This window comes from Mesoplodon bidens (assembly GCF_964165515.1).
Source record: "Mesoplodon bidens genome assembly, chromosome: 17".
Classification (NCBI taxonomy): Eukaryota; Metazoa; Chordata; class Mammalia; order Artiodactyla; family Ziphiidae; genus Mesoplodon; species Mesoplodon bidens.
In genome coordinates, this window is record NC_138174.1 from 15,072,738 (window position 1) to 15,195,817 (window position 123,080).

At 43.9% G+C, this 123,080-nt stretch overlaps 1 protein-coding gene and 1 long non-coding RNA gene across 2 annotated transcripts; one reads left to right on the forward strand and one right to left on the reverse strand.

Moving 5' to 3' along the window:
- Nucleotides 1-14,863: 14,863 nt before the first annotated feature.
- On the reverse strand, nucleotides 14,864-107,834 carry FOXO1 (forkhead box O1). Its single transcript, XM_081214979.1, has 3 exons — nucleotides 106,729-107,834; nucleotides 18,927-20,282; nucleotides 14,864-18,452 (listed from the first exon to the last, which is right to left on the reverse strand). The coding sequence occupies exons 1-2, from the start codon at nucleotides 107,377-107,379 to the stop codon at nucleotides 18,945-18,947; spliced, it is 1,989 nt and encodes a 662-aa protein (XP_081071105.1). The 5' UTR covers nucleotides 107,380-107,834; the 3' UTR covers nucleotides 14,864-18,452; nucleotides 18,927-18,944.
- Nucleotides 107,835-108,027: 193 nt separating this feature from the next.
- On the forward strand, nucleotides 108,028-116,234 carry LOC308605172. The gene is made up of 3 exons (XR_014013617.1): nucleotides 108,028-108,419; nucleotides 108,924-109,112; nucleotides 115,494-116,234. It is a non-coding gene; the product is annotated as an uncharacterized lncRNA (long non-coding RNA).
- Nucleotides 116,235-123,080: the final 6,846 nt, after the last annotated feature.

Consider the following 123,080-nt stretch of genomic DNA (forward strand, 5'->3'; position numbering starts at 1 on the left):
CTCAAATTGTTCTAGCTTTGGTCAGGGCGAGCTCGTCTGGATTGCTATAATTTGCTTTACTAGATTATAAGCTTTTTGAAGATAAGAATCGTGTCTTACTGGTCTTTTTGTTCCCATAGTCCCAAACACAACATCATGAATATAGCTGATTCTCAGTAATAATACTTAATATTTATATACATTTCAGTTTTTCAAATGTTTTCAGGTCAATTATCTTGATTCTTACATTGTTAGAAGAATGTATAAATGAATAAGGACCAGACTAATTCATGAATGATTTTTGTGTATATCCCAAAAAGTTACCTAAATTGAACTCACTTAGGAGCTCAACTTTTATCTGTCTTTCCTTGTTTGAGTCTAGAGCTGCTATTAGGCAAAACGCTTGATTATTTTAGCTGTGTCCAGCTGTGTCCACTTCTGACTCAGACCAACTCTGTATAGGGCTCTTATGAGTGGATCTTAGGTTGTTTTTGCTTGCATGTTTGTGTTTCAAATCAAGCTGAATTTCCCCTGCCTCTCTGCTCATCTGGACGATGCTGATCTGCTATGGTACACAGGTAGAGAGTACTGAGATACCTGTCTGAAGTGGACAGCATCCCCAGCCATCACACCCTCTTAATATTGTTCTCGATTGCTGGGCAAAAGCTTCTGGAGTACTATACCCAGCCGTGAACATCTGGCCTCATTTTGTAGGACGGCAACTCAGATCCAGGTGGACAGCCTTACGTGGAGCATGTTCGTTGCTATCTTCTTGCTAAACTGGCTTGAAATATGCTGCATTGTGGTTGACTTGAAGTGGCTTCAGATGAAAAACATGTTTCCTAGTTATCAAAAGTAACAAGTCTAAAGAAGAATAAGGTGGCATTCTCAGTCTTGTTGACCATATCAGAGGAACAGTCATGAAACACTAGTGATTCTTTTATTCAAGAAGAGCCAGGAGGTCTTTTGATCAACCTGCTGACTCTAATCTTCATTCCCCCTGGGCTCACTTCCACCATTTCATGGCTGGGTCTAAAGAAAAGTAATGGGTGGCTAGTGAGTACAGGTAACGTGCCCACATGATGTTCATCTACACCAAGACACTTTTGAAAGGGAAAGAAGACACTATTAATAATGACAACTGGGTGACAATCATAAGTTGAGGCTATCTTGGAGGAACTGGGGTGTATCTTCATTCTATGTAAAACAGAATCCCACCCTTAAAGCAATGGAGACTGGTAAACTTTTACTAAACATATCTGTATCTTCAGGAAAGCCAACAGCAATCCTCAGTGGAGTTTTCAGGGAAAACAGATTGTCTTATAATGGAGTTAAATGTGCAAAGGGATAGAAACTGCTGGGTATGTGGAGGATATTTTTGTGGAAGGGACTCAAATGCAAGGAAACAGAAGGAGGCACAAGCAGCTGAACACACAAGAAATAATCCTGCTCCTCAAATCAAGAAAGAGAATGTAGGGCTTCCCTGGTGGCGCAGTGGTTGAGAGTCCGCCTGCCGATGCAGGGGACACGGGTTCATGCCCCAGTCCGGGAAGATCCCACATGCCGCGGAGCGGCTGGGCCCGTGAGCCATGGCCGCTGAGCCTGCGCGTCCGGAGCCTGTGCTCCGCAATGGGAGAGGCCACAGCGGTGAGAGGCCCGCATACCACATTTAAAAAAAAAAAAAAAAAAAAAAGAAAGAGAATGTAAACCTCTCTGCCTATGAACCAGCTGAATGGTACATCCCAGCAGAAGGGACTGCTATGTAGCATAAACTCATTAGTCTTTCAAATCTTAAACACTTTCTTCTTTCAAGTCAAACCCAATTCTAAGTATTCTGTTTAATAATTTCCTTCAAACATCTAGTCACTTAGATCATTTCCTCTTGAAAGACACGAAGCTATAAAGAAGGAAAAATGGGGGCTCTCACCAGGGAAGGTGTTTTCTCTGGGATGTTTTTCTATATTCATTTGGGAGCAGTTACAGACCTCACCATCTACCCAAGCTGTCTCCAGTTGGTCTCTAGTGGGAAATACCTCTTTGGCAACAAGTCATGACCCAGTATTATTTTTTCCCATTCTACCAAGGAGGAAATGGAGCCTTTGTAAGGGGCAAATGATGTGTTTAAATTTCTGGCTTGAATCGGTAAGCAGCCAGATTTGGGATTACTCATGCTGTAGCCACAGCCCTTCTCTTTCAACTTTAATGGGAATAGTCAACATCATATCATGTGAGTGTTTGTCACGAGTTCATATTTTTTCACACAGGGAAAGGCATTTAATGATATAAATCTTTTCAAACCTATAAAGTTAAAGGAGAAGGAAAGTCTTCCACATATCCATAGTGGAGACAATGGCCTGGAAGATCAGAGATCATTAGATAAATCTGTTATCTTATGGTAGAAGCCATGAGGATCTATGAGTAATAATTTCCAACTCAGAATATCTGATGAGTGAAATGCATTGAGTGCTTAGGTTAGAACCTGCCCCCAAGGTGCTCAGCATGTAGTGATTATTATTGCTGTTGTTGTAACTATCAATAAGCAACAACTTCAGCCTAATGCCTTGTGGAAAATTTAAATCTAGTGATACAAAGCAGATTAATAACTCCAGAAACACTGGCAATCCCAGAACTACTCAAGAGAAAGTCCACAGGACATCCATATCATTACTTCAGGGAAGTCTCTTCACTGAAGGTTTCAGCAAGTGAATTTAGAAGAAATGATGGAATATCACCATTTTATGACCCTAATGAAATAATCACAATAACAACGATCGTCAATGGCTGCTAACATCATACAAAAGAGAATCAAACACCATATACTTCCAGCCCTACGTATTCACAGAATACTATGAAGTATTCTTGACAAAAATTGAGCCTAAATATGATCATGCCTTTAGATCTATTCGTTTTCAGGATACACAGGGGATGAGAAATATTATAAACGACCCCATGAAGACACAATCTGCAAAATCCAAACCGTGGGACACTCTACAAGTGACCCAGTTTCTTCAACAGAGTGCAAAAAAAGTGGGAGGGGGAGATATATATAGCTTAAGAGAGATTCTTAGAAACATATAAAAATAGCAATATATGAATGTTATTTGCATTCTAATGTAAATGTCAAAAACTGTAAGGAAAAATCAGAAAATAATTGAGAAAATTTGAACATCATGCTGACTGGATACTTAATAATATTAAGAACTTTCTTATTCTTTATGTGTAATAATGGTACTGTGGTTATATTTTTGTTATTGTTTTAGTTCTTGATCCCATGTATACAACAAAGTGATTAGAAGAAAACATAAGAGAATACAGGGGACTTCCCTGGTGGCACAGTGGTTGAGAATCCACCTGCCAATGCAGGGGACACGGATTCGAGCCCTGGCCTGGGAAGATCCCACATGCCACGGAGCAACTAAGCCCGTGTGCCACAACTACTGAGCCTGCGCTCTTGAGCCCGTGAGCCACAACTACTGAGCCCACATGCCACAACTACTGAAGCCCATGCGCCTAGAGCCCAAGCTCTGCAACAAGAGAAGCCACCACAATGAGAAGCCCACGCACCGCAATGAAGAGTAGCCCCCGCCCACTGCAACTAGAGAAAGCTCATGCACAGCAACGAAGACCCAACAACGAAGACCCAGTGCAGCCATAAGTAAATAAGTAAATAAATAAATTTATTAAAAAAAAGAAAAAAGAGAATACAGAAGTAGGTAAAGATTTCTTGGTGAACACACAGAAAGCACAAACCATAAAAGAAAAAATGAATATAAATTGAACTTAAAAGTACTATTCATCAAAAGACACTATCAAAAAAATAGGTAGCAGATTGGGAGAAAACACATGCAACACGTATATCTGGATGGATAGATAGATACATAGATAGAACACCTATATCTTTTTTTTAATAAGGTGTCTTTAAACAGTCACACACAAAACAAGGTTATGTATTGATTGGTTGAAACACCTATATCTTGTATCCACAATACATAAAGACCTCCTACAACTCAAAAATAAAAAGACAAACAACCCAATTAAAAAATGGGTAAAATATTTGAATGGACACCTCACAAAAGAAGACATACAAGTGGCCAATAAGCACATGAAAAAGGTTTCACCATCACTAATCATCAGGGATATGAAAATTAAAATCATAATGAGATACCACTACACACACTAGCATAGCTAAAATTAAAAAGATGAAAAATACTAAATTTTGGAAAGGATGTGGAACAATCAGAACTCTTCATATGTTGCTGGTGGGGATGTAAAATGGAGACAGTCACTCTGGAAAACCATTTGGCATTTCTTAAAAAGGAAAATAGAGAATCTGAGAGAGAATACATATATACACTTTGCCACACACCTGAAACTAACACAATATTGTAAATCAACGATACTGAAATAAAAAAAGAAAAAAAAACCCAAAACAACAACAAAAAAAGGAAAATATACCTATGACCCTGCAATTCCATTTCTAGATATTTACTCAACAGAAATCAAAATATATGTCCATAAAAAAAGCCCTGTACAGGAACATTTAGAGCAGCTTTGTTCCTGCTCGTCAAAAACTGGAAACAGTCCAGATGTCCATTAACAGAAGAATGGATCGACCAACTGGCATATCTATACAATGAGACACTCCTCAAAAATAGAAGGGCTCAAGCCACTGATGCAAGCAACAACCTGCATGAATCTCAAAGTAACACACTGAATGCAAGAAGCCAGGAGCAGAAAAGTATAGTATATGAGCCCATATATATGAAATTCTAGAAGAGGCAAAAAATAACCGGTAGCAACAGAAATCAGATCAACGGTTGCTTCTTCATGCAGGGCACTGACTGGGAAGGGGCACGAAGGGATGGGGTGATAAAAACATGCTGTTCCTTGATTTGCAGCTGACCCACTGACTGAGTGGTACACAAGTTCTAAGGATCTGAATGTATGTAAATTATGTGGCCAAAAAATTTTTTTAAACTTAAAAGAATTCTTATCTATATAATTATATCAATTTTTTTAAACAAGTGAAATTATATGATATATGGGGTTTTCTTCAAAATAATCCAGATTCAAGGGTGAGTATGCATGAAACAAGTTTGGCCATGAGTTGATAACTATTCAACCTGGGTGATGAGTATGTGGAGATTCATGATACTTTTTATGCTTCCTACTTTTGTTTATGTTTGGAATTTTCCATAATAAAGAGTGAGTGAGAGGGCTTCCCTGGTGGCGCAGTGGTTGAGAGTCCGCCTGCCGATTCAGGGGACGCGGGTTCGTGCCCCGGTCTGGGAGGATCCCACGGGCCATGGAGCGGCTGGGCCCGTGAGCCGCAGGGCCTGCGCGTCCAGAGCCTGTGCTCCGCAACGGGAGAGGCCACAACAGTGAGAGGCCTGCATACCGCAAAAAAAAAAGAGTGAGTGAGAGAAAGAGAAGGGAAGGGGTGAGGGGATGAGGGAGAGAGATGGAGGGAGGGAATGAAGGAGGAAGGGTCCAACCTCAAAGCGCTGAGGATGAAGCCAAGCAGGACCCTGTGGGGCTCCTGGGCATGAAAGCCTTTCTGTGTCCCCCATTTCTTGTCTGTAGGGAATAGACTCCAGCTTCCATGACCTTCCCTGAGTTCCAGAGGGCAGATTCAAACAATTGCTAATCAGGGAAGGGAGGGGATGCAGGGACAAGGGAGGAGCAGCCAAGAAACAATAGTGCAGCCTTGGGGCAGGGTCCTGGTTCCACCTCAAGGAATACACATAAAACAATATCTTTGAGCTCTTCTACAGAACTAAAACCCCCAAGAAATGGAAGCTGTTAGCATTCTTCATTCCACAGAAGATCACAATTTGATACCCTTGAGAAGCTCATCAGGAGACCACCTGAAGCCAGATGAAAGGACTGCAGGCCCTGCACCCTGATCCTTATCAGCCACCCTGCCCTTGAATCATTGCTATAAAACTCCTCACCAAATCCTCCCAGGTTGGGACACACAGTTTTGAGGGGCATGGGCCCGCTGCGCCCTGCTTTGCCTGGCAAAGCAATAAAGCTATTTTTTTCTATTTCACCCAAAACTCTTTCTCCGAAATTCAGTTCAGCACTGGTGCACAGAGGCCAAGTCTCTGGCATCGAGGACACCTCCAGACATCAACTTGGCTCAATCGTAGATATGCCTGTGATGACCCTGAAAAGGTCAAGCTGAATTGGATATGGTTCTTTTTGCAAGAGAGACTTATGTCCTACTTTGGAGGATATTTTACAAACAAAATAGAAAAAATCCAGGCAACCACAGAGGCGGAGACTTCCAGTGATCTGGAACTGTTCCCTTGTCTGGGGCAGAGCTCAGCCTGAGGACACCACCCAAATGAAGTGTCAAGGTGCTATCATCACGGGGGCGACTGACCCAGGGCCGTGGCTGCTGTTCCTCACCAGGGTTTGGAAGAGAGGCTCTCCACCCTGGAGCACTCTGCCCTGGAGCTGCGCAGGCTTGGCCCAGGGGCAAGGCGGTGTCGGTCCAGCCTGGCTCTCCAGCTTACATTCCTTCAAAAATCTTGCAAGATGAGCTGTTTCTCTCCTGCAGCTATTAAAAAATAAAATTAAATTGCTTTAAAAAAAGCTTCATTTCCAATGGAAAACAGACCCTACACAGACTGGGTTATTTTCCTCAGACCTGGATGCACTTAGCGCTGCCCTTTGGTCAGCAGGGATCAAATTGGCTGTGTTTCCAGGTCTGCCTCTTAGCTGAAGCTACTTCAGTGCCACTCCACAGTGTTACTCAGGGATGGATCCTGGTGCTGGCTAGAGGCCAGACCAGGCCTGGATTTGTTAGCACCTCCAGGACAGAAGGCCAGTCTCCTCAACTAGCTTACTCAGCATGCCCTGCAGGTTAGGCAGGTAAAAGCCTTTGATGGATGTTGGAAATTTTAGAATTTCAGAACCAGTTATCAGGCCAGTATTCTACCTGACCCCAGTAGCTTATTTTTTTTGCGGTACGCGGGCCTCTCACTGTTGTGGCCCCTCCCGTTGCGGAGCACAAGCTCCGGACGCACAGGCTCAGCGGCCATGGCTCACGGGCCCAGTCGCTCCGTGGCATGTGGGATCCTCCCGGACGGGGGCACGAACCCGTGTCCCGTGCATCGGCAGGTGGACTCTCAACCACTGCACCACCAGGGAAGCCCACCAGTGGCCTATTTTTAAAGAATACTTCATGACGTCTTTCTGGTAAACCTCACTACACATCTGAAGAGGGTAGGAAACAGAAAGCCTTATGAAGGCAGATGACAGGTCTGTCCTGTGCACCACACAGGGCATCCCAGCACTGTGCAGAGGGCCAGGTACACAGGTGCTCAGGAGACATTTAACTGCTGAATGAATGAACGAATAGCAGTTAATGTTGCAGTATCTCCAGAGACTGGTGGTGGTTCTCAAATTTCAGTGTTCACAAAAATCACCTGGAATAATTAAAATGCAGATTTCTCAGCCATCATATCCCCCCTTCCTCCCATCCCAGATTCCTGAATCCACAGGTCTGAGGAGGAGCCCAGGAATTTGCATTTTTACAAATCTTCCCAAATTATTCTGTTGCCCACAATTGGTAGTTTACACTTTGAGAAACACCGTGTCTTACTTCAGCAAGTTTCCTCGGGGTCTCTAGACATCTTCCCTAGTCTGTGATCCATACAGAGTGGGTTTCCTCTGCTCATTTTAATTCAAAGGGAGGCTGAGGAACTAACTTCAGCAGATGCTAGGTATGGTACATGCAAAATGCTACTAAGATCACAAAACCTTTGGAAGAAACAAACCTTTCCTAATAATCCACCCACTTTCCTTAATTATAGTTTTTCTTCCATAAGTCTTGGAACTGCCCTGGAAAATAACATTGGCTCATTTCTCAGAGAAGCACTCAATTCCAACACTTTTTTTGTGCTGGGCAATGACCAGCCCTACAGCTTTCAAACACTCCGTATTTGGAACACTCACTCTCTGGAATCTAGAAGGTGGCAGGAGGCCTTCCCCTTCCCCACGTGGGCAGGCTCTCTGCAGTGGAAGCCGGCAGCTCCCTTCCCAGGTGGGGATATTTGACACAGAGTCAGGCTTCATCTCAAGACGATTAGGTCAAAACAGCATCTGTGGGATCCAAAGCTGATACAAACTTCTTTTTGCTGTCAAGAATATTAAGAAAGTCTAATCCCAGAGGGAGTATTATTGTCCATAATAAAGACTGAATTTTCATTCATTCAGCTGATATCAGTTTCTCTGACACTCAGATCCAGTAGGGGGGACGATGGCTGGGTTTTGAGCCAACTCTTGGAGCAAAGTAAGGTAACTCAGACTCCAAAAGTATTACACAACTGAATGCCCAAGCCTGGAAACATTCTGAAGCCTTTTTTTAGTTACCCAGAAATGACAAAGGAAATTATTTACTCCAGGAAGGTTTGCAGATTGGTGTGGCTAAGGGATCCAAGAATGCATTTTTCTTACGTCTTCCTCCCTATTCCTACTCCTGCCAGTAACCAAGTGACAAGAGAATTATTGCTAGCCATCTATTTTTTTAATCATGTGATTTTCTTACAAAAGACAAGGACAATTGTTGTTTCCAAAGAAAGGCACATGATAGTTACATGAGATTCCATACAGCTGTTAAATGCCCCCAGCCAGTCCAATCCAGGCTTTTGAAAATTATTCATGCTTTTAATGGAATATCAATTAAGACAAAGAAAAAAAGGAGTCAAAAGGGAACTGGAACATTAAAGATAATACTAATCTAAAATACAGCCCATAGGGCTCTCACAACTGTTGAGATCTCATAAGATACTTAAGAATAAATGAAATTTTCTATTCAGGGTGTGTTTATCACAACTTCACACGTACTTCTAAACAGAATTGCCTAACTTCAGGAAATGTCTCCTTTTTACCAAGTCATTGCTTTGGTACATGTGGTGAATTGAGGTAGGAAAAACTGTTATCTTGTAAAGGAGAATGATTACATTCCTTTCAGAATAACATTGTATTTCAAAAAATATTTGAATATTTCAAATTAATTTCAATATATTATTTTATAATCAGAATGCAAAACCCACCTATTTTGTCTAATTCCTTTCGGTAGGGGAAAAGTGGAGACAATCCAATGACACAACACCAAGGCAAAAATTACAAATGACAGTGTCTTTCTCCGGCCAGGTTCTGTGAAAACAAGTCAGCAACTATCTCAGGGTGACCAGCTGTGCCTGTTTTTTTAAGTGGAGAGGCTAGGACTGTTCCAGGATTGACACAACCTAGCCATTTCTATAGACGTACAACCCTCCGGAGGGTAAGCAGATAAACTGGCATTTCAGTCTTGTTATTGGCAATTTTGGAGGTGGGAACTAAGCAAAGGGGACTGACCCTGGTTCCTGAGCCCAGAGAAGAGGTATACGGAGAGGGAGGACTCAGCAGCCTGTGGGGATGGCTGGCTGGAAGGAAAGCCAATGATCCCATTTCATCACTGGTCACATCCCCTCTCTTGCCTTTGAGCTTTCCTTGGTTGAAGAAAGTGAACAGCAGCTCCAGACTTGTCCAAATACCTTGGGCTTCTTGGTCTGCTTTTAACTTGTTGGAATGTAGGCCGACGCAGACGGGCTCACCCTAGAGGAATGCCTTTGGCTGTGTCCAGTGGCAAGCACTGACCAGTTGCTTTAGCCTCACTGGGAGCCTGGTGATGACCCAAGTCAGTCAGGCTGGGCTCTGAACTTCTCGGCAGGATGGCTAGAGGGCTGCCTAGGGAGGACTATTGAGGATTATTATGATGGAGCCAGAGCTAAACAAAGACACGTGCCTGCATTTGGAAAAGGAGTCCTGAGAACCATCTAGCCCACCTGTGCAAGGAACGACTCTGCTACGAGGGCCTTGAAGGGTAGGAGGAGGCTTTGAGCTGTACCTTGTTGACAAGGAAAGGAGGAGAAAGGCATTCCAGACAAAATCTTCCAGCATGTGAAACAGCTGGAAGCATAAAAGGGAATGGCTGTTGGGCGTGACTGGTACATAGGGTGGAAGAGATGAGAATGCGGAAGAAGGTAGGGAAAGACCTTGTACGCCTTAGATTAACCTATGCTATTCAGACACCGGGCTAACATTCCTTTAGAAGAAAAACCCTCCAGCCAGAGACTGCTTCTTCCAGGGGGGACTCTTGGTATGTCCACTGTGAAGTGAGGGTTCTAGGAAGTAATTAACTGGAAAACAGTCATTTGCTGATAGGTCGAACATATAATTAACCACCCAAACACTTGACAAGAACAGCTAATAATAATTGTGCTGGGCACAATTAGCCCAAGCCTGTCTCGGCCAAACCAGAATGTCTGGTCACCACTATTTTGTGAGCCCTTTCTAATGTGCCAGGCACTGTGATAGGGTCTTAACTCGGGTCATTTGTTTCCCTCGGTAACTCCAGTTGAGCAGGTGTGATTATTTCCATTTGGCAAACCATCACGAGTCCCCAAAGCAGAACTGGCATCCTTTTGTATTCCTTTCCCAGCTCCAGAATCTTCCCCTTCCACCCTCCTGTTCCAAAACACTTCTGTTGGGGAATTCCCTGTCCATCCAGTGGTTAGGACTCCGTACTTTCACTACCGAGGGCCCGGGTTCGATCCCTGGTCGGGGAACTAAGATCCCGAAAGCCATGCGGCATGGCAAATAATAATAATAAATTTTAAAAATTAAAAACCTCTGTCGATGCTTAGGGCATTCAGCTACTCCCTTGTGTACCTTTCCTAGCCACGGACATCTACCTGCAACTTGGTTCCTCCCCCAGATTAAAGGCTTGGGCACTTGGAGTTGAGACTTCCTCTCCACCCCGGCTCTGCTGTCCCTTCTGTTGGCTCTAATTTGCACGCCCCATGCAATCTTCAGGCTTCCTCTTCCCCGACCTCTTCCCCTCTAGGGCCCCATCCTCACTGCCTGTCAATCACCGACGGGCGTGACCACACCCTGGACCTTGAGACCACCTCCTGTTCTCTCCCTCTCTCACTGCCATTCCACCTGTTCTCCTCCGTCATCCAAACTGCCAGTCCTTTAATGCCTTCGTTACACCCGTCAGTGGTGCACTGGTCAATGTTTAACCTGCTCCGTGGAGGCAGCATGGAGCTGCACATGTAACATATGCCTGCATATATGTATATAAGTTTATTACGAATTTACTGATATAAAGAATATGCAGCACACAATCTATAAATAACAAAATATACAAACAGTCTTTACTGTAAACTCTATCAGGCCAATTGATTTTTGGCAAACTCTTTCATCTGTAGCCAACATATGGCGGTGATGGCAATTTAGCCAGGATTTGACAAAGGGACTTGCGTCCCAATCCACTAACTCTTTTCTTAATAAATTTGTTTTCTCAATAAATTTAACGGACATGGGACTTCCCTGGCGGTCCAGTGGTAAGACTCCGCGCTCTCACTGCCGAGGGCCCAGGTTCGATCTCTGGTCGGGAACTAAGATCCCACGAGCTGTGCAGCACGGCCCCCCGCCAAAAAAATACAAACAACTGATATGATTTATTGTTAAGCCATTTCCCACCCTCGTTCAAACTCTATTTATGAAACTGAAACTTTGCTCAGCTTCAGCACCAGCAGTGGGAGCATCCCCATCATAAGATACAACCAGGGCAAATATTTACTTCAAGGGCAGACAAGAGCCACCTGTAGCTCACGAGGACATGATGAGTTTTGAGTATTTACTGCCTTTGTTTTTAAATGTAACTTAGTAAGTTTATCTAAGTTAATTGCAAATAATGGTGCTACCCGAAATCGGCTCACAAAATTCCTGCACACTTAAGCATCAGCTCCTGTGAAATGGGCGATCGGGCTCCAGCACACCACGAGGCCTCCTCATCCTCAGCCTAGCCCTCTCCTCTCCTCATTCCCTATCTTACAAGTTAGCCTATAAAGGCACATGGCGCTGACGTCCTCCATAGCCTCTGGGTGCACATGAGTAGGGTGAGGTCTACAAATGTCTCTCAATTGTCTTAATATAGGTCCACTTGTTCTTGGGAAACAAGTATCTCACCTAGTTTGTATTGGGCACATAATGGGTTTACAACTTACTAAGTGCTTCTAGAGTTACCAAGGAGAGGTTATGGACTCTCCTGGAGTTTGGGTCTGGTAAAATGTCTACCCACTCCCCTGTGTAAACATGGAGGCCTGCAAATGGGAATACAGAAAAACCATGGAAATGAGCCAAGCAGCTCTTCCACTTACCCTGCGGGGAAATGCTGACTGTCCAGAAGCCCCACTAAGGAAACCAATCTCCAAGGCCTACCATTACCTATGCTGACACCAACTCCTAAGTTGAGGCTTTTCCCCTGACAGGGGAAGTCATGTGCAGACATTACCTCATCCTCCAATCCTCACATCAAACCAGTGAGGCACGTAGAAGGTATCCTCAACTTACCTCATCTGTGGGGAAATCACTGCCCACGCATCAGGGAAGCTCACTGCTCTGCAAAGACTCCGAGTGTCCCTGCCAGCAGCACAGACTAAGCCGTGGGCATCTCTGGTTTGTTCTCGAACCAGTTTGCAACCAAAGTGCAAAGCAGACCGTCCTCTATCCCAATTCACCAGAGAGAGAAATCTGTGTTAAAATGGCCCACTGTGAGCTCTGTTCTAAGCAGCTAAGATCACCTCACTGGAGCAGCAATTTTAGTAACGTTACAATCCCCAGAGTGGGTTTGCAGAAACTCCAGCCAGTGGGTTACCATCTTAGGCAATTTTAAGTTTTATGGGCACTCTGAAAGTTGCTTGTCAGGGATTGGAGCTCGTGGAAGGAAATGTGAAGAATGACTAACAAGCCCCCCAAAAGTTGCCCTCTTTCTTCCTGGAGGATGTAAATCTCTACTTTCCACCAGTGGCTGCCAGTGCAAACAAGACTTTCACTTTTCGAAGACATGAACGTGATAAAAGTACTAATGCCAAGAAGTTTCAACTGTGCCTTTGAGTTCATGGGCAGTAGGGTTGAAAACAGTATCCTGCTACCAGTCAAGCTGAGGAAAGTTGGCCTAAGAAAGTTGGCCTCCATCTTGCTTTTTTCTCCTTAACAGGTGAATGCCTTCTCAAGGATGCAGCTTCTCCCTCTCACAGCCATGTTGGCGAAGCCTGGGATCTGCATAGAAAGCCTCCTCTCCCAGCCACCTGCAAAACTAGAAGTTCTCTCTTGAACCTCTAGATGCCCAATGCCACTCTGCAGCTTCCTCTGGTCAAAGGATCCAAAGGCCTGCCCCTCACCTGCAGCTTGTACCTCGGCTGTCTCCATCTCACATCCGGATTACCCACCACCACCCAGGACTACCTGCCTTCCTCATTCTTTCATGCCAGCACAGACCTCCCTTTCCATTCCACACTAACTTCACTCATTTTCCAGTTACTTAAACTGGAAAACATCCTAGAGACCATGTATCCATGTGATCACCAGGGTAATTTTCTACACGAAATAATAAATGAGAATAAGGAAACCTAACATGAACACGCTCTCATTGTAGAGGTCATGGCCCAGCCTGGCTGCAGGCTCATGACCCACGAGGAACACTAACAGATGATACAAGGTTCAACGTCTACGTGACAGTGACTACTGCCAAGACTGCCACTTAGTGCAATACGTCTCTTGGAACAGCCTTCCACCTACCTAACCACACCAACGGGTGTAAGTTTAACCAGCACCATCATTGTTACAGTAGGTCAGCCCCAACGTGGAGAAACAATAGCCAAGGCAAAGTCCTTCAGTGTGGCAGGTCCACAGGTCAAGAAACAGTCCGTCAGTCTCTGGTCACAGCAGGGGCCTAGATACTTTCCGAGGAAGGAAGTTTCTCCCTCCACGTTAACCATCAAGCTCCAACCATGGGATCTGTCGCCTCCCACTGTGTTGCTTCCTCTCATCAACTGATGTTAAAACGTGGGAACTGGTCTTAATGAATGACACCAGGTGCGTGATTTTAGGTATATGTACAGAGGATTTTGAAAGGAGCCTGCTGGTTTGAGTTCTGGTGGTGCAATCAAGGCGTTTTCCTGCATTTGGACTAGATCACTTTTCAAAGTCATCTATGCACAAGACCCAGGTCTGGGGGTAGATGCTTTTATCTGTTCCACACTCTGGGCTTCTGACTATCGTGTCTTTTAAAGCAAGGGTTCCATTGCTGAAAGGAAGGAAGGAAAAAACGAAAAACAAAAACCCTGGAAGCTGGACTGATCTTCCAGTGTCTAAACAGACAAACATTAGAATGACCTATTTCCCTTTTCCTACTCCAACTCATCTGGACGTTCCCTTGCCTAGCAAAAGAGTCAGAAGCATGGAGAGACGGGACTTAATCCTGGTTTTAATCCTGGATTTAACCATCATTAATCTAATCCCAGCTCATTCCTCGGGCATTTTCTGAAAAAAAAGCGAACAAAGAAACCTCCATCTGCAGACACTGAGTGGAAGGCACAGCGCGCCCTTCATGTGGCCTTGGGAAGCCACTGCTCCCACCACACCACCCACGCCTGCTCGCTGACCTCCTAGCCAGGGCCCTCCCCAGCCTGCCCTTCAGGTGTTTCTACCTTCAGCTCCACCTATTCCAACACGAGATCTCATATGCCTGGTCATTTCTGCGGCAGACGTAGTGTCAGACGCTCCACGGATGAAGTGCTCCAGGGTGGTTTGTTACCAGGGAGTCTACTTGCTCTTCAATTCTTGGGGACTATAGTGTGGTCCCAGAGGGACTGTTTCCACCACCCCCCAAAGAAATACCAGATTTGAATAAACCATGGCACTGTGGGCTGACAAGGTTTTAACTCACGTGAGAGCGAAACATGAAAAAACAGAAAAACAACCCCCCCCATAAACCTAATAAAGAGCTTATTCTGCACAACTAGAAAAGAATGACACCAAACCATTTAAACATAATTTATGTACATTTATGGCTTTATACAGTAACAGCAAAGATTGTTCTTGTGTAAGTACATCAGCATCATCAGGCACTTCTCAGAGAGTATGGGAACGGGAACGTGGAACCTGGTACTAAACTCGAGTAGCGAAATGTGGGCGGGAGTGACTGCGTCCCGACGGGATGGACGTGGCCGCACCTGGCCACGCCGCCAGGCTGTCAGCCCCCCGCCCCCGTCAGGGAGGAGGCCAAGAGTAATGCTAGGCTGTTCTGTTTGCATAAACCACACTGCAACTTTTACTGAATGGTTACTCCCAAACTAAAACCACAAGAGAAACTTCTTGTTTAAAAGTCAGTTATAAATTAAGAACTCTTAGGAGCTGAATGTAAGAATTTCCAGTTGGGGGTTGGGGAATGGTGGGTGGGAGGGGAGGACTGGTAACATATATCCAGCAGCTGAACGAGTCCAAATCGCATATTTTGGGGGAACTGTTTCCATTTTAAGTGTCTTTCTCCTCTTTTGGGGATGTTTCACTGATTTACTGCTCACTGGGGTACAACATTTGCTAATTAATTTAGACTTTGTCAGTTTGTCAAAGCAGAACTTTCCAAGTAACACATCTATGACCTAAATATATTCCATACGTCTATATTACGGAAACAATACTTTATATTTAAAATATCTGAATAGCTCTATAATACAATATGCTTTTAATAACAGTACAAACCAGAGGAAATAAATCAAACAAGGCTGCATAGGTGATATCATTTGCACATTTCACAAAGCAATCATGTACAATAACTGATATACTCATTACTCCAGAAAGTCAGTATTCTTACAGAAAAAGAATTACTAGAGGTCACATAATGTTTGTTTTCAAAATAGACAAGGTGCCTTTCACTGGACTTCACTGTACCCCGGAGAGCTACCCAGGATTCCTGTTAGAATTTCAACACAAAGAAAAATTTGAAGGAAAAAAAAAAGATATTTACACAGACTCAAGAGGAAGCAACATCTTTTTAAAAGTCACTCTACGAAGTAGTAAGATTTTAACAGTGATTTGTAGCTACGGTTGCCTCTTCAATGAAGAAGGCGGTGGGGAGTCTCACCGTGTGATGCCTGGGAGGCGGGGAGTGGTGGCAGGTGGACCCAGAGGGGAACACGAGTACTCTGGCTCCAGCGAGCTCTAGCACGCGTGCAGGAGGCACTGCTCAGAAGAACTAGGCTTTCTATGACCAGACTTACTTTGGAGTGGCCAACAATGAAGATGGCCAGAGAGGCGGCTGTTTAGTGAATCTTCAGAAGCACAGAAGTCACTGTGGGAGCTTACAGTAGAGCCTGTCTCCTGGAGGAGAGCGCCATCAGCACACCTGTGTTCTTGTTAAACACGGAGGAAAAACCAAGCCAACAGAGACGCAACTCACAGGCAAGACACAGCAAGTGTGAAGTGGGCTGGGTTCACAGAAATCAGAGCCTTCTCAAGAAGGCCAGAGGAACGTTTTTGTGCACCTGTTCCTTTTATTGTGTGGATTCTGGGCGTTCCACATGACTTGAACACACCGATGGATTAAATGGCACGCAAAGCCAATTAACTTGGTCTATCAGTACAGGTAATTGGAAAATATCAGTATTACAACATAATGATCAGAATTATAATTGGGGTTGCTAAAGGCAGAAGAAACTCTCCAATTCTTAACTTACGCTAAGGCTTTTTAAAATAAATTAAAATATACCACTTACAGCTGGTTTGCTGGTTTTCAAATTCATTGCCCCAATTTTTTTTTTTTTTTTTTGGTGCGGTACGTGGGGCTCTCACTGCTGTGGCCTCTCCCGCTGCAGAGCACAGGCTCCGGACGCGCAGGCCCAGCGGCCATGGCTCACGGGCCCAGCCGCTCTGCGGCATGTGGGATCCTCCTGGACCAGGACAGGAACCCGCGTCCCCTGCATCGGCAGGCGGACTCTCAACCACTGCGCCACCAGGGAAGCCCCATTGCCCCAATTTTTAAACAAGTTCTATTCCATTTGGTAGCCATCTGCACTCATGAACACAAAACATTATAAAAATCACTCAAGTGCCACTTAAAAATTCCCCGCTCCGACTCAGCCTTCCACAGTATGCCAAGTAGCCCAAGGACAGAGGGAAAGAGGGATGAAGCATGAGTGTGGACCTAATTCTTCAAGGCAGAGCTGCAAAACCAACCTCCACCTAGACCAGGAAGAGCACAGTATTAACGAGGGAAAACTTTTGCTGAAGCTCAGCTCAAAAAGGTTAAGTTGATCAAACCCCCAGCTTGAGAAAGGAGCACTGTTTTAGATGTGGATCTCCCCTTCTGATCTACAAATATTACGAGGCCCCCCGCCAGGAGTATTGGAAACAAAGAGAATACAGGCATCCATCAGAAGAGTCGATGCTGGGTGCTATGCTTAATTCACAGGATAGTAGAAGCGGATGGAATTTTTAAAAAACACATACATAAAAACATATCAAGTTCTCCTAAACGTGAAACACAAAATGTTCATAACTATACAGCACTCTCCTGCCAAGATAGGGCCAGAAATGTTGAGTGTGCAAGTACTAATTACAATGATTGTAAGATTAGTCAGAAACATCACCAAGTAGCATCCCAAAGTGTACAAACCAGTTAAGCACGTATAAAATTAGTACTAATCCAGTTAGATATACAAAATGAAAATTACGGATGCTGCTTCAAATATCTGGGATTCCACAAATTTACAAGCAGACTATGTAACAAAGTAGACTCTAGTTTTAAGAAAACATTACAGTTCAATATCTATTCCAAAAATGATCTCAAGTCCCAACAATAACATCAAAAATCATTCATCTGGAAATTAGAACCATTTAAGTGTTTGTACAAATTTGCAAATAACAAAATAAACAAACAAACAAAACAAACAAAAAAAAATAGAAAAGACTTGTACAAGGCTGGCGTTTAACCTATTTTCTATTCTTTTTTTTTTTCCAAAAGAGTTTTGATAAGTCCATTAATCCAGCAGATGGACAACAGGCTATTGGTTCTCCTGTGAATTATGTGGCAATGTGAACAGGTCCAGAGCTGTTCAAGGAGGTGCAGAATGGAGAGCTTGGTTCTTTGTCATTCATCAGTTCAGCAGAATACAGGTCGTACAAACAGAAGTTTAACTTATCAAGGACATGAGACCATCACAGTATTACAAAAAGAGTAGAAACTTTCCTTGGACCAAATGAATATTTAAAAAAACAAAAATGCACACAAATACAACTCTGTAGCTACGGCTTATATACAAAAACTTGAAAGCACACCAGGATCCAAAAGTCTTTTCTGCAATTTTATGGTGTAGTGAGTTTGGCACTTCATTGTAATGAAATTTCCAATGGCACAGTCCTTATCTACAGCAGCACGTAACCTGCAAACATCGGGCAAACATCCTGTACAGGAAAAGTGTCTTCGCTGCCAAGTCTGACGAAAGGAAAAAAGAAACACTTTTTTTCTTTTTTTTTAAATCAAGAAAACGAAAAGGTAGGGTGAAGGACATCTTTGGACTGCTTCTCTCAGTTCCTGCTGTCAGACAATCTGAAGTACTTTTAAGTGTAGCCTAGGAAAGAAAACACATACACACACACACTCATTGAATGTACAGCCAAATTAAAATCAACTCAACTCAACATATTAGGGTGACAGACAAACTGCAGGGGGGCTGGACTTTCTCAAACAGCTCTGAAATCACTCAGTGGGAGAAAATTCCACTTCAAAAAACCCTTCAGCGTTTGATTTGTATCAAATGCATTCACTTATTGAAGAGTTACTAAAGATGCAGCCATCTAGTCTAACTGTCGAAAGAAACTCTCTAAAGCAGTTAGAGGAAAAGTTTCCTTATGTTTAAGCTCCAGAGGAAAATTTATAAGCTGCAAAAGGGGTGGAGGATGAATGATAAAAGATGCCTCTCGGCAAGGGGCGGCCAGCTGCCATCCAAAACTCCCCGACCATGGAAGATACAAGGCAAGGTACTGGGTTTCCTCTCTTTTAAGTCCTGTTTTCAGAAGGCCTTTTGATATCAGGGTGCTCTTACCTGCTCACTCGCTCGCTCTCAGCCTGACACCCAGCTGTGTGTCGTCGTCTTGACACTGTGTGGGAAGCTTTGGTTGGGCAACACATTGTCAAAGTTAAAATCCAACGTATCTCCATCCATGAGGTCGTTCCGGATGATGGACTCCATGTCACAGTCCAAGCGCTCGATAAACATGCCGTCCAAGTCACTGGGGAGCTTCTCCTGGTGGAGAATGCCCATCCTGCCGTAGCCGTTGCAGCTGCTCACGGAGGAGTAGCCCCCCAGGGCATTCATCTGCATGGGGTGGGGCAGAGGCACTTGTAAAGCTGTCTTCACTGGGGCCAAGCGGCTCAGACCAGAGGTGTGGGGCATGGTGCTCACCGCGTGGGGCAAGGCACGCCCATTAACCGCAGACGTCGACTGAGCGTGTCCAGGGTGGGTGTGGGAGCTGGGGTTCATCATTTTGCTATGAGATGCCTGGCTGCCATAGGCTGGCATGACCGAATTAGGGCCCATCAACACATTCTGGCCAAGGACTCGGCTGCTGGGTTGAGCCACCCCAGGGTCAACTGGTGTCAGAATGTCATTGTGGGGAGGAGAGTCGGAAGTAAGTAACTCCTTCAAGAGTCCCGGTGCACAGTTATACTGACTCATGCCTCCATAACTCGATTTGCTGTCCTGAAGCGTTTGCATAGGCATCTGGGGCAAAGGGCTCATGCTGGACTGGCCGTACGTGTATTTTTGGTAGTTTGGACTGGGTGAATTCAGACTGGTGTTTGGCGGCGCAAACGAGTAGCATGGTGTCTGCTGCATCATGGTGCCCGGCGAAGACTGGGTTGAAACAGTTAATGACGTTGGTGATGAGAGAAGGTTGAGATTATCCAAAAGGTTTTCCATGTTCTCAGGACTGCTGATCTCAGACAGACTGGGCAGAGTGGAGGCCATCTTTGCAGCCGACGGCGGGTACACCAGAGAGTGCACGTCCCCGTCCCCGAGGTCGTCCTGCTCGGTCATGATGGGAGAAAGCCTCCCACTGATAGTACTAGCATTCGAGCTAGTTCGAGGGCGAAATGTACTCCAGTTATCAAAGTCGTCATTGCTGTGAGAGCCAGGGCTTGCAGGCCACTTAGAAAACTGAGAGCCTGGGCTGTCCCCGGCACCCTCCTGGCCAGATTGGAGGGATGCTTTTTTCTTGGCAGCTCGGCCTCGGCTCTTAGCAAATTTACTGTTGTTGTCCATGGAGGCGGCTCTTCTCCTGGGGGATTTCCCACTCTTGCCTCCCTCTGGATTAAGCATCCACCAGGAGCTTTTTCCAGTTCCTTCATTCTGCACTCGAATAAACTTGCTGTGTAGGGACAGATTATGGCGAATTGAATTCTGTAAAGCAAAGCACCATGTTAGAAATACAATACTCCTCCAATTGGAAAACCCACTATTCAATACAGACACGTATCACATGGAAGACGAGTCAAGTTTTGAAAGAGTTTACGGTATAGATTTCAAACTGTACAGTCACTACGTGAGAGCTCAAATCAGTAAAGGGAAAACAGTATCGTATCTTAAAAACAGTATCTGTGTCTTAATTTAACCAGGGAACAAAGTTAAATGAGCATTATTATAAACACCTTCTTTTATATAGCTCTATTTTGCAGGGAAATTACAGGAACTGGTTTTAAAACCACTTGGATTTGCTACGCAAGTAGCACTCCACAACAAAGTGCTATCGAACCCCTTTCCACTCCATCACGCCTAGAACTACTGCAAATTCTCTTCGGATGGCACATTTGCCACTTACACGGACACACGGCGAGACTGACAGCATCTGGAGAGCCTCTGGGACGCGTGGACAAGGAAAAGGGGGCTCCCGAGGAGGAGGGAGCTTCTCTGATAGATTTTTTTGCCCCAGCACAGGACAGGGCACGCAGGAGGCTCCATCATCAGGGCCCTGATCCCAAGTCCAGGGACGGGGACCTGGAGCAGGGCTGTGTGTGCTATGTGGCCCCCAGACTTCCCTGGCTTCCTCTGCCGACTGAATGCAAGGCTCAGCCGACCGAGCCCCCCGAACTGCTGCGGCCCCCCTCCCTGACCACGGAAAGGCTCAGGCTGGATTTGTGGTCGCCCGGGATGCAGCCACGACACCCACACCCTCACGCCATCGCCGTGGGACGCAGATGCTTGAGTGCCAATCACTGTGCCAGAACAAAGCCTTGGCACACAGCAGGGCAGGCCAGGGCTCAACACAGACTATGAGTTCACAATTTTCCTCATTAGAAGGAGGCAGAAAACAAAGGAAAAAAAAATCTCACTTTCTAAAAGGAGATGCAGAAGTCAGAGTGAGGCTGGACAGTCACGGCTGAGAAATCCACATTTCAGAACGCCCTCTGACCCTCTGTACTACACTCCACCCAAGGATTGCAACACAGCGGCTATGTGACGAGCCCTTCTGCCAGGCCCAGGCGAGTGTGGGTCAGCCATGGCCCTGAATGGGACTTCCAGGCTGGACGCTGGGCAGGTATGTAAGTGGATGGCAGTGAGGGTTTTCTTCTGTTGCCAAGATTCTCCTCTTCCTTCTCACCTACAGATCTATCCCCAGCTCAAGACCGGCTATGAGGACTTTGTGGACATACAAGAACCCTCTAAAAGAGGCCGAGCACTGCAATTCCCCAATGAAATACATCCCCATAAGATTCCCCAGACCCTATGGGAAGGTTTTACTTACACGCACGCACGCGCGCTCGCACACACACACACACACACACACACACACACACACACACACACACACACACACACACACACACACACACACACACACACACACACACACACACACTGTGTGCTCCCAATATTCCATCATGACTATTTTGTTCTTTGAACACAACAGCAACACAGATAAGCGACGATGAAATCTCTGGAGGAAAGGAAGCTTGACTCCTGTCCCTGTCACATTTAGTAACTGATAAAGGGGGAAGATCTTCCTAGATAGTGGCTTCCTGGCTGTCTGCACTGCCTGGGGGAGGAGGTAGCACAGCTCTATGATTCACATAATTAGATCAGATCATTTGCAACTGCAATTGGGGGACATTTTTTTAATCTTATTTTTGCCTGGAAGTCATTCCTTTCTCTCTTTTTTTTTTTGGCTGTGTTGGGTCTTCGTTGCTGCGCATGGGCTTTCTCTAGTTGCGGTGAGCGGGGGCTACTCTTCGTTGCGGTGCACGGGCCTCTCAATGTGATGGCTTCTCTTGTTGCGGAGCATGGGCTCTAGGTGCGCGGGCTTCAGTAGTTGTGGCTCGTGGGCTCTAGAGCGCAGGCTCAGTAGTTGTGGCTCACGGGCTCAGTAGTTGTGGCTCGCGGACTCTAGAGCGCAGGCTCAGTAGTTGTGGCATGCAGGCTTCAGTAGTTATGGCACATGGGCTCAGTAGTTGTGGCTCGCGGGCTCTAGAGCACAGGCTCAGCAGTTGTGGCTCACGGGCTTAGTTGCTCCGCGGCATGTGGGCTCTTCCCAGACCAGGGCTCGAACCCGTGTCCCTGGCATTGGCAGGCAGATTCTTAACCACTGCGCCACCAGGGAAGTCCCTGGGGGACATTTCTAACAAGACTGCAGAATCTGTCATGATGAAATCTTGAAAAAGTTCAGGAAGCATTCACTAGCTCGGATGGGACATACGCTGACTTACCACTTAGATTTACCAAAAAAAAAAAAAAAAAGGGGGGGGGGTGGGGGGAGTGGATGTAGAACAATCCCTTACTTATCAAAACATTATGCTACATATTTTCCTAAGAGGACATTTCAGGTCGCTCTTTGAGCAACAGAGCTGTCTCCTAACTTTGCCAACAATTAAAAAATTTTTTTCCGAACAGGAAAAGGTTTGCTGCGCAGGGCTTGTTACATAAATTCCTGTTTTTCACACAGCCGGCAGGACATTAAAGAAGCTATGATTTCCAATGGGGGATATCGGAGTGGAGTGTTGAAGAGGTAAAGCTTGTAAAAATACGTGTCGCTATTAATGATGTTATGTCTGCAAATCTCTGCCGGATGCGGTGGACACAGCCGAGGCGGGGAAAGTGTGGCTCCCCGTGACCTGCGCGGAGAGCCACACGCGGACAGCAGTGCTCTGAGCTGTTCAGTTCTTCGACCAACGAATAAATATCACGTGAGGAGAGAGGTAGGGTGAGAGGACAGGAGACTCGTGCACTGCAAACCACATACCTAAATCCCGAGGTTCTGCATGAGACCATCAGAGAAAAAGACCACTCAGCAACTTTCTCCTCCACTAGCCGTAGTCTCTGCAGTCCGGGCCTGCCGCTGGTGCCGGGCTGCCTCTCCTCTGCACACGCCCCTCGGCTGCCTGTCCCTCGACTCTCCCTTGCCTCCTGCGTGCCTGGCCACCCAGAGCAGGGCAGCGAGTTCTTGGGAAGCCTGACCCAATGGAAGTCCGTGGATCGTGCTGGGGGCAGGGGCAGCCTGCACCCGGTGTGCCCTGGCTTGCTCAACCTGCTCTGCCAGCTGTTTCGAACGCTCGGGTGTTCATTTTGTGCACTCTACAGACCGGATTCCAAGCTTCTTAAAGGGCAAGGGGCTGGAGTGTGTTTTTATCTCCTAATCTCAAAGCCCCTAACAGATGCTCTACACACACGATACATTCAATGAACGTTTGCTGACGGACATCCCAAAAACATCACAGGGAAGGTGTAATGCCTTCCACATCTTTTCTCTATCCATTCGTGTACCAATTCATGCCAAGCAACTTTTATTGGGACTGATTTATGCTGGGTGCAGTGAAGGACGTCAGAAGGAATTAGTCACAGAGTCTGCCCTCCGGGTGTTTTATGATCTACCTGGGAAAGGAACAAGTCCACCTAAATGGCCTCTCAGGACAAAAAAATGATGTACAAAGGACTGTCCAGGAGCCTCGACTTTTTCCTGCCAAAGGTCACCCCACCCCCAACTTCTGTCTCAGCCCAAGTGTCCCTTCCTTCCGGAAGCATTTCCTGAGAAGCCCATCCCAGCCTGCAGCTAACCCAGGACCTGATTTACTCACCACAATCATGACTCTGCTATGTCTGGCTCCCCACTACCCTGTGAGCTGCATGAGCTCGGGGACCTGGGCTGTCCTCTTGTGCGCTGTATCCTCGCAGCTCCATCACCAAGTAGACGCTCAAGTATCTGTTGAATGGATGAATAGGTCCTACATGTACGGGGTTGTCGTGAAGATTAAATGAGACAACAGATGTCCTTACCTCAATCGGTATCGCCCGCTGTTATTATTAAGATAATGGCACCTATAAGATAACATGTCCGTGTTTTAGAGACTCACCCATATGACAAACATTGGTCTCCTTTCTTTATAATCGTACCTTGTACTGTTCCCACTAAGACGAGGCTTTTACATGTTAGTTACTGGGAAAATAGACCAGTTTTGCGGTAGTAGTTAAGATATTTTCTCTCTGCACTAGATAGTGCCTGCTGTGGGCAGGTGTTAATGAAGGAATTTAGATACTACTACGCGCTTGCTGGGCGCGTTCTCAGAATCCTCAAGGTGGCTGCCAGAGCCTTGTGTGCGGGCTCCGTGCTCTGAGTTCAGCTGGTGTGTGACGGGGAAGCAGCGGCAGGTGTTAGAGCAGGGCCACTGCCAAGGCCACAGGCTGGTGTGTCTCCTTGGGGGACGGTTGTGACTGAGCTCTGCGGGCCCACAGCCCTCCTGGCTGCAAGAAGCCACGCTCCAAGGCTGGGCCCCAGAGACCCTGAAGACACAGGGCAGGAACTGCCCCTTCCCTGGACGCACTTAGCCTGGATGTCTAAAGCAATAATCGGACAGCCGTCGACGTGCAAGAAGAAATCTTTACACTTTTCACCTACTTTACATTTTTATCTCATTTTTTAAAATGAGCATGGAGAAGTTGATTTGAGAACTAAGTTCCGTTTCTCCATTCTTTAGCCATTGAATAAAGTTTGTCTGTTCCAGCCTCAAAAAAAATTAAGTAAATAAAAATGAGCAAATGCATTATACAATATATACAATATGTTGGTACAGTGTAAGTGAATAAATGTACCATCAAAAAGGGTGTGATTTTTACAAAAACATTTAGAGAGCACTAGTCTATTACAGTAAACTTCCAGGCTACTAGAAGCCCCAACAAAGAAAACCAAGGGAGCAGAACTAGACCTCTGTCAAGTCTAACAAACTCTTTGGTCCCCCAAGGCCTGGGCTGAAGAAATGGCCTGGGGGTCCAGCCCTCAGTTTGCTCCCCTCCCCCCCGCCCTCCTGAATCCCGCCTTCAGACCTGAGCTCCCACCTGGCTCCATCCAGCCCACCCACGAGTGTACGTGGAGACCACCACCTCTCAGCCACCACTCTACCCATCACTGCTGCACCCTACTTTCTGCTGGGCATTCTAAGACTACTCTGGTCTTTGTGTTTAACCAAGAATAAAACAAAACCAGCAACTTAAGCTGAATACATCCTGCTCAGGATCCCCTGGCCTTCGTATTTTACACGTGGATTTTACCTTACGGTTTACAAACGGCTTTCAATACATCATGTCTCATTCCATCCTTGCAAGAGCCCTATATAAGGCAGGTATTATTGGCCCCATTTTAAAAATAGGAAAACTGAGGCTCGGAAAATGAATCTCATGCAAAATAACTCTGCACACAACACCACTGCCAGCTGGAGAAACCACTTTTTGGCTTCACCATCATGAAGAAGAATCAAAGGAACATACTTAAGACTGAGGTTACATATGTGCATCTTGAGGGAGCGGAAATAATTCTGTTTACAAACACTAGTTTAGAAAACTCGTTTTCTGCCTCAATGGGTAATAAATTTACAAAATATGACTTGCTTTTAATTCTAATTGGTTACTCTTTGTGGAAGGAAAGCAGAGCAGCTGAAGTGTGAATTTCAAATGTGAGCACCGCCCAGGGAAAGCCTGTGCAAAGGGGCTGTGAGGACCCACGAGGGAAATGGAAAGGCCCTCAGAGGTCCCACATCCTAGAACTGCCCGTCGCCCTGTGAGAGGGTGGGTGTGAGCTACAGTCACCAAGCCAAACAAAAAGAGCTCCAAACTAAGGCGCTGGAACACGTGACTAAATGAACTTGTTGTTCTAGAAATTCTAGAAATTCTTTCAAAATGCTAGACACACTAGGTTTTTCCAAAAGCATTTTATCTAATTTCTGTGAACTCTGTCAATGTGTGCTATGGTTTCGTAGGCTCCCAGCATGGACTCACCCCCGCTCCTGCTTCCTCTGTTTTACACATCCCTTCCTGCAGTTCCAAGAATGAAAACAAACTAAGGAGAAAGCAGGAATAATCTCTGTTCAACAGAGTTCCCGTTAGAGGTGCTAATAAAACAACAACTTTGTAAAATAATGCATTTTGCTTGCAAACAGAAGGAAACATGTGACCTTTTTTGCCTGTGCTTCTTTTTTACAGGTGATGTCGAAAGACGTATGTTACCAACCGACAGCATAAAAATTCAACTTTAGAAAGTGCTACAATGGAAGATGTGCTGTGAAGAGCTTGATCTGCGTGCTTACACGTTAGGCCCTGGCATCCAGCTCTTCTTCTGTAAAGCTGATTTCACTTCCCCGAAACCTGGCCTTCTTGCCTGCACATCAGTGACCCCAAAAGGCCACTCTCACCCCCAGTCTGTACTAGGACTCAGGCCTCCCTGGGAACCCCTGTGGACAGAGGACTGCAAGCCTCATAAAACTTCTGAGCTGGAAAACCCTGGGAAGGTCACCTGGCCTAACACCCTCATTTTTTATTAGGGAAAACAGAGTTCAGAAAGATTAAAATGCAGGTGAAAGGCTTATGGGTGTTCATTTACAAAAAGCAGAATCACATGGGGCTTTAGTCCTAGAAGAACAAGTGTCAAGGACGTGCAATGACCCTCCCCCAACCAAACCAATACTCAGCTACAGATTTCTCCAGTGGCTAGACAGACACACATTTGGCTCGAAGCAGCTCTATCTCTGACTCAAATAATTCCAAAGGAAGGAAAAGATGACTACATTAAATCAGCTTCTACTAAAAAAAAGCATATCGGAGACTATGTTCTCATGTACAACAGAACCAGAAAGACACATGTAAGATCTCATGTGAACCTTCGTGTTTTCAGGAGGCAGTGGGGAGGCGGATCCCAAGGTCAGACTGTGGGACCCCTGAGTCAGCTGGTCTCCCCAAGCCCCAGTCTTGACGTCCGTGACACAATACCAACTGTTACTCGGGATCGTTAGGGGCGGCACGGCATCACCTCCATGGAAAGTGCTCAGCGCATCACCTGGCACAAAGTGAGGGAACAGAGGTTGGCTATTTTGTGATGGGAAGTAAAGAGAGGTATAAACAGGAGTTTTTTAGCCATCATGAATGGTTACAACCTGATTAAAAAACCATTCATCACAAACTTCCTGTTCAACAGGCAGCCAGCCTTCCTGAGGCTGTTTCCATGTCCTCACAACTGAGCTGCAAAACCCTTCTTTGACAGAGAAATTGTTCTCGCCCTTTAAGAGGATTTCAAAGGTAAAAGTCTGGATCGTTTGACTAGCGTGTTCCGTCAGCTGTGGGGGCGACCCCTGTCATAACCTGTGTCCACGAGCTTGTTCAAGGTGCGGGACATACACCAGTCAGCCAGTGAAGAGCTGGTATCCAGGAAGGCAATTACTAGAACAACGCTCTTCCTCGTCTCTTCTCGCACGGTGGCCACCCACCGCCGCCTGCTTCACAGACAGCAAACCCTGAAAGAGCCCCCGAGGGGTGGGGGGTATTTAGAGCAGACTGCAGGGCAGAGTGCTGGGTAAAGAGGTGGGTTACAAAGTGAACGGGACCGTGGTATCAGGAAACAAGGCGTGCAGACGGAAGCACCCCTGGCCTAGAAGGACGGCCAAGGAGGAAACCTTGTGATAGAGAAACAGACGATACTCCACGGCTCGCCTGGTCTTTAATAAGCTCTGCTGTTGGCCAAAAGCCTCCATATTTCCGGGTAAATTTTCAGCCAACAACCTCAGACATTTAGGACTTAAGAAAAAATCTTCAGGGATGGAAGAGAAACTTTACTTAATGATATTAAAAGTATCCCAAGCTTTTGCTTCTCAGAAGGTTGTAATTAAAAAAGAAGCACCAGGGCTTCCCTGGTGGCGCAGTGGTTGAGAGTCCGCCTGCCGATGCAGGGGACACGGGTTCGTGCCCCAGTCCGGGAGGATCCCACATGCCGCGGAGCGGCTGGGCCCGTGAGCCATGGCCGCTGAGCCTGCGCGTCCGGAGCCTGTGCTCCACAACGGGAGAGGCCACAACAGTGAGAGGCCCGCGTACGGCAAAAAAAAAAAAAAAAAAAAGAAGCACCATGTTTCCCCATGCTGTGTCCCATAGGAAAACCCCGTACCAGAGAAAGCTACATTTTATGAGAGGAAGGGCGAAGTCCTTAATTTTCAGATGTGAAAACCTATACCATTTCATGCCCTGTGTTTTACACACTATCAGAAACCAGGAACTCCGAAAGACAAAACCCAGAACAACCCAGGTGAGGCTGAAACCTTAGATGCAAGCATCTTCCCTTCTGTTCCAGATCATGAGGCATCTATCTGAATCACTGTCCTTGTACAATCTCCGTGAAAGTTGCTACTGTGGAGCCCTGCTTAGTGAAGTCTGGAAAACAGAAACTACCTCCCACGGCTATACGCTTGGGCCTGATGTTGCCATATACTAGCCACAGAGCTAATTCTCAAGTGAATGTCATCAACCCTGGCTAGGAAGGTCCCCGTAATGGATATACAGAGACTAAATTTCACTTGGCTAAAATTCTTTTAAATGCCTTTTTTTCTCTTTTTTAATAAAAAGGATGTGTCGGCTACTAAGGATTTCGAAGTGGAGCTTGTTTCTCCTGGGATTTAGTTCCAGTGCGGCAAGCAGGCATCCCTGGACACCCTTTAACCCAGTCACTCCTTCCCCAGGGAGGCACAGAGACCGGCGGGCACTGCCAAGCCCACAGCAAGGAGCCACCACTCCCCACCCTGCCCATCAGCTGACCTGAAGGAGCCTATCCTTTGCGAAACTTCTTTTTCATTAACTGCCCAGAATACAGACTCTTTTGTGCTCTTGCCTAATGACTGCCTCAGACACAGAAGGCCTCACCAGCGCAGAATATTAAGAGGAAACTCATTTGTTGAAGTGATTCTGCCATTTTCCTAATGAAAATCTTTGTTTATTTTATAGGCCATACTATTTTTCGAATCTTCAGTGGCTTTAGAAACGCACTGCTTTACAATGCAATTAACTACCTTATGCATTTGGCTACCGGAATGAGGCAAAACAAAATAAAAGCCAAAAACAAAGAACACATTAGGATTTACTCTCTTCTGATGAAGAACTTAAATTAGGCATAAAATGAAACATAGAATATATCAATAGTTTGATCCATTTTAAAGTTTTCTAAAGAGAACTAAAGTGAATTTTAAAGTATTCTGTCAGAGTTAGTGATGAGCCCGTGAAACCTGTTCATGGGGCTTCCCTGGTGGCGCAGTGGTTGAGAGTCCGCCTGCCGATGCAGGGGACACGGGTTCGTGCCCCGGTTCGGAAGGATCCCACATGCCGCAGCGCGGCTGGGCTCGTGAGCCATGGCCGCTGAGACTGCGTGTCTGGAGCCTGTGCTCCGCAATGGGAGAGGCCACAACAGTAAGAGGCCCGCGTACAGCAAAAACAACAACAACAAAACAAAACAAAACAAAACAAAACAAAACCTGTTCATGTTAAGTAAATGTTTATTCAAGGTTTGCAACCAAACTGCTTACAAGAGCCACAAAAAGCTTTATGAATGTAAAGGCAGTAAGGCTGAAACTTGGACAGATTAGAATCTCTAGGATAAGATCCCACCCATAGGACGTACTATCTATAATTGCTTTTTATCCTAAATATGTTCACTGTCTGGAAAATCTAGGGAAAGATGAATCCACTGAATGCATAAGCTATTTACCAAAAACTGCTACTCATGGTCAACAGAATTAAAAAGTACAAAGTCTAGGTTTATGTGGGTTTTTTTTTTTCTGTTTTGGAACCCAAATATGATAAATCCAGATTACAACAACAACTTGCAATAAAATACAACACTCTGAATTACACATTATTTGCAATGTACGGTTTTCTTGGTTACACAGAATCTTGAAACCAGCCTTCTTGCCCATCACTCTGGCTAAGGAACCTAAAGCAACAATGATTTGTTAAGTACACATTGTCTTAGGGCTACCCCCCAAAATTCTTCAGAGTTTGTCCCAAGTCAAATAGTTACAAATATTCACTGACTGACCCAATACTAGCAAAACCATTTGGGCCCATTTACTTCATGACAAAGCAAAGCGCCCCCCACCGTGGGAGACTGGGCCAGCCAGAGCTGTCCCCAAGCGTCCTGCAGATGGCAGGGATCCACCTCAGTGAACAGACCACAGACACAGCAGGTCTGCTGCACAACAGCCCTACTCTCCACACCTTCCTTCCAAACAACAAAGGCTCCGTCAGTACCACCGGGACCCACGCCAGTTCAGGGACTCCAAAAGAACCCCCCCCCCCGGCAATGTTTCAGAAATGCAGCTTTATTAAGTTACCTAAAAGCCTACATATACATGTCTCTTAAGGCCTTTCAGAATGTGTCCACCTTAAAACCACACCTCCTCACCAGCACAGCCCCTGTCCCGCACCTAACTTCTCAAGCAGTATTTGTCCATGGCGCTGTCACGACAACATGGTGCTGTGCTTGTTTGTCACCCATGCTATGAACAGCATTTTCACCTCTGAAAACTGCATCAACTGAACAAGGAAGGAGTCTGAGAACGGCCCCCTCACTCCTGCAGAGTCACTGACGCTCCACCAGAAGTAACACATTTATTAAGTGATGCCCACAGGACCTGCAGCCTAAATCAGGTCTCAGGTCAAGATTAAGGCCAGCTCTGGGAGCATGTGCTTCGCCACGATCACTCCGGGGCTCAGGGGATGCTGGAAGGCTCCAAACTGAGTTGGCCCTGGAGCCAGATTTAGACGACCTGGGGACATCTACTATGACTCCTGTGGGTTCCATTATTTTTGAGCTTAGCCCCAGGGTTAGGCTGGTCCACATTCCAGAGAGAAGAGAGGAAGAAAGCCAAGTAGGACAAAAAGGATCCCCAAATCACCTGAGGATCCCCAACTGAGCGATCAGCAAACCTCCCCATCTGGGAAGTTTTCCCTGTATTAATCTTTTTACTCTAATGCTGCAGTTTGAACCCATAACCTCTTTAGAAATATGAACAACATTGTCAATGCACCGGCTACACACAACACACATTCATTGTTCTGGGTTGAGAAAACAATGAGAGAGTTTTGTTAAGCTCTATTTTAAATACTAGAGGAAAATTAACAAAGAAAGAATGAATAAATAACTATATGAACCATTTCTTAGGATGATTCAAACCAATGGAGAATGACAACTTCTCACCTGAGCCCACAGTCTGTGATGGCACACGTTAAACTCCTCTTTGAAACGTCACTGCTCACTGTTTTCAGTTTTATCGCTTTGAATTTTGTCCAAAATGGAACTGTGAATAGCAACCATTGTGGCTGGAATCTTGCACATGGTACAAACGTTTTGTATCTCTTCCGAGCTACTGCATTCAAGGATACTCTGAACCACTGCCACAATTTCCACCACAACATATTAGAATATACAGTTGGGGTGCCTTTTCTCCACTTCCTTAAAATGATGCATTTGCCCAAATGGTTCAGTATTAAGGGTCTTCCCAGAAGAGTAAGGGCTTATTTAGATGATGCCCTGTGCCTCACCATCATATAACCCAAAGGAGCACGGTGAAAGCTAAGTGAGGGTGCGTTTGGAAACCACACAGCATATTAAAAATGTTAAAGACACTAACAATTTCAATTTCTAGAAATCCTTGATATTCTAAAACAAAAGCAGGGTTTTCTGGAAGAAGTTGTTAACCCTATTACCACAGATACTTAAACAACTATGAGCAGCGAAGTCAGTCTAATTTCAACTCCTCTCACTTTGTTCTAAACAACAGGTAGTCTCTTCGGTATTAATTTATTTTCTTTCTTTTTTATTACTCCGAAAAGTAACAGAGACAAATTCTGACAACCTAAATAAGACTGTAAGGGAGCATTCAGAATTGTTAGTGGGTGAACAAAGTTTCAAACAATCGCTCTTCGCTACAACTCTACCCCCAAAGGTAAGAAGTTTTACATTTTAACCATTTTTAAAGTCCACGATACACTCTATCAAACAACTGACGAAGACAGACACCAATACGTTGTATAACTGTTTTAGTCCTCAAAGTCACTATAAATTAAACTGGAGTAGCATGCAATTTTAGAACAAAATATTTTCTTTTGAAGAGTCCTGAAGGCTGGGTTATTTAGTTTTTTGTTTATTTAAATTATAAAGACACCCGACTGTTCCAAAAGGACCCCAGGGGGCTTCCCTGGTGGCACAGTGGTTGGGAGTCCGCCTGCCAATGCAGGGGATGCAGGTTCGCGCCCTGGTCTGGGAAGATCCCACATGCCGCAGAGCAGCTGGGCCCGTGGGCCATGGCCGCTGAGCCTGCGCATCTGGAGCCTGTGCTCTGCAACAAGACAGGCCGCGATAGTGAGAGGCCCGCGCACCGTGAGGAAGAGTGGCCCCTGCTTGCCACAACTAGAGAAAGCCCTCGCACAGAAACGAAGACCCAACACAGACGTTAATTAATTAATTATTTTTTTTTTTTTTAAAAAAAAGGACCCCAGGGTCAGTCAGGGCTGGAGCAGAACATGTCCCATCAGCACTGCCCCAGCCAGCACCAGAGCACTGTACTGTTCTTGGGGGATGGAGCGGGGCGGAGGTACCAAGGATCTCACAGAATCTTGAGTCAGTCATTTTTACTGGGAATACAAACAGAAGATAAACTTTTACCCTCATTTTTATCATTGAAAAATCCATCCAAAATTAATCAAGAAATCAAGCAAAGCTTAGTTGAAGTGGGTCTAACGTAAACTATTTAAATCCAGACAATCTCAGAAATTAATTTATTTCCATTCACATTTCAATAACATAAATCAGGGTCTTTTAATGAAAAGCAATCAATGTCATTTTCATTCAACAGGTACTCATTGGGCCCCTACTGTATACTAGGTACTGTTGAAACAACTAAGTCACATGAGGCTCTTTTCCTGCCTCCCAGGGTCATATACAGATGGCTGACAACACGAAAGTGAAAGGTGGCACATGCTCACAACAAGAAAGGAAAGACCCTAAGCTAGAACTGAGGAAAGGCAAGATTCAGATCGCCGGATAAAAGGGAAGGGAATTGTCGCTGTGAATGCAGAACACGAATAAAAGGTGATGGGTATATACTACATAACGTGTTCTAAAACCCGAGAGACCTGGATTCAAACCCGAACCTGAGTAATCCTGGGCAAGGGACTTACAATCTAACAGTACTTACCTTACTGAACCACGGTACTAAATGCTCAGTGCGTACAAAGTGACCAACAAATAGTAGTATCAGTACATGCAAAAAAGTTTGTTACAAGCACTAACAAGACGTGTCTGGAGAAGAAAGAAGGGGTAAGAGTGGCTGTATTTGAGTTCAGATGCAGAAAGAGGGGAAAACAAGGTGGGAGGGGACTTCTAAAAATGAGCCAGGAGCTTGTATTTTATCCGACACGCAACACTCAGGAGAGCGAGAAAAGATCAGAATAAAGTTACGACGTGGAACCTCGTCGTTGGAAAGGGCCAACCTGTCTTCCCACGAGACAACAGGGGAAAATGGAGAGACTGTGTCCTGCTCGGAAAGCAGGTATTTTTGATTATCCAAAACTTTAAGGATGTGCGACGTCTGTGTTTTCATGTGCATATAAACGTTTGTTGATAAGCAAAAGCACCTCGGGGGCTTCCCTGGTGGCGCAGTGGTTGAGAGTCCGCCTGCCGATGCAGGGGACGCGGGTTCGCGCCCCGATCTGGGAAGATCCCACATGCCGCGGAGCGGCTGGGCCCGTGAGCCATGGCCGTTGAGCCTGTGCTCCGCAACGGGAGGGGCCACAACAGTGAGAGGCCCGCGTACTGCACCTAGGGGAGGTGCTGTCTTCAGCATGGTTCTTCCCCACCCTGAAAGGTGCCCTTTGTTCAAATCACTCCCCCAACAGGAGGCTGCCTCGGCTTGTGTGGAGAGGCGGATGACAAGTGTCGTCACCTTGAGGGCTTCATGCATCTCTCGCTGAAAATGACGGGGTTTTCTATTAAAGCTGCTGCCGGGCTTTTGTCTCATGATTCAAATGCTACTTGGTTGTTTTGAAACTCGTGGTATAATATCTGATTTTTTCATAGTCAGAGGAGGGCAGGAGACTGGGACTGGGACCATTTGTTTTGAAAACAAATTCTAAAATTCGTGAAGGCTGGTGTGTTTTCATACTTTTATCCACCGTTCACAACATTTGGCATACAAATCCCATTCTTACTTTTAGAAAGGTTTATTTTTGTTTCTTGAGGTCATTGTCTAGGCTCAACCATAACATCTTTCAGGTTGTTTTGAAAGGCTAAAGGGAAATTAAAGGAAATAATGCCCTACAATGTAACCATGGACTGTTCCACATAAACAGGGATAAAGCTACAACAAATCACCCAGTTATTCAGTACCCTAGAAGATGCATATGAGATCCAGGGCCGAGACTGGCCCATGGCTGGGCAGCAGTGGTATGAGGATAAACTGAGATGGCATTTTCTCCCCAGTAACCGCCCCCCCCCACAACACTCCCTCCACCACATACACACTTCCATCATCCTGAAAGGCACCACACACGCACACGCACACACACAGGAAAGAGGTCTAAATCTTGGGAACTTAATTTTTAACGGCTGACTATCCCATCAGAATCTGATTATAAAAGCATGACTGTGGGTACAAACCCTACCCTCAGCAGATCCCATCGACCTTTCCTCTTCCACAGCCCAGGAGCCCTGGCCTCTATCTGCTTCCTTTCCTTTCTGCCCCCAAAATAAGTTAGTGCCATGCAACTTACAACCAGGTTTAAAAGTCACAAAGTTACTAGCAAACAAACAAACAACAGCAGGCAGTCCAAACATTTTGTAAAAGGAAGATCTCACAGTCCAATACTTGGTCTGGTCACTTTTCTGGAGAAGCGCTGAGGAACACTTGCTGAGAGAAATACCACACCACAGGTTATTAACCTCCCATCTATTTCACAGCGCTTTCTCCCAACCATTGCTCCTTTTAGGATCCTTCTGTTCTCCCCACCAGAGCAAACAAAACCAAACAAAGCAGTTCCATTAATTCAGAGTCTGTATCTTCTGGATAGAAAATACTTTATGTGAACTTTTCATGTACACTCGACTCCTGGAAAAGCTTAGCTTAGGTATGGAAGGAAGCGAGGGAGGAGAATAGAGAAGAGAAGGGAACATCAAGTGCAATGCCCAAGATCAGTTCTGAGAAGCTGGACTTGCTTCCTTAGTTTGAGATTTCAATGCAAAATAATAAATCCTTTCTGCCTGGCTGGAACAATTCACCTCAAAAGAAAAGAGTTTTGTTAAGAGGTTCTGCTTCCCCCAAAGCAGAGGGCTGACTGATGAGAGGGATTCAGAATCTGCCACTTGCACCTTCACCACGCCCCCCTACCATAATCAAGCAATCTAATGAGAGCAACAAAAGCAGCAAAAAGCTGAATATTAAATATTAAACAAGAGCTGGGGGGAGGGCTGTTGACACAGGCGGCCTCGCTCGGGGCATGTGCCTGGTCCAGCGCCTGCCAAGAGGAAGCAGTGTGCTGTTCTGGGTCCAAATTCCTTAAGTCCATCCTTGCCAAACAGTGAAGCTGTCACTCAGGCTATAGCTCATGAATCTTTACCTGACAACTCTGACCACCATTCCTAGAACGCTGATCCTGTTGGCTGAGAACCTTCCTGCGTTCCGGTTAAAATCCTACTCCACAAAGCTCCTGCTGAACTGCCGCCAATGACATGATGACAGGATTCCCCATGGCCAGCCTCCCACCCCACCCCCAGGGTAGTCTCTATCTCCAACCACTGCCCACGTGGATTCGCCCTCCAGGTCGCCAAAGGTTAGATTTTCCTCTAACCACTGAGGTCTCCTGGAGCACCTCCAAAGTAAATCCAGGACAAGGCGGTACACTGTGGCCAAGGACAGCATCTCCAACATGCGCTCCAAAGAATAATGGCTCCTCCTAGGGTGAAAGGAGTTCACTGAGGAAGTATGTTCGGGATATCTGGCCACACCGACTCAAACAGGACTCCCAACTGCAGGATTCTTAGAGCCTTTAATATACTAACTTCATGTTAACATACAAAAGCAAAGCAAAGCAAAACACAACACCCTTCACTAACTTAAGATGTTTCGTTCTGTTTTGTGGGTGTGATCCCATGCACCCACCACGTCTCTGACACTTCCTCACAGACCACACTGTGGAACCAACGTTTAGTAGCACACACTTTGGGAAATGCTGGTCTAATGGCAAGACAGTGGTCAAGAGAGTGAAGACCCAGGTCTGGCTCTATCTTTGTATGTATGACTTTGGACAAATTTTATGTCCTGTGTATCTCCGCTTTCTTGCCTATAGAGTGGAAAAAATCACGTTTGTCCTAACTCCACAGAGGAGTTGTAATGGATACAACCTCTTCAAAAAGCATAAATAGAGTACTGTGTGCTTGTGAGATTTCATGATTACGCCCAGGGTAGAAGCACAGGCTACCTGAAAGCTGCAGAGCTATCCACATTTCCTACCAAAGAACACACCTGTCCCAGGTACCCTGGAAAGCCCAGGTGCTCTGCGAACCATGCACCATGCCCTCTCACTCTCTGAAGGACGAAGGAGACGCAGACTCTCCGAGCAGGTCAGGTTACTCAGGATGAAGCAGGTCCTGCACAGGCCTCTCGCCCGAGATCTCACAGTAAGAGCCAACATCAGTATCTTCAAAAGTACACAAGGCAGAGTTACCAGGGGAGAAGAATGGGCCCACTCTCATTTCATTTCCAAATCTCTCTCACCTCCCCTAATGCTTTTGTGAGAGGAAGGAAGGCAAGCAAGGTACAGGAGGAAGAAGAAAAGGGGAGGAGAGAAGGTAGGAGAAGAGTGTGGTAGGTTGATTTGCTCAGACAGCGGAATGAAAAAAATGACTATGATTCTGGAGACAGCTCCTAGGTCAGGAAAATACTCCGGCTCTGGCCGTGACACCACACACTGTAAGAGCTGTGATGTGAGCAGGGAGACAGTTCTCCAGGGTCACGGAAACAGAGCCTGGAGGAGAGGAACCTGCACACAGGCGCTCCTCATTAGCACAATGGGTAGCAGAGCTACTGTAGAACCAGACTGGGGACAAACAGCAGCTAGGACTGGAAAGGTTACTTATATACAACATTTGACAATGAATGTCCATTATCACATCCCCGAAACCTCTGGTGCATGCTATTTGTAGCTAACATAAAAGGTGACCTTTATTACCAGTTACATGGGATCTATATGGTCAATTATTTCTTTTACAAGACAACCTCACTGAATATAATGATGATGTCTCTCGGTGGTGAAGGTAATGGGGATTTTTAATTTCTAGTTGTAGGCTGTCCTTTTTGCTGTTGTTAAAAGAAAGAGCACGTATAACTTTTAAAATCAGAATAAAGCTACTTCCTTGGTGGGGAGAGACCCAGAAAGAAAAAAAAATTATGCCTGTTCCTCTTTCATGTGTTCATTCAAAAAACTGATTTCCTACCAAGTGCCAGGACCTGTATCATATAATACACACACACACACACACACACACACACATAAATATTTACATAATCAAATAAGATGAAGTTCACAAACTATATCCTGATTTTTTATTTTTTCAGGAAATAGCTCTTTCCTTAATCAGAAGTAGAAAAAACAATAGTTTTATGATAGTTTTACACAAAACCAGTAGAATATGGTGGCTGAGGAACATTGAGCCTGTTGTCAGACAAGCCTGGATTCTAACCCAGTCCTGGCACTTAGTGAATGTGACCTTGGCTGAGGCGCTTCAACTCCCCATGCTTTAATCACCTCATCTGCAAAATGGGGACAACAGTTGCCACTTTAAAGAGTTTTTATAAGGATTAAAATGAGATAATCACACAAAGCACTTATAAACACAAAATGTCAAGCAAACGTCTAGCCTCTGACTAAAGGCAAAGCAAACCTCATGTCGCCGCCCTGCACAGATTCAAAGAGAACCGGGTGCTGGTACCTTTTCTTAGGCAAAACACATCCCTGGACACTGGGTCTTAATGTTTATCCAACCATTATTAGCAGTAGCAACAAAAGATGCTGCCACTTGAAGACGAAAGTCATCCCGGGCACGATCAAACAAAATAATTTCAGCCAGAAGCTCAAAGACACACCAGCTCAAGACCGTGTCCAAAGCACTTCTTGGCCCTCATCTACACACAGACATACAAGGGTGATGCAGTTAGGGAGATACGGGCACCAACATTTTAAAACCCAGCAGGAGAGGGTGTCGGCAGAAATTATATATAAAAAAAAAAAACAGAATAAAAGCAAATGCTTGGGCACGTCCTTGGAGAATACAGAAGGGAATTCGGGTTTTTCCAGGGCATAAAAGGTGTCTGGGGTGGACAGGGCACCACTGAAAATCTCAGCTGTGTTCTGTGACTCCTTCCCTCATCGTGGATAAACCCCGAAGAGAAACCGCTGAAAGGCAAAAAAGGTGAACAAAAATAGAGTGCAACAGCCTTCACACTTTGCTGAAACACATGCCTTCACCTTTGAAAGACAATCATGAGAACTTGCAGAGGGCTGTCTTCATACAATAGGACAAATTGTGTTTAAATTGGGAAACCAGCTGTTCCTTGATCAGTCATCCTTTTATCATCAACAGAACTTTAATTAGCCCCCATCTGCTTCCTGTTTTATGCCACAAATCTTAACTTTCACCTGTCTGGAACCAAACTGCAATAACTACACCCATAGTAAATAAAAACAATGAACTTCTCATACAACGTGCAATTAATTCTTGTTAAGTTGATACTGGGCTATTCAAAACAGTGCCTGATTCAAATTAACGATCTTCCCATAAATGACAAAGTTCTATACTAAAAATTCAACAGAAACTCTCTCCCACCCACATCTTCTTGCACTTTTTCCATTAAGAAGGTTTTCAAGCTGTCTGGCTTCAATTTCCTGACTTTACAGTTAAGTGTGGGGCCACATCAGGTCATGTAATGACAATGGCTAAAACTCAAAAACACCATGCTGACTTTAAAACAGTTGCAGAATGATACCTACACTGACAACACTTATATAAATGTAAAGGGTGACTATATAGGATTTATGGACCCGCCTGTATCAGCCCAGCTGAGGAGGCGGGGGCAGGCTTCTCTAAGGAAAGGAGCCCCCAACAGCCCACCTCTGAATCAGTGACTGCCTCTGGGGAGACAGGAAGGCTTCAAGCAAGATGGGTGACATTTGTTAAAACCATGTGGTAGCATGTGCGTACCAACTGTACTAGCCTCTGTGCGCTTCTAGGTGTTGGGACTATTTCATAAAGCTGTGTGAGAAAGACGGCGGGGGGGGGGGCAGGGCAGCAGCCAAGAGGGAAGGAGAATCAGTGCCCTAGACTTTCTGACCCCCACCCAGGCGCATGCCCATCTGAGAGCTGGGGCAGCACTGGACACAGCTTGAAAAAGCTCCCCAAATTGTCATGCCACACCCCCAAGCTCATCCTTCGGGAAGGCTGAGTAGCAGTCCACTCGCCTCAAGGGCAGGGACGCCACTCACTCATCTCGAAACTGCCAGAGCTCACCTACCTAGTCAGGACCCGAGACATGAATATTACTTGAGTGAATCAATAGCTATCCGAAGAGGATGTTTTGTGCTGCGATCTCGTGGCCCAATAACCAAGCACACTCGGTCAATTTCCCTTTCCTGAAGGAGTCTGAAGAGATGGGTGGTTACCATTCCAGACTGATGATCAGCATCTTCTGGGAAGTGTGGTGAAAACTGAAACCTTACAGCCCTTGGCTTGGAGGCTGGGATTCACAGCACATATGGAGTGTGGCCCAGGGTTCCTTTTTTTTTTTTTTTTGCGGTACGCGGGCCTCTCACTGCCATGGCCTCTCCCGTTGCGGAGCACAGGCTCTGGACGCGCAGGCTCAGCGGCCATGGCTCACGGGCCCAGCCGCTCCGCGGCACGTGGGCTCTTCCCGGACCGGGGCACGAACCCGTGTCCCCTGCATCGGCAGGCGGACTCCCAACCACTGCGCCACCAGGGAAGCCCCAGGGTTCCATATTTTAAAAAGTCATAATAATACTGAGGGTCACCAGTTTTGGGAACACCTGGACTAGCTTCACATCCAATATTCCTTTCAGTTCTAATATTCTAAGAGAATAACTCAACTGTCTTATTCCATATAGAGTCTGACTCAACAGGAGGAGAGTGAAGTCCCAGAATATTCTTAACAAGTATCTCATCTGACAGGCAAGTTTGAGAAACACTGCGTTAGTGGTACTTGTATGGGGCACTGACACCAAATAATATAAGGCAACTTAGTAGTATGATGTTATTTAACAAGTAGTTAAGAAAGGATGTTTAAAAATATAATTATAAGGTTATTATGGATAAAAGCCAGTTTGTTCTGAGATCAGACTTTAAACCATCATTGTTTTTCAGAAAGAAAAACAGAAGCATCGTTAGGGAATGAGGACGTGTCAACCTCACCTTTCAATTTCCTGGAATTCTCCTCCCCCGCTTTCCTCTTTAATATATAGTATTTCCTTTGGACACACACACAGCCGACTTCACAATGAAGTCTTTACGAGATCACGGCTCCAGATACCAACAGGCCAGCCAGGGACTCAGTGGGAAGAACACTATTGCAGCTTGACTGCACCCGCTTCCACTGCTCCTGCTTTGGCCAAGAAAGGATAATCATTTCTTATCAAACATTGATATCACCTAAAATTCCTTTACATTTCTGACAAGCCATCTGACTCCAGGGTGGAGGGAGACTTCACATCTGCTCTGGAAATTAACAGTGGAAAGTACTTTCATGGGATCAAAGGTTCTGAACACAGCTGACCATAGGTCAGGTGAGCCTGACCCAGCTTAATGCAGAAGGAAAGGAGAGTGAAACCCCATCCAGCAAAGTGGATCCAAGCAGCCGCCAGTTTTCAAGGGTCAAAAGCATAATCTAAATGACAAAGATGTCCAGAAAAGTGCAAAATTATCCTGGCTAGTATGTCACGTAAGGGCTCACATGGCATCAGACATCTTTGAGGGTGTTTAACTTAGTACATAATTTTAACAAGATCATGTTTGAGACAAGACCAATCCAAAAAGGGGCTACTTCCTTCAGTGTGTACCCAAGGGAAGTGTGAACCCCCTCCTTCCATTCCATGACTGAAGGCCAGTCTTCCATATATGGAGGCATCCACTTCTCCCCTAACTCCAAGGTTACTGTGACATGAAGCTCTTTTAAGAATAAATGTGGGAAAGAACCTCATGCTAAAAACTCTGGATCACAATCCATAAAGCAGTGAAATCAATCTAGAGGGTTGAGGCCAGCATTTTTTTTTTATTAACAAAATAGAAAGCTTTTCTATTTTGTAAAACTCTTGTATCACGTTTGTGCACGTGTACACTGAGTCATACTGGAAAATGGATTTCTTACTATGCATCAGGCTGGGGACAAAAATGAGAAAGCCACAGAAACAGAAAGAAACGCATTACTTCCTAGAGGACATGCTTTCCCTCTCTAGGAAAGGCCTATGACAAAGCCCAATGAAACGGAGCACAGCTCCATCCCCAGGGTTTCCGGAGATACCCCAAAACCTTCAGGGAGCGCCCACTCTGTGCAGGCAACAGGGGGCCTTCTGCTCAGCATCCTGTGAGGCAGATGTGACTCACTATCTGGGACAGGGAAGGATACAGGCTGGGAAAGGGTTGTGGACTATCATGTTGGACAATTTTTTTTTAACCGGGTAACTTCTGGCCAAGTTACTTTCTCGTCAAGAGAAGAAACGTGGTATGCTAAACCTTCACATTTTAGAAGTGTGATTTTAAAGAACTATTACTTAAGTCTCCATCTTTCCTTTGGGTGGGTGCAGAGTCAGCACAATGAAACCATGGCTCGGGCAAGCGAGAAAAATGAATTTAGATTATGTTTACAAGCCAAGGAAAGGAGAAAAGAAGACACGTTGAACAAATCCTCTACTGGAAACATTGCTAAAGTGTTTTTAAACTGAAGATTATACCACCACTTAAGATATTTTTTCTCTACTATTTTGCCCAGCATATTACAAAACTGCATCTAGGACTGAAATAGCAGATTGCCTCAAGAGCAAATGACAATATTTGTACCAGAAATGTTGGCAACCAGCGGCACAGATGGGTTTCTGCACAGCAATCTTCAAAATGGGGCTCCAAGAATAACTCCACCTACTGCACCAATGCTAAATTGCTGAATCCAAAGTCAGAAGGGCTCATTATTGCATATTTTTCCCACCTCCTCCTTCCCAAATGCACGTGTACCTGCCTGACCTCCTCTGCCTGGGAAGCAGGGCTCAGAACAAAGAAGAAAAAGAAAGAGAGAGAGAGAGCAGACTAGAGTGAAAAGGTCCCCAGGCATCAACTGGTGGCCAATGGTCAATTATCCACAAGAGGCAGGAACACAAAAACAATGGAAAAGTCCAGATAAGCCCAACAGTTGTTTACATGAATAGTTTTCATCTTGCCCTTCAAATACAAATTTTAAAGTATTTATCCAAATTTCATCTCCTCTCCCAGGCTGGGTACCTTGGTCATTTTTGTTAAAAGAAAGACTCGAGAACTGAGGGGGAAACTTGTACTGACCGTAGGAATTACTCTCCTGCACCTACAGCACAGCTCAAATCTCCTTCAAGAACCTGAAGAAAACAGCCACCTTTAAACAAAGGAGTTGGCGCCTCCACGGCTACTCTCACCACCGCCTGCCAAGGACAACGTGCTGTTCTCCCTCCGTTCCTCTGCAATTTCTACCAAATGGTCTGGAAAAGCAAATTAAACAGAAGTCCTCACTTAAGGAGACATTAATTATGAAACCCATCCAATTAAAGTGCTGTCTTTGGCATTCACAGTATCCTTTGCCTGTCTTTGAAAATGGCCAAGGGGTTGGCAGTGGAAATGGGTCTTTGCCTCTGTGCTATGTAGGCTGACCTCCAAGCAAACCATAGGGTCCTCCATACAAAAGAGAACAAACATACAAACTTTTTCAGGTTAGGACAGTGCTTTTCAAATTATATAATGCAGAGTACAGAATACTGCATCGTGTTCCATATCCCCACGTCCTAAGGTACAGGTGGTGTAGGAGGCCTGGAATCTCACAAATTAAACTCAATTAACAAAAGGTTAGGAGTTCAGGCAAACCGAGGCCTCCATTTAAATAACTGTGAATTTCATCCTAAAGAAACCAAGAGTGGAGGATTACATCTCCCACCTTTCCTCCCGGAATGACTTGTGTGTTCCCAAGACAGGCTCTGGTGGTAACTCCCTGAACTGTACTTCTCAGCGTGAAGGTCAGATGTATCTGGAGAAAGGACCTCTACTTTCATTATCACATCTTGATTCAGCTGAAGCTGGATAAGCCAAGTGATGCCATGAGTAAAACAAAGTTGTCTGCCTTCCTTTTCATTTTCCACTGAGTCATCTAAAATCCTAGTGAAAAAGAGGGTGTTAAACCCTCCACAATCGCCGCTAGCAGGAGCAAGCAATGTTCACAGAATCCCAAAGTCCAGAAAAAAATACTTTTAAGCTTTGGTATATATCTTCATCCTTATACTTGAATGAGTGTATCAGGTTTGGAGGGGAACTTATTCCAAGCCAAAAAGTCACCTAAAGAAGCCCCCCGCTAAAAAGGAGTCGGGAAGCAATATGCTCATTTCCCCGTTATCCATCGAGGCTCCTTACTGGTAGAAGGCACCAGCCTCATTAGAGCAGTCCTCAACCAAACCTTCTCTAGAGAATTCAGACTAAGCAACGAAGGAGCCTTCCCTGGTCCAATAAAGGGCAGGTCCTTCACAGTCAAGAAGACAGGGATTTAGAAATGCCGCTGATGCCAGCAGCCTGTAGGACCGTCTGTCAGGGTGGATCACCACGAAATGACCGCGAGAGTACCCGACACCAAAAGGACCCTCAGACAGTCCCATCTATTCTCATTAATTCTAAACAAGAAGAGACTGGCATAAAATTTACATTTTCTTCCCAATCAAGACCTTCCTCACCAACAACATGGAATTTAAAAAAGAAAAAAAAAAATCACATAAGCACAGTCAGTATTATTTTTAGAAACAACTTTCATTTCCATTTCAATTTACTTAAAATTCAAAACTTGCTAATAATAGAAAGTATTTCAGTTGTCACTAAAACCGGAAGTTGCTGCAAAATAAAATATGGTATTTCAGAGTCGAACTCAAGGATCCGTGTTGTAAAATATTTGGTCTTTGTTACTCCCTCAGCATTCAGTTTGTAAAAAGGAAACATGTTCTAGTCTGGTTAATTAACCAGTGACATAAGTCAAATAATGAACGCTGCTGCTTCCTAAGTAAATCAGAATAGATTAACAGAATCCTTTGAGTTTATTCCGTTTCAGAACACATTTCAAAGCCATCACGGTGACTCCGCCTGGAAGTTAAGAAAGAAGGCATGTGCTTCTGTATGTCAGCAGCAGAGGTGTTCAGGAGTGCCACTGTTCCCGGGTGCTCAGAACAGCTCGGCTGTTCGGATCTGGCAGCAAGGGCCGCCAGACTCCTGGGGCTGGTCACCAGGGCATGACTGGACAAGAGCAGAAGCAGCAGGTGTCTGAGGGGTGCCTGGAAACAACCAGGTGAAGACGCAAAGACTAGTCACTTGGAGAGTGACAGAGGTCTTACTCTCTGCCATAATTTGCAGTCAGGAAGTTTTAGCAGAAGTCTGCAATTTCGTCCTGTGGCAGCCTTCCTCTCCCTACTGCTCGTGGCCCCTGCCCAACTCCTCCCAGTAACAATGGTGTTATTTTACAAGCCTACAGCAAGTCTGAAAATGTAACAGATTCGAAAGCCATCATTTGTCCCACGATGACTACTCCAGGACAGTGTCAGAGAAGAGGCTCTCTCGGATAAAGAGAAAACCTGTTTTCACAAAACAAGGGATTGGATTAGACTAGTAACATCTAATAACATCTAAGCCAAAGGATGCAAACAAAACACTATGAGAGGAATTTACACCAGAGCATAAATGCCACAAATGGGGAAATCTGCTCCTTGCTGAGACTCCTGGGTCCCTTCTTACATAATAACTCCTGGCTGCTACTGCCGCTAAAAGAGCTTTCTTTCCAAAATGACCATTATCCAAATACCCACCCCTTCCAGAATTAAAGTGACTCAAGTTTGAGAGAAGCATTTGTCTGTCAAGGGTGCAGAATGGAGACAGAGATTGCCTTCAGTCTACATACCTTCATTTAAAAATAATGCTGTTGGGAAAATGGTGCCAGTAGACTTGTTCAACAGAGGGTTGCCACAAACCTTCAACCGGTGAAAACATAGTATCTGTGAAGCTCAGTGTAAAACAAGGCACACACCTGTATCGTAAGTGGGAACCTAGCCAGGACTAAAATATAGATAACTCAAAACCGGAACTAGGGAAACCTAAAGATGAACCCAAAAGAGCACAAACCCAGAAAATTCAGCAGATAAAGCCGAGTTTTCCATCTCCGCAGCGTAGGTTAATCCCAACAGTCTCAAAGTCTAGATCTGTTACGTTGGCTCAGATTTGCTGTGAATGGAATCGCAATGAGGATGAGGAGACATGCTGAAATGCCAACCCTGTTTAAATAACACACCGAGAACTATATTAATGCCTTCTGTGCAGCTTTTTTTTTTTTTTTTTTTAAAGAAAATCAAATTACTTTGAGGAGTGGAGTGGACTTAAATTTAACTAAACATTTTGCCTGGCACATGGCAGTTTTTCATTTAACATTCCACTTCACAAGTTGCCCAGCAAAACGCTCTTTTACTTAACGTCCACTCCCCTCTTCCTTTTATTCCCTTCTGGTTTTCAAGGTGGTAGGTATTGCTAAAAACACCATGCGTAGGTTCTAGAAGACCCCTGGAGGGCTGAAGCATGACTGGTGGGTGCGGGATGAGCGGAGGCCAAGAGGACCAGAGTCCCAGGCAGAGAGGATGACCACGCAGGGAGTTCATCAGGAGTCCATCGTTTCTGCTCTGCAAACCCACTGAGAATCAAAGAGGCCCTTCTGCCAACAAGTCAGGAGGACGGAGGGGGGACAGTGAGAAATCCAAGAGGGCACGCAGACTTTGGAAGAGGGCAAGTTGGCAGCTTGCTGCTGAGGGATGGCGCTGATGTAGACAGTTTCCTAGTAGCTCCCACCTTCCGGACACAGAGCGCTATGACGGGGTCAAGACAGGGTCCAGCAGACAGTGGCTCATATGGAGAAGGCAAGCATCCCAAAAAGAAGAGATCGTCATTGGCACTGAGCTTCAGCCAAACTGGGCAGGACTGCAAACTAGACGGAGGTAGAAGAATTTAGAGCCACTGAGCCAGAGACAGCCAGGAAGTGGAGGGAGTGATGAGGAGGTTGGTACAGCCGGCCAAAGGCCCAGAACAGGAATCCTCACCCTTCCCCAGCAGGCCCACCAGGGAGAGCACCCAGGACGGCTGGGTAGGACAGAGAGCAGAGTGGAGGAGGACAGAGGAAACCCCCAAAGGGGCGTATAAATGAGAAAGCGTAAAACCATTAGAGGACAGTCACTTCATAGTTTTACTACTGTTTCTCTGTGATAAGTGTTATATTTGATCGAAAAACTGGATGAAAAAAAAAAAAAAAAAAAACGAGTAAAGAGTTTCTTCTCCTTCCTTGGAGGGCAGAAAGAAAGGTACTTCCATCCAACTGTCCCTCCAGTCTCAGGGCCAGTCTGAAGAGATTCAGAGTACCTGAGACCCCACGTGGGAAGGGGTCTCTAAGACGTCACAGGCTCTCCTCCTGATATTCAGGCCCTGTGTCATCTCCTCCCCTACAGGCACCCAGCTACACTGCGCCCAGGATTCCTCACCCACAGAAACTGTGAAATAAGGGCCGTGTGTTATTTTAAACCCCTACGTTTTGGAATACTTTGTTAATCAGCAACTGATAACAAAAATATCCTATTTCATTAAAACCTTCAATATAAAAATTGAGGCAACTGAAACGAGCATCTCCTTAAGGACAAAGCCAATATTCAGCGACTTTTCCCATCTTTGGGTTCAAAGACTTCATTCGGGCCAGGATCATGAAAGAATGACATAGCACAGCCAAGAGTTGACACCATATATTCTTTTCCTGAGGATTTATCTTTAATATGGAAATATATGTATGCGGTACAAAATTCAAAAGATTTGAAAGAAGACCTCACCATTTCAGGTGTTTGCGTAAGTGTTACCCTAATAAGTCTACCCTGGAACTCAGGATCTGCCCTCTTTCCTTGCTTGGCTGTTTTCCAAAGCACTTAGCACCATGACACACTTCTTTCGCTTTACTTATCTAATTACTAGTACAATTATTGCAGTCTCTCCTGCTGGGGTTGTAAACTCTGCATGGGCATGAATTTTGTGAGTATTGTCTACCGGTGGGTCTCCAGTCCCCAGGATAGTACCTGGCACATATTAGATATTCAGTACACACTGACCAGGTGCATAATAAAGGGAAACAGTAAGAAAAGTCTCTGCATATCCTTGGCATGGCTACTGTCATAGGAATTCATATACGAAACTGAATTTACAATACTTTTCCTCCTGGATTTGTTAACTTTTGATCTCTTCAAGATCTCCAAAAGAAACACGACTTGTACAGAAACACTGAATGCGGCCCTGCTGCATCTCGGGGTGAAAACAGTTGAAAGTGAAGGCCTTTTCATTCAGTGACTTTTGTGAAATTCTATTGATAAGAGTTTCAATGCATACTTCACCTTAAGTCAGAATCAACACAGATACTTCAAGGTGTGACTGCATCATCTTCCCAATCACTTTATTGTTTAACCAAGTCTTTTATGGAAGAGACTTTAAATTTCCAATTAACAGGAGGCTGTGCACACCGTGGTGTCGTGGGCTGCTGGTTGTTTGTTATTTCCTGGGGGCAGCGCGTAACTTAAAACTACAGCAAAGACTATTTGAAATTTTTGGTTGCTATAGCTCAGTAAATAAGTTAAAACTTTGCAAGCAGATTAAACGAAATAAATCATTAGGCTGAATTCTCACACACTGGCATCTTCACCCATCAACATTCCATAGCTGCATACGCTTCACTCTTCCCAGCTGGGTCTATCATAGTGTGCCATCCCCATCTCATTGCATCTTCATGCTACTTCCATCTCCGCTTCCAACGGCTCTCAGGTTACTAAGCTACGGACATACTAATATAAGAAGCTGTGTACCTGCCCTCCATTAAAAAAAAAAAATTATCAAAACTCAGGACACAGAGCCAGTTGCTTCCTGCCCACTGCACAATTTGTTTTGTGAACTAAGGCTACAATGTCTTCCCGGGAATTATCTTAAATTTTTAAAAGCAGCAGATCAATTTGTATTTCAAAGATCCAGAACAAAGAACATTCTGTTTCTGAATAGCAGTGAAAGCAGGGAAGAAGCAAGACTAAACCAGAAGAGTGCCCTGATTCCTACATTCCTCGGGAACATTTTCTGAATAGCTCCAATTCTACAACTGGAAATGCAGCATCAGGTGACCCCTGCCTTGGATGTAGGCTCCCGAGGGGCTAAAGCTCTGTCTGACTCTGTCTTTCTGCAGTGCTTAGCACAGTCAGGAAACGAGACTTCTAATAACTGAGAAGAATCCAAGTTACTCCCTCCTTTCCAATTTCAATCATCGTAATTCCTATTTTCCGATTCCTTGTAATATTTTACTGCTTAACAGGGATGGCAGGCCCCTACTGTCTTGCCATGAAATATTAAAGAAATATATTGGGGGCATTTCTGGGTCTCACATTATTAAACACAATAAAAAGGTACATGGCTTATGATATTACCAATCTAATAAGCAATCATTTCACCACCTACGTAGCAGTTATGTTTATAAAACTTAACACTGATAAAATACCAACTATGCCTCAAGAATAGAAGGAGGCATTTTGAATGAGATCATTTAACATCTAAGACTCGGAGAGGTACTGAAGCTTGGATCACACCCATAATACAGCCATTAGAAAACAGTTCACTTCCGGGGTCTCAAGCCCCGGTGTACAATCATTCCGAGACGTTACTGTTTTTTCTACCTAGGTGATATGAAAAAGCTTAGCCAGATAATTATACATGCTGCAAAGAAAAGCTATTACCACTGTACAGTGTGCTTTAAAACTATTTCAAGTTCAAATTTGAACTCCGGTAATAAATAATACAAACTAAACTACTGGACATCCCAACCTATAAGCTGGTTCTAACTTATACCACAGGGAAAGAAGAGTGGAAGATTTAGCTCTCTGCTGTTTGCTATTTTTTCAAAGAGCAATTTATTATATAAAGAGTCCCCTAGTTTCCAGTAAAATCTACCCCAATATAACAAACATTCAGGACTTTGGATCCTTCTCTGACATCCTTCTTTGCTCCTTAATTAGATGTTTCAGAGACTTTCACGTGAACCTAACAATTGGCTCTGAGATCACTGCCATTCAGTGAGACATCGTAAGCCTCCCTGTCACATCTCAGAGCACTGCCTGACGAGGTCCCCTTAGACAAAGGCTCGCTTGACAACAACCCACAATTTGTTAATACTTAAGTGATCCAAGATTTCCTAATTCCTCTGCATTTGGAAAGGATTTAGGGAACCCTCTTCCCTAAAAATGGGGTGTCTTCTGTTTGAAGGGCCCCCAAGAGAGCTGCACCATTCTCCAGTGAGCAGTAATGTACATTCAAATACATTCACAAGTTCATCTCCGAGTCCTTGAACAGTTACTGGACAGTGCACAAAAAGCCCACGCGGTCACCGCTATGCTCTTCTGGAGTCTAAGGAGGCCCGTGAGGGCAGCAGGAGGCAAGCAGAAGGCAGGGCACTTAGCGGAGAGGAGGAAGAGCAGAAAGTGGCCCCTGGTCATGAGGAGCTGGCTGCAGGCGGTGGAAGTGGGCTGGTGAGGATCTCCGGAGTGCCAGGATCTAACACCTTCATTTCGGGGCTGAGGAAACCGAGGCTGTGCTCACTAAGCCAGGAAGCGACAGGAATCAGGCCCGGGTTGCTAGTCCCACCGCTGAGAAGGCAAGATGCGTGGACAATGAACGAAGAGGTTCAAACCGCTTGGTGTGGAGCACCTCTCCACGTGTTCACCTCACCCTCTCCCCTCCAAGGAAGAGCACAAGAAGAGGGTGGCAGAAGAGGTGTGCAGCAGGGGGAGGGGCCGTCTGGACCGGACGGTTGGTTACGGGCTTCGATCTTCAGTGGTGCCTACGTGAGAGATCTGTAACTGGGTTGTGGGTTTTATACTCTTAGGAAGCCAAGGTCAACGCCTCTCCCCAAATAAAGGAACACTAGCAACTCTGCACTACAAATGGAGAAAACTGAGATGGAGTGATTAAGAGGTTTAATCAATGTCAGACTTTGCTAGAAATGGCAAAATGCCCCTTTGGTGCTGAACAGCTATACTTGAGACTTCTGTTCTTTAGGGCCTGGCTCTAAAAATATAAGGTTATATTCTTGAAACAGGCTTTGTAGAAAAGGGAAAAAAAACCTCTATTCAATAAGTTTAACCGTTAACTTAGGGCGGTGAGTGCCATAAAATCCAGTGCTTCTATTAAATGTGCACAGGAATCACCAGGGGTCTTATCAAAATGCAGATTCTGATTCCATATGCCTAGGGTCAGGCCTGAGATTCTAACAAGCTCCTGGGTGATGCTGATGCCACCAGGCCGGTTTATGGACCATACTTCAGGCAGCAAGGCCATAAAACAACATGAGGTATGAAAACCACATTTCAAGGCATGTTTATCTCACAACTTGGATTGCTGGCTATAAAACAGTGACATGTGAGTCTTTTTCCTTCTGGTGAGTGACAGGCTCTGCAGAAATGTCAACATAACTTTTTTTTTCTTGGGGGGCGGGTTCCAAGTCCAACAAGTAAACATAAAAGCATTCAGTACACGGCATTGTGATTATTTAATACAACAGAAGTGGCTCCGGGTTTGGAGGGGAAAAAATCATAGCCTGTATGTTTGTCAGACAAGAAAGGGAGAGTAAAGGCCGAAGTTAATAGAACCTGATTTAAGTCCTCTTGGGTGGCCAAACGGACCATGTGTTCTTTTGCATAAAAGCTAATCCTCCCCTTTTGCACTCAGAATGGGTCCTGTATGCTTTCCAGGAGTCCTGAGGCTTCTGTTGTGACAACCCACGGGAAAGCCTGGGCTAAGACCGTGGAGCAGGGTTGCTCTAACCCAGGCATACAATCATTTCTCTAACACCTGACACCATTTCCTTCCATGGTCTCATGTGCCTTAGTGGAAATGCAAGCTTTCTGAAGACTATCTTATAGTCTTTGTGGGCTATTCCACATTTGAGGAATCAAATTTTTAAAACTAGCCTTAGGAAGCAATGTGGCTTTGGAGATCTTGGCTCAAATCCCTGACAGTCACTAGTACTTAAGCCTTCTAAGTCTCTTCCTCAACTATAAAATGAGGACAAGAGCCACCGAGTGAGGTTCCCGCGAGCTCAGGTGCTCTGAGCTCCCAGCAGCTCAGCCGTCGGCCCAACGAGGCTCAACGGCAGAAGTGTCACTGGTACCATCACGGCCACCGTCTCCAGCTGAGCCAAGCAACCCCAATCCACGCTCTACTAAACATACATGTCACTGGCAGGCTCTGTCCTCAGCAAGCCTACGTTCTCAGCAAGCAACACGTATAGTCACATCGATTTTTTAAACATCACGGATAATTCCTGATTTCTACGTACTCACCTAAGCGGTACACAGAGGAGAAAGACTGTAATATTTATTGTCCCCAATGCCATCTCGTCATTAAACCTCCCTGCTTCCCACCACATCCCCTCATCCTCATTCTGTCTGAAGACAGCACAGCACCCCAAAGAGGAGGAAGAGAGCCTGTCCCCTCACCCCATCTCCCCACTATGTGTCCTTCCCGAGCCAACAGCAACTGGTCTCCCCAGCAGCATGTGAGAAAGAATAGACGGCCTTTCCCTGCGAGTTCAGCACTGGTCACACAGGAAGGCTACTTACGAAAGCAAAACCCTGGAAGACCACAGTTTACAAATAAGTGCGTGTGATTAATGTTTTAAAGTCCACAGTCTTTCCATGTACTTTATCTCAATCAATCCCAGCAATAACCCCGTGAAGTATTTAGGACTGCTCTTTTTATTACCATCATTACAGATAAAGGCTTACAAAGTCTGATAAACGAGACAAGTTCATGGCCACCTAGCCTTTGCACCTTCTCTCATTCTCTAACACAGAGAGATCTCCCCAGGAAGATGGTGGTGAGGACATTCCAGAACCACCTACGTAATTCAGTTACACACATCTTTCTGACGGAGACCACTGGAGCCCATCTTATCAGCCTGGGCTGCGCCCCGCTCTAAGTTATCAGGATCTGTAAACCACAGCCCACCATCTGTGGGCCCTTAGTCATAGCCTAAACAAGGTCTCCTGTGTTGGAATGTGAATGGCAACGCTGAGTCAAGGTTGAAGCCGAAACCCTACGTTTTCCCTCGGTGAAGGAAGGGCCCTGCCCTGTGAAGAACCTTCCGTCGAGCTTGGGAAAGTCTCTCCTGCTGAATCAGAGCTGAAAAGAAACGGCCAGCCTCGGCACCTTCACAGGCATCCCGAGAGCCGTCCGAGGGCCTGTTCAGCAGTGTGAAAGCTGCCCTCTCCCTCCATCTGCCCGCACACCCTTTCTCTGGCTGAAAGGGCCTTTTCAAAGGCGTCAGAGGTGCTACAAAACCTCCGCTAAGTAATTTAATAATGAGCGCCTGGTACTTCAGTCCCAAACAGAAAGGAATGTGCCCGGGAGCCAGCAGGCAGAGCCACATTCCTCCTGTCACCCTGCTATGGCGGGCGGGCAGGCGGACAGACGGGGCTGGAGCAGCGCTGGGGACAAGTATTCTGACGGCACCGCTTTCCCAACATCAAAGGGTCAGGTCGCGTCTTCAATTTGTAACTTGGATTTTTCTCTGTTTCAAATCACAGGCTGACAGAGGTTGAAGACTTGACAGGGTATAAAATCATTGTGTTGCGAGTCAAGAATATGACCAGCAAAAGGAAACAACAGGATAAAAGAGGCCCCCGTTTGGAGAAGGGGATGGAAATCCACCACACAAGCGGCAGAGCATGAAGCAGTGAAGCTGGCTCTTCCAACGGCACAGGGCACAGCGGCGGTGACCCCGCCAAGTACTGTGCATGGAGCAGAGTCACAAGCCGGCGAGGGCTGCGGCCTACGGTGATGCTTTTCTAGTTTGTCTGGTTTTTTGTTTTTAAGGAAGGGCATTCACAAATGATTCCGAGTTATTTCTAAATTTCCTCCCCTAAAAATTCTGGTCGAATTCACAACCATTTCCACTGATACAACATTATTTGCAAGAGGGAACAAAAACAAACTAATGAAATCAACCAGTCTTGCCCACTAGCACGAAAAAACAAAAATCCTGTAACGCCAAAACTTTAAAAGAAAGAGTCAATACTTTCTTGAATGGATTCTTTCAGGAATATTTTTACACAAACGTGGCTCACGTGACCACTAACCACCCAAATTTGAGGAGTGGTTTTTATGGGCTAAGCTGTTCTTGTTTTGCCCTTCAAAATGTCACATCTCTAAACCTGAATACACCCCTGACTCTGTGCTATTCAAAGTGTGGTTTGGGGACCAGCAGCATCCTCTAGGCACTGGTTACAAATGCAGGACCTCAGGCTTCACCCCAGACCTGATGAGTCAGAACCTATGTCTGTATAAGATCCCCGGGTGTGTAAGATTCATACACATATTGAAGTTTGCTAACCACCATCTCAGAAGATGGTTTCTTATTTAAAAATCATTTAAACCCATTTTAACAGCTCTGCTAAAAACTCTTCCTTATACTGACCTGTAATATGCCCTCCCATAAGCCCATTTATGGATGCTTCCCTGGTAACTAGAATACTCAGGGAAAGAACTCCAATCTTAAGCCTGTTGTGTGAACTACTTTCAAAATAAACTCAAAGTTCTTTTTAACTGTGTGCAACGTTTGAGGGGAAAAAAAATCTCTAAGTTCACTATAAGCTTTCCATGACACACCATACTGCCACTATTTCTATTGATGATCAAAAATGTACACAATAGGGCTTCCCTGGTGGCGCAGTGGTTAAGAATCCGCCTGCCAATGCAGGGAACAGGGGTTTGAGCCCTGGTCCAGGAAGATCCCACATACCGCAGAGCAACTAAGCCCATGCACCGCAACTCGGAGCCCACGTGCCACAACTACTGAAGCCCGTGTGCCTAGAGTCCGTGCTATGCAACAAGAGAGGCCACCACAGTGAGAAGCTCACGCGTCACAACAAAGAGTAGCCCCCGCTCACCACAACTAGAGAAAAGCCCGTGCACAGCAACAAAGACCCAACGCAACCAAAAAAAAAAAAGTACACAATAAACAAAAATAAAAGCAGGTATCCACATGATATCAACAATATCAACTCAGCAATAAAGATGGCAATTCAAGTGAAGAAGGTACAAAAATGAATCCAAGACAAAATTATTTGCCAAATTCATCTTGCTGGGGAATATTTGCTATACAATTCAGAGTGAGAATGACAACTTTCTTCTAACTGAAAGAAATGGGATTTTCCCCACATGCCAGTCTCTGTCCTCAGCATTTTCAATACAGTACTGAATTTAAGCCATACCGCAGTCTTGTAAGGTGGGTACGTTTTAGCCTACATTTTATTGATGTTTAACTTACACGTAGCCAAACACTGAAATCTGCTGCGTACAGCTCAGTGAATTGTTACATTTGTATACCCCCGTGTAACCACCACAGCAGTCATGGTCATTCCCAGCGCCCCAGCAGGAGGCTCCCGTGCCCCACAAAGTCAGCAGCCCCTTCCCCACAGGTAACCTCTATTCTGACTTCTGGCAGATACACTAGTTTTGCTTGTTTACTGAAATTCATATAAGTGAAACTGTGCAGAATGTAGTTCTAGAAGGATCTATCTAGTGTGGATAGGGAAAGGGAATGCCCTGCCGGGGGAAGAGAATGAGCAAAATAACCAGGAGGGAGGAGAATGCCCTAGAGCATGGAAGGGGGAGCTGCTAGAGGAGTTCATAGGAAAGGAAGTTGGAAAGATGGTGGGTGGCCTTGAATGCCAACAGAGAGTGTGTGAAGGTGCTTGAAGGGATGAATGATATAATTAATGATATAATTAAAGTGACATGTCAAGGAATTTGATGTCTCAGCTCACCCAGAGGAGAGTGGAGGAGGAGGAAACTGGAGGCAACAAGCCCAGTGTAGTGATCCAGGAACGAGATGGTAAGGACCACAGGGAAGGGGAGGGAGGAGACACTCCAAGGGAGCCTGCACTCGCCACTCCACTGTAGGGGCTGCAGCTGATGGGAGTTTTCTCCACGGCTCCAGGACAAGACTACTGAAAGAAGAGTGGTAGGTGCTACTCAAAAATTAAATTCGTCAGGAGGGGAAACCAGTTTTAGGGAGGAAAATAAGTTAAGTTTAAGGCCGTTTGGTCACCAGCTGGTTGACAAATGAGACTAAAGCTCAGCAAAAAGAGATGTGAAGATGTCGCGTGGGAGATGAAGAACAAGACAGCAAGAGCTAAACGGTGTCCAGAAACCCATGTCTTTGAATCAAGGCAGCTGAAGCCAGTGAGAAGAGAGGAGACCACCAAGAAACAGCAGGAGGAACAGGACTGTACCTTGGGGGATACTCACAGGAAAGAAGAAAAAAGAGTATGCGAAACAAGGACAGGAACAGGGCAGGAGTAGGATAAAAACCTAAAGATGGCAGAATACGTTTAGTAGCAATGTCTGCAACAGGCACTCAATTTAAAGATCTTTTTCTCAAGTATAACCATTGTAAATGCTGAAATTAGATTCTCCAAGGAAGTGCAAGGTACTTCAGAAGCTTCATTAACTCTTTCTAGCATCTTCAAGGTATTACTTTGCAAATTACTGTCTGGGTATGCTAAACTTAGTAAATTACTGTTTGGGTGAACTAGATAGTAGCCTAGTGCTCTGAAAGAGTTAATGGGGCTTTCAAACTGTCTAATTTACTCCTCGATACACGTATCACCAATGATGATTTAAAGGCAATCCACTCAACTGGGCGTTCACATTTCTGTCCAAATTGAAGCTAATAGATTTTTATTTAGACTTGCTAGTCATCATGACAACCAACGTTTAGATGATTAACAACCAATCAACAGTAGTCTTTCATGAAGCAATCTACTACAAATAAAAGCTGAAAAGAGACAGAAAAACAGAAAAGCTGAAATCAATGTCTGCAGGGTAATGGTGTTTGTAAGCATGAGCCTGAGGTGGGTCTAGTCGAGGTATAAAATTATCCCACAGGCATGGGTCACAGCTCAATCCCGTCTTCCTTCAATGCATTCATCTTCCCCCTTCACCAGAAGACAGCTGGTAAATTTGTTTGTTAAAGCCCAGTCTTCAGGAGATATTAAGAGAGAATTCCTAAGGTAAGGTATGTTTCTTTTCTCTAAACGATGACAACAGATAATATGAAAGGAGGAATTTAGCTTTTGATTTAAAGCTAATTTTTAGGGGGCTTTCCTGGTGGTCCAGTGGTAAAGAATCCGCCTTCCAATGCAGGGGATGTGGGTTCGATCCTTGGTGGGGGAACTAAGATCCCACATGCTGCGGGGCAACTAAGGCCGCGCCTCAATGAAAGAGCCCACGCACCACAACTAGAGAGAAGCCCGTGCACCACAACAAAGATCCCGTGTGTCGCAACTAAGACCCAACAAGCAAGCAAGCAATAAATAAATAAATAAGATACATAAAAATATTTTTTTAAAAAACAGTACTGGGAGTAAAAGATTTTTTTAAAAAAACTAATTTTTATCTGCCCGTCACTTCCAGTTATGCTGCCAATGATCGTATTTTACATTATTCTCTGATTAAACTTACTTTATTAATCAAAAGCAAGTTGGCAAGTTTATACATAGCATTAAGCAGTGATTTTAAAAAGATACTACATAGAAAAGAAAAGGGGAACATTGCTAAAACATTAAGTTTTCTTTCATTAAAGAAATATGGCTCTTTTCCCTATTTTTCAAGTTTTCTTTTATGATTATATTTTTAAATTATAAATACAAATTTAAAGTCATAGTTCTCATCAAGTCTCCTAGCAAATCTGAACAAATCACTCTTCTGAACTGCCCAACACACTAAACATTGACACTTCACTAAAATATGATTTTGAAATTCCCATTAAAATTCTCAGTGGCTGAATGGCTTTTCTGTCAGACTTTCACTTTTTGGCACACGTTTTCAAAAATGTTAAGAATAACATCTTTGCTTTGCTATATAGAGCAATAACCAGGCATATCTTTGTACAAGTACAGCTTAATCATTAATATCTTCATTTGAAAAATACTTTGAAATAGAAGTATCACCAAAGATCTTCAGTTCAGACCTGTTATGTAACCTAAAATTAGTACCAGTAGAAGATCTAACTACATTTTCAAATATTAGAGATTAAAAAGTAAGGTAATTGGAACCCTACAGAGGTACATATATTATTACTAATAATGAAATTATATATATATATGTATATATATATATACACACACACACACACACACACACAGCTTTCAGAGCACACAGAAAAATTCACATAGACCTTTGCAAAAAGACAGGCATTCCAGTTTTCTTTTTAGTTAATTTTTAGTTCCATCATGGCAGGAACAAATTAAATACAGTTTCTTTCAAAAAAATTTTTTAACTAAGTGCAAATTAAATAACCAACCTATGCCTTAAGTGTAGGCAGGTTATGCTTCCTCTCCTTAACTCTCTGAAGATGAATCTGAGCAAAGGAATGGGGACATGAACAACCAAGGGACAGTGAATCTGCACATACTCTCTGGCATTTAAATCGGTCATGTGCAAAAACCTAAGGCTGCTGTACACAGAGAAATTTTCAAAAGGAATAGATATATGAGATAAATAAAAGCTTTCAAAGGAAATTTAAAAAGCCTTCCTTCTCTTTCTCCCCAGTCTCACTTTTGAGGACAAGAAACAATTTTTAAGTTCAAAGCATAAAACTCATTAATACAGATCCCTTAGGGATTAAATGTGGAGGATGGGGGAAGACGCATAACCAATGCACATGTTATAAATATAAGAGAATAAAATCCATACCAGCAATATAAAAGATTATTTCAAACACCAATGGAGAGATACTTACCTTCAATTGCTAATAGAGCTTTTTTTTTTTTTTTTTGCGGTACGCGGGCCTCTCACTGTTGTGGCCTCTCCCATTACGGAGCACAGGCTCCGGACGCGCAGGTTCAGCAGCCATGGCTCACGGGCCCAGCCGCTCAGCAGCATGTGGGATCTTCCCAGACCGGGGCACGAACCCACGTCCCCTGAATCGGCAGGTGGACTCTCAACCACTGCGCCACCAGGGAAGCCCTAATAGAGCTTTTTTAATGCTCCTGTTTTTCTACACAAAATCATTTGAATTGGGGGGGGGACTGTTGTTTTAATTTCATCCCAACACAGAGCATTCTATCTAGCAGGCATGGTTTACATAGCCCCTAACACACCACACCTTTGGCTACTAATTGGCAATCATTTTAAGGCTTTTCCAGGATTTGTGAGTAGATGAACAATCTATCCTTTTTAGTTGAGAGAAGTAAAGATGGTCCCAAATGCAAAACAAAGCCCAAAACCGCACCACCAAACTCACCTACTTCATAAGCAAAATCTTCTGAACCTCACTCACACCACCATAAAACTGACAAAGAGTTCAAGGTCCCAGTGGAGAGGCAATTCTGTGCAGGATGAGTAAGGGATGAATGTGAACACCCACCCGCAAGTACACACCACACACGCTCACCCACTCACTGCCTCAGTCACTCAGCAGCTACACCACTGTTAGGGCCATTTCCCCAGTTTTACTTGAAGGCATTGGCAATAATCCTTCTAGTCTCTGAACTTCTTACTATGCCTATGCCTTTTATTTGCATTTCAGACTTTCCCAGCATTCTTGAGATAATCTATCACTCCAACACAAGGTAATGAAGAGAAACAAGACATATCCCAAACAAATACGGCTTTTGGTGGTCGAAATTTTTAATGCCACTGACCATTAGGTTAAAAAACATTTGTTACCCGATACAATCCAAACCAGATCAAAACCCTAGCTGGCCAATTAATTTTAAAAAAGGGAAAGTTAAAGTACAGAATTTTTAAAAATTGATATACAGGGCTTAAACATTAAACTTAAGATAAATACATGTACATGTGCTTGAGATAAGGTAAAATCTTTCCTCTGAGACAAGGTCCAGTCTTTCTTATAAACCCACAATGCATTGTCACTGAGGATTTACAACGCTTATTTCTTTAAAGGACAGGAATCTACCCAACCACTGCACGCAGCAATCCAACTACACAATTCTTCATGCTTTTCCCCTCATTTTTTATAGGGTCTGACCACACCTAATTTATCAGCAATTTAAGTCTTTCCAAAGTATTCAACTTAGTTTTCGTAAAGATAATTATTTCACATTCATATTGAATGGATTCATTTAACATTTAATTAATTTTTTATTAATTGGGAAAGCAGTACAACTGCACAAACATGTCTGAAAAAAACACAAATGAGTTCCAAGAAAAACACAACTAAGCTGGTGTACTAGAGGGTAGCATAAGCAGCCAGAGAGGCATTCAACCAGGAAGGGTATTTCCCGAAGGGAATGGAGAGCCTGTGTTCACACGTGTTGGTGAAGCGCCGGTCGACCAGGAGAGCTGCTCCCGCGGATGCTGGTGCTACCACCAAAGTGTACCTTAAACATTTATCTGCCAGATAGGGGTAAAGACAGGGAAGACTACAGGATTTTTTTTTTTAACACTTGATTTCTGTTAAATGTGACTGAATTAACCTGAAATGTTTCACTTCCTTTAAAAAAAAGAAAAAAAACCTGCCACCCAAGAAGTACTAATATTAACACATTAAATGTGTTAAGAGTTGAATGTTACTTGTTCCTACAAGTCCATCTTCTGGATAATCTGAATAGTGATATTGTATATGTATGTGCATGTATGTACATGCTAATTAACGTGCACATATGACTGCGTGTAACCCAATTATCTCATAATTAGCTGGGTGCCAGATGATTTTTTTTAACTCTCCTCGGCTTTGGAATACATGGTATGGTCTTTACGGAGTTCTCTTAGCACAGTTCTTTTCCTTCGTGCTCTCTATATTAGAACTGATTCAGAGGCCTTTAGCCCAGTGTCATACTGGTAGTAGGCAAGGGCACCAAGACGCCAGTGTGGATGAAAAGGCGACAGACACACAGTCTATACTGCAGATACTGAAAGGTAACGCCACTTAATCACCATCAGCCTTTCTCTGCTGGAAACTTCCTTCTTTAGAAACGTCGTAACAGGCAATGTGGCTCTAAACCAGACAGCTCTGTATTTGCTCACATACTTGCAGATATTACCGTCATCCCTAAAAACAGTCCTATATAGAACAAAAAGCCACATACTACTAGGTTAAGATGTTCTTTTTTAGACAGAAACCTAAAGTGTATTCACTTAACATAATAGAGAGCAAAACAGCTACATGTTAACGCCTTCTAAAATCCAGCTGGTTCCTATTTGACACAAACTCTTTCTCCTGGTTCTTAAACTGCTTCAGGAATGCAGTTTTTGCTATGAATAATCACATTTATTAAACACCATAGAGACCTGAAGTCTTTGTTTCCAAAATTTAAAAATTGCTATGTATTTCTTGATTTATTAAAAAACAAATAAAACTGGGTAGTAATGTTCTTTGTCATTTACTCAAAAAAGCATGATTTTAAAAAAATGAGATTTAACATTTTTTAAAAAACTGTGAAATGTACACTCTGAGTTTGTAATAGTAAAGGAACTGGCGTCCCCAGGAAGTTATTACGCTCAGTTATGTCAAAGTCCTTTTAACATGCTTAGGTAGGCAAAATTGGTAACTCAAAATTTCCAACGTGATAATTAATATACATATTGCTTGATAAACTGTAATCCAGTCCTCATTTTTAGTGAGCAAAACCACACTGTAGAAAAAAAGATACTAAAAATCAGTTACCAATACATGACTACAGGAGTAAATAACTAAATAGAAAAATAAAACTTAAAATTCACTGCGTGATCATATCATTTTATTCCCTGATCAAGGAATAAGTGGGTATTTCCAGGATAATTCCAATCTGTTCGCAGATACTCAGTCACAAATCCAAGCAGTCCAGGTTACCATAATTGGCAATTAAAAAATTAATTAACAGCATCATTGTTAGCAATACACATATGAAAAATTCCCTTCTCAATAGCTCCCAACTCTCAATTACAAATGATGGGGACAAGGCCCCCACTTCAGCATTATCTCCAGTAATCCACCTCCAACTACACTACACTTCTCAATTCCCTTAACATGCCGACCCTCTCCCACCAACATCCCTGTGTTCAGGCTGCTTCTCCCACCCCGAATCTCCTCCCTGACTGGCCCAAAAGTAGTGTCAGCCCGCTGAAATTCTACCCACACTTCTGCACTCATCTTAAGCGTGGGCCATGCTTCTCCTGGTGCTTCCAACCCGATGTGAACTTTCTAGCCCCTGAAACCCCAGTACTCCCTTTTACATTTCTCTCCAGTCACTTGCCCTTAATATCTGTGTATCAGCAGCTATCTAAACCCTGACTAGTTGTTAGCCTCTTAAGGCAGAAGCTGGATCATCACCACTGCACAAGGCGAAGGAATAATACCACTGGTGATCAATGGAGATGCAGGCTGGCAAAAACAACCAACTAGTGTGTGGAAGGATGCCACAAATTACACCAACAGTGGCGCCAACACTAACCGCTAAGAGATGCCTCTTAATATCAGCTGACGAGTGTTTAAAGCTAGTAAGTATGAACCTAATAATCTAGAAGATGTACGTGGACCGAGCAATAAAAACATCAACAAATCTGGAACCAACATAAAAGATATTGACACAATGCTGTGGTGGAATTTACTGAAAGGCATGTTCTACTTAACCAAAATATTGTAAAAACCATTTTTTTCCAAATGTCAGATAGCAAGAGGAAGCAAATGTAAAAACTGAAGATCAAAATAACAGCCGTACTTTGGTGACCAAGGTGGTTTTCAAACACCCCAAGTTGACGTTTTACCAAACTGAGGTTATATCATCCTTCAACACTGAGACTACACCACACCCATCCTGTCACCTGAAGCTATCTAGTCTAAAACAGATGATTTCAAGGCCTAGCAACACTTCAGAAGCAGTACAGCAGTTTCTGTCAGCGGAGGAAAAGGTTTTTAAAATGACTGCAGGGCTTCCCTGGTGGCGCAGTGGTTGAGAGTCCGCCTGCCGATGCAGGGGACACGGGTTCCTGCCCCGGTCCGGGAAGATCCCACATGCCGCGGAGCGGCTGGGCCCGTGAGCCATGGCCGCTGAGCCTGCGCGTCCGGAGCCTGTGCTCCGCAACGGGAGAGGCCACGGCAGTGAGAGGCCCGTGTACCGCAAAAAAAAAAAAAAAAAGACTGCACATCATGTTCTCTATTTTTTGGAAGGGCGGGGAGAGAGGCAGGGTGCCAACAGGGACTGAGGAAGGCTGTGGAAGTGGGAGTCTGCCCCTGGGAGACTCTACATGTCAGGTGTCCCCTGTTCCTCCATCATCCCCAAGCCACACTTCCACCTGAGGGTCCTGTATCCCTGCCAATGCAATTTCCTCGCAGCCACTCCTATTCCCCACTTTCTAAAAAAGCACATCTGATCGCATCCCTGGCCCTGCTTAAAACTGGCTTCCTCTTTCAATCAGGTAAAGATCAAGTTCATGTAACACTCTCAGATCTGACCCTGCCTGCCTTTGCAGCCTTACTTCACCCTGCCCTCTCCCTTCAGACTTTGTACCTGGGCTCCCGAAATGTGTTGTGTCATTTCATGCTTCCCAGAGGCTCTCCATAAAGCCCTCAAGTTTCTCCCGAGAGCTCCCTGTCCCCCCTGCAGGAGATGCGGTGCCTTCACTAACCTAGTAGTTGATAGTCGTTAATAAACATCTTACCCTAGTAGTATGTGGCGTTTTGTTCTCTATGGGAGTGTTTTTAGGGATGACGGTCATATCTGCAAGTATGTGAGCACATACAGAGCTGTCTGGTTTAGAGCCGCATTGCACTGCTGCATCCTGCCCATCTCGCCTGCGCCATGTCCAGGCTTCTGTTACAGAAGGAGGCACGTGGTGCTGTAACTCCAGAAACACCGGAGGACACTGACTGTGTTGCTTTGTCCTGCACCCTGAGTGCCTAGCAAAATGCCAGAGACAGAGCAAGGAGTCTGAGAGTAGACGACGCCTCAGCAGTGGTGCAATCCCTGGACTACTGTAACGTCCCAAATGCCCCGAGGTGGACAACTGTCCACCCCAGTTACTCCATGTGAGTGCAGAAAACCCACATTCTTCTTGAAGACACTTTTAGGCTACGCCTTCACTAATGTCCCATTTGAGGCTTCTTTACTTCATCCATTTGTTCCAAATGGGCTCTACTACATGTCAGGCGCTGTACTATGCACTACAAATGAACGAATGGATGAGGGAGAGAGAATGGGAGGGAGGGAGGGAGGGAGGGAGGAAGATAGATTAGGCATTGTCTCCACTCCCAGGGAATTGAGAGCCTACTGGAGGAGTCTATAACCGTCCAATACAGCATTCAGTAACTAGTGCACATTTTTTAGTACAATACACATAGATAATAAGTAACTACACATTCGGTGCCTTTATTCTCATCCAGTATTTAACCTCCTTTGGCTACTTAAAGTCATTCTATTGCCCTTGGGTGTTTCCCAAGTTTTACACCCTTATGACACATGGCAACATAAAGGTGCACTGGTGGTGCCAATAAATGAAACGTGCAGTTTCAGACAGGGAACGAAATCCCAATTCTAGTCGTGTTAGTAACTACAGAGACAGACTAGCCCAACAACTTCATTTTACAGAACAAGCAGCCCAAGACAAATTACATCAACGGCCTGGGGTCTTCCAACAGGTTACAGCTAAACCTGACTTAGAATCAAGATCTCCTGTCTCAGCTCCATTCTCTTCCTCTGTCTTGCCCTTACCTGACAGTAACGTGTCCCCTGTGATGTGTTAAATTCAGATCACGGTCATATGAAAAGCTGAACTGGTGTTTCTTGGGGCACAGGAAAGGACAAAAGCCAAAGGCAACAAAGTAGCACCACATAATCTCATAACCAAACGCTTCCTCCAGCTGCCAGCATTTTTCGAATTTGTGGTAAATAGAATTGTTGGTCCCAATTGTTCCGGTGTGGTTATTTCCATGGCCCCTTGCTAAAGTGCACTTCTCTCCTCCCTGATTTCAGGCTTGGCCGTATGGCTTATTTTGGCCAACAGAGGCTGGAAGTGAACTTGCGCAGTAAGGCTCCCCTTCTTGTGCATCTGACACCATCCTGAGAAGAACGTATCCCTTCCAGCCTGGGCCTCAGAGTGAGAAAGAGTGAGCTGCCCTAGGCAACTTCATACATGTGAGCAAGATGTATAAGCATACATGCTTATACGTGTATGGCACTGAGACGTTGAGGTGATTTGTTATGCAGCAAAGCTGGCTGACACAATGTCTCATCTATCCTTCAAGAAGCCAAGAATGCATACTTCTGGTTATCTGTCAATACTGCATCTCCTCAGAGTATCTGCGTACGTAGAAAGTATTAGCATAAGTAGAAACTGACTTATTCTCTTTTACTTCCATTTTGCTAATTTCTTGAGGCCATCTCTTATTTGAATTATCTTCAGAAAAGAACCTGTCTCCAAATTAAAGTGTCATCTCCAAGTGCTTCACTGATTCTTATGGTAGATATTATATAAGTGAGAGAAAAATGTATCCTTTCAGTATAATCTCATGAAATGCCTCCTTCTCCCTTCAAAGCAGTAAGATTTGTCACCATCACCATTAATTTAGTAAAGATAATTTTCAGCTCATGTGATAGATCCTACAGATAGATGGGAAGGGAATACATGTATCTTTCAGGGCAGGTACTAAAAATTTTTTAAAGGCTGCTTTAAAGCCCTCAGCTGGAATAAATGTTAAAAACACTGATTTTTTTTCTTAATATTTTTAAAGGCCCTCCAAAATCAGGGTAACATTAAACAATGACACTCAAGGTAAACATCCTTTAATTTAGGCACTTGCTTATTCCAGCACATACCCCAACGCTGTTATTGTTTTTTTTTGTTTTTTGTTATTTATTTGTTTGTTTTTGGCTGCATTGGGTCTTTGTTGCTGTGCACAGGCTTTCTCTAGTTGTGGTGAACGGGGACTACTCTTCGTTGCGGTGCGTGGGCTTCTCGTTGCAGTGGCTTCTCTTGTTGCGAAGCACGGGTTCTAGGTGCGCAGGCTTCAATAGTTGTGGCACAAGGGCTCAGTAGTTGTGGCACACAGGCTTAGTTGCTCCGTGGCATGTGGGATCTTCCCCGACCAGGGATGGAACCTATGTCCCCTGCATTGGCAGGCGGATTCTTAACCACTGTGCCACCAGGGAAGTCTCCCCGATGTTGTTAAAACTACTCCAATTTAATTAATTATCATTATCATTTGTAATTTTTAAAGCTCAGTAGACTTGAAATAAAATTATGTTTGGATGACAAAACACATCACGCAACAGAGTCATCTGGAGGGTAGAATACCAAACTGAGAATCTACTGCTTATTTTTCCTTCTGCTTGCCATGACAAAGTTAATTTGCTTCCTTTCTATATTCTTCTTTCTGTCTTATAAAATGAAAAGGATATACTTCCTTTTGAAAGGATGTAATTTCCACTTTATAAATATATATATGTATAAAAAAAATCCCTCAAGGCCAAGGGTTCTTAACCTGGAGCCTATGTATAGAACTCAAGGGATTTAAGAAACTTAGATTGGGAGGGGAGGGGGGAAGACATACGTTTTGGTATTTACTAACCAATCATTGAAATCTAGCATTTCTTTCAATTATGAAAATAGGCAGCGCAACACAGTATTAGCAGTGCCTGTGACTTTGACACCAATGGAAATGGATCTGTCAAAATTCAAAAGATTTTTTTACTTGCGATGAGTAATTACCTCAAAATTACGGTGACTTGCCACTAAATCCTGTTATTTTAATGTATTGATAAAGAAGCACACGTCTTACCAAGTGACAATTTTGATAACTGTATCCGCTATAACTGGTTTGCTTTGCAATCACATGCGCTGCATCCACCTACCTCACTCCCCAGTCCTTGTGAACGAAAGAGCCCATGGCAGGGAGAAAGACACGCACGCTGCGGAGGGGAGAGGAGCTAACAACCTATATATGTGTCTATAGCAGTGAAATTAAAAAATGGTAATTACGATGAGGCATCTGTCTATCTGGCACCATCTAAAACCAGCAAGCAGTAATTGTACAACAAGGGGGTGTTTAGCGTGTGAGGTTTAGGACACTGTACCAGAAAACCTAAAGCATCCAAGTTGTAAAGCACTGTAATAAGCAGGTAATCCTAGGCCCAGCGTCCAAGTTTCTGCCCTAACCTGTTCCTTATGATTACGATTTTTAAAACATCACAGTGTCAGCAGGTTCACTGTGAGTCAGACCTGAAATAATAAATGGCTTATTTTCCATCCTGATGGAGGAAATACATCACGGCTCATTGTGGCTCACTTAACTGAGGCTGTTTTTACAGGAAAATATAAAAAGTCACTCTGCCTGACCATTTTAATTTTTTATTAACAGAGCTCTTTACTACATCCACTTTAAAAAGAAAAGGCATGTTTTCAATATAAGCTATAAAAACAATGCCCCACAAACATCCAGAAAGAAAAATAACATAAACAATCCAAAAAGAAAATTAAGTTTTTGAACAACAAATACCCTGGTGGGCCAAGATAACCAATTAAATGCATTCACTTCATCAAGATAAAGTGCTGCTTATTTAAACTGTCAACCATGTGATAATGCTGTTAAATGACAGCCAAAATCTTTCACCACCATTTGCTACGGTTGCCAGGTTTTATAAAACTACATTTATTTATACACAAAAACAGACATACATTCCAGAACCCAAAGTCTTAGCTATTGCACCCGCTCAGCTAGAAGTTAAGGGAAAGGTAACATCTTCACCAAAGGTGAATGCTTATTCAATGACATCTATAATGCACACAGACTGTAAAACCCATCTTGTCTGTGGATAAAATAACTACAATGAGTGAGCAGTATATTCTCGGAACAATGAGTTTGCTCTGTCCTGCCATTTCAACACATTCTACATGACCTTACGGGGTTCTAGAGATCATTGATGCCACCACTTCAGAATGTAATCTTGCTTGTTACCCAAAATTGTGCTAGAGTAGGTTCAGTGTATGAAAAAAAAAAAATTAACAAGATGACACTGCTGCAGCCAATATTAGGTACATACAGTGTATATCTCAGGATTTGACCAATAAATTGAGAATTACATATAAAGTACTCCGTGTATATACTACATTTGAAGACAAACGAATTCATAGCTCTGCTGACTTATGACATGAAGAGAGAGAGTTAAGCCATCACAGTTCCATTCCATCTCCTTGAAATGGTGCTGAGAGGTAGAAAAACCTGCTAGGAGTTCCCATTGACTTACCTGCCCATTCCCTTGTCACCTGTGGCCCTGAACATGGATGGGGAAATGGGGAAAGGAGACATAAAGGCAAACAGCAGAAGCTGCTTGTGTGCCGTTCTTCTCATTTTCAAACATGAGTTTTAAAAGGCAGAAACTCTACATACTGTCTGTCACAAGCCCTACTGTCGCTCTCCTGCCATCACAACTGTAGTGTTATCTACAGTTTAAAAAAAAAAAAACCCTAAGAACCAGGGGTCTAGCTTTCGCCCTGCATCCTGCAGGGATTACCAAGGACAGGATCCGCAGGTTGGTAGAAGCCTGGTGGAAAAAAGGCACTGCACTTGGGCATTCCAGTTCTCTCTCTTCTATTTATTAGTTGTCACACCATGGAGACTGACAAAATCTGGCTTCACCACCTCCCCCACTGGGTCCCATAAAGCTCAAATGGGATAGAGCATGGCAGGCACACAGCACATCACAGACGCTCAAATATTAAGAGATCATGCCGTTTATGAGGGGAAAAGTGTTACAGGGGTTCCATGAACCTGTAAAATTAAGTATCGGGATGATACCTCAGGTTTTCAACGTTAAAGAAAAAAAGAAAAAAAAACAGAAGGGATTCATTTTTATTTTATTTTATTTTTTATTTTTTGCTGCACCACGCAGCTTGTGGGATCTTAGTCCCCCGAGCAGGGATCGAACCCTGGCCCACGGCAGTGAAGGCGTCCTAACCACTGGACCGCCAGGGATCCCCCAGAAGGGATTCCTGACATATGTTTGTGTGGGTTACTCATACATACACACACACAAATACCAGCACACACACACACACACACACACATACACAAGTGCAAACGTACCTAACAAGATTTCTTTCAAAAAGAAAGCTGACCCTATGATTTATGTGGCCAAGAAATCTTAAACTCCCAGGCACAAAATTTCTTGGTTTTGTGGTTGTTTTTTTTTTAAGTCAATTCCATGACTGGTATATCAATCGATCTAGAATTTTAATGGCAACTTTCTAAAGAGGAAATGACCCACAAACTCTGCTTTCCCTTTCCCCATATTCCTTTCATCAGCAACATAGACGCAAAGAACCAAACGTTTACCAGCCACAATTTTAAGACACCTACTAGACAACCCCAAGTATTTCAACCTTGGATCTTGGCTAAGAAGAGTACCTAGCGTACATAAACTCTTATTTCCCCATCAGGATTACCACTAGGTCAATGAAACACAGCCAAGTGTAAGAGTCCTTTTCCGTGGCGGGTGGTGGGGTGGTATGTGTGTTGGGGGCAGGGTAGGGGCGGGGAACGGCTGTGAGTACAAAGAGAGAGTGAAAAGGTCAGGGGTCTGTCATCTCTCTCTTCCTGAGGCATTTAAGGATGTGACATAGTGACATGTGGTTTGCAAGAGGTCTCCTCCCTTTAGGATCTGCTTCTCTACCCCATCCCCAATCTAAATCAATTTTTATTTTCAGTTCGGTGTTTAAACAAAGAGAAGAAGTTACCACACACAGAGGGACTTTAATCACATCAGAGCCTGGAACTTCAAAGTTGCAATTCCCCCAGCAGCGGCAACTCGGCTCCCATGTGCAATGTGAGTGTTACCGTACACGCTAGTATCTCTGACTGAAGACCCTGATGTGTGTGTGGGCAGCGTGGTGGGCAGCGTGGCGAAGTCACAGACACTGTGAATTTGAATTTCTTGACTCTCCCTTGGTTGAGTTTAAGTGGGTGATTATGGGGTGTTAGCATCTGCATTTAAAACAGGTCCCCAAAGAGGAAGCACATTCAGGTCACTTGAACAAACATGCCACACCAGAACCATCTGACTGCCTGCCTGGCAGCCCCGCCTCTTCAGCTGTGCAGTCTTCCCTCTGGGTCCCGTGACCAGGACTGGTGGGACAGCTCTCATAGGATTTAAAGTTGGACCCTCATGGCTGGTACCATTAAATGGCTCATTTTTCTACGAGCCCGAGAAGAGCCTTAACAGACAAAAGGGACAGTAAATCAAGCCCCTCTTTAAAAAGAAAAAGACAGATGGAGAAAAAAAAAACTAGCATCTGACCCAGTATCTGAACTACTAGCAGTTACCTTTCCTCCACCAAGCAGCAGAGTGGCTTCCAAAGGTATTTTCCAGCAGTTCTAGTTCCTGATTTCAGTAGCCACTCTGTTTCAGGAATAAGAACAAAATTCAATACAGAGACGAATGTTGGGAAAGTCCCAGAGAACTGACTTGGCGCCGGCGGTTATGTGCAAGTTCACCCAGCCATGCCAGGATGCTTCCCAAAGTCTAAGTGTTTGCTATAGGCTTGATCCCCACTGTCCCCATCTCCTTCAGTGGCTGGAAGTTTTGAGGCTAGATACACTTAATTTCCAGGATATGATATGAGCTAAATCTGCTTTAGGAAGGCAAGAGCACTGCCGGGAGTATGACTCTCTGTTTCAAAGCATGATCCTGCAAATGGTGGCACCACACTTGATTCATCTGAAAATGATACCCAGAAGGTAGCCTACGTGAGTCAAGGTCACTGGAATTGTAAAAGACCTGAAAATACAGTCAGTCCACCTCATTTTGCAGACAGAACACTAAGGAACAGAGGGGACAAATCTTCATGTAGAGGGTTTTGTTACTGAGAATGATGCTAGAAGAATTTTGGTGTTGCACAGGCCTGGACCCTGCAGAGGAAAAAGTACAAATACAGCAATACGCCTCATACCTGGTGGTCAGCCTTCCAAAATCCTCAACCATTCAGAAAGCAGAGTACTAATCCACAGAGCACAGAGACCCTCTGAGACCCTCCAGCGCCTGCTGGATCTAAACTTCGTATAAAATAAGGTCAGTTACTTAACATATTATGCAGGTTGTATCATGCAGGTTCTCCTGAGATCCTCATTCCTTCCTAGCTAGAAGACCATTTTTAAGTAGCTGAGAGACCAGTCAATGCACAGTTGAGAAGAGATGCTTCAATAGCCCCAGAAGACATTATGACACAGGTGGGAAGTGGAAAAGTAGATATTCCCAATGATCACCCCAAGTCACGAAGGTAGAGAGCATACAGTGAAATCAGAGGTACAGGAAAAGTGCATTCGTGCAACAAACAGTTGCTGGGCATCTACATGTCCTGGGTTCAAAGGAAGGAACAAACAAAACACACAGAAACACACAGAAAATGCTTGTCCAAGCAGAGGCAAAGGATGGTGCCAAGGCCCTGAGGCAGGAGGATGCTTGGCCTGCAGGGAGGTCAATGTGACCAGAGGGACATGAAGAAGGAAATGAGTTCTGGGAAATGACTGGGGGTCAGGCAGGGGGAGGAACCACTGGAGAACCTTGGCTTTTACACGGAGGGAGCCAGGCAGCTGGGGGAAGGCTGTGATCAGAGGATCACTCTGGGGCTGCTGGGAAAGGGCTGAAGGGAAGCAAAGGCAGAGCAGGAAACCAGTGAGGAGACCCAGCAAGCAACCAGATGAGAAATTACACAACTTGGATCAAGGGGATAGCAGCAGAGGAGGTGAGACGTGGAAGGAAATCTGGATATATTTTGAAAGTAGAGATGACCAAAAAAAAAAAAAAATTTTTTTTTTTTTTTTTTTTTTTTGCTATACCACACGGCTTGTGAGATCTTAGTTCCCCAACCAGGGATCGAACAGCCCTGCAGTGGAAGCGCAGAGCTCTAACCACTGGACCGCCAGGGAATTCCGGGAGATGACCAAATTTGCTGACAAACTGCATGTGGGGTGGGTTGGGATGGGAAGGGAAAAAGGTCTTCTGAATCCAAAGGTGCTTCAAAGTTACTTGAAATATTTACTTAAATAGAACACAAATATCTTCAGCAGACCATGCTGAGACAAGAAAACTGCACATGTGACATATAATGAAGTCAGAGAGCTCTACAGAGGGGCTAATGTTTGAAGAGACGTCTGAAGGAAGGAAATGGAAGAACCAAACAGGTACTTCTAGAAAGTTCTGCAGAGGAGATGAGTCTTGAGGATGAGACAATGTAGGCTTAATGAGGCGGTTGGGAAAAAGAATTTCAAACGAAGGCTCAGCAGACGGCAAAACGCACGTGGGCAAGGACAGGAAGTCAGTCTATCAGTAAAATCACGGGTTAGAGCAGCAGAAAGGGCACTTGGTAACGGGAGTCACTGAGTGGGAATTCAGTTCCAGCCAATGGAGACACGGAGCCACAGTACACAAGCCTCAGCAGGCCAGCACCCCTGCTGTCCTAACTTATATTTGGGTGAAGGAACAAGAGAAACACTATCAAATGAGTTGCTCAGCTGGCGGGGAGGGGGGCAGGGACCATGATCTTTCAAATAGGAGAAAAAGAGTCAAGTAACAACGCTAAAGAACAACTAAGAAGAAAGCAAAAACAGAAGCAGTATTTAATTTTTACTTCAGAGTTTCCTATGCAATTAAAACATGGGTATTCTGTGCCATGCATGGACACAATAAATGAGAAGCATTCCATGTGAAATTCTCTGGGGAGAATGAAAAGCTCCAGAGGGTAAGTTAAGATTACAATGAACAAGAAATGAAGTCTAGTCCTCACACACGCTTGAGGCCACTGAACAAAAAACAACCACTTCAGCCTCATTCTTTCATTGGCAAAACAGAAACCAACAGGTGACATGCCTGTCAAAATTACATTATCTGGGGCTTCCCTGGTGGCGCAGTGGTTGAGAATCTGCCTGCCGATGCAGGGGACACAGGTTCGATCCCTGGTCCAGGAAGATCCCACATGCCGCGGAGCAACTAAGCCTGTGCGCCACAATTACTGAGCCTGCGCTCTAGAGCCAGCGAGCCACAACTACTGAGTCAGCGAGCCACAACTACTGAGCCCGCATGACACAACTACTGAAGCCCACATGCCTAGAGCCCGTGCTCTGCAACAAGAGAAGCCACCACAATGAGAAGCCCACTCACCGCAATGAAGACCCAACGCAGTCAAAAATAAATAAATAAAATAAATAAATTTATATATATAAAAAATTACATTATCTGCATTTCTAGATATTCCTTCCAGAGTAGTTCAAGATTTAAGAACCTTCAATGTACATGTACAAATACCAATTCATAATAAAATAAACACTCTTCACACTTCCAATCTCCCAAGAGCTGTGTTCCATGTTACAGGATTAGATTTTGATGGGTGATTTTGCTAAACTGGTCGATGAAGCAGAGTGACTATCATTTTATTGAAGAGCTTAGTGACAAAACTGAGAAAACGGCAGGAGTTAAAACTAAGAGCCGTGGAGACAGACAGACCTGGATTTGATTCCAGGTTGTCCTTTTCATTAACTATGTCACCTACCTAAAATAGCTAAGCCTCACTTTCCACTTGGAAGAAGGAGAACAGCAACATTATCTACCTTACATGGACGGAATTAAGAATTAGAATCGCGCACAAGAGACGTAGTACTCAGTAAAAGGCAGCTATCTTATTAGCTTGTCTCTAACTTAAGCTTGATTTTTATTTCTACTGCCATTCCAGAAGTAGAAAGCTGTACAAAAATGGAGTTCTTCTTACTCCTTAAAGTCCTGAAAAAGAGACTGGTGCTTATCTACATATGTTTGAGCTCCTCAAAAGATAGTAAATATTACTCTTCAGCATTATATAATTATTTGCATATAGTATTATATATGATTTGTATAATTTCTCCTAATTAATGAGCTTGACATTTCTCTTATGTAATGGCCTATATTCCATTACTTATCCTTCATTTTAAAACAAAAATCTCAAACATCACAACTATGGAAAGAGCTAGACTTACAAATGGGGGGTGTTTGTTTAAAACAAAACAAAACCTTTAACTGAACTGGCTGAGTCTCAACATGACACCCTGAGATATCACTCCTTGGGGTGCCTGGTCACCTATGGAGTTTCTTTTCTGGCAGAAGGCAAACGTGCCTTTCCCAAGTCAAAGATATCTAAACAAAAAATATCCAAACCTTCTGCCAATTCCACATAATTCCACTGTTCCCTGCACCCATCTCTTCAACTATGAAACAGGGTTACGTAGCAGGTAGTTACTTCAGGACTGTTGTGATGATTAAAGAAGATAATACACGCAAAGTGTATGCCTGGCACACAGAGTGATGAAAAGCAAAAAGTCAGCTCTTTGTTGTTATTATTAATATTAATGAAAAATTCCAATCCTGTAAAAATTATTTTCCAGTTTATGCCTATTTTTGCCCATTCCCCAAGAATTCCTAGGGGTAAAAGTTAACATGGAGGAGGAAGGGTGCTACGTGTCCAGACAGGAGACTCCTCAGGGCACCATCTGCTTGGAGGGTTAGAGTCACAGATCTAAGCCTATGCCAATCATTTCTTATGGCTTCAGTATGCTGATGGTTGACACATTTACACAGTCTAATTCTCAGCTGAGAGTACCACTAAATCAAAACAAAACAACCTAATTTGCACTGATTCACCATTCCTCTAATCCTCCAATGGGAGAGTTAAAAAACAATGAACTACAGGTAAAGGGGAAAAGGAACACTGGAAACAGGAAACTGGCTTCTGAAAAATAACACAACCATTATATTGAAATACATTTTTCCAACTATCAAAAATCTGACCATAAAACATTAATCCACTGGAAGGCCACTCTACAAACACAGGCTTTTTAAAGCGGCACTGGGAATCATGTGGGACATTAGTTCTTACTGGTGCTGACTTATTAATAAAGTTCTTTTTACTCTGTATGCATACCTGTGTATCACATGATGACCCAGAAGGCAGACCAGCAAACCTGCCAATGACAAGCAGCAAAATGAGATAAGCAAGAAAATCAACAACAGAATTAAATTACAGTGACAGGTTAGAATGCTGAGTTAAAGATCAAGATAAAATTGAAAGTTCAACAGAGCTGTAAAAAAAAAGATGTGAGATATGATATCACTTATATGTGGAATCTAAAAAAAAATGGTACAAATGCACTTACTTACAAAACACCAAAAAAAATAAATAAAAATAACAGGGAATTTCCTGGAGGTCCAGTAGCTGGGACTCTGCACTTTCACTGCCGAGGGTGCAGGTTCAATCCCTGGTAGGGGAACTAAGACCCCACAAGACACGCGGTGCAGCCAAAAAAAATTTTTTTAATAAAAAATAAATAAATAAAGATTGAGTTACAGATGTAAAAAACAAACGTATGGTTACCAGGGGGGAAAGGGATAAACTGGGAGGTTGGGATTGACATATACACACTACCATATATAAAACAGATAACTAATAAGGACCTACTGCATAGCACAGGGAACTCTACTCAATACTCTATAATGACCTATTCGGGAAAAGAATCGAAAAGAGAGTGGATATATGTATATGTATAACTGATTCACTTTGCTGTAGAGCAGAAACTTAACACAACATTGTAAATCAACTGTATTCCAATAAAAAATTTAAAAAAAAGGATGTGAGAAATTGGAGGAAATGTGATTGGAGGTAGTCAGAGTTATGTTTGCTGACTGCAGGCTTCAGCCGAACTATCAGAGTGATGCAGATCCTGAATAAGCTGTTAAGACACCAAGGCTGCAGAACCAAAGTGTAGTTTCCAGATCACAGGAAATTAAAGTCCCATGTGCTCGGAAGAGGCCACGTAACAGCTAGAGGACAGGTGAGCTCTTTATTATCACACTTTAAGGAGGACACTGATAAATGAGAGCACATCCCAAAAAGAGAATGGAAGCCAGTTCTGCAAACTTGGGTCAATGAAGTTCCTAGCCCTGGAGAAAAACAGGGACTAGGTGACCCTCTGCAGGAGATGCTGAGAGGGGATGTGACCTAGTTTCAACTCTAAAATTTCAAGCACCTGGGAACTGTTGCCATATCACAGCCTGATAGCACCATCAACAAAAAAACAGATCAGTAATGTGACCAAAGCTGTCAGCAACGAATATTGCTGCAAAAGCAGACCACTCGTGAAGCTCCTAAGACCATACAGAAATAATGAACTACAGGAGCTTCCCCCAAACTTACCAGAACCCCCAGCAATGCTCTACTTCCTAACATCTAAAGCTTGTACCAAAAAGGAACAACAGCCAAATCTCATTTACCGGGTATCGCCCACCCTACCCTACCACTTATAAAATTCCAGCACTGATTCATGCTGTATTATGAGGGTGGTACTCTGACTAAAGGAGGGGGTGGGGAATCACAGGTACCAAGCAACCATCTCATGGTAAATTAAACGGGGGTTAGCCGGGCAAATGGCAGGAGGACACTGTGTATGAGTTTAATACTTTTTAAAGCTTATCAACTCCACTCTAAATTATTTTCTGGAAAATTCTGAAGTGTATGGAATTACCCACTCTCCAAATCTTTTTGTAAACATGAAAAGGAACATATGATTACAACTTTCAGTGAGGTTGTTTCAATAATGGAAATAACTATCTCATTGAGTATGAATAATAGTTTTTCATGTATATAGCAAAGAATATTTCTGGCAATCCATTAGGTAGAAAATTTAATAATACCGGTTTCAGCAGTAAAGATTTGCGTGTATATTCTAGAGTCCTTTGCCAACCAATTATAAAACATGGTTTTAAATGCTATTTGAAAAGTAACAAAAAGTCTAGTAATAGATAAAGTTTTCATTGGATAAATTTAAGTCGGCAGAATTCATGAAAGCACTATTTACTGTGATAAGGTCAACTGTTAGTAAAGATAAAACTGATTAAAGCTTTAACACAGTAGAATTACCACAGTGAACTAAAAGAAACACAAAATGTAGTAAATTAATCTGGATCCAAGCAAACAAAGGTCGGGGTGGGGAGATAAAAGCATTGCCGTGACTACGATAGCATGTTGATAAACTGTTTATTATGACCTAGAACTAATCTGACATAGCACAAATGCACTTATGATTAAGTATAAAATGTGTCACCCGAAAACTCTCACTCAAGGGGTCTCCTTCCTACTTAAACAAAATAAAATAAATATGGTGTCAGCAATTTATACTGCTTATACTCCCCAATGCTAATGGATTACTTTTCCAACAAATCCAGCAAATTCTGACCATTACTCAATAAGTATCCACAGTTTCCCACCATTAACACTTAGGGGGCTTCCCTGGTGGCACAGTGGTTAAGAATCCACCTGCCAATGCAGGAGACACGGGTTCGAGCCCTGGCCTGGGAAGACCCCACATGCCGCGGAGCAACTAAGCCCGTGCAACACAACTACTGAGCCTGCGCCCTAGAGCCCACGAGCCACAACTACTGAGCCCGTGTGCCACAATTACTGAAGCCCACATGCCTAGAGCCCGTGCTCCGCAACAAGAGAAGCCACCGCAATGAGAAGGCCATGAACCGCAATGAAGAGTAGCCCCCGCTCGCCACCGCAACTAGAGAAAGCCCGTGTGCAGCAACTAAGACCCAATGCAGCCAAAAATTAATTAATTAATTATTAGAATTTAAAAACTTAGGACGGAAGAGCACAGATCCAAATGTAGACTAATAGAAAATTCTATAAAACAGAGTTTATAATACTTAAATTTCCATTAACTCAGACTCAGTTAAAAAGTCTAATTTTCCACACAGAAGGAGAGCGTAGTTATATGATCTTGTGATAATTCTACACAAGGCAACTGCCTCTTTAAAATATTTTAGGTGCAAATTAAAGGAAAATATGGCTCACGATAAGTACACTGTATGGATACCAACCTTCCCACTACCATTTGAAGACACATCTTTGCATGCACACTGTCAAAAGCAATCCAGGACAGAAGAGATTATCATCTCTACTTTAGAGATGTTGAAACTGAAACACGAGTGTTTAAATGATAAACCTGACCAGGGATCAGGGACCTGGGTAAAAAGTCTTTTCCATCTTTACTACTCTTTTAAAACCTAAGACTATTTTAGAAAATACCTGGTTCTATGATATGTTCTAAGGAGACAGAATAATAGAAAAACACTAGCCAGCAGATATTCTGATTAATAGGATGTATTTTAAACTAATCCCACCCTTAAAACATTGTAAAAACTCTGAATACAGTATTCCCAAGTCTTCCGACAAAGGAACCAAGTAAGATCACTCATTTTAGTAGTTATGATAGTTTAACATAAGTGACAAAACATTTTACCAAATGGAAAACCTAACACTGTTTCTAAAGCTGTCCTATCAGTGAAAGATCTCCTGCCCCACACCCGGCAATGTTCTTTGCGTCACAAGGGTTATAAAAATAATTCCTGGGCTTCCCTGGTGGCGCAGTGGTTGAGAGTTCGCCTGCCGATGCAGGGGACACGGGTTCGTGCCCCGGTCCGGGAAGATCCCACATGCCACGGAGCGGCTGGGCCCGTGAGCCATGGCCACTGAGCCTGCGCGTCCGGAGCCTGTGCTCCGCAACGGGAGAGGCCACAACAGTGAGAGGCCTGCGTACCGCAAAAAAGTAAAAATAAAAAAAATTCCTTGTCAGTTAAGATTCCCAAATTTTCCTGGCTCTACTATATAGCAAGTCCAGAGGTAACTCCTTGCACTTAGTGGACTGTTATGCACCCACAGAAATGTAACTACACTCCGCAGGCTACCGAACACAATTGTCAACTCTACCCATACCTCTCTGCCCCTTCAAAGCCCGTCCTTAAGGTGATGCTCCCCGTGTGGTCTCAGCTGGGGAAAGATGCCTAGTTTCACTTGCAGGGCCTGTGAGCTTCCCTAAAACTTGGTACACCAGACTCAGCCTAAGATGACACCAGCCTTGACTCCTTCAAGAGGACAAACTTCCCTCCATCTAAGGCTAAAGGGCTACCAGCTACCAACGTGCGCCCAAGGGTGACTTCACTGGCACAGGCTCTTCATGCAAAGAACTTCGATCTGGCCACAGGATCCAAAACTCCTAAGATGTCACAACCTCTTTCTAAACCAGAGGTGTCACGGTGTCCAGTAAATATTCAGAAATGTATATATACAATTCAGGGACATAAAAATGCCTTCCCAATTTTTCTTTACTCCTCCTCCCTCCTCTTTCATTATTTCTTTAATTTTCCAGATCAGAAGCCTTACTACGACCCTGCAATGAGCTCTGCTCTTGTCCAGGGCCATCTACAGCCAAGCAATTTTATCAGTACTTCCTCCACCCCCCTGGCCTCTCGAAACCAAGCAACAAGGCCACTGCCCCTGACGCTCTCCGCCTTCCCTGTCCATCTCACACCTATCTTCCCAAAGCCCAGAGGATCATATTCACCCACCTGCTCAAAACCCTCTGACACTCTATAAAACAGCTGTATTCTTCCAAATTGCCAAATTGCATGGAAGATGAAAACTGAGAAACTGTTCAAATCAAAGGAGACTAAAGAAGGTAATGCTTAAATGCATGTGTGATCCTGCATTGGATCCTGTACCACGAGAGAAAGAAAGCTGCTATTAATGACATTACTGGGAAACTGACAAAACTGGAACATGGGGGGGAAAAAAAGGGATAAAAAAGGCTGTATTAATGGTAAATTTCCTGAATGTGATAGCTGTACGACAGATACACAAGAGGTTACACCTGTTGTTTGAAAATATACACTGAAACATTACGGAATAAAGCAACACCACTTATGTAAGCTACTCTTTTTTTTTTTAATTAACTGTTTTTATTGGAGTATAGTTGATTTACAATGTTGTGTTAGTTTCTGCTATACAGCAAAGTGAGTCAGTTATACATATACATATAGCCACTCTTTATATAAGCTACTCTTGAACAAACTGGGGGGAAAATGAATGTATGTCTATACAAATTTACACACACACATGCATATACACATAAGAATGCAAGCAAATGTGGCAGATGTTAAAGACTGGTAAATCTGGGTAAAGGGTGTGCAGAAGTTCTTTATTCTTTAAGCTTATCTTTTGAGGGGACATGAGGAAACTTCACAGTGATGGCTAGGTTCATGATCTTGAGTGTGGTGACATTCCACAAGCGCATACGTGTGTCAAAACTCATCGAGGGCTTCCCTGGTGGCGCAGTGGTTGAGAGTCCGCCTGCCGATGCAGGGGACACGGGTTCGTGCCCCGGTCCGGGAAGATCCCACATGCCGCGGAGCGGCTGGGCCCGTGAGCCATGGCCACTGAGCCTGCGCGTCCGGAGCCTGTGCTCCGCAACGGGAGAGGTCACGACAGTGAGAGGCCCGCGTACCGCAAAAACAAAAACAAAAACATCATCGAATGGCACACTAAATACATGCAGTCAGTGAATGTTAGTTATGCCTCAATAAAGCAGTTTTTAAAAAATACACATGCACGGCCCTTCGAGGGTTTCGGCCTTCGTGGGCTCTCTCACAGAAGCATCTCGACACACCCTGTGCCCGTGGCCCTCTCGTCCCTTTTCTGCACTTTTCATCCTTCCTTGCCACGGTCCTGGAAAACTCACTGTGCTGAGTTTGCCTTTCTTCCTCTTTTTTGTTCATTCTACTACGACTTCCTGGAAAGGGGACAGTGGAATTTGGACTCACAAGACCTAGCCTCAACCCTCAGCTGTATCCAGTCACATGCTCGGTTGGCAGCCCTGATCCTCACTTGTGAAGTGGGGATTCTGACCACCTACAGTCTAGGTGCAGATGCGACCAGGCCAGGTGGCTGAGGTTCAAGCTGAGTGAGGTGGGAAGTGTGAGAGCGCTCTGTAAGCTGAAGTAATACAGAACAGTGTTAAGTGTCGTTCCCTCCACACATCTAAAGCCTGCAGGTTCAACCTGCTTCCCCAAGTTTTCTCCCGGGCGCCTTCCCTGAAACAGACTCACCTCTCCCCTGAATTCACACAGTACTAGAGACCACCTACGGTCCACCAGGCTCATCACAGCGTACCCTGCGAATGAGGTAAACCTATCTCAACTCCCCAAGGGTAACAGCCTCACCTTGACGTGTCCCCCTTGCACATCATAAGAGCTCAATATCTGAATTCAATAACATACTGAACTACAACGATTAGATCCTAATCACTGAAGGGGCCCAACCAATAAATGGCACTGAGTAGTTACAACAGTAAGTTCTGAACTGCCTATGACTTCATTCACAACCTGTAGATGTATGAAGTGGCCGGACGTGGGGCGCACCCACCCGTGGCCCTCTTTTTACATACTGAGTTGTGAGCCTGGGCTAAAACCTCAGAGGAGACCACAGATCTAGTTTCCCTGCGGCCATCTGGTTCCACAGGGCCCTTCTGGGGTACTGAGTTCTGTAAGAGGAAGTTACAGATGATGGGACTCAGGATGATTAAACAAGCGCTAGTGGAGTGAGTACGCATCATTCTGAAACCAGGGGACCTAGAAGGCAGATGGGAACTGGCCGTCAGGAAGCCTCCAGAAAGAACAAGTAGCCGGGCTCAGGCCTCTCTCAAGCTCCGCACTCAAGCTCATCAACATGTGGAGTGACAAGAACTTTTAATTAGTCACATTTAGGATTTTTAACTTACTAATGCCCATGACTTTAAAAACGTTGATAATATCATCTACCTTTCTATCGCCAAAAAATAAGGGAGGGAGGTTTAAAATGTAATTCGCCAAACCAGGAACCCCGGACCTGACAAAATGCTAGGCATTTTGTTCTAGGAATTCAAGTACTATTAATTTCAACAGCAAGAGGAACCAAAACCCCGCGAATCTGATTATATAGAAAATCTGCATGTAGTCTATACACATGCCAGCCAGGGGAATCCTTCAAAACAGCCTGGGCCAGTTTTACCTTTGTTCCTACTGAAGAACAGAAATTATGTGTCAACACTAGAAAAACCAAGAAAGGCTTGTCATTTAATGGTCGGTCTGGTAAACAAGAAAAGGACCTAAAACGATCTATTTTTCCCCTCGAAGTACTGTGAAGGCTACCCACTTGGGCAACACCACTCTGTCATTTTCTTTGTTTAAATCTTCTACGTTTATTAAATGGGAGGGAAGTTGCCTTGAGATATAACACCAAGATTCCCTCCTGGCACCACTCTGCTGAGACGTGGTCCAGAAGGAGATCAGAAGAACGGAAGAGGAAGTACCTCCAACACAGATGTGACTTCCGACTCCCAAAGAGGCCTGCTGAAGTGCGGGGAATTATCTGCCTGACATAAATATGTTGTAAGGGTGGATAAGCGAGAAAGAATGAACCCATGATGACGAATACAGAAAAATGAAGAGGATACAAAAATAACTACTGCCGAAGTCCTTGCTCCAGAGTTCGCAATCCCGCGGGGCTGAGAGGCCGGGCTGGGGGTCTTGCTGGAGGTGGGCGCGGCAGCACTGCGGTGGAGAAGGGCTTTCATGCTCCAGCTTCGCAGCAGAACCAAAGGAGACCTAACAACTGGAGGATAAGTTTAGAGCCCCCATTCCCTAAAATATGAACGTGACCTCACACTATATACCAAAATTCACTCAAAAGGATCAAAGACCTAAATGTAAGAACTAATGCTATTAAACTCTTGGAAGACAATGTGAGCGTAAATCTTTGTGACCTTGGACTAGGTAATGGATTCTTAGACATGACAACAAAAGCACAAGCAACAAAAGAAAATCATAGATAAACTGGACTTCATCAAAATTAAAAACTTGTGTACTTCAAAGAACACTACCGCCATTTCTACATCCATGTTCACAGCAGCATTATTCGCAATAACCAAAAACCAGAAGCAATTCAAGTGTCCACTGACGTATAAATTGTACGTATGTGGTACATACATAGAAGGGAATATTAGTCAGCCTCAAAAGGGAAGGAAATTCTGTTCTACATAACCATATCTGTTTGAAAACATTATGCTAAGTGGAAAAAAGCCAGTCACAAACAGACAAATATTGTATGAGATGGATGGTGGTGATGGGTGCACAACAATATGACAGTACTTAAAGCCACTGAACTAGATACTTAAAAATGATTAGGATGGTAAATTTATGTGTATTTACCACAATTTTAAAAAGTAAAAGAAAAAAAATATCACACCACCACCAAGAAAGTGAAAAGGCAACCCACAGAATGGGAGAAATTATTTGCAAATCATATATATGATAAGGGGTTTGTATCTAGCATATATAAAGAACTCTTAAATCTCAATTTAAAAATACAAAAATAACACAATTTTTTTTTTTTTGCAGTACGCGGGCCTCTCACTGTTGTGGCCTCTCCCGTTGCGGAGCACAGGCTCCAGACGCGCAGGCTCAGCGGCCATGGCTCACGGGCCCACCCACTCCACGGCATGTGGGATCTTCCCGGACCGGGACACGAACCCGCGTCCCCTGAATCGGCAGGCGGACTCTCAACCACTGCGCCACCAGGAAAGCCCAATAACACAATTTTTAAATGGGTAAAGAACCTAGGGAGTTCCCTGGTGGTCTAGTGATTAGGATTCAGAGCTTTCGCTGTCGTGACCTGGGTTCAATCCCTGGTCAGGGACTGAGATCCTACAAGCCATGTGGCAAGGCCAAAATAAAAACAAAAACAAAAACCTTTTTAAAAAAATAATAAATAAAATGGGTAAAGAATCTGAATAGATATTTCTCCAGAGAAGATATGCAAATGGCCATTAAGATGCTCAACATCATTAGCCATCAGAAAAATTCTGGAAAACAAAGCCACAGTGAGGTACCACTTCATACCCACTAGGATGGTTAAAATAAAAGACAGTAACAAGCACTGCCAAGGATATGGAGAAATTAGAATCCTCATACCCTCCTAGTACAAATATAAAATGATGCAGCCACTTTAGAAAAGTCTGGCAGTTCTTCAAAGGCTAAACACTGAGTTACCATATGGCCCACCTATTTCACTCCTAGATATATATCCAAGCCAAGAGAAATAAAAAGGTATGTCCACACACCAAAAAAATTATACATGAATGATCACAGCAACATTATTCATAATTGTCAAAAGGTGGAAACAACCTAAATGTCCATCAACTGATAAAACGTAGTCTATTCATACACAACGGAATACTATTTGGCAATAGAAAGGAATGAAGCACGTATGTACAACATGGACGAACCTTGAAAATGTTACGTTAAGTGAAAGCCAGTCACAAAAGATTGCATATTATATGAATCCATTTATGTGAAATGCCCAGAATAGGCAAATCCATAAAGACAGAAGCAGATGAACAGTTAGGAGCCTAGGGTTGGAAGGCAGGGGGCAATGGGGAGTGACTAGCCACAGTTACCCGTTTCTTTTGGGGGTGATGAAAATGTTCCAAAATGGATTGTGGTGATGGCTGCACAATTCTGTGGATACACTAAAAACACTGAATTATACTCTTTAAATAGGTTAATTGTATGGTATATAAATTATACCTCAATAAAGCTATTATGAAAAAATATAAATGTGAACGTCTATCCATTCCTTACCTAAAAGATACTGAGACACAGTAACTCTCTGAATGGCAAAGGAAAGAATTCACAGTCTCCTTATAATCAGTTATAGGAACTCAAACTACCTCAGCAGCCCCCTGGGTTAACCCTGGCCCGGGCACACATCATCAGTAGAAATACCTGTTGTATGTATTAAGCCAAGCAACCAGGGTCATAAAAATAAAGTTACAAAGCACTATACCGAGTAAAGCACTTACTATTAAGATTGGAAGCTCTTGAACATCAAAGTGTTTGCCCACGCGATAGACAGGTATGACAGGATACCAAGGTTTGATATTCCACAGCTATGTGATTTTACAGCAAAAGATAAAGAAGCCTCACTTTTCTAATAAAACTGCCCATGACAAAGTCACCTTAGAGTTTTCCCAATGACACCACAAAATCTTGCTTTGTGTTGGGGAAATCTTCAGAAGACTCAGCAATTTAACTGGTTCCTGTCTACATGAGTACATATTTAATTATCTTGCTATACAGGCAATAACAAATCTCACTTAGACACTAACAAAGTAGTTCCATGTTCAATAAACTGAATACAAACCTAAAAAGTTGTAGTAGAAAACATATAATTTTTTAGTCACTCTGAGTATAATTACTAAGACAAGTGACTTTGGTCTTAATTTCTTAAAAAAAAAAAAAGTACAATTGCAACATCATTTTAGCATCATTCACCAAAATCTAAGCCTCTAAACCTAACTCATGACATTTACAAGTCATAACCAACCTTATGAGGCATCTGGCATTGTTCTACATGCTTGAAACGAAATATTAGACATCCGAAATGCTTATTACACAAGAGCCTTTCAATCAAGAAATCTTAAGGCCTATTTCCACATTAACTAACCAAAAAAAAGTTTAGAAAAATATTGCTTCCCATTCATTCTGCTTCTTCAGTTCTTCCTAGGAAGAAGATAAGGAGTGAATTCAAGATAATATTTTTCTGTAGGCTATAAAATATCTGTAGCTTTACAGAACCATTACATTACAAGCTTCTCTTAATACTAAGAAAAAATTTTAATTGTTTCTAATAAAAAGGCTTTTAACACAGAAGGGCAACTTCTCAAGACTTAATTTACAGTTTAATATTGCAACACATTGGAATGAGGAGGAGGCACTTTATACATTGCCAAGGTTGTTTAAAAAGAAAAAAAGAAATTACCATGGTCAGTTTTGTTTTTACTCAGCTTCATAATTTGCTTGTCAGACACCAGTGAAATTTTTGTTAATCAGGTTTATAATCCTTAAACAAATACCCTGTTAAGACTATAATGAAAATATTTTTACAACAATCCTGGCAGAGAATTTGTGTGTAAGAAATGTATAAGATGTCATGTCTGGGCAATTCCTTGGACTAGATTTCTCACCTCTAACCACTGCCCTCTACAACTGGGCAGGGCTGGTCCCTTCTGCAGGAAGGGCCTCTGGCGGTCAGGAACACCCTGATGAGTGTGATGGCTTCACCGAGTTCTTCGCCTTCCACTGGGGGCCCACCCTGCCCAGTCTCAGGGGCTTGAGAGTGGCCCTGGCCTCTGGCATGGGCTGCAGTCTAGCTAGAGGACCCAATACATGCATTTCACAGTCCCACAGTAGCACATGTCTGTGGAAGAAGCTGTGGGGTCAGTTATACCTCTGCCACAACAAATTACACAATCTTGGGCAAGTTCTTCTAACTCTAGGGGTCTCCTGAGGATAATACTTACCTTGAAAGGTTGCTGTGAGAACCAAATAACATCTCACAAGCCAAGTACAGTCCCTGCCACCAGGTACAAGCTGAATAAATGACAGTGATTATAAACTGTGACATTTCTTGAACGATGACTGTGCCAGGCCCTGTTCTTTAAGCACTTCACACATATTAACTCATACAGTTCTCAAAACAACCCTCAGTCATTATTACCCTGATTTATAGATGAGGCAAAGAGGTTATGAATTTCGCTCACCAGTCAGGAAGTCTGGATTCAAAAATCAGACAGCAAGATTCCCAATTCGACAGTCATCAGCCCTTCTAGCAGTGGCGGGTGTATGCAACGGCTACTGATCCTAGTGTAAAAGTTTACAACAGGTCTACATGGGGATTTCACCCTTGACCCAGGTGTTCCTATCTGTCACATTTTAACCAACTCAAAAAATGTCAGTCTCATCTTTCTTGCCTTCTATATATGCTCTGTTCTACGCTAAAGTAATAATAGCTGCCATTTATAAAAAAAAAAAAAACACTTCCTACATCCCTAACACTACCCTGGAATATTTCATATTTTACTGAATTCTCACAACAACTTATAAGAGGGTTACTATTTACACTTTTCAGATGAGAAAACTAAGGCACAGTGAGGCCCAAGTAACAAAGTTGCTAAGTGCTAAGGGCAGGAGTCAACCCAGGCATGTGACTAGCAAACCCGAGTTCTCACCACTTTAGAACATGGACTTCCTCAGCAACAGTTACCTTTATAAGAATAACTGTCCCATCTATAGTTCAGATAAGCAACTACAGAATTTCAGAACAACTGTATGTTTAATCTGTAAATTAACTACAAATGAGAATAAAATGTTTGAAGCACCACACTTCAGGATCACTTCAAGTTGCAGTACACATTTTTACCAACAGTCTATTTAAGAGTGACATGGCTGCCCACTTTGTGTCTGTTTTTTTAATTCTTGGAATTTCTTTTTCTGCCAGCATAGTTCAGCGGCAGAGAAGACTGGAATACTGTGGAGGATTCCATTCCTTCCTAAATTTACGAACAGCATGGACTGGTTTAGGTTAGGTTAGTACAATGACAGTGAACCAGATAATTTAAGGACCCAGTAATTTAAAAAGCTGCTCTAGAAAAACACGTCAAGCCAGATGAGAACCTCTGGCATCACCATCATCTAACTTACAGAGGAATATTAAAGTGACGCATGAAAATGTAATATGAAAGAATAAAAGAAATTGTTTTTCTGTCCTCATCAAGAAAAATGTAATGTATTATTTTCTAAATGTCTGTTTCATATCCATTTATGTGGGAGGAACTATACTCAGGTGTTTCCAGGGACCAGGAAAGAGAAGGGAAGAATTCTGCCCTAAAGAGCTTGCAGCCCATGGAGAGACAGAAAGCAAGAGACAAATCCATGAGAAAGCGTACCCATCACAGGAATCAAAGGAAAGAGGGAGATCCCATTCAACTGGGAGGGAATCAGGAAAAGCTTCCTAAAGGAGGTGGGCCAAAGAGGCAGCGGGGGAGGAGGAAGGGAGCCCTGCAGAAGGAGTGGGGCACGACCGATGCCCACCCCATAAGCGTGCGAGGACCAGGCTTTGCCATCACACACCCCGGGGGACCTAGGATTTCAGAAGGCAGCAACTGCCCTAAGAAAACCCATGCCCTCTTATGACAGTAACGAGAAGAATTGAAGCAAACTTCATATTCACACCAGGCAGAGGGCAGAAGAAGTTTTGAAGTCACTTAGTAAACAATAAATAACGAAATTCTAGTGCAGGAAAAAGAATAATAGAGGGTAATTTTGCATAGAGCAAGGCTTCTCAACCTCAGCAGTACTGACATCTGAGGCCCAACCACGCTTTGTCGGAGGGCTGTCCTGGGCTCGGCTGGGCGTTCAGCAGCAGTCCTGGTCTTTCCCCTCTAAGTGCTAAGAGCAACCCTACCCCCACCCCCAATTCTGACAAGCAGACATCTTTCCCAAATTGCCAAATGTCCCCTGGGGGACAAAATCCCTCCCGGTTGAGAACCACTGGCCTAGTCTTTTGTAGGGAATGTAGAAATACAGGCACACCTCGGAGATGTTGCGGGCTCCATTCCAGACCACCGCGATAAAGCACATATGCAATAAAGTGAGTCGCACACATTTTTTGGTTTCCCAGTGCATATATGTTATCTTTACACTATGCTGTAGTCTATTAAGTGTGTAATCGAATTATGTCTAAAAAAAACATACGTACCTTCATTAAAAAATGTTAACCATCATCTGAGCCTTCAGTGAGTTGTAATCTTTTTGCAATAGTAACATCAGAGATCACTGATCACAGATCACCGTAACAAATGTAATAATGAAAACATTTGAAATATTGCAAGAATTACCAAAATTACAAAGACACACAAAGGGAGCAAATGCTGTTGGAAAAATGGCATCAATAGACTTGCTCCACGCATGGTTCCCACAAACCTTCAATTAAAAAAAAAAAAAAGCAATATCTGCAAAACACAATAAAACGAAGTGCAATAAAATGAGGTATGTCTGGAGAATTTTTTCCTTTCTCTCTTCTATCTGAAAAATCTCTCCAGATAAAATGGATTGAGGACACAGGAGACAATCACCTTTGTCTTCTTATGTGGCAACCCCAATCTCTTAGCCCTCACAAAAAACCCAGGATGTATTATTCTCATTTTACAGATGAGGAAACCTATACTTAATGTTAACTTGTCCAAAGTTCTGCTAAGTTCAACAAGCTTGAATGGATTGGTGACAATACTCCAGGTTCTAAATACTACTCCTCCAAAAAGGAGCCCTTTTACTTAGGTAAACAGAAATTCCATTATCTAAATAAAATAAATATTAATAACCTTCTACAAAACCCCACACTAAATAAAATGGCACAGATCCTGTCCATCTACTAGGAACTACCTATTCAGGAAAAATCTAACATGTCACCACTTCACACAAGAAACATACACAAAAGTAGTTGGAAGAAATAATCACTGTAGGTTGACGTGATTTTTAAAGGCTGTATGGGAAAGGTAGGGAGGAGGAACACTTTGGAAGCAGGACCCAAAGCCAAGCAGTATTTATCTCTGAAGCCCGGGCTATCATTTCCTCCAAACCACAATACTCTCGCCAAGCAACTTTCAAAGCAAAACCAAAAGACTCTCTCTCAACAAGGGGAATCCGGGATTATACAGACCGATGAACTATCTAGTAAGGTCCCATCCGTGCAACGGAAACACAGCCAAATGGTAAAGAAGACTGACCAGCACTTAGTAAAGTTTGGGTAACAGCTTAGCTAAGAATTTCACCTCATCTTTGTCCCTTAAATGAGGGCTTAGTAGCCTTCCTGAAACGTAAGTTCACCCCAAACAAGGTCTTTTCTGTCCAAATGGGTCAGGATTTGTTCTTTCTATTTGTTAACCCCAGAGCATCAACAGGCCAAGTCCATCTCCCTGTGACAGGAAGTACTTTTCTTCCTCCTAAGCAGTGTGTGGACATGGTGGCAGAGCCCACAGAACACTCTAGCACCCACTCGTCCATCTGGTGAGGAAAACATGGGGCAAAAGCTCCTTTTTGCCACACTGTGAGCCACGACTGGGTCACTGGGTCACTTCTCCCAACCTCTCATTAATCATCACCATAGATGCACTCCTTCCTCTCCTCAGAGGACAAGAAAATTCACTACCCCAAAGGCTCACTATACCAATGTACTTTTTCATCTTTAGGAGTCTAGTTAACTAACCGGACAAGTCAGCAAAATTTCTGTCTTCGGATTGTTGGTATGTGCATTAATTGTTTAGATTCTGTTAATTAACTGATGATCTACCTGTTAATTTTACCTTCATATTTCCAACTTTAAGTCCTAATTTTTCCTCCAAGATTCCAAAGATAATCATTCTCTCTGATGTAGCAAAGTGAAGTGGTTAAGAGTCTGAGATCTACAATAAAAACCCAGTGGCTTCTTGGTTCCATCACTTACTGTGTGACACTGGGCTGTTTAACTTTATGCCTCAGTTTCCTTGTCTAAGAAATGGGGATAGTAATGATAGCTATCTTATATGTTTATGCAATCACTTGCTTGAATCCAATATTCTCTCTCTCAAGGAGGAGGAGGGATGGAAAACCCCAAACTGCATTTTCATTTCAAAAAACTTAATACTTCTAATACAAGTGTTTGTTGCTTAAAATATAAAAAGGACACAGGGAGATCAGCTCGGTGCTTTGTGACCACCTAGAGGGGTGGGACAGGGAGGGTGGGAGGGAGATGCATGATGGAGGGGATATGGGGATATATACATATGTATAGCTGATTCACTTTGTTATAAAGCAGAAACTAACACACCATTGTAAAGCAATTATACTCCAATAAAGATGTTTAAAAAAATGTAAAAAGGCAAAATATAAAGAAAAAATAAATTACCCATATTTATACAATCCAAATACAACCCACCAGCTATTTTCCTGCACTATCAGAAGTTCTTCCAAAACACAAAACAAGTCTCCAGAGCACCCTCATCAAACTTGCTACAGAAGTACTAGGAAAGTTTAGGAAAGAAAGACCTAGTTAGGTGTTTTAGCTTTCTTTGGTTCTATTCTGTTTTTTACCTAAACGTATTTTATATAATCAAGAAGCCCAGAAACAAAAAATGAAAGCCCCAGACTCTCAGCTACTCTGAATTTTAAGCCCAAGTATCTTGGCTAAAACTAAAATGTACAACGCGGCCTAATTACATAGCTCCCTACTCTGAGGGCCTCAACCTGCTCTACAGGCACTCCCCAGTGGTATCATTAACCCCATCTTACAGATAAAGAAGCTAACACAGCAGTGATGTGACTTGTCTATATATGAATTATCAGGTTACCAATCCAGAAACAAAATCCAGGACTCCTAATATTTACTGAAAAATCACAGATCTGGGCTAGGCTCATGAGGGCATTACAAAAAGCAAATGCTAGAGGGAATTCTTATAGCTCTAAAATGACCCCAACATCGATTCTCAAACACCCTGGTGATCTAAGGGCATCCTCCCAGGCGTGTGAGAAAAGATATCTAACCATGGATCTAAGCATGTTTTGTAGACACTGGCACCGGCTAGCCAATTATTCCTAACAATCTGTGATTAAAACAGGACTAGTGTTCCTCTCCCACCTTGGCTGACCCCAAGTGGAGCCAGGTAAGCAAAGTTTCCATTCGGACTGACAAGGAGTGGGAACTCTGCTGCCTTGAACAGAAAAGGAAAAGTTACTGGGAGGACCAATGAGAAGGCAGTGATAAGGGCGAGCATCAAATCCAATGGACCCAGAGAAGCACTCATGATGTAAAAAGATCTGTACGGGCTTCCCTGGTGGCGCAGTGGTTGAGACTCTGCCTGCTAATGCAGGGCACACGAGTTCGAGCCCTGGTCTGGGAAGATCCCACATGCCGCGGAGCAACTAGGCCCGTGAGCCACAACTACTGAGCCTGCGCGTCTGGAGCCTGTGCTCCGCAACAAGAGAGGCCGCGATAGTGAGAGGCCCGCGCACCGCGATGAAGAGTGGCCCCCGCTTGCCACAACTAGAGAAAGCCCTCGTGCAAAAACAAAGACCCAACACAGCCAAAAATAAATAAATAAATAAGCCAAGCATGTGAAGCCCTTAAAAAATAAATAAAATAAATAAATAAAAAGATCTGTACGTGATGGATGTACCAGGTCACACATACAGTATTGGCTCAGGAGCTTCCTAAGTGGTTTACAGGAACTTAGCATCCTTAGTATTGCAGATCCCAACCCCATAAAGCCTCGTTTGACTGGGTCAAATCTCTGTAATCAATAGATAAAATGTCTATCTATGGAATTACTCACCCAAAACACAGGGGCGGCATTCTCTCTCCTCATTAAAGCACAAAAACCATACAACCCTGAGATTTTAATTGCTTTTACTAATGCAGAGACTTCTCCAGCCTATGGCTTCATATTCTCTAGGCCAGAAATTAAAATTTAAAACTTCAGAATGTGAAATCAACCAACACCACCCATCTCAATATTAGTAATTTCCACATTTAACACAGATGGAGCAGGAAGGTTGCAGACTTTACTAATCCAGACTATGGCTAAAGACAAAGTTCAAGATTCACCACTGAAAAGCTCGAAGACACACTTCAGCTCAATAAGAAGAGCTTATGACAATATACACCTAGCATAACACCGATATGGCTATGAGTACTCACATCTTGCACCTTGGTGTGGTTCTCTCTTCCCAAAAGTCAAATATAGGTTCACTACACATCACTGAATGGGATGGATTTGGTGGTGCAGATTCAGTGGAAATTTACATCTATACGTTTGGACTAGCCCACATCCAAAAAGCTGTTTCCTTCTTTTCAAAACCCTGCCTACTTACCAGTACAAACTGAAGTTAGTTAAAAAAAAAAAAAAAAAACAACTTTCAAGACAGGCAAACACGTACTAACAGATATTTCGCTTAAAAGGTTAAAATACACTGAGTTCTTCCATTCAGCTTCTTCCCCTCAGTTACTCTCCTCCTCGAGGATTTTCTCTTTATACGCCTTGCTTAATGTGGGACTTGTAGCTTGTTCACCTGAATCACAGGACCACCATCCTAACCAAACACCGACGAGAATCCACAGGCCTCTTGGCCCTGTTCTTTTGCCTCTGTTCTATGCCAAAGGGTGACACAGCATCCAAAAGCTAGCACAGGCTTTCTCAAGCCACCCTACCAGAAGCATGCTGTCCCTGGACAAGGGCACTACCAGCCCCGCCGTGTACTTCACTGGTCATTCCCCATCCACAGACAACTGGGTTTGGGGTTCTGTGTTTCGACAACATACAGAAATCTTAAGTCCCTGGAAGGGTTTATTAAGGAGTTAGGACTGGTAAGCTGGGAAAAGAATAATTATGGGAATTGGCTTCAGGTACTTGAAGGGGAAATACATTAAGCTAATTCAATGTAGCTCCAAAATCCAGAAGCAAGCGGGGGGCAGGGAGGAAGGGAATTACACGTGAATACATAGGCTCGATATAGAAATGAACTTTTCAGCAGCGTGCGAGGTAGTGATTCTCAGAATCTCCAAGTGGCCAAGCAGAGGCTCCTACACCAAGCAGTTTTAAAATTTGTTCAACTAAAAACTTCATGGTTCCTCATACCTTCTCTTACACACAGTTCAGTAAATTTTAAAGGCCTCGAGCCAAAACCCAAGAACTAGGAGATAAATGGGAATGCCAACAACTTAAGATAACTCCTATACAGACAACTTGTCAGACAGAAATCTCCTTGTAAATACTTCTTAATGGGATCAGATCTATTAATAATTTAATGACCATTTCCAATGGCAGTGGAAAATACAATCGGGTAGCTGTAATGAAGTAAAACACACCAGTAACCAGCAACAACCTTTAAAGAAAGATCTCACCTAATTTACATTAATAAGGTGGAGAAATGTATTCAAAACAAATAAATGAGGGGGCTGAAAATGAGAAGGAAAGCAAAGAGGAGATGAAAAAGTAGGGAGCGGGGGTAGGAGATAATCAAAAAGAAGTGCCCTTTTAATACAGGCATTTGGATGTGTGCCCTCAAAAGCTCAGAAGGCTGCACGGGCATTCTTCATTTACTGGATAATTGAGAACAGAACAGATAGACTCCCCCTACAATGTACACTGCTAACTAACCTACCCCGGATATTAACCTTAGATGGGAAATGAGAAAATTAACACAAAAGCAAGCCTATTAATGGGTTATTGGGAGGCAGGGGACACGGATGATGATTTTCTGTTTAAAGCACTTAAAGCAAAAGGTGACTTTTGCAACTTTTAAAAGGAAAACATCGTAAAACTCTGGCTTCAACTTTTCTCTCCACTTCACCAAATTTTAGATACTAAAACGTCATGACAATTCAAAGGGGATAATTTTTGACGGCGGTTTTGACTACATTCAGGAAACAGAATCACACATGTAAACTTTTAGTCAGTAGCAGCAAAACACTCCCCCCCTCAGAGAGAGGTGCAAATATGTTCCCCCTTTGCAGTTTTCTTTGCAGTTGATGGCATACTTAGGACTGGTAAAGACATCACAAAAACATAAGAATTTTAGTCCTTTTTGCCAAGTGTACTTAAATGAAAAATAGTTCAATGACCCTAAAATGTCAAACCAGTGATAAATTTAAATCCAGATCAGAGAAAATAAAACTAGGGATGAGTATAGCATTTTCCAAGTATTCTGCATTAACTCCTTTCGTAGGCTCAGACTCCTAATAAAAAGCATGCCAAGTGAACCACGCCCAGCAGAAAAAATTAATACCCTCTTTGTGCGTTCCAATTCTACTTTTTTCCTGTCTTCCTCCACTTCTGTTGAAAAAGCCAAAACGCGTATTCCCCACACTATCACAGGAAACAAAGCAAGGGAATTCCATCTAAATTGAAGGATGTCAAATTCCCAAGCATAGCCAAGTAGGATGGCAAAGGTCATGCCTCATATTTGGCCAAACAAAAATACTACTAATATAATTACAGCCAGAATGAGTAACTATAAATCCAGAAGCTATAACCTGATGAAAGACAGAAGGGACATTAAATTCAAACGTTTTTAAGCCTAAAGGGGTGTGCTGTCCTAGTGACATTCAAGTTCATCTGCACAGTAAATGTGGTCTAACAAGTCATTACGCTCTTATTGGTGGGCCGTGAGGTGGTGATGTGCCGTTGTGCAGGTCTGCAGAAAGCTGGCTGCTACCTTGTTTCAGGCCTGTGTAACAAGACAGCAGCCCAGGGGAGCAAGGATAGCTCACCAGGAGAGGTGAGCTTTTGTGCAAAAGGCAGGTGGTGGACTTGAATGCTTGCTTAATAAAATTCAATGTCATTTTTTTAAGTGAGTCCCTGAAACAGTCTCAGCAAGCCACCCAGAAACGAGCTTAATGGGGCACGTGATTAAAGGGAGGGGCGTGTCTCCATTTCCAATCCCAGGGGTATTCACACAGTTAAGGATCACAAAGAATTTAGTCATGAAAGGAATCCCTATGAAATGTTTTAAGTTTTCATGTTATCCTCTGACTTCATTAATTCTTCCTTCCAGGACTCTTTTAAGAGAGTTATTTGAAACACAAATGGAGGTGGGGAGTGTAAATGAGGCTTAATTGCAGGCCCTGAGTTGTCAATCGCAGTGGAATGGATCTCAGCTCAAGACTTCCAGGATTGAACGTGTTTTCCCTTTTCTCTTCTTGGCTTTTATATATAAATACAGGCGGAAATAATGGTTAGTCTAAGAACATAGCCATCAACAGCTTGTCTTTGAGTAAAATGTCTCCATAATTTCATCACAAAGGAAATTAAGCAGGAATTCCTTCTAGGAATACATTCAGCATGCGGTATAACCCAAGATCATTTACATTATTCAACGGGAGCACACAGCACAATAACCAGTATTTTTAATTTTTTTCTTAGAAATACAATTTATAAGGCATGCAATCGAAAGGTAAATTCTGAAACTGACTGACTTCAAACATGCACCCTCCCATTGTTCGTGGAGGAAAAACACGCAGCGTAAATATGGGTTGTATCAGTATCAATATTCTCTCCATTTTATTCTCTATCCACCCTTTAGCTCAAAATAAAGCAGTCACACTAAGGAATGCAATGGCACAAACTTTAATATTCAAGCTACTCACTAAATGGCTTGTAACAACTAGGCTGAACAGATCACTTCAAGGATATTTACTTCTGAGTTAGACACCACAGTGAGAAATTCAGGCTAAAAAGATCGTGAAGAAGGGCAGTCTCTGAAAGCATCTCTGAAAGGCTGGTGAGACAGTGGGGGGGGGGCACTAGTCCTCCAACACAAGGACCCGCCTAAACACTCAAGTGTGGGGAGAGTAATTCTTGAAGCTTTTGACAATCATTCTTACAAAATTTTAATGTGACTTCTGCTTTTTAAAAACATGTTCTCAGTATAATTATCAAAGGCATCAAAATGGCATTTCAAGAAACATAAAGCACCTTAAGGAAGCACCTCAGAAATACTGGAATATAATAATACAGGACTACTACAGAGCAATGTGGTCACAGCTGGGGAAGTATCCACTACAGAAGCAAAAAAGAAGATGTAAATCGCATCAAAACATGCCTAATTATAGGAATTTTTAACCCTAAAAAAATTTCTTTAGCATTACGTTTTAAATTATCCCATGTATTTCAGAAGATAACAAAAACAGCAATAAAAACCATTATGGTGACCTCTTCTAAAATGTAAAGGCATCAAATACTGTGTTTAAAATCAGTATTAGAGCACAATCTGAAAGGCTGCACGTTAACGCAAATGTATACAGTAAATATAAATCCAGGCCCTCCATAAGTAATTCTATTTCATGAATTCTAAAAGGGTCAAGAAATCCTCTGGGCACACAGGTAACAGAAGAGAGTGAGCGTATAGGAGGAATCTTTCACATTCAATGTATGCGAATGTCATAATGGGCCACTAAAGAGAAAGTTAAATTCCAAAAGGCTGAAGGAGAGAGACCAATACAGTCACACAGATTACAAAAAGGTCTCTCAGTAGGATGGTCCACAGGAAGCTTTCACATTCATTGCATGTAAATTTCATGATGGCATGCATATCTACCCATCCAGAGAAAATACGTTTACATTCAAATTTAGAGAGATGCAACCAAACCAGTGAGGTACCAGGTACACAAACAACCTCCGTTGACATTTACAAGTTCAACAGTTCCCCTCTGCAACTACCTCCCTTCCGACCCCTTCAGAGCTGGCCCTGCAGAACAGACAGATGATGTAACGCCTGCCTTAAGGTAGCTGGGTTTCTCCAGTATTCAAATCACAGTTTGGCGGGCTGAAACTTGACAAGGAACACTCACTGGTGTGACAAATTGATGATTCCGCAAATTAAGCATCACAGAATAAAGAAGCTACATCTCCAATGCACCTATCTTGATGCAACCCTACACTTAACAAGTGAAAAAGTTCATGTCAAAATAGCAGTACCGTAAAATACACTGCCTCAAGAATCTGCCAAAATAAGAGCCTCTAGCTAAACCATATGCAAACCATTTCCTTTGACCTAGCTTCCAAGCAACCAAACTGTCTGAGGTATGATATATTTACTTATATAGACCATTTCCAGATATTTATGTGGTTATTTTGTTTTCAAGCTTTGAAGGATACACAATATTTACAAGTCTAGGAATTATGTAACTCAATCATAATTTATCTCTCCAAATTGGACTTGAAATTCAAATGCATTTCTTTTCAGACAGACCCTTTTCACTCTTACCCTCAAACACCACTGCAAAGATACCGCCCCCACCCCCAATTCTGTGTGCAGGCATTTTCAACTCGGACAAGATGGGTCTCCCCTCGAGCCACCTGCATGGTGGGCTTCTGAGACATGATGCTAGTGGAGGAAAAGCACTAACTTTCTAACTAAAATAGAAAAACTGATTTGGGGGTGGGGGGCAGTGCTAGAAGGTGCTAAGTGCCTCCAGACCTTCCCACAAAACCCAAACTGGTTCTCCTCTCCCTCCTTCCTTCACTAGGCCTCTCTCTTGGCTTGAGTCCAAATAAGACTGAGGGGGCTAATCATGCTCTTTGAGACTTTTTTACTGCAGGTACAAAACGCAACCACTGAGGTCCCCTCCCCCTTCCTGAAGCCAGGTTCCTTTAGCTGCTTTCAAAGTTTTAACTCAGCAAACCAGGCCCCTCACTAGCAGTGCAAAGGCAGCTGTGTAACAACTTCGGGATCATGGCTGTAAACAGAAAAACATTTTTTCTCAACCCTGATTCTTAGCAAATCTCTAATATAACAAAAGGAGAGATTCACAAAACCATGACCCATTTTCTAGATTTGGGAGGAAAGGCAACTGAGAAATATCTGTTTGACTTAAACAGAGGAAAAACAAATGGACACAGGTCACTGGCTCTTCCCACCCTCTCTCTCGTTACAGTTTTGCTTTTAATCAGGTGAGCTGGGCAGCATCTCCAGAGCTGTTAAGGTCATGGAGTTTAGTATTAGGATCAGCTCTGTAACTTAAGCCACACAAAGAATGACACTGTAATTAACACAAATATCATCTAGGGGGAAAATTAATCAAGGCAGAAAAAGATTTTCTTTTTAGGTCAAAGATCTACACAGAGATTTTCAGAACCAAGTCACAATCAAACAAGGTGGCAGCCTTGGGATTTCCATGCGTGTGGCTAGCAGGGGTGTAAATAAGAGGGGCAGGGCTTGTTGCAGGTAAGAGCACAGCCCAGGTCACAGGTGCACAGTATAGACCAGTGGGCCACATGCTTCAGAGGTGACATTCTCTTCTCAAAAGACGGTAGTGCCACCCACGATCACTAAGAGTTAAAGAACTCATATGACTTAGTGTCAGCAGGAATGGGGCTACCTCGGAAGAAATGACCTATTCTCCCACACATCTCTACACTGCTTCTGACTTCCTCCCAGAGGGAGGTAAAACCCCTCACGTTGAAGAATGAAGATGTTTTACATCTCTCTCTACTTATGGAATGAAAAGACCAAAGGCACAGCCTGCAATTTTGACCCTCACTCAATCTACAAACATTAATAGCGGGAAAAAATTAGATTGGCCAGTGCCATATTGTTTCCTACCTGCGTTTGACTAGTTTACCCTGACATCATTAGCAGTCACGCAACTGTGATGGCCTGGCATGCTTTGAAAGCCGTTTCATCCATGTGGAAGGTAACTTACTCATCTAACAAAACCTCACAGTGGTGAGTTTTGCAGTCTATTCTTGCTTCACTGTCCCCCTCCCCACAGCAGGTATCTTTTGAATAAAGTGCTATCTGCTACTATTTTACTATTTACACTAGTAAAATAGCTTCCTACATTTCTTCAACACCCGTCATTTCTAAAATGGCTAATAAGTTTTAATAAATCTGTATTTCTGCCTTTTGATGTGCCACAGTAGAGTTTTTGTTTAAACCTTTTAGTTCACCGAAAGCTAATCCGACTCATTCCAAGTATTCTGAATACATGCAGTTATGTCTATCTGCTTGGCATCAATTTTGGGTTTAGCCTATCCAAATTTAACCTCCTCTGGATCTGCTGAAACATCTCATTATAACCTTCTTCATCCTGTACTTGGGTTAGTGGGTAAAGATATAATACAATGAGAAAGCTATCAAGGATATCTAATATTTAGCTAATACAACATGAGAACTGACATTTAAATTGTAAAGCATCTTTTCAAGTCAATATAACTTTCACTCATAATTGCCCTAAGTATATTTAAAGGTTGCTAACTTCAACTTCAAGATTTCTCACTTAAAAAAAACCAGTAAGAATTGCGATCAATAGTGATCCTTCTTTGTGTGAATCACTCTGCCCCCAGGACACCGGGCGTGAAAGTTGATTTTAAGGAACAGACCAAGCAAAAATCTAAACATTTTATAAATGTCTACTAGTCGCGTTGTCAATTACGTAATCTGTTCCCTGCATTACCAAATTCTGTGTATCAGTTTTAAATCAAATGCAGCACATTGTCTTTACACTGCATTCCATGCTCTATATTTTACACATGAACACGTTTCTGAGAAACTGCATTTAAAAAACTAAAAATATAATCCTATTTTCATAATTTCTTATATTACAAAAACAAACGTACAATCTCATAGAAAAACTTGGTCTATAACACAATTTTATTTTCATAATGTATATAAGGTCCAAGTTCAGTCTGACAATAGAAACTCTCCTTCCTACACTTTTCAAACCTTCTGTGTGTTGCATACATCCATCACTCAGAGAAACTGTTCCCCCTATTTTCATGCCTTTATGAATGTCATTCCATCATTCCAAAAATAAATTTTAAAAACTAAGGGTATTGATGGGAAGATGGATGTGCCAATGGCTAAACATATGATAAAGCAAGTATAATAAAATGGCACAAGTAGAAACTAAGTGGTAGGTATATGGGTGTTCAGGTGAGAATTCTTCCAACTCTGCTGAACGTTTGAAATATTTTATAATGAAATCCTGGGAGAATAACATCCCATTTTCAAGGCCCACCTAAATGGCCAACCCAGAACTCCATTTTTCTCGAAGGCACTTAACCATGCTACCATGTATCATAGTTACTATGTGTCACATCTAATCTCCCTACAGGATCCACACTTGAATCATTTTTCTATCATTCAAATGTATCTAATACTACTTATACACAATAATCATTCAACAAATGGGAAGGAAATACTTTGACTACAGACTGAAAATAATCACTGTTCTTTAGTAATACTACTAATAAAATTATCCTCAAGTATTACAGAATGTGATCTTTTTTACTGAAGTATAATTGATGTACAATATCATGTAAGTTATAACCTACAGGCATACAATACAGTGATTCACAATTTTTAAAGGTTATACTCCATTTATAGTTATTATAAAATATTGGCTATATTCCCTATGTCAGAATGTAAGCATCTTGAACACAGAGGAAGCTGAAACATAAAAGATCCATGTTTCAAGAAAACATTTTTTCCACCCATGTATTTACAATAAAACTGATCTGCCAAAAACATGCAGATGTTAAAGTTAAATTAAAATACGCAGGGCTTGGGCTCCCCTGGTGGCGCAGTGGTTGAGAGTCCGCCTGCCGATGCAGGGGACACGGGTTCGTGCCCCGGCCCGGGAAGATCCCACATGCCGCGGAGCAGCTGGGCCCGTGAGCCATGGCCTCTGAGCCTGCGCGTCCGGAGCCTGTGCTCCGCAACAGGAGAGGCCACAACAGTGAGAGGCCCGCGTACCGCAAAAAAGAAAAAAAAAAAAAAAAAGTACGCAGCAGCAGGAATTAAGAGGTTACCGGGCATTCACTCAGAGAATCGAAAATGCCTTCAGACACAAGCCAAGGTTGAAAGTTGATGGAACTTACTTGAACCTTGCAGACTAAGGAAAATTTGTGGAAGCTCCAGTAGACGCACAGGATGCTCCAAGTCCTGGGGATAGGATGGACTGGGACTGATAAAAGAGTTAACCCGGGAAGTGGTTAGAAGCTGGGAAGTGAAAGTCTCAAGAGACCCTGAGAAAGAAGAGCTAACAGACTTGGGGACACTAACACCATGAGAAGAAAGTGCTGAAGAGGACATCCAGGAGTGAAAATGAGGGAAAGGGCTAAAGACCATTAACCAAATCAGGGAACTCAAGATGGGAACCTCATCTGAGAGGAATAGGAAATATAGGATGCTTGGGTTTAGACATGTCGAATTGGAGGTGAAAGGGGGACATTTATGGCCTTAAGTTAATTGGAGACTTGGACAATAAAGGGGTAAGTTATCTAGGAAAGAATCAAAATAAGTCTACACCTAGTCCTAGGCATACTTATAATTGAGCATAGAAGGAAAAATGAACCAACTGGAGGAGAAGCCAGAATGCGGGCAAGGATCAGGACAGTACAATGTAACTGAGCCCAAGGTAAGAAAGGATTTCTACAGAGAGGTCAAGGGAGAACTGAGAAAAGAGAAGAACTTAGACCATAAAGAGTGCAGCTTCGGCAATCATCAGAAACCCAGACATGGGGGCTACAGAAGCTCATCACGCAGCTCTGTCATTTTTTTTTTCTATAAGGTATATGGCCTGAAAAAAAGGACACAAGTTGAATTTATGTCCTTATTTAAGTAATGCTTTAAGGTGAAAATTCACTAAATAAACTGAAAAACGTTGCAGATCTAGCTTTTCAATGTTAAGTGGCCCAATATCAAAACTAGCTTGCTTTTCTTTTCTTTTCTTTTGGCTATATCAAAGCTGTATGAGGACGGATAGAAGAGCCAGGGGGGAAGGGGTAAGGAAGGCAAGATTCATTATTTGCACTGCTTAACCCACAAGTCAATAAACCATAGGCAGACTGAGTGGAGTAAACTGGGATGCCAGTGAAAAAAAAGTTCTCCTTAAAGGTTGAACCATATGAAATCAATAATGTTCAATTATTCATTGGCATGTTTCTTATGCTCTATAGAAGACCCCAATAAAAAAAAAAAGTAGTAATACTCTGTAAAGAAGTTCTGTGCCACTGACTTGAGTGTTGTTGGTCCTTATCAGGAATTAGCAAAAAGGGGGACTCCTCCTACACCTTACTGTGCATTGTATGTATACACTGTACGTTCGCATACAGCGTATCCGTTGGAATACAAGCCTTTACCCCTCAGACACCAAAATAAACACTTTCAAGTTCATCTGGTCTTCTCTGGTTCACAACTGAGGAACAACTGCATCAACTTCAGAATTTTGTGTGCACCAAGAAAAGGTGGTCATCTGACCCAAGGCGCAGGGGCAAGTCTCTGCAACTTGTTACTATGAAGGCCAAGGCAAGTCCTGAGGTGCAGAGAAGCAGGGCTGAACCCACTCTGCTCATTCCATGCAGAGCACAACTGCAAACTCCTTTGCTCTCTCGCATCACCATGGGGTTTACACTGCCTTTCTGAGAGGATTCCAGGAAGCCCCAAAGTGATGGCACACAAAGACAAAAAAAACTGGCAGTCAGTTCCCATGATGCCAGGGTACTGGGTAGTTTCCAAGGGCAGAGCGTTCCAGAAAAATGCAAATAGTTAGGGCTTCCCAAAGAAATTCCAGGCCAATACCGACAGATGTTCTCTTAGGAAGTCACACAGAATTGCAGTTTAGAAGCTTGGATGAAGAGGTACAGCGAAAGGGCGAGCAAAAAGTTGGCACCCTATTAGGGATTCTAACCAACCACTGAGTATTCGCTCCTCCCTCCCCATTTCATACATCCACTTAGAAGACCCCTGTGCAGCTCATGATAGCTGGCGATATTTGTGTCCATTGCCAACGTCATGGCCTTTCAGTAATGGGGGGAAGGGGGTGTCTCAACAAACTTTAACCTTTTTTGAAGTTTACATGAGAATTAAAAATGCCTTCTTTCCAGTATTCAAATGTCTGCCACTTTAAAAAAAGAAAAACAAAGCTGAGAATCATTCAAAAATAGAAGCCACCCCTCCTGCCACATCTCCCCAAGGATGTGCCACAAGACCGAAAGTAAAATAAAAATAAAGTTCTTATGAGGAGCAATTAAGGTATTCATATTTGACAACGATTTGGGAATTTCTGAACAAAATATCTCAGGCATGAGACATGGTCACATCAGTCCCACATAACTTTCAGCCTTAGAGCATACTTCGCTGTATTATGTCCTTTCCCAATTCTCTTTCCTCATGCTCCTTTCCCCAAATACATACATTGACATTTTCACCCAACTGTAAAAAAGGTTTTCTGTAAGGTGATTTCAGTAATCCTCACCAGGACTCTGTCAAACGTGACAGTGCAGCAAGAAAGCAGCCATCATCCCTGCCATGGAACCTCTGTGGCTAAATTACTCACCTGCAGGTTGCAAACCCTAATAATAGAATAGATATGAATTTTTAAATACGAGGAAATGCACTCTCAGTTCACAGACCAAATTAAAGAAACCTTATTCCAAAATAAAGAATATCTGTGATATCTCATAATAAAACAATTTAAAATTTTAACAAGTGTTAAGTCTTACTGTTGAAGCATTCTTTTTTTTTTTTTTTTTTGCGGTACGCAGGCCTCCCACTGTTGTGGCGTCTCCCGTTGCGGAGCACAGGCTCTGGACATGCAGGCTCAGCGGCCATGGCTCACGGGCCCAGCCGCTCCGCGGCATGTGGGATCTTCCCGGACCGGGGCACGAACCCGCGTCCCCTGCATCGGCAGGCGGACTCCCAACCACTGCGCCACCAGGGAAGCCCTGAAGCATTCTTTAAATCTACATTGTGTTCCAAATAATTTCAAAGCAAAAAACAAGAGTCAACTCAAAACAACTATTAAAAAAAACAAAAACACAAAACACAGAGCCAGAGCTCACAATATTACTTCCCAAGCTCTAGAAAGCTTTCTATACGGGGGGCGGGGGGAAATAACAGGTAACGGAAATGAAGTTTCACTATGTATAAGTACTGTACATGGTTTAAAAGATCCCGGGATTTCCAAAAGTCTCAGCTTCCACTTTGTGTGTAAACTTATGACAGTTCTAACCAACTGTAAAGCAGATTTAACATACCATTCCTACAAATACAAAATGCATACTCCACAAATACTATCAGTGTTGAAGGAACTAAAAGGTTTTGAACTTTTTAACAGCTTTCCAACTATTTTGTCCCATGCAAATGACTTTCAAATTCTCAGACAGGCCCCAGGAAGTAAAGCACAAGAAACTATATTTACTTAAAGATTCAGTCTAATTCCCTGTAGTAAATCACAGGAAATAATTTAGTTCCAAAGCAGCCTCTCCTCAGTCCTCAAACAGTTAAGTTTTGGTCGATTTGCATTTTAGAACTGAATTTTTTTAAGCTAAAAGTCATAGTAAAATTTCTCCTTTTTATGAATGTTTAAAACAAGCAAGTTTTTCAGATCTGAGAGTGAAACTTCGTTTTAACAAGTAACTCATTTTTATGAAAACTCCAACCAGAAGACTAGCTATGAGTTAGAAACACTTCAGGTTGTTTCTTTTCTTCTTAAAATACCCTTTTACTCAAAGTGAAAATGCGCTTGCTGTAATCTGACTTGCACCAACTGACTCTGATTGCACCTGAAACATTTCCTCACTTGAGAATGGCAGCCTGCTCTCTCCCAAAGCTCCACTAGGTTTCCACTGGGAGCTGCTACCTGGCCTCCAATTCTGGACAGACAATTCTCACTAACATTTAACAGATCTTCTAGCTCTGACCAGTAATTTTTTTTTAAAAAATTACAATTGCATTTGGGGAAAAAATTAGAACAGGTAAAGAACCTAATAAAAATGGCTGGCGGGGGGGGGTGGGATTTGGCCTTAGAATCTATCTTTATAAAAAGCACTAAAGCTTAAACGTTTAAGTTATATTCCTACAATAGTTTAAGAATACCTTGACTTAAGGCCATTTGAGAGGCAAAACTAAAAATAATCCCCAAACTCTGCCTTTCCCTATCTTTAAAGAAAGCCACTCCAGCAAGCTGAAGCAGGCTGTATCCATTTCCAAGGACATGAGAAAAGGTGTAAGTACATACTGTACTTTGAATGCCCAACAACAACAAAAAAGTGTTTTTTTAACAGCAAATGCTTTGTAACAGCTCAAGTAGGATTGATAAATAAACAAGTCAGTCAAGTACTTAAATTCAAATGTTAAAGTAAAATTGGATTTGGCAGGCAACCCCGATTTTCTGACTTAAAAGAGTATATACCTAGCTTAAAGTAAGGAGGCACTTTACCTTTTTGAAGCACTTGGTAAAATTGCATGTAATGCCTAGTAATGAGGTTATAAGTGATGCCTTTACTCTAAAATACACTTTGGAAAAAATAAGATCCTGACTCCTTCTCCAGGAACTTTAATACGATGTGATTAACTTAACCGTTTTTACACACATTAACCACAAAGATGACAGTGTATGTAAAACCACCTTGGTGTAACAAGTGCGCAGCAAAGGAAAATCTGGATTATGCTGTACAGTCCAGATGAGGGGTAAGGAAGGAGTTTAGCTCAACTAGAGAACCTTCGCATCGATCCTTCCACCTGTGACAGTGAGAAACTGGCAGCTTCTGGCAGCCGCAGTGCGAACGCACGGCCCGTAAGCCTCCGCACCCCCAGCCCCGAGCCTGACCTCCCGAGGGCCCCAGGGCCTTCTCCACCTCGGGGTAGGGACGTGCCTGCCCACACAGAGTCTCTCCTCGGGTCTGTCTCTCTCTCTCAGAAAGGCAAAAAGGGCGAGGCACCTCCTCTACAGGCCGCCTTGCAGGCAGGAGTTCCCTACGGTTCCCTAGATTCGAACCTCCACTCCAACTCCCCCAAAACACTAGTGTCAAAGCACCCCGTCTTGCCCCTCGGATCCGTACCTCCGTGCTCGATGGCACTGAGGTGGCAAAGCAAGAGAATATACACGCCCCCGGCCCTGGTCATCCGGGGTGGGGGGGTCCTCTCCTCGCCTAATTAAAGACCTTGAACCTTGGGCGAGGCCAAGTTTGGGGGTACCTCCCGGCGCAGATTAAGAACTGGCCGCGCGGCGCCGCGGCAGGGCCCGGAGGCACGCAAGGCCAGGGCGCGCTGGCCCTTTAAAGGCACTCGCTTCCTGCGCCCGCTGCCCCTCCCTCGCCGTCGCCAGCTCCCGCCCCCGCCGAGGGTCACACTTGAACTTTAGCTCGCCCCGCGCGGCCGGGCGCCGGCGCTCCGCAGGCGGTGGCCGTCCCTTCGCACGTGTCGGAGGCGCTACCTCGGGATGGGCGCTCCCGGCCCCCCGCACTCGAGGCCACTTCGAATAAAATCAAAACAAAACAAAATGCACACCGGCCTCCAAAATCTGCGCGGCCATCCCCGACGGGCCTCCCGGCTCGCGCCCTGCCTGTCCCCTCCACCTGCAGCCCCGTCCTCCGGCGGCGGGGCTCCGAGGCCCCTCGCCGCGCTCTCCCCAGCCCAGCGCGGCGGAAACGGCTCCGCGGGGCGTCCCGGGGCTAGGAGGACGCGCGCCGCGGGGGCGAAGGAGAGCCGCCCTCACCCCCGAGGTCCTGGAAGAAAAGCAGCAGCTGCACGAGTCCGCGCGGGCCGTGGCGGAGCAGCTCCCAGTGAAACCCACTTTCCTTCCACTAGCGAACTTTTCTGCCCGCTCAGAGGTCCACTTCTTGGCGTACTTTTTTCACTCCCTTAGGTCTCAACGAGCCCCTTCCCCGTCCCGCTCCAACTCTCACTAGAGCGCGCGCAGAGACACTTATTCCGGTCCCCCGACGGGTCCGGGGCAAGCCCACGACCCACCCCTGCCGCTTCTCGCCCGCTCCCTTCACGCACTGACCGCGTGCTCTGCACTTTCAGGCCAAGCAAACTTACCCAGCCGCCCCCTCATCTGCCCCACCGCGACCTCAGGAGGAAGCAGGCAGGCTGCCCGAGCCCCCGTCCCGCTCCGGCCGTTAGCCCCGAGGCCACTCACCTTCCAGCCAGCCGAGCTGTTGCTGTCGCCCTTATCCTTGAAGTAGGGCACGCTCTTGACCATCCACTCATAAATCTGCGACAACGTGAGCCGCTTCTCGGCCGAGCTCTCGATGGCCTTAGTGATGAGGTCGGCGTAGGACAGGTTGCCCCAGGCGTTGCGACGGGACGAGCTGCTCTTGCGCGGCTGCCCCGCTAGCGGTCCGGCGGCGGCGGCGGGGGGCACGGGCGGGTGCTGCGACAGCGGCCCGGGCGGCGGGGGCTGCGGCGGCGCCGGGTGCAGGCAGCCCGCCTCCGGGCCCTGGAAGTCCCCGCACAGCCCCCCGGTGGCGGCAGCTGCGGCCGCCGCCGCCGCCACCGCGGCTGCCGCCGCCGCCGCCGCCACGGAGCCGGGCGCCTGCTGGAAGTCCCCGCTCTCCTCCAGCAGGCTCAGGTTGCTCATGAAGTCAGCGCTGACAGCGGCCGCCGAGGCCGAGGGCAGGCCCGCGGCGGCGTCGGGGTTCGCGGCCGCGCCGCCCGACGGCGCCGGGCTGGAGGTGGCCGAGTTGGACTGGCTAAACTCCGGCCTGGGTAGCGGCCAGGTGCACGAGCGCGGCCGGGGCAGCGGCTCGAAGTCCGGGTCGATCTCCACCACCTGGGGCGCTTCGGCCATGGTGACCCCCGCCCCTCCCCCAGCCGCGGGACTGCCAAGAAGTGAGAGAGCGCAGCACCGGGGGCCGAGGGGAGACAGCGAGAAGAGCCGGTCCGAGATTTGCCGGGGCCGGGGGCGGGGGGCGGGCGGGGGTTGATGTCGGTGCCGCGAGCGGACGGAAACCCGGAGGAAGGCGCGGCGGCAGAGTGGAAGCGCGAGCCCAGAACTTAACTTCACAGGTCCATCAACATCTAGGCTCCTCCGGGTCCGCTGCACGGACGGGACGGCAGGCCAGAGTCGCCGGGCCCCGGCAGCGCCGGCGTCGCGCTCCTGCTGACACGGCCCGCGGAACGAAGGACGGACGGACGCCGCGGACCGTTCACTCTCCCGGGCTGCGCGACCGTGGCGCTGCTGCCTGTTGAATGTGGCGGAGACGGCGGCAGCTGCAGCAACTACGCTGCCGCCCGACTTACTGGATCTGCCGCCGTCCCCCGCCCGCGGCGGCGCGCGCGCCGGCCCGCCCCTGACTGACAGCCCGAGCGACCAATGAGCGCGCGGCGGCTCCGCCCAGGCAGCCAGTGGACGCCGGCCTGGGCGGGGCCCGGTTTTCCACCGGGAGGCCGCAGTGGGTTGGTGGGGGGTAGTGGGGTGTTTTTCTCTCCCTCACACACACACACACACACACGCACGCTCTCGTTCTCTCACTCTCTTTTTTTTAAGCTCTCTGTTATTATTTTCTGGTAATTCTCGAGTGTTTCTGTGAGTCTCTCGCCCTCTCAGTGTTTTGATTGCTATGAGGAAAACCAACGTGGAGGCGACGGCGACACTTTGTTTACTACTGAGGAGCAGAGAGTACTCGGGAAGCCCGAGTGGAACGAGTCGCTCGCTTCGCCTCGACCTCCGCTCGGGGCCCAAAGCCGGGCCGGGCGGGGGCCGGGGACGCTCAGCGCTCCGGGGGCGCTGGGTGGGCGGGCGGGCGGAGGCGGCCTCGCTGCATTCTGCTCAATCGCCCCCTCTCGACTCTGCCTACGATTTCTTTGCAGAGAAACGTGGGGAAGTCGGTGGGTTTTGTTTTTGTTTTGTTTTGTTTTCCTTTCCCTGCGACGTGTCGAGTCCTCCGGCCCCCGCGCGAGCCGCACACGCCCCCCGGGGCAGGGGCTCTGACGGTCAAGTCCGCGCGGAGGAAGCAGTCGCTGCAGCTTCCGCGCCGGGAACCCACCTGTCCGCACCCGCGGGTTGAGGCTCTGCGGTTGGTGTAGACGGGGGCCAGTTGTCCAGCCCAGCAGCCACCAGCCGGGTTCATTCCATTCTTGACTTAACTAGAAATGAGAGAAGGGGGCTTGGCGCGGGCCGAAGATGGTCCTACCTCACACGCACCCTCGGGCCCAAAGGCATTCTCATCCCCGTGCCCTCTTCCCTTGGGCGGGAATCTCAGACTCTGTCCACTGAGTCAGTCCGCGGCGACGGGGAAGGGGTCAGAGGGGAGCATTTAGTGAGCGCCTTGTCACTTTATTACTCACCCTAATTAAGTTTAACTGTTTGCTTGCCATTTCTTTGCTATTTAGAATGGAAGTGCTGAGGTGTTGAGAAGTGGAAATGGAAGAGGGGAGAGGACCAAAGCCTTGGGGTGCAGCCCTGCCCCACTCCCAGGTGTTCCTTTAGGCCGCTTGCCCCGTGCGTCCATCAACCCACCCCACCTTTCCCCATCTGGGCTCCAGGTCCAGGACGTCCTGCAGAGATCGGTGGGGCAAAAGGTAAGAAGACAATGGCCCTTGTGTCTCAGGGAGCAGAAGAAACAGTCGTCAAGTTTTGTTTTCTTTTGCCTTTTTTTTTTTTTTTTTAGGAGGAATATGGAAGGCATTTCCTTTCAGAGGGATAGGATCACTTAAGATGGAAGATTGACCATAGGGTTTAAAATATCTTGTCCAAAATGACAGCTCCCAATTCCAAAAAAATATCCCTTTTTCTGACAGGTGGTTCTTCAGTTGAAAAAGTGGCATCTAAAGAAAATGAGGCCTCGTTTACAAAAGTTTGAAAAGACTGAAAGATTTATTCCTCCTTGACATTCTCACTCGTCCAAACTCCTATTTCTTCATAATCCGCTTATCACAACAGCTTCCCAGTGATAAGGGGGCAGGGTGGAGGTTGTGAGCCTGATAGATGGAAGCTAGGGTTGGTTCCCACCCTCGTTTTGCGGTCTCTGCGTTTACTATCAAATTTGGACTGTTCGGGCCTCCTCTGCCCGCCGCTGGGGACCTCAGTAACCCAGACGAGCTGAAAGGAAGGCGGTAATGTAGAACTACTGCTTCCCTCAACCTTTGCCACTGCACTCTGCAGGGGCAGCCCCCATTCAGACGGCCGCACCCTGTGAATAGGCGGTGCCCTAGTGGGTCATTCTTGGCAAAGGAAGCCAGCTGCAAATTTGGCCTTGCCTTCATTTCAATTCCGGTTTTTCACGGCCTCAGTTGGAGGAAAGTATTTGGTTAAGAGGGTTTTCTTACAAACTTTCTCCCCAGATCCTTGAAATCTTATGAGCTATCCTACCTAATTGTTTCTGTAAGTGACATATTTGCTTTTGTTTGGTCTTTTTTGAAATTTTGACTTGAAGCAGGCCCAGACTACCTACAAGCACCAATGTCCCTGACACGCGGTTCCAAAAAATTAAAAATATATATTTAAAGGTTCTTATAGCTGCCTAAAATACCGTGGTATGTATCAATCTACTCATACAAGCTGGTGGACATTTGGCTTGTTTCTACTCTTTAGCGGTCACAAGCCCTTCTGTAGTGAATAACCTTATATAACTCATTTTGCATATGTGCAAGTATGTCTATAGGAGGAATTTCCAGAAAAAGAGATCACTGGGTCAGCAGTTAAATGCATTTGTAATTTTGAGACACTGCCGAATTGCCGTCTCTAAGGGTTGTATCAAGCTGAACTTTCTTTTCAGCTAGATCTAGAGAATGATAAAGTTGAAAGTAAACCTGGAGATCATCCTGGTGGTCCCTTTAATTTATAGGTAAGGAAAACGAGGCACAGAGAAGCTAACCGATTTGCCCGAGTTCACACAAATAACAGTGGTGCTGTTAGAACTAGAGCTTCAATTTCTTGCTTTCCCATCCATAATCTTCTCAACACACAGATAGAAAATTATAAATACCCTGTAATCCCAATATGCGATAACCACGATCAAACTGGGGTGTATTTCTCTCCAGCCAATCCCACAGATTTTAGTAATTTTACTTAGATTAACTCCACTGAGCTGGAAGTTTTGATTTAAAAGATTTTTTAAAAGCAGACACACACAAAAAAATGATAGTGATAGTAAGATAATAAAAAGATTACAAAAGGAGTGGTTTGGGGTTTTTTTAGTCAAAAAATGTAAACATTTTCTTTGAAGCATGGCAAAGGATTTAGGTTGGCACTAGTTCTGCTTAAGAGAAAAAGGTTTATTTCTTTTCTCCTTCAGTATTTTTTTTGTGGTAGCTGTTTGCTTAGAAGGGTTTTTCTAATGATTCTCACTGATTAGTAAGTAAGTGTGAATCATTATCATCGGTTCATGCGGCCAAATTGGGAAGAAAAATGTTTCATTTTGTCAGGTAAGGACAATTAAAATGAAAAAGGAAGTTTAGCCTCACAAAGCCCATCTCACAAACCAATGTGGTATTCTTTCCTCTGCCTCTTTTCAGGGTAATTATTACATCATCCTTGACAGGAAGACTGAGGGATGGTTCCCTTTGATCAATTCCCAGGCAGAAATTTCTATATTTACCCCTCACCACCAACACACTGATCTCTGGTTTAAATTCTTACCTATCAAAAAATAGGTAATTTAAGTCCAAGTTAATGAGTAAAAAGCCTGGATGCTTATTCTTCAGTCACAGCACTTAACTTCATACTCCACGTTCCCTTCCCCAGAACTGCCCATTTCCAATATTTTGTCTAAATCATGAGGAGGTATTGCTATCAACCTAAAACAGGCTTTCTTCAACTTGCCCATACAAAATAATGATATGAAACAACACAGCTTCAGCTTCTTAAACCAGTGTCGTGAAACCTGGCCTATTAAGTGGTAGTTATAGCAATATCAGAAGTAGCCATTTATTTTTCTCGAGGGGTAATTTCCTTCGGATTTTGTCATTCATTCAGCAAATACTTGTGGAGCACCTCCTATGTACAGGCCAGGTGCCATGCATCACACAGTACATTGGTTTTTCTTTTTTTTTTTTCAGAGTACATTGTTTTGATGGCAAATTCCTTGAGGTCATAAATAGCTTATTTTCCTTTTTTTTTTTTTTTTGGTACGCGGGCCTCTCACCGCTGTGGCCTCTCCCGCCGCGGAGCACAGGCTCCGGACGCGCAGGCCCAGCGGCCACGGCCCACGGGCCCAGCCGCTCCGCGGCACGTGGGATCCTCCCAGACCAGGGCACGAACCCGCGTCCCCTGCATCGGCAGGCGGACTCCCAACCACCGCGCCACCAGGGAAGCCCTTATTTTCCTTTATATGATATTTGATGTCAGAATTAAGACTATGTCACTCTTTAAATAATCAGGAATGCATATTGACAATATTTATTTGAAGGAATTACACAAAAAGTATTTGATAGATACAAGGAATGCTAAGGCAGAAAAGAATTGATGTATTATCATAGTCACCATTTTGAAGAAAAATAATAAGATGAGGTAGAAAAGCTGAATAAATGAATGTCTGCAGGGGTTGGGAGTATGAGCTCTGGCCACCAGGCCTTGGGATTGGGATGATCTTGCTCCAAATGGACAAAAGACATGGGATATGTCAGATTACTTGTCTATCACAAATAAAGATGATGCTTACTAACCTGTAACTGGAGAGAAGCATTGGGCAAATCATAAACCAGAGATCCAACATTTTCTATTGTGCTATGAAGATGTGTGTCAGCTTCGATAAACTCTATTCCTTTGCTTTAAGTGTTAGTGAGAGACTACCTGTGGGTCCCTACAACAATACTAAAATGTATTTGGAGATAATCTAAATGACCAACAACAGAGAATGGTTAAATGCCTGTAAGGTAGAATCATATATAGTCATTTAAAATAAAGTGGACCAAGCATACATAATGGCATTGCGACAATGCTGGTGATACAATATTTAAAAGGTTGGAGGTACCACTGTCAGCTAAAAAATTTTGGCAGTGGTTACATCTGGGTGATGGATTTATAGGTGATCGTTACAGGTCTCACACAAACCCCTGGTTTTACAGGTAAGAAAACAGACAATGAGAAGTTAAGTCATTTGCCCGAGGCTGTACAGTTAGTGAAGAGCTGGGCCAGGATTCAGACCTCCTGGCATTCAGGCCAAAACTCTTTCTTTGTATTGCATTGCTTTTCACTTCACCTTTCTAACTGGAGGTTTTCAGACTATTTAATGAAATTCAGCCTATTTTAAACACTAGGTCTTTAACTATCTTTGAGACAATAAAATTACTCTCCCAAACTCCAAACTGCCTGCACATTACAATTAAATTTTTTTCTAACATTCAGGACTGAGAGTTGCCATAAAAATTAATGGATGGCACATGAAATCCCAAATTCTTTGAATATCACAAATCTGAATTTTGCACTCATGCTTGAAACACAATGTGTTTTCACTATTTTATTTCTGTTTCATGTCATATTAAAGCTCTTAACATGCTTCCCAAAAAAGGGGGGACATATGTATTAAATAAGAAAAAGCTGCCATGTAGATCACAGATGGTAGTACATTTTTGGCAGAAAGGAAGTTTAACAAGGCGTTCTACTTATTTACTTGGAAAACTAACATGTATGAATGTTCAAGTTAAGTGGTAAGAATTAATTGCTGTTTTACTATAATCAGTTTTTTCCAATCAAATTGCCCTATTTCCATAACATTACAGTACAGAAAGGGCGTCAAATGTGACTGTAAACCCCTGGGAGTCCACGACAGTAATGAAAGAATGAAGGAAGAAGAAACAGCATTTTATAGTAACTAACCATGTTGCTTGTCATTTGTTGATAAAAATCAATAACAAGAGGTAATGACTGTATAGTCAGAGTACATGTGTTTTTAATATGACATGTATAGTCACTGACTGTGTCAGTTATGGTGTAAAAACAGGAGGTAAGAGTTTATCAAATTTCAGATTTGGCTGACTCAACACAGCCCACCCATATGCAAAGTCTGCTATGCCAGAGAGTAAACATAGATGAATAGTGAGTACTTCTCTGGAATACCAGGTTTTTATTTTGTGGTAAATACAGCCTTTAAAACACATTGAAATATTCTATATTCTAAGGTTTAACATTTTAAAATGGAACTTCCAGTTAGCTGATCACTGATACCATGCTGGAGGAAAAAACTGATTTGTCTCATATGATGCCGTTATATACTTTAAATAATTTTGTGTTTGAACAACAAACTGAAAACAGAACATTTGACAGCTACATTGCATGCCTGCACTCCAGAAGATTACAACCTGGAAAAACTCTTCCCACAATCCGAGACTAGGCTTGGTGAGATCTCGCCCTCCTATTTTTCAGATTTATATATCATCTGAAACAAGAGGATATGTATATTGATAAATATAAATATATATCTCTCGTTTCAAAATGTTTTCATTTCTAAGCCATAAATCACTTTTTACTCAGAAGCAGAATATACACATTTTCTTTATGCCCCAGTGTTAATAAAAACTACCATTTTTCAACAGTAATTATGGACTAAGCACTATATAGCTATTATCTGAATCAGTCCTCAAAGCCAACCAATAATGTAGGAATTATTATGATTCATATTTTACAGAAATTGAAACTGAGGTACAGAAAGCTAAGAAACTTACTTAATGTTGCACTTTAGAAGCTTATGTAACTGTAATCAGATTTGACCCTACTGTTATCAAAATACAGAGCTCATCTCCTGGTTAACAGACCTTCTGCCTCTGTGAAATGTTGGGATTTTTCTAGAGCCCTAGAAATTAACCAGAGGTTAATTTGATGATTCAGTTCTTTTTCCAGAAAATTGACATTGGAACATTTTGGGAGGTGAAGGGATCTTTGTCAGCAATCAGCTCTGCCTGAAACCAGTTTAGTTTATGTTAATGAAAGAAGCCTAGAGATAGAATATAAATGACAATAATAATGCTGACGTTTGCATTTGTATAACACAAATGACGTTGGGGATTTCAAGCCATTAGCACTTGCTTATCTGAACAGACAGCCTCAGACCTCTACAGTAAGAGCAACCTGCCCTTCCAGAAAGGTCGGCTCATCTGGAACTCTTTCCGAAGCCCTCCTTATCCTCAGTAAAGCACATCAAACCAAGTTCACCGGCTCTACTGAGCTCTGTCCCTACCAAAGAAAGTGGTTAGCTTTGGATCTTTATCTAAAAGCCATTCCTCATATGAGTTTCAGAAGCTCAGATTTAGCTTAGAACAAGTGAACATATATTTTACAATTCAAATGAGGGACCTTACGTTATTCCAGCACTACTGAATCCAGCTCTATTGCTGAACGTGCTGGGTATTGATCAAAGCCATAAGGTTTACTTTCATGAGACAGTAAACAAAATTAAGAGCAAAACAAACAAAACCCTTGTGTTCCTCCACCTCAAAGTGAATTGGAAAGTGCCCTCTCCACCACCAGGTGAGCATAAAATATCAGGAATATTTGTAAAGCACCTTTAGAAAAACTTACTTTGGGACGGGGATGGGTTCCGATCTTAATGCCCCCAGTTTTCATAAAATGCATGAATAAAACACCCTTCAGCTAAGCGTTTAGGCTGTGTTCTCCTGTCTTCAGCTTCCCGTCACAGAGACCTACTGGCAGCCTCTACGACCCACAGACTACAGTCAGAAGACCCACAGGCTCTTAGTCAGAAGAGCTTATCTGTGGCTACCTTCCTTTCAGTCAGTTTAAATTGCCAATGAATCACGAAAGGAAAATCACCCCTCCATGCTTTCCCATGCTCAGGAGATGTCCTAGTTTTAATTAGCCAGTGCATCCAGTGGTGAGAGTCAGCAGATAATCATAATTTTGTATGATAGTCAAGTAAAATCAGTATAATAATCCAACTATATTATCTCTTTTCTTCAATAGTTGTATATTTGATACTTGATTTGATGTTTTACTTCTTATTGCAGACACAGACCGACAAGGCCTGGGGAAGTAGGGTGGAGAAAGGAGCAGAATGCCTCCACCTGGATAGGAAAGCAAATCACGTGTGTCCCTCGCTCATCTCCAGCCAAGGCTATAGTGTGAGTAGAAAGCTCTGGAAACACAGTGGCTACATCACAGTAGCTGTTTTATCAAGTATGCTGTGATGTTGGCCCTCCCTGCAAAATATGATAAAATGAAATCACCAATGGGTCTTCCAAGAAAAGCAGAAAATCAACAAAGCACGATCAACTGAAGTTCTTTTATTCCCTAGGTAGTGTTCAATTTATTCTGCATTTTGAAATTTTGTCTTGATATTACTTGCCACCTACATACCTCAAAGAGGTATTGTAAGGATTAAAATAATGTCTTAAAGTGCTTTGAAACAGGGATGAAATGTTTGTTCTTTGACATCGGTACAACCTCGTGGGTAGGTCTTTGTTACTATACGAATGACTTCAGCTTAGGTAAACACATGATTTCTAAATCACTGATATTTGTTCTAAATCCTGCTATGGCTCCTTCATGTTCAAATGTTTTGCACACCGGTTGCCCAAATCCAACTGATTCTTTGTGGATTCAGAGATAGTATGTATAACATCCATGGAACGTCATAGCAAGAATTTAGGAAAAGTCTCCAATCTCAGGGATTTATTACTTATCCATGCCCTACAGCTGAGTTTTAAAAGGAAAAATTCATGGAAATGACTTGAGAATTCTGAACCATTGATGCACCTTTTTATATGGCCTGATATACCAAAACATTGCTATAAAGGCTTTAAAAATCCTCTTACATTATGCTTGATAGTCTCAGCAGGCAATTAAAAAGCAGTTAAAAATAAAGTTAGCTGACTCATTTTGGTAGTTTAGCTGATGGTGATTCTGGCAGCTTCATTTAACAGATAGTGTTATCATAGAAAGCAGCACAACTTTAACAATAGAGCAAATTTCTCTAAAACAATTGCAGAAGAGAATTGATACAGTGTATTCTTTGGTTTTCTGTGGCTCTTTTTGGGGGGCAAAATTCTTAAAAAACTAAACCCACTCAAACACCACAGCATGTTTTGTAAGAGTTAGATGTCTCCAAGAAACAATAACTGGAGACAAGTGACTTCCTCATGAAAACAGAATAGTCCTATGACATTAGCGCTCTCAAAAAAAAAAAAAAGGAGAAGAAAGAAAACAAAAACATACAGAACAGAAGCGAGAAAAAGTATTCTACTTAAAGGGAATTGGAATATAATGGCTTCTGGGTCCCAAATTTTCTTTTTCTAGGTCTGATTTTTTTTTTTAAGACTATTGAAATACTTATTTAGAAACTGGCTTCTAAATGCTTGATTAACTACCTGTTAAGGCAATTGATTAAGGTTAGCCTTAGTAATTTTAAAGCTTTCTTTTAGATAAACTGCCTTTCAAACTTTGAACCATGAACTATTTTTATTTAGGAAGTCATGTGAAGAGTAATTCATGATGTTTTTTCCAATCTTCTCAGGTTTAATGCCTTACGTATGAGAGAGAATAAAGTGATTTTGATAGTTAAAAAAGAAATATTTAGGAATAAGGCAGTAGCTTAATTTTAACGTTCACTTTTATAATTAAAAAGAATTCATGTCTGTTCATGTAAACAAATTATTTTAACAAGAAACACCACCTGTATTATCAGATTCTGCAGTTATTCCTAGATTAGTTATTCTTGGCAACGGTACTGTAAAACTGTGTCACCCTGTGTGTGTGTGTGTGCGTGTGTGCACATGGGCATGTGCAAGCCTGAGGGCGTACACACTCACGTTCCTATGTGTACACAACAGGATTCTATTAAAAGATCGTAAATGCCACCTTATTTTCACAACCCAATTAAAACATACAACAAATTTAGTCACTGATAAACAAAAATTGATGAGAACCATGGAAACCTCTTAAATTAGGAATCAGGGAGACCTGAAATTAAGAAACAAAAGAAGTTGCTAAAATTACACAGTCAAGGTAAGGATTTGTAATGTAAATGTTACCCCCAAACACTTAAAGGTGTGAAAGTTTTTTATTAGGAAGGACCTTCATAGCTACATTTGCTGATAAATTCTTAAACTGGTCATAATGGAAATATTATTTTTAAATGGGTCGTGATGAAGAAATTATTAAGGTGGTCCTAATGGATAAGGTACTCTCTCTTGTTTCCCAGAGAGATTCGAAGGCCTTTCTTGAGTTGGACCCAGGTGAGGGGACACCTGTGTTCCTTAGTCCACACTCACTTCCATCTGCTGCCCTGCACCGCGTTTTTCTCTTAGGCAGCTGAGAACGACAGCAGGAGAGAAAAGCTAGGGGAAAATTTTAAATCGTGATATCCTATGCGATTTAAAATCCTGAGTGTGCTGCGATACCCATACATGGCACTCCCACTGGTATCTACCAGTCATCACACTGCTCCCAAGCTCGCAACTTCTCCCTTTAAATAGTACCTGTTACAATCTTAGATTGAAGTTAGTGCATCTAGATTTTGGGGGTTTGAAGAACCTGACTATTATGGGCTACATTGCATCCACCCCTCCAAATTCATACTTCGAAGCCCCCAGAACCTCAGAATGTGAGTGTGTTTGGAGAAAAGGCCTTTAAAGAGGTGATTAAGTTAAAATGAGGCCATTAGGGTGGTCCCTAATCCCATCTGACTAGTGTCCTTATAAAAGGAAATGTGAACACACAGAGAAACACTAGGGGTGTGTGAGCACACACAGAGGAGAGATGATGTGAGGACATAGCAAAGAAGGAGGCTGACTACCAGCCAAGGAGAGAGGCTTCAGGAGAAACCAATCCTGCTAACACCTTAATCTTGGACTTCTAGCCTCCAAAACTATGAGAAAATTAATTTCTGTTGTTTAAGCCAACCAGTCTGTGGTATTTTGTCATGGCAGCCCTAGAAAACTAATCCACTGGCTAAAGGATCAGTTACGTTTTTCCAAAGGTTAGGGTAGATTTTTAACATTCCACTGAGGGACTAAAGGGCCCTAACCCAAAAATGCAGTTAAGCAAATAAAGCACTAACTTGAGAGCAAAGTCTCAACAAAATCCATGCTGCTAATGCACGGTTTATGAACAAGAAGCATGGTCAGCATTAGAGGAAAACATGCATCTGGAACTTACTATTTTCCAAGCACTGTACCATATAAACTCATTGCATCTTCACAAACCCTATGGGGGAGGTGCTCTTTGACAGAAGAGGGAATGGGGGCCCATGGAGGTTGAGCAACTTGCACAAGGTCACCTAGCTAACAAGGATACCTACCCAACAGTCTGCTCCAGAGTCTTTGCTCTTAAACAGTGATTCATGTGGCTTCTTTCGTAAGTAGATCTAATACTTGTTACCCCTCCGGCACCAACCCCACAGAGGGCAGTGAAATGTGGTGAGAGGATCACTAGCCTGGAAGGTTGAAGGACCTAAATTCAGATTCAAACTCTTACTCCTTATTCCTCCAGGCAGTTTCCTTATCTGAATAATGGGAACGAGACTACCTGCTGCTGTGAGGCTCTACTGAGATAATTATATGAAAGTACCTGCAGGTGGGATTAGCCCCACGCATTACAGACTTGTTTACAGGTCTAAGATTCCTTTTAAAGATAATTCAGAGGGGCTCTCTGCTGAGTGGCAACCCACCATCCACCATGGCTTTTCCGTTCCATCAAAGGCTTACTTCCGCTTCCAGTTAGTCTTACATCTGTAGTGCATGAGGGCTCAACCACCCCCACACACGCTTGCATTCCTCTCAGCTCACTTTACTGTACAGGTCCACTACCCCTTGCCCTCAGTAAACCAGTAAAGAGGGCCCCGCTCTCCCTTCCCTAACCCCTGGAGGTCTTCTCTCCCACCTGCACTAGGCTTCTGGAGAGCCCTTAGAAATATCACATTTAGGAAAAACAGCCTTTGGATGAAAGGCATTTTTGTGTGCGGCTCGTTGAAAGAATGGGAAGGCCAGCCTATTGAATAAGGCGAGGGTAGACCAGATCCTCTGGTGGTCCCCTCAGGAGCCTACAGAACCCGCATGAGGTCCCACCCTCCCACACCCAGCTACCCAAAGTGCATTTAAGCTCCCACCACCACCCCCCAACCCCTCCAGGCCCATGTGGCTGAAGGCACCCTAACGCCAGACCAGCCTTTCCTGAGACCAGCCTCAGATGTCACGATTGGATCCGGTCCACCCAGATTGTAAATACTGGCCATGCAGATAACCTCTGTGGCTCCCTTGCAGGCCTTCCCCAGCCTGGGCCTTTTGGAATCACAACTGATAAGGTGAGTTGTCAGTCGGTGGTCACCCCCATCTCTCAGACTTGGTCTCATCGGCATTGTCCATGCCTCTGCCGTCCACCTGTTTGGGCTGATGACAACATTTCATTATTTCCCTTCCTAGTCCTAAGGTTAGCCCGGGCCTCTCGATGGGGAGGGAAACACTCTTCGGAGAACCTGCTTTTGAAATCGACACTGCCCACACACGCTTGCATTCCTCTCAGCTCACAGGACTGCAGCTGCTCCCATGTCTGGATCTAAACCCTCCTCTCGTGCCCCGCGCAGCTGAATTCCCTCGCCCAGGGAGCTTTTAGCATCCTGGCAGGGACAGAGCACGCGCCCCCCCCCACTGGACACTAGCTGGGCTGGGCCCTGTGTTTGACAGCCATCTTCACATAGTCAGAGCCATAGGAGTGTTTTCCCCCTGTGCTGCTGGTTCCTTTCCATACTACGAAACTTTGCAAAATAAATGACGAGAACGCCGCAGGCCAGGCTACATTCAGTGCACAGTCTCTAGCTGTGCAGCATAGCCAAAGGGACATGCACGGGCTTGCTTTTCCCTCTCATGGAAATAAACAATCCAAGAAGCACAGCACTCACTTTTGTTTAAAATTTTGTTTGTTTGTTTGTTTGTTTATTTATGGCTGCGTTGGGTCTTCGCTGCTGCGCACGGGCTTTCTCTAGTTGTGGCGAGCGGAGCCTACTCTCCGTTGCGGTGCACGGGCTTCTCATTGCGGTGGCTTCTCTTGCTGTGGAGCACGGGCTCTAGGCACGCGGGCTTCAGTAGTTGCGGCACACGGGCTCAGTAGGTGTAGTTCATGGGCTCTAGAGCGCAGGCTCAGTAGTTGTGGCACGCGGGCTTAGTTGCTCTGCGGCACGTGGGATCTTCCCGGACCAGGGATCGAACCCGGATTCTTAACCACTGCACCACCAGGAAGCCCCAGCGCACCCACTTTTTTTAGGACCAGATGTTCATTCACCTCATGACGTGGGTTGTCCCTGCCAGTAAAGAGCAGGGAGCCCAGTGGTCCAGACTGACCAGATCAGTGTGGCACCCGACACCTGAGAATGTCATCTAGCCGTTCCCCACGGTATATTCTTGCCACACCTCAAGTGAATGGCCAAAGGGTCCAAGCCCAAACTACCATCTAACTGAAAGCTATTACAATCTAGGCTTTAAAGTTACATATCCTAGACCATCACAAGGCGTAGTAGACCACGTGCAGTTGAGTTTTGCCATTTCTTTCCGTTTGAGGGATCCCCATACGTAATTGTCCACAGTTGTTAGGGGGCATCAGAGAGCCAGCATGAAGTCTTGTGTCCAGAAGTTCACTGATTCCAAACATATTACACAGCTGTCACGTTAGTTTTTACACAGAAAATGATTCTCTGCAAATTTAGCCAAGATGATTTATTAGCTTTGATCTTCTAATTGAACTGTGTTTCTCTCCCTTGCCATCTTCCTCCATCATTTTCCAATTAACCTGATGGGGCAAAAGATAAGTTGCCCAAAAACCCGTTTTCACGCTTATAAGTGTTTTTTATAACACTTTTATAACGTTTAACAGCAATGTTTTAGTGCCCCCTACTGGTATGTGACATTAGTGGTCCATTTGCAAAAAAGGTTCACTTACCTTTTAGAGAAAAGATAACTCAGAAAAGAAAAAAAGAGAGAGAGAGTCTTTTATGAGCCTTTAAAATTTGTCTAATTTTTATACTATATAAATACTTAAGAGTAATAGATGCTCCACCATTTTTATTATTGTTCATTGTATAGGCATATTTTAACATTAAACATCTTGATTAATTTATATCTTTCACTCTATCCAGTATTTAGTTGGGGTGAAAAAACTTTATCAGTTTCATTTTGGGAACTGGATCATTTTTTTTTTTTTTTTTTTTTTTTTCTTTTTGCGGTATGCGGGCTTCTCACTGTTGTGGCCTCTCCCGTTGCGGAGCACAGGCTCCGGATGCGCAGGCCCAGCGGCCATGGCTCACGGGCCCAGCCGCTCCGCGGCATATGGGATCCTCCCAGACCGGGGCACGAACCCGTATCCCCTGCATCGGCAGGCGGACTCTCAACCACTGCGCCACCAGGGAGGCCCGATCATTTTTATTTAATAAGTAAATATACTCGTTAAGAGAGAATTTCCATTAGATCTTCACACCCTCTCTGAGGCTGCTTATTAGTCTAAAATAGAACCTTTGTTTCACTTCAGAAAAAGGGAGGAAGTAGGCTTTGGGAATGGATCCATCTTTAAAGGAAATTTATGCCTTGGATTTTCATGAACAATGGATAATAATTATGGAGGCAGATTGCTGAATAGCCGTTATGATAAAATCCAAAATCCCAGTAAGGAGAAAGGACAAACACTCCATGTCATAAGAGATCAGGAGACGGAAGAACTACTAGACGGGACAGGAAGTAAGGCAAAGAGGTGGGGAGAGGGGGTAAGAGTTGGAACTGGAGTGATGATTCATTAAATGTGGGGAAAGATTTTTGTCCCTGATAAAGCAAGCCCTGTTTTAGATAGGAAAATAATTTTGGAACAACGATTTGCATTTAGAAACCATTTTTTTCTCATTGTATTTGGGTAGAACGTGCAGCCAACTAGGGCAAAGGGAGCCCATATGGCCTAGAGCTCTCTGTCTACTCCTAGCCAACACTAAAGGGGAGAAAATGTAAGCGGGCGTCCAAGAGCGCTCCACAGCCAACTGGAGCCTGGTCTGCGCTGAAAGGTCCCAAGGGCCCAAGAGGGGAAGATACGCAGTGATTCGGGGTTTCCACTTCAGTCAGTGATGGGCGAGCCTGTTTTTGAAAGCCAGAGGGAAACTAGAGATAGCTTCATGTCAAAAATGGGCCAAGTGAAACGTTTTCACTCATAATCTTGTGCCAGGTTTGAAAGATTAGCCCTGACAGTGAAAACCACTCTCAAAGTATTAGATCCTCACAGAGAGCAAAGCTTCGCAGGAAATTTAAATTTCCCAAAATACTCTCCTCAAGGATTTTCTAAGCTGTTTTCAATCCTTTAGACTTGACCTTCTGCTCAGACTTTTTTCCCTTATCCTACTTTTAATTTTAAAATTCACTGGAGGAGCATTTAAGATACATTTGTCATATAACTTTTATTTCTGTCACTTATTTCCACCTCTTGCTTTTAAAATCTGTTAAGTGAGAAGTGAACATTTCATCAAGGCATATACTTAAAATGTCCAAAACCATGGAATGTCTCAGTATGTTCTGCCAAAATCTTAATTCTAGGTATTTTAGCTTCAATTTTAATAACTGCCATTATTAGTC

Coding starts and splice junctions, on each gene's coding strand:
- FOXO1 (XM_081214979.1), bottom strand. CDS start 107,379: ATGGCCGAAGCGCCCCAGGTGGTGGAGATCGACCCGGACTTCGAGCCG. Junction 20,283..106,728: donor ACAGCTCGGCTGGCTGGAAG/GTGAGTGGCCTC, acceptor TTTGCTTTACAG/AATTCAATTCGCCATAATCT.